The 119596-nt window shown below is 53.1% G+C and overlaps 1 protein-coding gene and 1 long non-coding RNA gene across 3 annotated transcripts; one reads left to right on the top strand and one right to left on the bottom strand.

The window, feature by feature from the left end:
• The first annotated feature begins 53056 nt into the window (after positions 1–53056).
• Positions 53057–112195, top strand: PADI2 (peptidyl arginine deiminase 2). 2 transcript variants are annotated; one of them, XM_070382026.1, is made up of 16 exons: positions 53057–53217; positions 72268–72451; positions 73517–73589; positions 83587–83648; positions 89058–89175; positions 89946–90071; positions 95371–95549; positions 97658–97761; positions 98362–98473; positions 98988–99095; positions 102561–102712; positions 103906–104050; positions 104806–104899; positions 106560–106645; positions 108442–108570; positions 109188–112195. In XM_070382026.1, the coding sequence occupies exons 1-16, from the start codon at positions 53126–53128 to the stop codon at positions 109419–109421; spliced, it is 1998 nt and encodes a 665-aa protein (XP_070238127.1). In that variant the 5' UTR covers positions 53057–53125; the 3' UTR covers positions 109422–112195. The 2 variants fall into 2 exon arrangements, with proteins under 2 accessions (XP_070238127.1, XP_070238124.1); XM_070382023.1 differs by having other exon boundaries at positions 97607–97761.
• Positions 105793–109233, bottom strand: LOC138990488 (uncharacterized). Its single transcript, XR_011466635.1, has 3 exons — positions 109095–109233; positions 108719–108812; positions 105793–106014 (listed from the first exon to the last, which is right to left on the bottom strand). It is a non-coding gene; the product is annotated as an uncharacterized lncRNA (long non-coding RNA).
• Positions 112196–119596: the final 7401 nt, after the last annotated feature.

The raw sequence follows: 119596 nt of genomic DNA, 5'->3' as shown, positions 1-119596 counted from the left end.
CGCCTCAGAAATAGTTTCACTAAGTATCTAGTTCTGATCAACAGCTATTTTTCTCAGCACTTTGAAGGTACCATTCTACTGCCTCTGCTTGGTGAAAAGTCAGTTATCAGCCTAACTGGTACTCCTTTGTAGCTAATCTGACTTTTCTAATCATTTTAAGGTCTTCTCTTTACAGTTGATATTCTGAAATCTCAACATAACTGTCAAGGTGTATTTGCATTTTGTTTCCTGTTGAGTTTCTGAATTTGAGGATTCATCTCTCATTAATTCTGGAAAATTCTCAGTCATGATCCTTTTAAAAAATGCTTCTCTTTTTTCTCCCTATTGTCGTCATCTAGAATTCTCAGTTTGTTTTAGATCTTTTCATGTCATTCTCTTAACCTCCCTTCATAATTTCTTTTGTCCTTCTGTGCTGCGGTCTGGAGATTTATTCAGCAATCTTTCAGTTCACTAATTTTCTTTTCAACTATGTCTGATCTACTCTCAACCACTGTATTTTCTATTTTGACTTAATATATTTCATCTCTACACAGTTCACTGCAGGGGACATGGGTTCGATCCCTGGTCCAGGAAGATTCCACATGCCATGGAGCAACCAAGCCCGTGAGCTGCGAGCACAGAAGCCAACACGCTTAGAGAACCCAAGCTTCACAGCAGGAGAAGCCACCACAGTGAGATGCACGTGCCCCGCAAAAACAGCAGCCCCCGCTCACCGCAGCTAGAGAAGGCCCACACAGCAGCCAAGACCCAGCACAGCCAGAGACGAATAAATAAACCTTAAAAAACGCACAGCAAAGACCCAGCATAGCCACAGATAAATAAATAAACCCTAAAAAAACACAAAACCGTGTTCAGTTCAGTTCAGTCGCTCAGCCGTGTCCGACTCTTTTCGACCCCATGAATCGCAGCACGCTAGGCCTCCCTGTCCATCACCAACTCCCGGAGTTCACTCAGACTCACGTCCATCGAGTCAGTGATGCCCTCCAGCCATCTCATCCTCTGTCGTCCCCTTCTCCTCCTGCCCCCAATCCCTCTCAGCATCAGCGTCTTTTCCAATGAGTCAACTCTTCGCATGAGGTGGCCAAAGTACTGGAGTTTCAGCTTTAGCATCATTCCTTCCAAAGAACACCCAGGGCTGATCTCCTTTAGGATGGACTGGTTGGATCTCCTTGCAGTCCAGGGGACTCTCAAGAGTTGCCTCCATACACACTGCTGATACACACAACACAGAGGAATCTCAGATACGTCATGCTGAGCAGAAAGAGCCACGAAAGGTGACCTGGGATGTGATTCCATGTATATGACATCCTGAAAAAGCCTAGAGGGACAGAAAACAGGTCCGTGCTCTCCAGGGGCTGAAGATGAGAAAAGAGGTTAAAGGAAGACACTGGGAAATTTGAGGGGAGAGGAAATTCCTCTAAATCTTGACTCTGGTGGTGAGTACACAACTCTATGCTTTGTCAAAACTCAAGGAGCTTCATATTTACAAAGGTGGACGTTACTGTATGCAAATCTGGCCTGGACTTGACGACCAGCAAAGCTCCAGTTCACAGGAACCTTTCAGGGGAGCTGCCAGTTCAGGGCTCACAAACCTCTCCTGACTTGCGCACACATTCTCTTCTATTATTTTTTAATTTTTAAAACGTGCTTGTCTAGTGTTTGCTTTGGAGTGCGACTGAGTCCTCGCTAGCTCAGCCATGCATTTTAAACGTTCTTTTAGGGGGTTTCCCTGGTGGTCCGGTGGCTAACACGCCCCACTCCCAACACAGGTGCCGGGTTTGAATGCTGGTCAGGGGACTGGATTCCACACGTCACGACCAAGAGCTCACGTGACGCCACAAAGGATTCTAAAGATCGAAGATCCCGAGTCCCGAAACGAAGACCCAGTGGCAGCCAAATAAATGAATAAATCTTAAACATAATATAGTCCACATTCTTTCAGATCTTCTGTCCAGAGGACCAGCCCAGTGAGGGAGATGCCGTCTTCATCCTCAAAGGGCTGCTAGTCCGATGGAGGAGGAGAGAGCCAGCCAACAAGGAAGAGCCTCCTCCCAAGCTCTGTCCTCAGATAGCAGCTCCTCCAGGCGATTCGGGGCTTCCTGGACCTGTGAGATCACATAACCTTTTCGTGATGACAGTAATGGCTATAATTAACTGGCAAAAAAAAAAAAAATGTGATGCATAGCAGGCAGCTGGCTGGGTTCACAGGCAGGGAGGTGGCGCTGCATGACTCATGGCACTGCGTTGAGTGCCAGCAGGGCAGGCTGGAGGGGCAGGTGGCCCAACCAGGCTCCACAGAGAGGTCTGGAGAGGGGCAGGCGGGCATCGAGGTAGAGAACGCCGGGGAGGGGCCTGACTCAGCTGGAGTCAGTGGCCAGTGCTCCTTCCACCAGGAGAAGAAATGCCCGCAGCATCGATCTCACTGGCCACTCTTAGTGCCAAGTGCTCACCAGGGCCAGACACGGAGCTTATCCATTCGCCAGCATGAGTGCCTGGAATACTCTGCTGCTGTTCCAGTAGCACCTGTCTTACATGGTGGCTTGAAGGATCCAGTTACCTGCACTTGTAAAGCACTTGGCACTGGGGCTGTGACTCAGGGAATGCTGGCCTTGTGGTCAGCACCCCCATTAAACAGGTGAGGTAGCTGAGGCCCAGCACCGTTAAGAGACTTGCCCACGGCCACACAGCTACTAGGCTGCAGAGCTGGGTGTGCCTGGCGCTAAGGCCTCACAGGACAGCCCCCCCTGAGCAAGTCACAGCTACACAGAATTCCTTCGGCATCCAAGGGGGACTACCACTAAAATATTCCAAAGGGGGCAGAGGTTCCCCTGGACCTTCTCCACCCAGCTCTTTGCATCTCTACGCTGTTCTCAGTGCCAACCACTCATCCCCGTCCTGCATTTTGCTTCCTAGCTCTAAACACCTCCTCCAGGGAGCCTTCCTCGACTGCCCCACCTTCCTGGTCTCAAAGCACAGGATGGACTCCATGCCGCTTGCTGCTGTTGGTCAGTCAGTCATGTCCGACTCTTTGCGATCCCAGGCCTCCCTGTCCATCACCAACTCTCGGAGTTTCCTCAAACTCATGTCCATCGAGTCGGTGATGCCATCCAACCATCTCACCCTCTGTCATCCCCTTCTCTTCCCGCCTTCTATCTTTCCCAGCATCAGGGTCTTTTCTAATGAATCAGCTCTTTGCATCAGGTGGCCAAAGTATTGGAGCTTCAGCATCAGTCCTTCCAATGAATACTCAGGACTGATTTTCTTTAGGATGGACTGGTTGGGTTTCCTTGCGGTCCAAGGGGCTCTCAAGAGTCTTCTCCAACACCACAGCTCACAAGCATCAATTCTTTGGGTTCAGCCTTCTTTTAATGAGGGCCTATTTGATACCAGGCACTGCCTGAGGTTCTGGGGATGTGGCAATGAAAGAAGTAGCCAAGTCCCTGCCCGCGTGGGTCTGATGTTCTAATGGAGAGAAGGAAAAATAAACAAGTTTTAGGACAGTTAAGGTAATTGCAGTCTGTGATTAGGTCTATGAAGGATTCAAATAGGAAATGTTTCTTTATTTATTTTAATTGGAGGATAATTACTTTACAATATTGTGGTGGTTTTCCCATACATTCACATGAATCAGCCATGGGTGTACATGTGTCCCCCATCCTGAGCCCCCTCCCACCTCCCTCCCCATCCCATCCTCGGGGTCATCCCAGTGCACCGGCCCTGAGCACCCTGTCTCATGCATCGAACCTGGACTGGCGATCTGTTTCACATATGGTAATATACATGTTTCAATGCTATTTTCTCAGGTCATTCCACCTTCGCCTTCTCCCACAGAGTCCAAAAGTCTGTTCTTGACATCTGTGTCTCTTTCGCTGTCCCGCATATAGGGTCATCGTTACCATCTTTCTAAATTTCATATATATGCGTCAGTATACTGTATTGGTGTTTTTCTTTATGACTTACTTCACTATGTATAGGAAATGTTTCTTAGACAAGGAAACATTTAAGCTGAAGCCTCAGGGATAAGAAGGCCCAGATATTGTCAGGAATAGAGTACTCCAGGCAGCAGAAAGAGCTTATGCAAGGGCCCTGGGGTAGAAAACAGCCCAGAGGATTTAGGTGACCACAAGGACAGGTCTGTGGCTGGAAGACGAGGGAGGGGAGGGGTGAGTAGAAGATGGATGTGACAGGTAGGGGCCGGGTCACGCCAGGACCCCTGTGGCTTTGACTCTGAACGTGGTGGAAATCACTGTGGGGTTCTGAGCGGAGGATGCCAGGCAGGGGGTGGGTTCCAAAGAGGCAGGATAGGAAAAGGGAGGACGCAGGGGTCCAGTGGGGCTGATGGGGCCTGGACCAGGGCAGGGGCAGGGAGGCGGTGGGAGGACCCAGGGCTCCCTCCTTTCTCTCTCTGCTGACCCCTCGTGACACCCATCCCTCCTCTGGGTTTATTTCGCAACCGCAAGCTTCCTGCTTCCAGGAAGCCCTCCCTAATTCTCACTCCCCCACTTGTATCTGAAAGGGCCCTTCCCCGTCCACATCACTGGCTGGATCACCGTCTTGGAGCTGCACACACCCTCCTTGCCCAGGGCCACCCCCTACATCTGTGGGGTCAACAGCTTTAGCCCAGGGTGGAGCCCAAGACTGGAGACAATTCCTGAGACTCAAGCTTAGAACCAACCGTCTCCAGAGGACATCTGTTTTCCCGTCCCTCTTAATACCCTCCACCTGCAGCTCTGGATATGAAGGGCTTAGGAATGGACTTGCAGAGGACGGAGCCTCCCACGCTGACGCCCACCGAGCCCCCTCCCCATCCACCCCCACCCCTAGAGCCGATCCTGACAGCCCTCCCTCCAAACCCTCACTCTCATCTTTCCCTGCCTCCTTCATTCTCCCAGGAGACACTTACCGGGCACCTACTGTGTGCCTGGTTCTGACTGGCCCCCGGATCAAAGGGAACCGGGGCACAGCCAGGCCGCACGGTCTGGGAGAGGCAGATGGGCGAGCTGCTGACGACAGCGATGCTGGTGATGGGTGACAGTGGGGGGATCAGTCCAGCTTGTCGGGGCCTCACTGCGTGCCCAGCACGGCGCTGAGCACTCAGAGTGCGTTAACTCATCTAATTCTCATAATAGCCTGATGAGGTCACAGTAATTATCTTAATAAGGAGTAACACTTACTACTTATTAAGCACCAGACACTGTTCTAGATGCTTTGCGGGTGTTAGCCCATTCAAGGTGGTACTATTATTACCATATTTCACAAGTGAGGAAACTGAGGCACAGAGATGTTTAATAACTTGCCAAGGTCACACGGCCAGTTTTTGGCATAGCCAAATGCATTTGCAATGGTGGCTGAAGGTAGAGTGTGCTGCGGGACACAGAGGAGAAAGGAGTCCATTCCTCCTGGGCAGATCAAGGAAGACTTCAAAGAGGAGGTGACTTTTAAGTCTTATGGGATTAGCAGGGTTTTGCCAGGTGGGTGGGAGGGAAAGGGCATTCCAGGCAGGTCAGTGGAGCAAAGGCCGGAAGGATGTTTAGGGCCAAGCCGTAGGTCAGCTTGGCTAGAGGGTCAGGCGGGGATGCTTGGATTCGAGAGACGGGGAGAAGCCAGGTGGCAAAGGGCCCTGGGAGTCAGGCTGAGAGGCTTGGACTGATCCTGGGGGCAACAGGAAGCTACCATTCCCTCCTCTCTCTCCCGACCTGCTAACACTAACTTCCGACCCTTCTGGATGCGGAAGAGATAAACCTTCCTTAAATGCGGCCCACTCAGCACCCTCACCCGCCCCCACCCCGGTCTTACTACACTCCGAAAGCGCCCGCGGTGGCCTCAGACCACCACACTGCCACCTCTAACACTGTGTGGGTTTCACCCTTCCAGCCCCCTTCCCTGCACCTCGTCCCCCGCCCAAATGCTCTCTTTCTGGCATCCATCTCTCCGCAACCTGTTCCTCCCCTGGGTTTGGCTGAGGAAAGCCCTCCTGGATCACTCTAAGCCACGCGAGTTTCCATCTTAATTCTTCTTGCTTGCACATCACTGGGCTTCCTCATCGCGGCCGGAACTATGGACTCTCAGCTTGCTTCTTACCAGTCCTGTCTCTTCAGCTAGAATGTGAGATCCTGAGGGGTCAAGATCATGCCCTATAGTTCAGTGTGAAAGGTGGGCACTGCCTTCTGAACGCTGTGCCAGGCGGCATGACTGTGAGGCTGTGCTCCGTGCTCACCTGTGCCTTCGGCCATCCTGCAGTTTGAGGAAACCAAGGCTCAGGGGGATGAAGGTGCTCCTCTGCACTCACCATAAGTCTGACTCCAAACTCCGTGCAAGGAGCGTTTTCTCACACCCCACCTGCAACCCACCCTCCTGGGTGGAGGCCCAGCTGATGCTCAGGAGGGAATCAGAGAAGGACCCAAGCCTGGTCCCTTTCTGTGCTGGGGCCTGCTTCAGCCCTGTTCTCGCTTCCTCCCCGCTTCAGAGGAGATGGGATCTCGCAGGACTGCTGGCCGCCTCCGAGTTACTGCCACAGGCACTGGCTGACAACCCTGAGGTCTGGGTGGCCCCCAAGCCTCCAGGAGCTGGTGGCTGAGTCTCAGAGGTTCTGAGTTCCTTTATCAGATGCTGGCCTGGGCTCATTCTGACAGGCGGTGGGCAGGAGCCTGAAATGAGCCCCAAAGGACCCAGCAGGGTGACAGGCGAGAGCCCACATCACTTGCAGCCAGGCGATCCTAACTGAGTCACAGCGGCTCAGCGGGAAAGAACCCACTGCCAGTTCAGGAGACCCGGGGTGATCCCTGGGTCTGGAGGATCCCCTGGAGGAGGAAATGGCTACCCACTCCAGTATTCTTGCCTGGACAACCCCACGGACAGAGGAGCCCATGTGGCTACAGCCCATGGGGACGAAATTAGTTGGACACAACTGAGCAATTGAGCCACAGTGATAATCACCATTGGCATGCATCAGGCACCTCCTGTGTGCCAGGCACCGGCTGTGTGAAGCCCCTCACAGGAATTCCTCATTCCTGCTCCCAACAGCCTCGAGAAGTTAGTAACATGACCAAGTTATGCGCAGGTGAGGGCGCTTTGCGCATTTATTCCACCATCCGGTCACCCACTGAGCACCACTACACGCCAGGCATGGAACCCAGAACTGGGGTAAAAAAAATGTGCAAGATGCACATGTGGCCTGAAGGGGGGCCTGGCATAAGGCCGCGGGCATAGACCCTCCTGGGGGGCAGGAGGGGCAAAGGCCTCACTAATTGCTAAGGGTGAGGAAGGGGAAATAACTCCTAAGGTCCTGAATGTAGCACTGGGCATCACCGTGAGCACGAGCTCGTGCATCCCAGAGGAGATGCCCCGGGAGCAGGTGGACACGCACCCCGGGAGCTGCTGTCACTGAGGGGCGGCTGGGCCTTGCTGAGCGTCCCATCCCGGCAGCCTGCGAGGGCGAGGAGAGGAGGTGCCAGTCGAAGCAGCAGGAAGGAGACCAGGAAACTGCCACGCTCCCCAGCCCGGGGATGGCGCAGCGCACGGACTCAAAGCCGCTGTGCAGTCAAGGGCTTCCTCAGAAGGGGCTCTTCTGGGGGCACCAAGGGCTGACAGTGGGAATGGAGCTGGCCAGGAGAGGAGCCAGAGTGGAGGGGGCTTGGGGACCACGTTTCCCAAACAGGGCTTCCCTGGTGGCTCAGCTGGTAAAGAATCTGCCTGCAATGCGGGAGACCCCAGTTTGATCACTGGGTTGGGAAGATCCCCTGGAGGAGGGGATCAGTCCAGTTGCTCAGTCATGTCTGACTCTCTGCGACCCCATGTACTGCAGCACGCCAGGCCTCCCTGTCCATGACCAACTCCCGGAACTTGCTCAAGCCCATGTCCATAGAGTCGGTGATGCCATTCAACCATCTCCTCCTCTGTCAACTCCTTCTCCTCCCTCCTTCAATGCTGTCGCCCCCTCCAGTATTCTGGCCCGGAGAATCCCATGGGAATCTGGTCGCAAAGAGTCAGACAGGACTGAGCGACTTTCACTCGCTACATGCTTGCTTCCCAAACTGAAGCTCCTGTGGGTCTGGGGACTGAGGGGACTGAGTCACGGAGGGACAGAGACTGCCCAGGGCTCTGGCCTCACTGGCGGATGGGGACACTGAGGCCCAGAGGGCAAGGAGTGCTCCAGGGCCACGTGGGGCGGCCGTGCGCCACTGTGGGCCGCTCCTGAGTCACGGCCCCCGCGCGTGCTGCGGCTTCCTCCTGGGGCCCGTCATGTCCTCGTGACGGGTCTCCCGGCCGCCGGGCAGGTATCCACGGGCTTGTTGCCGAGGCCCCAGCAGGCAGGCGGGGGTGAGGCTGCGGAGACCCGCCGTGGCCTTGGCCTCTGGCCAGCCCCCTGCTCCGCTTCTCCCTCCTGGGGGCCTTCTCCCTGCTCCCTTCCCGGGGCCCCTGCGGGCGTCTGAACGCCCCTCCAGAGGAGCAAGGGCACTGCTAAGCCCCCTCGCTGGGCTGGGGTCTGCTCCAAGGCCAGACCTGCATCTCTGCAGCCTCACAAGGAACGCCCCAGGACTCCCCCCTCAGACTACGGATTCTGCCTGAACAGAAGCTTCTCCAGGACAGACCCGGGTGTCTCCCACAGCCTAGGAACTCCTGGACCCCCTGCTCTGGGAGACCAGTCAGCTCTGCTAAATGAACCCCTCCCTGTTTGGGGTTGGTAAGAATTCAAGTGCTTCCCTGGTGACTCAGATGGTAAAGAATCCGCCTGCAATGCAGGAGACCGGGGTTTGATCCCTGGGTCAGGAAGATCCCGTGGAGAAGGGACAGGCTGCCCACTCCAGTATCCTTGCCTGGAGTGGGCAGCCTGTCCCTTGGACAGAGGAGCCTGGCAGGCTGCAGTCCGTGGGACAGCACAGAGTAGGACGCGAATGAGCTTGAATGCAAGCGGTGACCTGGAGCCGCGTGCAGGGCCTCATCCCACCGCCGGCCCCGGGGTGAGAATCAGCCAGCCGCCAGGTCGGCCTGAGCGGGGTGTGCCTGCGGCACGCCACTCCTCACCCTGGACCTGAGGCAACTTCCCTAACATCTCCAGCCTCCCGCCTCACAGTTGGTAACAGCCGCCTGGCTTGTGGGGTCGGTGAGAATCAGTGACACAATGCTTGTCGAGTGTTTATGTGGGCAGCACACTGGAAACAGTGCTATTACCATCATCATGAAGAGAGTCGTGAGAGCCGACCGCGCCTCGGTGGTGCCGGCGCTCCGCGGATTACGCAGCACTTCCAGCTGTGGCCGCGTGGGAACCTCGAGGAGCCAGTGTGGCGTCTCGGATGGAGGCTCCAAAGGCCCACACTCCTTTCCTGGAGTCACGGAGCCCAACTGCCTGGCTCTGGCCTCGTAATCCTGACCCGCCAGCGGCTCGGTGTCTGTACAGCATCTGAATATTTACAGGCTGGATGCCTGGAGCATGTTACTTCACCTCTCTGAGCCTCAGTTTCCTCTTCTGTAAAACGGGGTCAAGAGGACTACTACTCTCACAGGCTTATTGTGAAGAGTAGATGACACGTGTCTTCAAAGGGCCCGGAACAGGGTCTGGCAGAGTGAGGGCTATGTACTTTTTTCGGGGAGGGGGGCATGCCATGCAGCTTGTGAGCTCTTAGCTCCCCAGTTCAGTTCAGTTCAGTTCCTCAGTCGTGTCTGACTCTTTGCGACCCCATGAATCGCAGCACGCAGGCCTCCCTGTCCATCACCAACTCCCGGAGTTCACTCAGACTCACATCCATTGAGTCGGTGATGCCATCCAGCCATCTCATCCTCTGTCGTCCCCTTCTCCTCCTGCCCCCAATCCCTCCCAGCATCAGCGTCTTTTCCAATGAGTCAACTCTTCGCATGAGGTGGCCAAAATACTGGAGTTTCAGCTTTAGCATCATTCCAGGGATCAAACCGGGGCCCCCTACAGAGGATGCAGAGTCCTACCCACTGGAGCACCGGGGGGTCCCCCCGTGAATGCAATTTTTGGGTTGTGCCCTTAAAAAAAAAAACCAAAAGAAATGAAAGGAAGGAAGGAACCTGGCCCCTCCTTCCCCTTCCTTCTCAGGAGATGGAATACAGATGGAACAGAGGGACACTGGGCAGCCAGGTTAGACCACGAGGGAGAAGAGCTGGGGAAGCAGAGCGACAAGACAGAAGGACCCTGGGGCTCAGCCTGACGCCAGCCCCGTCCCTCCTGAACTGTGCTCTGCCCCTTCCTCTGCTCTATTGTGGAAGCCTTTTGTCATGGGGTCGCCAAGAGTTGGACACGACTGAGCAACTGAACCAATGTTACAAGCCTTTGCTGACCTTTGTTACTACTACAAAACCCAAATGTCAACTGATACAGGCCAGGGCAGTCGCGCCAAAAGGGAACTTTGTGAACACTGGTGTCTCTGCTTCCGTTTTTTCCCCTCTTACATCAGTGTATGTGGGTGTATGTACTTGAATATGCGGTGGGTGCAGATTCCCCAGGCTATAAATGCAGGTGTGCAACAAATGCAGCTTTATTTGCTGCAACTGAACGTAGTTTATGTCTCACGCTCCTTGTTTCCCGCTGGTGGAAATCTAAACCAGCCAATGCATCACGTCAGTCACCTCAGATCAATTCCAGCTAGGATGTGTCTGCCGTGAGCAAAGCAGAGTGAGTTCCACCAGTCCAGGGTTCCTCCTGCCCCTCCCACACACCTCCCTCTTTTCTTGGTAGCCTTTCGGTTCTGCTTAGTAACTGAAACAGAGCATCACAGCCTCACTGACTGAAGCCAGGCCGCCTGGAATTCGGGTAGGATCAGAGCTGGACGTCACGCCGTGTGACTCATGACAGTTCTGAGATCCGCATTCCTGCCTGGTTTCCAGCTGTGGAGTCTCAGCTGCCTGGGCCCAACGTCACCTCGTTGCGACCCCACAGCGCCACTGCACACCTTCCTGGGGAGGCTTCTGGGCTCCAGACCCCAGCTGACGTTGGAGCATGCAGACTGCTTCCAGGCAGCCCTCCCATCATCACGGCTTCCTAGCTTCCAGGCTCATGTCCTCTCTGATCTCAGATTCCCAAACTCCTGGGCCCCTTCCCTTGCCTGCTGAGCTCCTCTCCAGGGAACGAGGGCTGGAAGCGGTGCAGTCTCCTGACTCTCCCTGCTGCGTACAGCGAGGCTGTTTCTGTGGGTTTTGCTGTGGTTCCCTGCCGGGAGCCGGCATATTGCATATTGAGTGCATATTGCATATTGCGTGCATATTGCATATTGTATATTGCATATTGAGTGCAGCACTTTCCACAGCATCACCTTTCAGGATCTGGAATAGCTCAACTGGAATTCTATCACTGCCGGGAGCCAGCGTGAGGAACTCCACCCATGACAAAGGTCATGAGGAAGGAGGCTCGGCATACGCAAAGGCGGGATCGAGCCTCAGGGGTCCCCCTGGAAATTCTCGAGCATCTACCCCCAAAACCAGAGTCTGCCTACTTTCTGCTTTGTGCTTTCACCTACACCTCTGACTTTACGGGGGGCTGTCCCCCACTACCTCTCTCTGAAAAAAGAGTTAGCTTACAGCTCCAGTTAATAATTCCTGGGTGTGACAGTGTTTCAACCTACAAACTCCTTTCGAAGTCCTCTAGCCTGCCTGAATAGGTTTTTCCGGCCACATGTGATTGCTCACAGCCTCCCAACTGTGAGAGGCATGAGATGTTCTAAACTGTCTAAGTACAGATTCCTTTGAGCAGTTAAAAGATTGATGAGAAATTGTATTGGTGAAGGGATTTTCACTTGTTGGGCCAGTGTTTGCTGCTAAGTCTCCATATCCCTTACCTGCTGTGTCCCTGGCAGTGTATTGATTACTATAATTGGTGTAAATAGTAGCTTTAATGTTTGTAACCTGGGACCCTTGAGTTAATTCTTTTTCTTGTTATAGCCCATCACACCTTTGCCCTGTAGGAATGTAACTTTATCTAACGCTTTTGGAGGGTGGCGCTTGACTTATTACCTTTAGAGAAAAATAAGTTTTCTGAAGAAAGGGTCTTAAAATGTTAACAGGCCTCCGGGGTAGAGGATGATGCAAATCACCTAAGCTTTTGCATATGATAAGTCTGCAGGAAGAAAGCCTGGCTTACTGCAGGACTCTACCCCTTCCCCCATTATCCTCTATGCATAACTTAAGGTATAAAAACTACTTTGGAAAATAAAGTGCGGGCCTTGTTCACCGAAACTTGGTCTCCCCATGTCGTTCTTTCTCTCACCTTCTGGCTGAATTATTCAGCCTCTTTTCTCCACTGAATTTCCTCACTGAGCTATCCTTATTTCAGCCTCTTTTATTCACTGAATTTTCCTACTGAGCTATCCTTATTCTATTACTCTTTATATCCTTAATTAACGTTTAATTAAGCAGTTGTTTCCTGATCCTCGCGGACGCCGTCCCGCTTCGAATTCCCTGGATCCACGGGGCTGGACCCCGGCAGCTCCCAGTACTGGCTCCCCTGCCCTGGGTCAGGGAGGCCTCATGTCTGGGCTCGAATGCTGGAGGGTCGGGGGTTGGAAGGAAGTACAGGGCAGGACAAGCTCCCTTTTAAGAGATGCTGCTCACCCCTCCCTCTTGATTCCTGCCCACACGGAGGACACCATAGTGGGACAACGTGGTCCCCAGCAAGTCTAGGTTGAAAAATGATTCTGGAAAGTCAGACTCTGAATGTGAAGATGTTTGAGAAATATCTTGACTAATGCATTTCACTTATACTTTCCTTTAATGTATGTATAAGACTGATAATAAAGAACACTGCCTGAAAGAGCTCTTTTGGTAAGAATAAAATAAAACCTAAAAGATACTGAAGCCTTGTGTCCTAGTTTAGCTGGTGGCCTTCTTTCTTTCCGGTATGCAAAATGTCAGTGTTGGACAATTGATGGAGACTTAGATTTGATGAGCTTGGGTTGCTTCTAATATTATCCCCACTTTGCAGATGAGTAAACTGAGGCCCAGAGAGGTGAAGTCAAGGTCATGTAGCCAGCAGACAGGGGGGATGGGACGTGAACAGAGGCATTCGCACTTTAGCCACAAGGCCATTCTGCTTCTGTGGGGCATCCTTCCCTTTCCCTGTCCAGTTTTATCCTCATAGTCTCCTTTGTTGTTCACGAATATCTCATAGGGAAGACAAGAATCAAGAGGGCGGATTTCCCTGGTGGTACAGTGGATAAGAATCCGCCTGCCAATGCAGGGGACACGGGTTTCACCCCTGGTCCAGGAAGACCCCGAATGCGTGGAGCAACTCAGCCCATGGGCCACAAGCACTCACTGAGCCCCACCGAGCAACAAGAGCTGCCCACGCACCGCAAGGAGGAGGAGCCCCCGCCTGCTGCTACTGCCCAGCAGCAAAGACCAAGCGCACCCCAAACTCGATCAGTTAATAAGTCAAGGCGGGGATGACCTCGGTTTCACAGCTAGGGAAACTGAGGTCCACTGGAGAAACGTGAATTGGCCTCAGGGATCCAGCTAAGGAGGAGTGAAACCAGCTCTAGACCTAGGTCTCCCCTGTCCAGGGATACGCCCCACGCTTGTGGACTGTCCTCGGCCACACACACACACCCCACACCCCCAAATGCACATATGTACCCACAGATACACGCAGAGCAGGGCTGGCTTCGTTTCAGGACGCAAAAACCATTACCCGGCCCCACACTCTGCAGTGCTCTCTGAGCAGCAGAGCCGGGCTGCTGGCGGGGAAAGTGGAACTACAAAGCTGTGGTTAATCCTCCACCCCAATTACCAGCAATACTTTGGGAAGGGCCTGTTGGCTCCTGGAACCAGGAGGAGCAACATCAAATGAGGCTCCTGAGTGCGCCAGGAGGAAGTCTGTTTCATTAGCCAGGAGGCAGCTACTGCGTGGGGAGGGAAGAGGCCGCGGGTCTCAGCAGAGAGAAGTGGAGGCTTGGGGGTCAAGTCCCAGCCCCACAGACGTGTGATTGAGGACATCACTCCCCACCCACGACTGGCTGGGGAGGCCCCTCTGGCATCCGTACCTTTTAACAATCATAACGACAACTTGTGTACGTGGGAACCTCTGGGCCTCTGGGTCAGGGACCACCTCTGTCCTGCGCATCGTTAGAGCTCCAGCACGAGGCCTGGCCCAGGGTCGGTGATTAATGAATGATGGTTCAAAGACTGCATGGCCATCTCTTCCTATTCACACAGCTTTTAGAAACCGCCTCTCGTTTGATTTCATGATACTGGAGTTAGTATGCCCATTTTAGAGATGAGAAAACTAAGGCTCAGAGCAGCTGAGACAAAGCACAAGCTGTGACATTAACCTGTGTGGGGCTTCTCCCAGCTTTATACTATTTGACCTTCATTTCCTCTTCCCCCAACTTCTTTTTCATCTGAACACCCCTACACACACACACACACACACACACACACACATCATACTGTCTGGACGTACAAACATGCCTGTTGCTCAGATTGTCACACACCACAAAGCCGCATGTCTTTACGAGGAGGACATGAAGAGGAGGAGGAGGGTGATGCCATCCACTCCTCAACATCCAATCGCCCTTCCTAATGGGACCCCGAATTTGCCAACTTGCTGCTTTGGGAGGAATTATTATAACTCCACCCTCAGCTTCAGAGGCAAGTGCTAATTAACCAAAGCCATTTAGCATGTCTTATTCTCCTGGCCACTGTTATTGATTGGGAGGTGGACAGATGACCCGAGGCAGGTCGATCAAGGCCAACAAGATCTCCTTCCAGTACTTTTTTGAGCCACTAGGCAACTTTCCTTTTTGCTACTGCGTTTGAATCCAGAAACAAAGAGTCCCAGAAACTTCTTAAGCTGTCTTAGGAACACAAGGGCAGAGTCTGACTGAGCATGGAGCTGACGTTGAGGCTGCATTGAGCAATTGTGAGCTGCTGGGTCAAGCCGCACCTGAAGGGTGAGCCTACCTCTGGCTTTTCAGTACCACGAGCCAACGAATTCCCTTTATCAGTGGAGTTGGGTTTTCTACAACTTGTAACTGCAGAAAAGTATCCTAACAACTGTAAACAGCTTCAGTAGTATCTCCACAATAAACGCGATGACTGCTTTTATAGGTCCTCATAATCCCGCTTGTTATCAAGGTGGACTGCAGGCGAGCAGGAAGCGGTATGAGGACTCTTCCTCCAGCTCCTTCCACACTTCTCTCCACAGTTTTGTTAGATAATGACCTCAAGGCTTTACCTCCAATGCAAATCTAGGGTGAAGCCCCAGAAGCTGTTCCGTGAGTGTGGAGCTCAAGAGACCGCAGCAGAGGGCCGCAGGCTAGTCTGCCCAGCCCCACCTGGAAGGAGCCACAGGGCCCACGAGCAGGTCCTGTCTCTCCCGCAGCCTTGGTGGAAAGCTTGGGGGAAGATCCCCAGCTTTCCATGGGCAATGGTGGTATTCACAGTCTCATCCTTCCAGCTCATCTTCCACTCTGTCCTCCACTAATCTTATCCACTGAGTAACTACCTTCTGAGATGTCACAGTTTCTCAAACGACTTATCAATTTAGAAGTTCCCTGGGGCTTCCCTGGGGCTTCCCTGGTGATCCAGTGGTTAAGCCTTTGCCTTCCAATGTCAGGGGTGCAAGTTTGATCCATGGTCGGGAGCTAAGATCTCACGTGCGTCTTCAATAAAGACTTTAAAAGTGGTCCACATCCCCCAAAAAAAAAAAAAAAAAAAAAAATTAAAAAAAATTAAATTAAATTAAAGAAAAAAGAAGTTCCCTGAAACCTTCCAACAAACTTCACTGAGTCAAGAGGAGTTAGAACCAAGGCAGCAGCAGAGCACAGTGAGAGAGGCCACTGGGACGGGGCTTGCAGTTTGGGGTTTGGGTTCAAGTCCTGGCACTGCTGCTTCTGGGGTGCGTGGCTTTGGGAAGATCACATCACCCTCTTTGTGGGAGGCAAAATAACAGTCCCTCAAACATACCTGCATCCTAATCCCCCGAACCTATGAGGATGGCGAAAACTAGAGATGATGAGATTACCCTGGATTATCTAAGCGGGCTTTCCTGGTGGCTCAGATGGTAAAAAATCTGCCTACAACATGGAAGACCTAGGTTCAGTCCCTGGGTAGGGAAGATCCCCTGGAGAAGGAAATGGATACTGATGCCAGTATTCTTGCCTGGAAAACCCCATGGACAGAGGAGTCTGGTGGGCTATAGTCCATGGGGTCGCAAAGAGTCAGACACGACTGAACCACCAACACACACACACACCCCTAACCAAATCAGCAATTAAAAGTGGAGAACTCTTCCAGGCTATGATCAGAGGGAGACGTGACTACAGAAGAAGGATCAGAAAGACAAAGCATTGCTGGGACTTCCTGGTGGTCCCATGGCTCAGACTCCACGCTCCCAATGCAGGGAGCCCGGGTTCGATCCCTGGTCAGGGAACTAAACCCAACAGGCCACAACTAAACGACACATCACTGCCGACTTTGAGCTGAAGGAAGGAGGCTATGAGTCAACACAAGTGAGTGGCCTTGAGAAGCTGGACAAGGCAAGGAAACAGACGCTCCCCCAGAGCCTCCTGAGAAGAATGCAGCCCTGCCGACAGTTTAAATTCAGCCCAGCGAGACTCATGTCAGGACTCAGACCTCCAGAAGTCCACGAGGATCCGTGGGTGTTGCTCAGCTGCTGAGGTTGTGGCAATTCGCTACAGCAGCCACAGGACCCTAATGCAGACCCTGAGCCTCAGTTTGCTCATTTGGGACACAGGTAACAGCCCCGAACTCCACGGAAGCCTGGGAGAGCTAGAGGTTGAGAGCTCAGCCTCGAGATACCCAAGTCCTAGGTTCAAACCCAGACTGACGCAGGGGTCCAAACTCTCACCCCAAGTCGGACGGCCCTGGGAAAGCTGTTCCCCACCTCATGAGGCACCACCCCGACACTTGTGGACCTTGGATCTTGAGCTGTCTCACCGGGCCAGGCCGGGGGGGCGGGTAAGGATTAAGGGAGAGTCTTGGGTGGGGCAGGAAGTCCTGGGCAGGGCCGGGGTGCTGGCCCAGGTGTCAGGGGCCGCCTGGGAGTCGGCGGAGGGCAGCAACGCCCCGAGTCTCATCCCTCATGCCTTCCATCAGCCCTCACAGAACCTCTCTCCAGGGAGTAAGCAAAGGGGAGTCTGTCCCCCACCTCAACCGAGACCCAGGTCAGCCTCCCGTCTCCCCGGTTCTTTCACTAACCACTGCCCCCAGAGGCTTCATAAAGAGGGAACGGGGTCACATGTGGGGCAGAAAGATAAAACCAAACGCCAGGTTGGCCCCCTACTGGCTATGAGAACTCGAACCGAGGACTTTGTCTCTCTGAGCCTCCTCATTGTTCCTCATCAGAAAAACGGGGACAAGGACATCCCTGGTGGTCACGGTGAAGGATTAGCCTGCCCCGGCTGCCTGGTTGGAGACGGGCGAGTCAAGCTCGTTACATTCAGGGCAGCGTGCTACTGACTTGTTCACTTTAATAAAGACAGATTTTGGTAATGTCAAAGAAAAAAAAAGAATCTGCCTTCCAACGTAAGGGACCCGGGTTCGATCCCTGGTCGGATAACTAAGGTCCCACAGGCCACGGAGCAATGAAGCTCATGCCCCACAAGTACTGAGACCGAGCGCCATGACGAAGAGAGGCCACGCACTGCGGCTACTGAGCCCCAAGCTCCAGAGCCGGGCACCGCAACTGGAGGAAGACCACACACGGCAATGAAGACCCCGTGCAGCCAAAATTCAAAAAAAAAGGAAAGAAAAATGGAGATCAGAAGAGTACCTGGACAGCGTGTTAAATAGTGGAGACGTCACTTTGCTGATAAAGGTCCATCTGGTCAGAGCTACGATTTTTATCCTGACAGCCATGTACAGATGTGAGGGTTGACCATAAAGAAGGCGGAGCACCGAACAATTGATGCTTTTGAACTGTGGTGCTGGAGGAGATTCTTGACAGTCCCTTTGACTGCAAGGAGATCAAACCAGTCAGTTCTAAAGGAAATCAGGTCTGAATGTTCATTGGGAGGACTGTTGTTGAAGCTGAAGCTCCAATGCTTTGGCCACCTGAGGATAAGAGCCAACTCACTGGAAAAGACTCTGATGCTGGGAAAGATTGAAGGCGGCAGGAGAAGGGGACGACGGAGGATGAGATGGTTGGAGGGCATCGCGACTCAATGGACATGAACTGGAGCAAACTTCAGGAGACAGAGGAGGACTGAGGAGCCTGGCATGCTGCAGTCCACAGGGTCACAGTCAGACACAAGTTAGCGACTGAGCAACAGCAGCAACCTTACCACTCAAGTTGTCAATTTAGCACTACGTGAATAGTCATGTAAAGTATTTAACAAGGATTAGAAACGTAGTAAGTGTTAAATAATGGTTCCCATTAAGTACCCACCCCACACACACACAAAGGAGAAAGACATAATTTCTAGGTCAGCACAGTCAGACCTGACAAGTGCTTATTAATGACCTATTCTGTTGTTGCTCAGTAGCCCAGTGGTGTCTGACTCCTTGTGACCCCATGCGCTGCAGCGCACCAGGCTTCCCTGCCCTTCACTATCTCCTAGAGTTTGCTCAGACTCACGTCCATTGAGTGCCACCCAACCATCTCGTCCTCCCTTCTCCTCCTGCCCTCAATCTTTCCCAGCATCAGAGTCTTTCCCGATGACTAGCCTCGTCTTATCAAGTGGCCAAAGTACTGGAGCTTCAGCTTCAGCATCAGTCCTTCCAATGAGTATTCAGGATTGATTTCCTTTAGGATTAACTGCTTTGATCTCCTTGCTGTCAAGGGACACTCAAGAGTCTTCTCCAGCCCCACAGTTCCAAAGCATCAACATGACTGCAGGAAAAACCATAGCTTTGACTACACAGACCTTTTTGGCAAAGTGATGTCTCTGCTTTTTAATATGCTGTCTAGGCTTGTCATAGCTTTTCTTCCAAGGAGCAAGAGTCTTTTAATTCCATGGCTGCAGTCACCATCCGCAGTGACTACGGGTAAGGCCCAATCAAACCCTGACAGAAACTGGAAGACACACATCCTTTCCCTTCCGGGGGACTCGGCCTCAGGGAAAAAGGGAGACCAGAATTCACAGCCCAGCGGGCCAGGGTTCAGGGCGGAGCTGCTTTCTGGGAAAAGACAGCAGATGGCAGCCAGCGGTCGCAGAGGGCAGCAAAGGTGGGACACGAGAGCCCCTCGTGCTTGGCAGCTGTTTATGGAGTTGATACTCCGTCCCAAACATGGTTCAGTTCTTAAACCTTTAGGTGGTATAATCCTCACAACAGCTCTTAGAAAGCACACTATTATTATACCCATTTCATAGACAAGGAAACTGTGCCCAGAGTAACCTTCCCAATCTTGGATGCTGGTAGGAGGCAGACAGGGTCTACGGGCGGGTCCTGGCACTCCAGTGCTTCTCAGACTTCAGCACACATTGGAGTCTTCTGGGGATCTTGTTAAAATGCGGTCTGGCTCAGCAGGGCTGGCCGGAGGTCCAGCCACCCTATTTCTAACAAGCTCCACAGATCATACTTGGAGCTTCTGGCTCTATACTGCCCCTTACTAAGTGTCACTGGAGACTTAAGAGATGTGGGCTCGATCCCTGGATCAGGAAGATCCCCTGAAGTAGGAAATGGCATGTCTGACTCTTAGTGACCCCATTAACTGTAGCCCACTAGGCTCCTCTGTGCATGGAATTCTCCAGGCAAGAATACTAGAGTGGGTTGCCATTTCCTTCTCCAGGGGAATCTTTCCGACCCAGGGATCGAACCAGGGTCTCCTGCGTTGCAGGTGGATTATTTCCCGTCTGAGCCACTGAGGAAGTCCCAGGAAATGGCAACCCGCTACAACAGTCTTGCCTGGAAATTTCCATGGACAGAGGAGCCTGGCAGGCTGCAGTCCATGCAGCTGAGTGAGAGTGGAACATGGCAGCACAGCACACACGCACACATTATTGTTAACAAGGGGTTTTGCTGTGGTTCCTGTAAGGTGAGTAGGGGCTTGGAGAGCTTCATTTGCCAAGGCCATGGAGCCAGCAAACAGATTTAGGACTTGAAGCCATGGCTCACGATCACATCAGTACACCAGGCTGACGTAAAACAGAAGGACGCCCGGGAGGAAGGGTGCCTGAACCCACCGACAAGAAGGGACTCCTCGGGGGCCTGAGACCTCGGTTTGGCAACGCCAGATCTTGGTCCCGGGGTTGGGACCAACCTTGGTCCCTTGGTCCCGGGGGCTTTGTGGGGCTCCAGCAGGTCCGGAGAGGTGGGGGTGCCTAGTTTTCCAGACAGAGACGCAGCTGCCTTCGGCCAATCAGTTCTGGCTTTTCATCCTCATCCCGTGTGGTTGGAGGAGGGCACTCGCCACCCCCCCCCCAATCACCCAAGGGCGCCTCCGCCACCCACCGCCAGTCCTTAGGGGCTGGGACACCTGGGGCGGTGGCTCCTGCCAGGAATCTGAGCTTAGTCACTAAGGCCCTTGCCGCCTGCACTAATCCTGGCTAATCTGTGCTAAACTCTGCTGCGGGCTCACTCCTGGCGTCGTGGATCTGGGCTTCATGGGGCGCGCCTCTCTTGCCCTGCTCACACCACGTGCTTCGCGCTTCCCCGACCCCAGCCCCCCAGCAGCACCAGCCGACCCCCGCAGGGAGCACCAGAGAGGGCTCCAGCAGCTCTTCTTGCGCAGGCTGACAAACCCACGTCACAGATGGGAAAACTGAGGCCCAGGAGGAAGGAGCTTGCCTGGGGCCAGCAGAGCTGCACTCTGTGGAATTCTGTTGACTGCATCTCCTATTCCCGTCTAAACGCACGCTCTCACGCTTAGGCCAGGCCCTGGCGGGTAGGTGTTGAATGAACCTGGGCCTTTGGGATCATCCCAAACTGCACACTGAACGGGCGAAAAAGACAAGACTGTGGCTGAAAAGTTAGTGAGAGAAATGAAGGGGCGGAATATTCTGGAAAGCTCAGGGAAAAACAGTAAAATGTGCCTTTTTATATGAAATGCACGCGTGCTAAGTCACTTCTGTCATGTCCGACTCTGTGTGACCCTATGGACTGTAGCCCGCCAAGCTCCTCTGTCCGTGGTATTTTCTAGGTAAGAACACTGGAGTGGGTTGCCATGCCCTCCTCCAGAGGATCTTCCCGACCCAGGGATCCAACGTGCTTCTCTTACGCCCCCTGCATTGGCAGGCGGGTTCTCTACCACTAGTGCCACTTGGGAAGTCCGTTTTATATGAAAACCTGCTAGAAATACTGGTTGTTGGAACCAGAATGTGCCCGCTTTTCTTTGCTTTTGCTTTCACTTTTAAAAATGTAAACTCGCGGGGCTTCCCTGCTGGCCCAGTGGTTAAGGATCCACCTTGCAATGCAGGGGACATCAGTTCCATCCCCAGTTGGGGAAGATCCCACGTGCCACGGGGCAGCTAAGCCCGTGGCTACACGCACTGAGCCTGTGCCCCAGAGCCCTCGCTCCGTAACAAGAGGAGCCCCCCTCGGTGAGAAGCTGAGCTCCACAGCTGGAGACGAGCCCCCACTCTCCCCAGCCAGAGAAAGCCCGCCCAGCAAGGAAGATCTAGCACAGTCATAAATAAATTTTAAATAAATAAAATGTAAATTCGTATTTTCCATGTCAAGCTGCTGGCAGTTTGCTTGCATATTTCATCTAATCCTTTTAGCTGGAGATTATATTACCCTTGTCTTACAGATGCAGAAACTAATTGGAATCAGGTATCAGGTCACTTGCAGAGATCACACAGCTAGACACAGACGTAAGATTGAAACCCAGGTCTGTGCTTCCCCCCGCTCCACAACTGAATTGAACTAACAGTGTGTTGAGAGCTTTCAGACCTGAAGTTCTGTGGCTCTGTTGGAACAGTTTATATTTTTGGATTGGTCTTCTTGCAAAATCCGCTCTTCTGCAGCCTGGTGCCTGAGCCTGTCCCTAGCCTCTTCCCAGGTCAGCCCATGGCTCCCAGGAGGAGGCACCACTCTGTTCCCCAGCCTCCTCTGGAGGCTGTTCCTTTGTGGGAAATCTCCCAGGAAACATGCGAGAGTCTGTGCACCAAGCAGCCACTTGTCCAGGTAGAGTAGAGAGAGCATGAAACTTGGGACTCGGGAGAACTGGGCTATTAATCTCATATAAGTTAATCCCCTGGCGTTACAGGACAGATACTCTTCTGAGACCGGAGATAGAAAAACCAGTGAGACACTTCTGCTCTCTGCTCCTCAGTCCGCCCACCTGTAAAATGAGAGCCTTTGACTAGGTCAGAGGTGGCAGGAGGCACAGCACACCGGCCACTTCTCTCCATTCCAGCTCTCGTGGCAGACATTGCTAATCGATCCCGGAGTGCTTTCCTGCTGAAACACATCAGCCTCCGCTATATAAATGCCAACAGTCACCAAACACCAAGGAAAGAGGTGCCAGAGGAGATGAAATATTTAGCCTTCCCAGGACCAAGGCAGCTCAGCTTCTGCCCAGCTTCTGCCCAGCTCTGCCATTCAATCACTACCTTCCACTCCCCCCAGGGCCCTCAGCTGTGAGGTTTGTCTGCTCTAGGAAAGTGTTCTCCACCGTGATGAGTGAGACTGCTGGGCCAAACCAACAGCCACAGGGCAGGCTCCTCTGTCTCTTTCCTTGTGCTGAGAGGAAGGACACTTAGTAAGCCCCCTGAAGACCTGCCCCCTGCAGCACTTCCTGGCAGGCCTGCTTCCAGGCTTGCCGCAGGGAGGCTTAGCCCTCCTGCAGTCAGATGTCATTCAGCTGCCCCCGAAGACCACACTGGCTCAGACCGAAGTTCAGAAAGGAAAGAAGTAGGAAGTTGGGGTGAGCCAGGGAGGAATCCCACAAAGCTGTAGCTTTCCCGTATCCATCAACTGCTGCATACCCCCAAGCTTTTGCACACACAGTTCCCTCTATGCTGACCGCTCGGCCCCTTTGTCGGTCCGATGAGCTCCTGTTCATTCCTTGAAACCCTATTCAGATATCCTCTCCTTTGGAAAGCTTTCCTTGCCTCCCCTTCAGGCAGTCACCTACTTATTCTTGGGTATGATGTCTCTGTGTCGTGTGCAAACTTATCCTTTCTTGGGGTCACTGTGTACACACTTCTCCTCTCTCGAGGTCACTGTGTACACACTTCTCCTCTCTCGAGGTCACTCTGTACACACTTCTCCTCTCTCGAGGTCACTCTGTACACACTTCTCCTCTCTCGAGGTCACTGTGTACACACTTCTTGCTCGAGGTCACTGTGTACACACCTCTCCTCTCTCGAGGTCACTGTGTACACACTTCTCCTCTCTCAAGGTCACTGTGTACACACTTCTCTCTCAAGGTCACTGTGTACACACGTCTCCTCTCTCGTGGTCACTGTGTACACACGTCTCCTCTCTCGTGGTCACTGTGTACACACGTCTCCTCTCTCGAGGTCACTGTGTACACACGTCTCCTCTCTCGAGGTCACTGTGTACACACGTCTCCTCTCTCGAGGTCACTGTGTACACACGTCTCCTCTCTCGAGGTCACTCTGTACACACGTCTCCTCTCTCGAGGTCACTCTGTACACACTTCTCCTCTCTCGTGGTCACTGTGTACACACTTCTCCTCTCTCGTGGTCACTGTGTACACACGTCTCCTCTCTCGAGGTCACTGTGTACACACTTCTCCTCTCTTGTGGTCACTGTGTACACACTTCTCCTCTCTCGAGGTCACTGTGTACACACTTCTCGCTCGAGGTCACTGTGTACACACTTCTCCTCTCTCGAGGTCACTGTGTACACACTTCTCCTCTCTCAAGATCACTGTGTACACACTTCTCCTCTCTTGTGGTCACTCTGTACACACTTCTCCTCTCTCGAGGTCACTGTGTACACACTTCTCCTCTCTCGAGGTCACTGTGTACACACTTCTCCTCTCTCGAGGTCACTGTGTACACACTTCTCCTCTCTCAAGGTCACTGTGTACACACTTCTCCTCTCTTATGGTCACTCTGTACACACTTCTCCTCTCTCGAGGTCACTCTGTACACACTTCTCCTGAGGTCACTGTGTACACACTTGTCCTCTCTTGTGGTCACTGTGTACACACTTCTCCTCTCTCGAGGTCACTGTGTACACACTTCTCGCTCGAGGTCACTGTGTACACACTTCTCCTCTCTCGAGGTCACTCTGTACACACTTCTCCTCTCTCGAGGTCACTGTGTACACACTTCTCACTCGAGGTCACTGTGTACACAATTCTCCTCTCTTGTGGTCACTGTGCACACACTTATCCTTTCTCAAGGTCACTCTGTACACACTTCTCTCTCGAGGTCACTGTAGTGCAGTTGCTTACTTGCCTATTACTCTCTTTAGACTGTAAACTCCTTGAAGGCAGAACTACGACTCATCAGTCAAGGGCTTGGTACCGAGCCAAACTCACTAAATATTGATCCAACCCCAAGCCCTACCCCCTGAGAAGTTTAAACTGTCTCAAGTTAATGAGCCAGGAACAAGTATCATTATCCCCAATTTGCAAGTGACTCACTCAGGTCAAGAGGCATACCAAAACGTCACCTGTTCATGCCACTAACTAAGTCAGGGCGAGGATCTGGATGCCCGAGCTCACCAACATTCCAAGGAGGGGAAGCTGTCTCTCCTTTTGGTGCTGTGTAAGAGTGGACCAACCCTGAGCATCCGTTCGTGTTTTTCCATCATTTACAGGCTGAGGCTACAGCCGTCACTCCAAGAGGTAGGAGCTACATGTGCATGCTATCATCGTCGAAAGTTTGCAGCATTTGTTTCGGCAAATGCCTTTTAAGAAATCAAAAACAAAGTGCTAACATCCTTGATAAACAAAGAGCTCTTACAAGTAAATAAAAGTAAAAGCTCAGTAGAAAACAGATAAAAGTCACAAACAGGCAAGCCGCAGAGTTTTAAACAACTCAGTGAGCTTCACTGAGCAACTGTATGCATCAGGCACTATCCAGACACTGCAGGTCCACAGTGAGCAGGACGAGGCCCCTGCTCTCGCGGAGCAGCCTGGCGAGAAGGGGGCGACATAAGTAAAGAGCAAACATGTATCTCATACAGAAGGCAGGGTAAGTGCTGAGAGAGTCGATTCCTAGGCGTCCGGAGGTCCCCGAGGAGAGAGTGGTCTGGAGTTCTCAAGGAGGAGGAAAGGACAAACATCTGTTTTCTCTACATTCCTTAGTCTTAGTCACTTAAAACACTTTTTTCTTTAGGCCCGGAACTGATGATTACACCACAAACAACTCAGTTTAAACTCTGTTCTAAGGATTATAGAACAACAGTGTGTCTTGCTTGAGGACAGTTTCTCCTTGAAAACCTTCGGGCTAATCCTGTTATCTTAAAATGTAAACTATGGGAGTGGGTCTAGTGAGATCATTACAACCTTGAGACATTCTTTTGATTTATTGTAATAACTAATTTAAAAAGTATTTAACTCCCTTGCTAACACTAGCGAGGGGAACACTCTCCATCCCCCTTCTGAGTCTATGTCAGAAACTTTCTCTGTGACTTTTCTTACTTTAATCAAACTCTGCTACACAAAAGCTCTTGAGTGATCAAGGCTCGTCCCTGGTCCCAAAGCTAAGTCTTCTTCAGAGATCACAAATCAGACACATTCACCATCAGCTCTCGGTTCTGCGTAGCAAAGTGAAAGAGGTGATGTGATGGAAGTGACAGAGCTAGAGTAGGTAGGTGGTCAGGAAAGATGTCTCACGAAGGCGAGGAACGACTTATAATGGTTAAGACATGGAAGTGACCACAGTGCCCATCAACAGAACAGACGGATGAATAAAGAAGATGCGGTGTACATGTTGGACTGGCCCAAAAGTTCATTCAGCTTTATGCCGTCTTAATGGAAAACCCAAATGAACTTTTTGGCCAACCCAATACACACTGGAATACTACTTAGCCATACAAAAGGGTGAAATAATGCCATTTGCAGCAACATGGATGGCCATAGAGATTATCAAGGTATTAAGTGGTGGTATTAAGTGCAGTAACACATATGATATAACTTGCATGTGGAATCTAAGAAATGATGCAAATGAACTTATTTACAAAACGGGAACAGACTGCGAATCCCCTGGTCCCTCAGTTGTTGGCCCTCCGTGCTTCCACCGCAGCGGGCAGAGGCTCAGTCTCTGGTCAGGGAACCACATCCCTCAAGTCATGCAGCACAGCGAAAACGAAAAACAACAGACTAACAGACACAGAAAGCAAACCACATACGGTTACCCGAGCGCATGGGGAGGAGTACCCTAGGGCTCTGGGATTAACATCTACACACTGCTGTCTATGAAGTGAACAGCAGGGACCTACGCGGGGAACCATGGTCAATATCTTGTAACAACCCGCAATGGAAAACAATCTGAAAAGGAATATATGTATGCACACAGATACATATGCGTGCTCAGTCGCTCCAGTCGTGCCCAGCTCTTTGTGAACCTATGGACTATAGCCCGCCAGGCTCCTCTGTCCATGGAATTCTCCAGACAAGAATACTGGCATGGGTTGCCATGCCCTTCTCCAGGGGATCTTCCTGACCCAGGGACTGAAGCCCAGTCTTCTGTGGCTCCTACAACGCAGGCAGATTTTTTACTACAGAACCAGCGGGGAAGCCCACGTATACACACATATACATATATAAAATCTTATAAATGAATCGCTTTGCTATATAACATGACATTGTAGATCAACTATAATTTTTTAATGGTTAAGAAAAAAGGAACTGCTGATATGTGAATGACAAAACCACTCCTGAGGAGAGGCCAGTGAGGCAGGACAAGCTCTCTAAGGAGGAAGGAGCTCAGACTTTCAAGAAGCCAAAGGAAGGTGAGTGTGGCCAGAGAGGAGAGGGTGAGGAGGGGCGAGTGGACAGAGAGGAGGGATGGGGAGGGGCGTGTGGACAGAGAGGAGGGGTGAGGAGGGGCGAGTGGACAGAGAGGAGGGGTGAGGAGGGGCGAGTGGACAGGGGGCAGAGGGAAGGGGTGAGGAGGGGGCATGTGGACAGAGAGGAGGGGTGAGGAAGGGCGAGTGGACAGAGAGGAGGGGTGAGAAGGGGTGTGTGGACAGAGAGGAGAGGTGAGGAAGGGCGTGTGGACAGAGAGGAGGGGTGAGGAAGGGCGAGTGGACAGACAGGAGGGGTGAGAAGGGGTGTGTGGACAGAGAGGAGAGGTGAGGAAGGGCGAGTGGACAGAGAGGAGGGGTGAGGAAGGGCGAGTGGACAGAGAAGAGGGCTGGGGAGGGGCGAGTGGACAGAGAGGAGGGGTGAGGAGGGCGAGTGGACAGAGAGGAGGGGTGAGGAGGGTGAGTAGACACAAGGGCCCAGCGCACAGGGATGGGTGAGCTGGGGAGAGAGTTGAGACATGAGAGAGGCGGGAATCACCAGAAGCAGGAGAAGGACATGATCTGGTTGCGTTTTTTCATCACTTTGGCTGCTGAATGGGAAACCACAGAAGAGGGGCCAGAGGGAAGCAGGGAGTGCAGTCAGGAGGCACCTCATCCGTCCAGGGCAGACAGGACGAGGACTTGGACTGAGGGCGTGCCTGGGGTGGGAGTGTCAAGGTCTAGGGGAGTAAGTCACAGGATTTGCTGATGATGGACTGGATTTGGGGGGGAGGGGGAAAGGGGAGTCGAGGATACTGTATATATCTTGCCTGGGGCAGACGGTGGTACTTTTTCTTGGATGGGAAAAATGGGAGAAAGCAGGAGGGAAGGAGCTGGTTCAGACAGAAATTTGGATTTTAGTTTCCCAATCAGGGATGGAACCCACGCCCATTGCAGTAGAAGCATGGAGTCTTAACCACTGGACAGCCAGGGAAGTCCCTTTAAAACAATAACATTAGCTGACATCAGCTGAGCTGTTCCCCTGTGCCTGGCACACTTTCCATCACGGCTTTGAGGCCAGATAATTCTTTGTCACGGGGCGGTCCTGGACACTGTAGGATGTTTAGCAACATCCCTGGCCTCTGCCCACTAGATGCCAGGAGCACCTGTGTACACACACACACACACACACACACACTCAGTTGGACAATCAAAAATGTCTCCAGACAGTGCCTACTGACTCCCTGGGGTAAAACCACTCCTGATTGCAAATGCTGCTCTTCATAGATGCTCTCTCATCTAATCCTTGCAAGCACCCTATGAATTCAGCCATCGTCAATTTACAGATGAGGCCCAGACTAGCTAAGCTCTTCTTTGGCCAGGTGACCGTCCATGGCGAGATACCTTGGAGTCGGGTGTGTGGCTGTGCCTGTGGCTCGCAGGGGCAGTTAGGGTGCCGAGCACGTTGCATTCAGTCGTCACTGGTGTCCCAGTGGGCTGACCCCATGGACTGGGGGAGGCCGTCCCACTGCTGCCCGCCTTGCAGGGTCAGTTCTCCAACCAGGGCCTGAGCCTGGGCTACAGCAGTGAAAGTCCCGAATCCTAACTACGGGGCTGCCAGGGAACCCCCGCTTTTCTTCTGAAGAACGTCATTCCTCCTGGTATCACTCCTGTTTCCTGAGTCAGTTTCTTTCTCTTCTGAATGTTCCCCGTGAGCAAACACAGGCAACGCCACCCTCCCTGTATCGCACTCCCCTCCAGCTCCCACCCCGTTTCTCCGCTCCTCTTCACAGCAGCCTTCCTGAAATAGCTGGCACAGGCTGTCTCTCGCAAACCTCACTTCCCATGCTCCCTGCCACCTTCTGTAATTCCTGGCCTCCATGCCGACTAAGCCCACCAGTCACTCCCCTGTCCCCGTTTCACTGGCCCTCTCAGCAGCCTTGGACACACCTGGCCTCCCTCCCTCTTGAAGCACCTTCTTTCCTGGCCATCTTTTGTTGTTGTGGTTTTATAAAGTTGCTAAGTTGTGTCCGACTCTTTGCAACCCCATGGACTGCAGCACACCAGGCTTCCCTGTCCATCACCAGCTCCCAGAGCTTGCTCAAACTCATGTCCATTGACTCAGTGATGCCATCCAATCATCTCATTCTCTGTTGCCCCCTTCTTTTGCCTTCAATCTTTCCCAGCATCAGAGTCTTCCAATGAGTCAGTTCTTTGCATCAGGTGGCCAAAGTATTGAAGCTTCAGCTTCAGCATCAGTTCTTCCAATGAATATTCAGGACTGATTTCCTTTAGGATGCACTGGTCGGATCTCCTTGCAGTCCAAGGGACTCTCAAGAGTCTTCTCCAACACTACAGTTCAAAAGCATCAATTCTTCAGCGCTCAGCCATCTTTAGGGTCTAACTCTAACATCCATACGTGATTAGTGGAAAGACCACAGCTTCGACTACATGGACCTCTGTTGGCATCTTGACTTTCCTCAGCTCCTCTGTCCCTCCTCTAAATGTTAAAAGGGTCCAAGAGGGACTATCCTGGTGGTGCAGTGGCTAAGACTCTGCACTCCCAATGCAGGGGGCTCGGGTTCCATCCCTGGTCAGGGATCTAAATCCCACACACCTCAACCAAGACTTCAAATGGTGCAACTGCAGATTCCACAAGCGCAGCCGACACCTGGGACAGCCACGTGAATAAACAAGTAATTCTTAACAAGTAAAGTACAAGCGTCCAGGGCCTGGGTCTGGGTCCCCTTCGCTTCCTACTTACACAAAAGAAGAAAACATACATGGCCAGTACACAAAGAAAAATGTGCTCAGCCCCAATGTAACAAAAAGAAATGTCCAATAAAACAGATGAGATATACTTTCAATTTATCACAATGTCAAAGACTCACAAGATGAATAATACTCAGTGTCAGTGTGGATGTGGGGAAAGAGGCATGTCCACTCACCGCCGGTGAGAAAGATAAATGGGACCTTTTGTGGACGGCAGTTTTGCAGTAGCTATCTGTAGACTCGTAAAACAGAACAGAATGGTCAGTCCTCTGCTTTGTCCTAAAATTGTTTTATTGACATAATTTAAGATTTACAGAAAAGTTGCGAGAATAAAACAAAGAGGGAATTCCCTGGTGGTCCAGTGGTTAGGACGCCACGCTTTCAGTGCTAAGGGCCCAGGTTCAATCCCTGGCCTGGGAAATGAGGTCCTGCAAGCCACACATACACAGCATGGCCAAAAAAGTGTAAAAAGTAATAAAGATAAATAAAAAAAGAACAAAGAGTTTGCAGATGCCAGGCTCTAGACCACCTAGAGTCCACAAATGATAATGTCTTACTACGTCGGTGCTCTCTCTCTCCCCCCCACTGTATGCATTTACTTATAGTTCACATGGACTTATATCCTGGGTATTTACAGTCCATGTATCACATGTCTGTTTGTTTCCCAAACCACTTTGTGGTGAGCTGCAGGCATGATGTTCTTTTTCTGTAAATATTTAAGTATGCATCTCCTAAAAGTACGGAATTCCCTTCCATAACCACAATACAATTATCAAGATCAGGAAATTAACACAGTGATACAACACTCTGCTCTAACCCATGGATCTCATTGCGATTTCACCAATTGTCAAAATAACATCCAATTCAGCAAAAGAAAATCCAAGATCATGTGTCACACCCAGCCATTGTATCTCTTTAGGGTCCTTTAATCTGGAGCAGCTCCTCAGACCTTCTTGGTATTTCACGAAATTGACCTTTTTGAAGAGTCCAGGCAATTTTTTTTCATAGAACGTCCCTTGGTTTAGGTTTGTCTAATGCCCCGGGGCTTGGCGAACTGCAGTTCACAGGCCAAATCTGGGGCCCACCTATCATTTTTCTACAACCCGTGAGCTAAGAATGGTTGTCGTGTTTTTAACTGGTGGGGATGCGAGCAAAAGACTAGTCCACGACACTTGAAAACTGAATGAAACTCGGGTTGCACGTCCACAGATAAAGGTTCCCTGGAACACGACCAGGCCTGTCCATCACGCTCTGCGTGGCGCTTCAGCCTGTGATTGAGTCCTTATGACACAGGCTTGTCCTCTCGCCCCTTTGCCTGGCTGCTCAGAGCTCGACGGGTCACTGGCCCAGCTACACCGTGACAGCGTGCGTATCACCGTCACGTGGCTTTTTACTGTTACCGGTGCCCGTCCATCATGTCAAAACAAGAAGAGGCCACTGACTGGTCTACCTTTTTTTATTGTGGTAAAATACACAACATATAAAATTTGCCACTGTAGCCACCGTTCAGCGACCAGTTCAGGGGCTTTCAGCACAGCCCCGGGCTGCGTGGCCACCGCCCCCACCACCTCCAGAACGCTTCATCTTGCAGAAGTGAAACGCTGCCCCCATTAAGCAGTAACTCCGTGTTCCCCAGCTGCCAGTCCCCGGCAACCACCATTCTACTTTCTGTATCTATGAGTCTGACTACTCTAAGGACGACTTTTTCACAAAATATTTCTTTATGTATGTATTTGGCAGTGCCATGTCTTAGTTGCGCCACGTGGGATCTAGTTCCCTGACCAGGGATCAAAGCCAGTGCCCCCGCACCGGGAGCCCAGAGTCTCAGCCCCTGGGCCGCCAGGGAAGTCTCCTGTAAGCACCTTCCCGACTGGCTTCTTTCCTTCACCTTCTCGAGATCCGTCCACGCTGCGCCATGTGTCGGAACCCCCTTCCCGTTTGAGCACTTATTTACTTTTGGCTGCTCTGGGTCTTTGCTGCTGTGCATGGGGGCCTTTCTCAGCTGCGGAGAGCGGGGGCTGTCTCTAGGTGGGCGTGCGGGCTTCTCATCACAGTCTTGTCCCCTCTCTTGTTACGGAACATGGGCTCTAGGGCACATGGGCTTCCGTAGTTGCTGCAAGTGGGCTCAGGAGACGCGCCTCGTGGTCTCCAGAGCACAGACTTAGTAGCTAGAGCGCACGGGCTCAGTTGTCCCGCGGCATGTGGGATCTTCCCCAATCAGGGGTTGAACTGGCGTCCCCTGCACTGCAAGAGGGATTCGTAACCCCTGGACCAGGGCCGCCCTCCTTCCTTTTAAGGAAGAACACTCTGTTGTATGAATGAATCACATTTAGTTTATCCACGCATCCACTGGTGGGCAAGTGGTGTGCTTCTGAGGTCCGGTGGGCCGTGCAGTTTTTAGTCTAATGAGATGGCAAAGCGCCGTCCTTACTGTGCAATGACACTGCATCTGAGCTAAAAGAATCCACTGCGCCTAAAGCGTTCACTGTCAGTCATCCATGCGCACGCTGGCTGACCCTCGTTGTTCACCCTGGCTTCACAGCAGCCCTGGGGCTTTCCTGCAGGTAGGACTCCACTGCGCACCCGTGCTGGCATGGTTTCCACTTCAAATACAGGCTCAGGTGCTCAGCCTTTTTGTCCTCAACTCTGTACGGGTTTCCCACAGATGCTCTTGACTCTTTCCTCTCAACGGTGCCCACACAAGCCCTGTACCTGGCCCCAAACCATCCCAGCCCCCGACTCCACCCCCAGCCAGCCCTGTTCTTTTTTACGCAGACGTCAATCATCTCTGCATTTCCTGATTCCTCTGCTGTACCCAGCCCTGGGGAAGTTAACACTCGAGGAAGGGAGGGGTGGGGTGGGGGAGGGTTGCCGCTTATGGATCAGAACTCTTCTTGCCTTCCCCACCCACACACCCAGCATTTTCCTGAAATTAATCACAGAATCTGCAAATTACAGGATCTGAGACACAGGGCTCCTCAGTATGTGTGAATTACAGAACTTCTGAGTTTTCTAGCTCTTGGGTTAATAGAAGTTGAGAATGCAAGAAATACAAGACCTTAGACCAGTAAAATGTTGGGGTTAAGGAATCTTAATGTGCTAAATTAAAAAAAAAAAAAAAAAAAAACACATTGGGCTTCCATGGTAGCTCAGTGGTAAAGAATCCACCTACCAATGCAGGAGACACAGGTTCGATCCCTGGTCCTGGAAGTTCTCACAAGCTGCAGAGCTACTAAACCCGTGCGCCCCAAGTACTGAGCCTGTGCTCTGGACCCAGGAGCCGCTGTGACTGAAGCCCGGGGGCCCAGAGCCTGTGGTCAGCAACCAGAGAAGCCACCACAATAAGGAGCCTGCCCGCCGCAACTGGAGAGGAGCCCCGACTCGGTGCAACCAGGAAAAGGCCAGGCTGCAGTGAAGACCCAGCACAGCCAACAGACACATTATTTTTAAAAGTAAAATAAAAACCCTGAAACGTCCAAGCCCTGACCACATGGCCTCCCCTGCCCAGCTTGCCCATCCCCTTTCTCCTCACCTCCCTACCTCTCCCCGCTGACAGACTAACGCCACCCCCACCAGCGTGTACCCCGTCATTCCCCTGTGCAGAGGCCACAGCCCCTCTATACTCAGCTTCACTTCCAGACTACAAGGCACTTTAATTCTCAGAGCTTCAGTTTCCCATCTGGAAAATGGGGAAAAAAACGTGCCGCCTCTCAAAGGGCTGCTGTGGAGTGAAATCAGAGCACACAGGCAACGCTGAGCCCAGCGCAGGCCGCGAGAGCCGAGGCACTCCGGGCGGCGGGGGAGGGTGCTCCGGCTCCAGGGCCCTTGCTGAAGGCTCCGGGCACATGGCCACCGGGGGCACGTGCAAAACCATTTGATCGTGGTGTTGAACCGGAGCCCAGGAAGAAGGAGGGTGTGCGCCTGGCAGGGAGGTGCGGCCAGCGGGTGGATTACCCTTAACTGGCCCCATTTAGATGATGGCGGAGGATGAGGGGCAAGGGTGGGGTGAGGTCAGCGTGTGATGTCAACCTGCGCCGAGGTGGCCGACTGGTCAGAGGGAGGGGCGAAAGGGGACATCTGTCATGAGCCTGCTGGGGAGGGGTTAAGGTTTCAGCTCTGAAAGGACTCACCCTAGCAGGCAAGAAAAAGGAACAGTACACTTACTGAGCATTTGGTGTGGGCCTGGCTTCCCAGGCGGCGCTACTGGTAAAGAACCCGCCTGCCAAGGCAGGAGACCTAAGAGACTTGAAATTGATCCCCGGCTGGGGAAGATCCCTGGAGGAGGGCATGGCAACCCACTCTCGTATTCTTGCCTGGAGAGTCTCACGGACAGAGGAACCTGGCGGGCTACAGTCCATGGGGCCACAAAGAGTCAGACACGACTGAGCGACTTAGCAGGCACTGTGTGCCTGGTGCTGTGCTGAACATTTGATAGGGCCGGGTTGGTCCTCACCAAGTCCCAGCGTGAGACTGAAAGTGTAGCAGGAGAGCCAGGGGGGTCTGGGTTCAAATCTCATCTCTGCTGCTTCACGGCTATGTGACATTGGGCAGGTCACAGCCTTTCTGAACCTGTTTCCTCATCTGTAACACAGGGATAATGATATGAGGTTAAACTAAATAAATTGGTCAACATTTCACTGTTTTGACCTACAAAAATGGTCATTTCGTATGGTTCAAACTAAAATCTATCCTGGCAGATTGCTGGGAAGATTAAATAAATTAATGCATCTAATATCATTGGCCCAGTGTCTGGCACCCAGTAAGTGCTTGCTTTTCTAATTGTCCCCAGAGAGCATACTAAAAAGCAAATATATCACTTTGCCAACAAAGGTCTGTATAGTTAAAGCTATGGTTTTTCCAGTGGTCACATACAGATGTGAGAGTTGGATCATAAAGAAGGCTGAGAGCTAAAGAATTGATGCTTTGAACTGTGACTGAAAGTTTAGCAGGAGAGCCAGTGGGGGTCTGGGTTCAAATCCCACCTCTGCTGCTTCACAGCTGTGTGACATTGGACAGGCGCTGGAGAACTCTTGAAAGTCCCCTGGACAGCAAGGAGATCAAACCAGTCAACCCTAAAAGAAATCAATCCTGAATATCCATTGGAAGGACTGGTGCTGAAGCTGAAACTCCAATCCTTTGGCCACCTGATGCGAAGAACTGACTCGATGGAAAAGACCCTGACGCTGGGAAAGATCAAGGTAGGAGGAGAAGGCGACAACAGAGGATGAGATGGCTGGATGGCATCACCGACTCGATGGACATGGGTTTGGGTGGACTCCGGGAGTTGGTGATGGACAGGGAGGCCTGGCGTGCTGCGGTTCATGGGGTCGCAAAGAGTCGGACATGACCGAGAGACTGAGCAACAATAACAAGCAATAGGGGAAAACACGGAGGCTCGGAGACATTAAGTGACTAACCCAAGTTCACCTGGCTGGCAGGCAGCAGAAGGAAAGTGCTAACCCAGAGGAGAGCCCCCTCCTCTCTGGAGCCAGCAGGGTAGACTCGACGGCGCTGTTCTGGCTCGGCCTTCCTTCCAAGCTCAGGGGCAGGATCCTGCGAGCTGGAGCCCACGTTCCATTGACTGCCTCCTCCCGCCCCCTCCGCCTGGGGCCTGAACCACAACCTCGGGAGAGACTGGCGGCCACTGCCGCCGTCCTGGGAGGGCAGGGGGGTCCGGAGACCCCCGCAAATGGCGGAGGGAGGAGGGGGCAGCGACAGTCAGAGGTACCTCAAGCTTTTCCTCGGACTCTGCTTCCTTTCCGGCACAAAACAGTGTGACTCGCAGCGCCTGGAGCGCTGGGCGTGCGTGAGCGTGTGCACGGGGTGGGCGGGGTGAGCGTGTGCACGAGGGTGGGCGGGGTGAGCGCGTGCACGAGGTGGGCGGGGCGAGCACGTGCGGGGGGGCGGGGCGCGCTCACGCCTTGGGACGAGCCTCGAAGCCAAGGGTGTTGCTGGCGAGGGCGCGTGAGCCCTTGTTCCAGGACGCGGGTTCCTCACGAATGTTTCGTGTGTGTGTGTGTGTGTGTGTGTGTGTGTGTGTGTATGTGTGTATCTCCTGGAGTCGTGTAGGCGGTAGGGCCCCCAACAGATGGCTTAGCAGAGCTTCCGGAGCAGAAGGCCTGGGTCTGAACCCCAGCTCTGCCACTTGCTGTCTGATTAAGTTTTGTCCAGTTCAGTTCAGTTCAGTCGCTCAGTCATGTGCGACTCTTTGCGACCCCATGAACCGCAGCACGCCAGGCCTCCCTGTCCATCACCAACTCCCGGAGTCCACCCAAACCCATGTCCATTGAGTCGGTGATGCCATCCAACCATCTCATCCTCTGTCGTCCCCTTCTCCTCCTGCCTTCAATCTTTCCCAGCATCAGGGTCTTTTCAAATCAGTCAGCTCTTCGCATCAGGTGGCCAAAGTATTGGAGTTTCAGCTTCAACATCAGTCCTACCAATGAACACCCAGGACTGATCTCCTTTAGAATGGACTGGTTGGATCTCCTTGCAGTCCAAGGGACTCTCAAGAGTCTTCTCCAACACCACAGTTCAAAAGCATCAATTCTTCGGCGCTCAGCTTTCTTCACAGTCCAACTCTCACATCCATACATGACCACTGGAAAAACCATAGCCTTGACTAGACAGACCTTCGTTGCCAAAGTAATGTCTCTGTTTTTTAATATGCTGTCTAGGTTGGTTATAACTTTCCTTCCAAGGAGTAAGTGTCTTTTAATTTCATGGCTGCAATCACCGTCTGCAGTGATTTTGGAGCCCAGAAAAATAAAGTCTAACACTGTTTCCACTGTTTCCCCATCTATTTCCCATGAAGTGATGGGACCAGATGCCATGATCTTAGTTTTCTGAATGTTGAGCTTTAAGCCAACTTTTTCACTCTCCTCTTTCACTTTCATCAAGAGGCTCTTTAGTTCCTCTTCACTTTCTGCCATAAGAGTGGTGTCATCTGCATATCTGAGGTTATTGATATTTCTCCCGGAAACCTTGATTCCAGCTCGTGCTTCTTCCAGCCCAGCGTTTCTCATGATGTACTCTGCATGTAAATTAAATAAGCAGGGTGACAATATACAGCCTTGACGTACTCCTTTTCCTATTTGGAACCAGTCTGTTGTTCCATGTCCAGTTCTAACTGTTGCTTCCTGACCTGCATACAGATTTTTCAAGAGGCAGATCAGGTGGTCTAGTATTCCCATCTCTTTCAGAATTTTCCACACTTTGTTGTGATCCTCACAGTCAAAGGCTTTGGCATAGTCAATAAAGCAGAAATAGATATTTTTCTGGAACTCTCTTCCCTTTTCCACGATACAGTGGATGTTGGGAATTTGATCTCTGGTTCCTCTGCCTTTTCTATAACCAGCTTGAACATTTGGAAGTTCACAGTTCACATATTGCTGAAGCCTGGCTTGGAGAATTTTGAGCATTACTTTACTAGTGTGTGAGATGAGTGCAATTGTGCGGTAGTTTGATCATTGTCTGGCATTACCTTTCTTTGGGATTGGAATGAAAACTGACCTTTTCCAGTTCTGTGGCCACTGCTGAGTTTTCCAAATTTGCTGGCATATTGAGTGCAGCACTTTCACAGCATCATCTTCCAAGATTTGAAATAGCTCAACTGGAATTCCATCACCTCCACTAGCTTTGTTTATATTGATGCTTCCTAAGGCCCACTTGATTTCACATTCCAGGATTTCTGGTTCAGGTGAGTGATCACACCATCATGACTCTCTGGGTCATGAAGATCTTTTTTGTACAGTTCTTCTGTGTATTCTTGCCACCTCTTCTTAATATCTTCTGCTTCTGTTAGGTCCCTACCATTTCTGTCCTTTATTGAGCCCATCTTTGCATGAAATGTTCCCTTTGTCCAGTAAAACCCAACAAATCCAGACTAAGAGCCTTCAAAGAAGAGGACTGTCTCAGGGCAGATGCCACTGCAGTGCGCATGGTGGGGCCTCTGGCGCCCGGGAAAATGTGCTGACTGTAAATGCTGCAAGCTGCTCGAGAACTGGGCAAAATCAGGTTTTCTTTTATAGCGAGGCGCAAACAAGGCTGCAAGGATCAGGGGTGGGAAAGTGAATAAAAAGGCTGGGGGGCAGGAAGGAGGGTCTGAGACTGTTCTATCCTGAGGCCGGCCTGTCCTCAGGAGGGGTGGGGGCCACAGCACGGGCCTAGGCGGAGGAAAGAAGCTCAAGTTTGGGTAACAAGCGTTTTGTTCTGATTGATCAGCAGAGGCAAGCTATTCAGCTCCTCATTTATCCAGTAAAGAATGGGAGTTCAGAGGGTCTCCTTGGCACGGAGAAACCGGGGGGCATTCGTGAGTCTGTCATATGGGTGAGAGGAGGGCTTCCCGAGTGGCGCTAGTGGTGAAGAGCCCGCCTTCCAGTGCCAGTGACATAAGAGACGCAGATGCCATCCCTGGGTGGGGAAGATCCCCTGGAGGAGGGCCTGGCAACCCGCTCCAGTCTTCTTGCCTGGAGAACCCCATGGACAGGGGAGCCTGGAGGGCTACAGCCCATGGGGTCACAAAGAATCGGGTACGACTGAAGTGACTGAGCACAGCACGCACGCGTGCGGTGGGTGCACACACACACACACACACAAACACACACGCACAAACACACACACACAAAGACACACACACACACACATATACAAACACACACACACATATACAAACACACACACACACACACGGGTAAGCGGGGCTCTGCACAGCAAACCATTTTATGAAAGAAGAGGGGAGGGGATTTCTTTCTCTCTTTTTGGGTACAAAGATCCTGCATGCTGCATGGCACCACCAAAAAAAGAGAGAAGTTAACTTCTTCCACTTGGTAGGGGTTTCAGTATCTACAAAACAGCTCAAAGGACATGGCTCAGAATATTATATATATAGGCCATAAGGTGGAACTGAAGATCCTGAGTTTGTTTTATCTCTAAACTATTATTTTTCCTTGTTTGACTACTTTTCTTTGATTCTACTTTTTTTTTTTTTTCATTTCTCTGATTAAATTTGCTCTTTGGAACTCCGAGAAGGCCTAGGAGGCCAAGGCTTTTCTACAAACAGGAGGCAGGGGACACAGCAGGGTCCTGCTCAGTCACCACACCTCTCTCGACTCCTGCACTCATTACGTCGCTCATTCATTCGTTGAGCACCCACCATGAGTTGCGTCCTGTCCTGGGGCCAGGAGCACAGCAGTGAGCGAGACAGAGACTGAGCCCTCCAGGGTCACAGTGTAGTTGGGGGAAGGGTGCAGGCAGACAGTTATCAGCACAAATCAGCAGGGCTGCCAGATAAACTGGAGCAGGCGATGGCACCCCACTCTACTCTTGCCTGGAAATCCCATGGATGGAGGAGACTGGAAGGCTGCAGTCCATGGGGTCGCTGAGGATAGGACACGGCTGAGCAACTTCACTTTCACTTTTCACTTTCATGCATTGGAGAAGGAAATGGCAACCCACTCCAGTGTTCTTGCCTGGAGAATCCCAGGGACGGGGGAGCCTGGGGGGCTGCCGTCTATGGGGTCACACAGAGTCGGACACGACTGAAGCGACTTAGCAGCAATAGCTAGATAAACTACAGGACACCCAGTTGAACTTCAGATAAACAGTGAATAATTTTCCATGTTCCAAGCAATACTCTGGGGTAATTATCCATTGTTGATCTGAAATTCAAATTTAACTGCATGTCTTGGCTTTTTACATGCCTAGGTATTTTCCATTAGTAACAATCTGAGGAAACTGAGCTAGTGTAACTTTTGTGTTACAGAGTGCCGGGGGCTGGGGTCTGCCTTAGCCAGGTTGTCAGGGAGCTGAGACCTGAATTGGGGGGAGGCCCTCACCCCAAACTCTACCTCTAACCCATTCACCTCCGATTTCTTCGTTTCTTCAGCTGCATCCTGGCTTCTTAAGGTTAGACTCATCATCACTATTAAAAGAGAAATCTTACGGGCTTCCCTGGTGGTCCAGTGGATAGAATTCACCTGCCAATGCAGGAGACAGGGGTTCGATCCCTGGTCCGGGATCGAGAGCCCGTGAATCGCAACGAGAGAGGCCACTGCAGCGAGAACCCTGAGCTCTGCAACTGGAGAAAGCCTGCACGCAGAGACGAAGACCCAGCGCAGCCAAAAATTAATTAAAATTTAAAAAAAAAACAAACCCTTAGAATTCTTCCCAGGAGCCAGGCAAAAGCAGAGAGATTCAGTAACATCTTTTGGGTGGCCCCAAAAGAAAATCTTGGAACAAATTTCAGAACAGAATCAAGCAGTAAATTCATCAGCTGAACCCAAACCCAGACACTGCAACTCAAATCTGACTTGAGAAATGGGGACTACATAAACTGAACTCACAGGAGCCAGGCTATATAATCACTCATGTTTTAGATGATGGGAAATCTTGTTCAAGAGATTATAAGTGGACTCATGTCCCAGCAAGGTCACGGGAAAAAGCCTATATCTAAGCCTGAGGTTTCTGTGGACATGAGAGAATCTTAGAGGAGAGGATTACCCCAGAATGGCTTGGGAAGTCAACCCCAAAATTTGCTTGGGGTGGCAAAATCTTTGACATATGAGCCCACATCCCTTAAGCATGATAAGAATTGAGTTAAAAAAAAAATACAGAATCAAAAATATAGTAGTTACATATTTGCGTTAAGAAATTACAGGTGCTGGCACTTCCCTGGTGGCCCAGTGGCTAAGACTGTGTGCTCCCAGTGAAGGAGGCCCAGGTTCAGTTCCTGGTCAGGGAACTAGATCCCACATGCCCCAACTTGAAAGATCCCTCGTGCCGCAGCTAAGACCCAGTTCAGCCAAGTAAGTAATTAAAAATAAAGAAATATTTTTTTCAAAGAAATAATGGGTGCCAAAGTATATTAGGCATGGCAAGGGCATCCGAACTCTCTTAGAGACTTCATTTAACCTCATGTTAAATTGCTCAAGTTCCTAAGAAAACAAAAATCATGGCCAGATGTGAATATAATTATAATGCTACATTGCTTTCCAATCTTAGAGACAAAAAATTTTAAAAGACTCATAATGAGATCAAATAAAACAAAGAGAGATAATGTCCAAGATTTAAAAAAAAAAGGTGCATGCTTGAAATTTTAAATATTTGTAATATTTAAAAGAATATGCTCTATGGGAATAGCAGATTAGTCTTTAAGTTTCTAATTTAACATGCATATATGAATCATTGATTGATTTAGACTTCTGATTTTCAAGTCAAAATCTTACTAAATTTGTCAACAGTACTAGAATAGCTATGAGAATTTAAATTCACCCCATTTATAAATGCAATTATTGGATTTCTAAGATCTATTTAAGTGCTTGAGTGAGTTTTCTTTGTCATTAAAGCAAGTGAAGTGTTTTGAAAAGAAACATTATGTTAAATTTACATGTAGTTTAAGATGTTTAAGCATATTTAATTAACCATTAATTATTTTTATAATTAATTATAAACACTCATCTAATGTCCCCTTAAAATTATTTTCAAAGTTGCTATATTCATGAAAGAAGCTTTTTAACCTAACTCAAAGGCCAAACATGAGAGTGTTGGATTAATAAATTGAACATCATAAACTAATAATTTTTTTAAAGGAAAGGGAGTCCGAAGACTTTTTTCTATTCAGAAGAGCTACCCTCAAGGGCACCAAAAGCTCACACTGACATACATATAACAATAACTACAGAAATTAAAACCAGGCCACCCACTCCCACTGTCCCAGTGACTGTCGGAGGTCCCCAGGCTGTCTGGAGGGACTGGGCCCCTCAGCAAGGCCCAGGGCTCCGGATGCTCAGCTGCCTCCTACGGTTGAAGGTCCTCCGGGCCTCAGCCCTCCTGGGCAGTGCCCCGTCCAGTCCCGCCCACCAGGGGCAGCTGCAGTGACTCTGGGCCGGGGGCTCTAGGTGACTAATCTCCTCTCATCCTTTTAACAAACATGTGAAGAAGATACTTTCAATTGTCTGCATTTTCAGGTGGCAACGTGGAAAGGTCAGGACACAGGCAAAGCAGCACTAGGGTCCAACCAGGCGGCCCGACTCCAGGGTTCTCCCGGCTGCGACACGGCAAGCTCCCCCCTGGAGACAGCAACCCCTCCGATAACGGACTCAGAACGAGCCCCTTCCCTCTCTGAGCGCTAAGAGGTCACGGCAAGCTCCCCCCTGAAGAAAGCAACCCCTCCAATAACTGCACAGAAGCGCTAAGAGGCTGAGGGTTTTGTGTGCTTGGCACCCCTGCCGGAAGCTGGACATATGGCACAGCCGTTCACAGCCGCTCAGAAAAGCGCTCGCCTGAGATTTCTACCCAGGAGAGGGACAGAAAGATCCCCAAGCCCTACGGCTTCTAGAACTCACCCGGGAAAGTCTTTCGACCTCCAACCTGCCCCCAAGGTCAGCTCCACTGTCCCACCTAGACGCTCGTCCCTTGCCACTTGGAGCACAGCCTCCCACCTGCTCTCGGGAGTCCCTCCCACCTACCACCACCTGCAGCAGAGAGTTCTACTTTCCATGGCTCACCACTGCCCAGAGAATCCAGCCAGAATTCTCTCTGGCCTGGCACTCGAGGCCTCCATAGCTTAGCCCTGGACAGTCTTCCTGGCCTAGTCCCCGAAACATCCCCCCATAGTTGACCCAGAGCTTCCACCTTCCCTTTCCTTGGCTGTGCTTGGCCTCCTGACAGAAAGGCCCCTCCCCCACCTCTGCTTGTCAAACTCCTACCCAACCTTCACAGGTGAGCGCAAAGGCCACCTCTTCCAGGAAGCCTTCCCTTCTTTCCTTAGCTTGAATTAACTTTTCCTTTCTCTGTTGAAGCAGAGGCTGTACATACCAGTCAGACTCCTAACAGCACTTGTATCTCTGCCTGGAGGTTTTCTTTATGAGCAGACAACAGACCAGGAGTGCTGGGAACTACCCCAGCCCCCACCCAGACACAGCCCTCTACCTGTGATTCAGTTGGAGGGTGGAGGATGAACACCCCAGCTCCCTCACCCCTCGCTGGAACAACTTTGAGTTGTTTTTCAGTCGCTCAGTCATGTCCGACTCTCTGCGACCCCATGGACTCAGCACGCCAGGCTTCCCTGTCCTTCACCATGTCCCAGAGTTTGCTCAAGCTCATGTCCACTCAGTGTTACTGCTCCACAAGCTACAGTAGCCTGCCAAGGTAAATCAGCTTACCTTAAATTGCTATTGTCCTTATTAATTCCTTAACGTTTATGCATTCACTTCTCATTCTCCTACTGGTGTTTTCTGGGACTCTCAAACAAACAACTTGTGCTGAATTCCTGCCCCGGGATGTGCTTCCCAGGGACCCCTCGCTAGGCCGTCTGGGCATCCCCATTCTGGTGCTTAGCTGATGCCTTTGCTGCAGCCCTGCTCGGCAGGGGCCTTGTGTGACGACCGTTAAAGCCACAGGCGAGTGACTGGCTTCCCTGGTGGTCCGGTGGTTAAGCCTCTGCGCTCGCAGTGCAGAGGGCCGGGGTTCCATCCCTGGTCAGGCAGCTGGATCCCACGTGCCAACTAAGCAAGACCCAACACAGTCAAGTTAAACAAATAAATACATTAAAAAGTTTTAATCACAGGCAAGATGAATCCAGCACTTTCTACTTTTCCTTAGCCCTACATATGTGTTATTTCATTTAAACCTCATGACAACCTGGGAAGTAGTGATCGTGGTTATCCCATTTCACAGATGAGAAAATCAAGACTCAAGTAAAGTGACTTTTCCAAGGTCTCAAAAGCCAGCAAGTGTCAGAGCTGAGGCTTAAATCCAAGAGGACTGCCTCTAGAGATGGGCATTTAACCATCTCACGAGGTGGAGCGGGAATAATTACAGCACCCGTGTCCAGGTAGCTAGAAACGCCTATTCTTATAAGAGGGTGTGTGTGCATGCACCTTCTCCTGCCCAGCCCAATGCGTGGCACTTACTCAGTGACTACTTATCTCAGTGATTATTTATTAAGTGCTTGTCGGAGTGAATCAACAACTCAACAACCAAGGCCCCAGGACCAAGGCCTTATGACAAGAAGACCTGTGAAAAGGACGAAGCTCACGGGACCTGCTGTGCTCTCAGTAGGCTTGTGCAGGGCACTGCCGCTCTTTCGGCCTCACTCCCCCTTCTCTGGGTTCCCAGGTGGCTCAGTGGGTAAAGATTTGCCTGCAGTGCAGGAGACGCGGGCAGATGTGGGTTCCATCCTCACTTGCCCCTCTGTGGAAGAGAGGGCCCCCTCTAAGGATTCACACCGAATCCCTGAACCCTGACCCCAGCCCCCTGTGGGAGATAGGGTCCCAAAAGCTAGAGAAAGGAGCTGAGTGAGGCTGGGCCGAGGCAGGAGGCATCCTTGCGGGATCAGCTTCTTGCAGGCTAGGTGAGGAAGAAAAAACAAAAACACCTCCCTCCTTCCTGCTTCTAAAGTGGGGATCTGGCGCCACCTCGTGGGCACCACCTCTTCCAACCTCCACCTTTTCTGGTTTGCATCTTCTTACCATAGACTCCACTGATGCCCTCGGGAACTCCAGAGCAATTCCACTCTCCTCACCAAATATGTACCTACTGTGCCCAGGCACCGGGGCTCAGCCCAGGAGCGATGATCACAGACAAGGTACCAACAGTTCCTGCCTAACAGTTTAGAAGCGTCTGGACCAGCACTTCCCAGTAGAAATCTAATGCAACTCACAAGTTCATGCCTCGTGTACTTTTAAATTTTCTAGTAGCCACATTTCAAAATTGATGGGTGAAATTAATTTGAATAATATTTTATGTAATCCAATACATCCAAATTATAATCATTTCAACATGTAGTCAATATGTTTTTAATTACCTTTTCTTTTTCTTACAAACTGTTTGAAACCTGTGTATGTTACATTCACAGAGCACCTCAATTTGGACTAGCCAAATTTCAAGTGCTCAGTGGCCCTGGATGTCAGCAGCTACCTACCATGCTGGACAGCACAGGTCTGCACAGACCAGTCAGCCTCCTCTGGCCCTTGGCAGCTCTTCAGAGATTCGACCCATCTGCGTCTTCTTCAGGCCTACATTTGTAGCTTTGCTTTAGAGGCGTGGAAGGAGTAAGAGGCCAGGTTCCTTCCTCCCACTGAGCTGGGTTTGAATCTCAGCGCTTAGGGACAGGACCACATGCAGGTCATTTCACCCTTTGAAATGTGGAGGAGGCTGCCTCTGGGGTTGTAGCAAGAATGCCTGGCCAGAAGGACATGACCCATAAATGGGATGCTGACCTCGGCACCAGAGCCTTAGCCACTTCTTGGCATGGTTGCAGGCATGCGTGCTCAGTCACTTCAGTCGTGTCCGACTCTTTGCAACCTCAGGGACTGTAGCCCACCAGGCTCCTCCGTCCATGGGATTCTCCAGGCAAGAATCCTGCCGTGGGTTGCCCTTTCCTTCTCCAGGGGATCTCCCCGACCCAGGGGTTGAACCCATGTCTCTTATGTCTCCTGCATTGGCAGGCAGGTTCTTTACCACTAGCGCCATCTGGGAAGCCCTCTGGCATGGTTAATGATGGTTAATTTTACATGTCAATGTGGCTTGGCTTTGGCTCCCCAGTTGTCTAGTCAGACACAGACTAGGTGTTGCCGTACAGGTCAGGAAGCAACAGTTAGAACTGGACATGGAACAACAGACTGGTTCCAAATAGGAAAAGGAGTACGTCAAGGCTGTATATTGTCACCCTGTTTATTTAACTTATATACAGAGTACATCATGAGAAATGCTGGGCTGGAAGAAGCACAAGCTGGAATCAAGATTGCTGGGAGAAATATCAATAACCTCAGATATGCAGATGACACTACCCTTATGGCAGAAAGCGAAGAGGAACTAAAAAGCCTCTTGATGAAGGTGAAAGTGGAGAGTGAAAAAGTTGGCTTAAAGCTCAAGATTCAGAAAACGAAGATCATGGCATCTGGTCCCATCACTTCATGGCAAATAGATGAGGAAACAGTGGAAACAGTGTCAGACTTTATTTTTCTGGGCTCCAAAATCACCACAGATGGTGATTGCAGCCATGAAATTAAAAGACGCTTACTCCTTGGATGGAAAGTTATGACCAACCTACATAGCATATTCAAAAGCAGAGACATTACTTTGCCAACAAAGGTTCGTCTAGTCAAGGCTATGGTTTTTCCAGTGGTCATGTATGGATGTGAGAGTTGGACTGTGAAGAAAGCTGAGCACCGAAGAATTGATGCTTTTGAACTGTGGTGTTGGAGAAGACTCTTGAGAGTCCCTTGGACTGCAAGGAGATCCAACCAGTCCATTCTAAAGGAGATCAGCCCTGGGATTTCTTTGGAAGGAATGATGCTAAAGCTGAAACTCCAGTACTTTGGCCACCTCATGCGAAGAGTTGACTCATTGGAAAAGACTCTGATGCTGGGAGGATTGGGGGCAGGAGGAGAAGGGGACGACAGAGGATGAGATGGCTGGATGGCATCACTGATTCGATGGACGTGAGTCTCAGGGAACTCCGGGAGTAGGTGATGGACAGGGAGGCCTGGCGTGCTGCGATTCATGGGGTCGCAAAGTCGGACATGACTGAGCGACTGATCTGATCTGAACATTTAAATCCGTAGATTCTGTGTAAAGCAGGTTGCCCTCCCCACCACCACCACCTCATACTGTGGATGGGCTTCATCCAATCAGTTGAAGGCCTTATGAGCAAAGACTGAGGTTTCCGGAAAAAGAAGAAATTGTGCCTCAAGAATACATCACACAGGGACTTCCCTGGTGGTGCAGTGGCTAAGACTCCGTACTCCCAATGCAGGGGCCCGGGTACGACCCCTGGTCTGGGAACTGGATCCCACATACGACAACTGAAGATCCCGCGTACTGCAACCAAGACCCAGTGAAGCCAAACAAATATCTTTAAAGGCGGGGAGGAGGGGACTTCCTGGAGGTTCCATGATTCAGAGTCCGCCTCCCAATGCCGGGCACACGGTCTGAGCCCTGGTAGGGCTCACATGCCACGGGGCTTCTAAGCCCTCACTCCACAGTACTGAGCCCAGGCCACAGCTAGAGAGAAGCCTGTGCTCGTGGATGAAAGCACCTGCACACCACAGCAACTCAGACCCAACGCAGCCAAGTAAATAAATTAATTAAAAAAGAAGAAAACATCATAGAAACCCTGCCTGAATTTCCAGCCTGCAGATTTCAGACTCAAGACTGCAGCATCAACTCTCCCCAAATTGCCAGCCAGCCTGCCTACTCGACAAACTTCAGAATGGCCAGCCCCGACCATGGCATGAAGCAATCCCTTAAAATAGACGTCTGTAGGTGACAGCAGCTCCGGAAGGCTTTGAAGGATGAGTATAGAGCAGAGCACACATCACTCGTTCTGAATACCTATGGTATTAGCGGCTGAAGAACAGCCTTGCTCCAGCCGCTGGCATTAATAGTGCAACACCCCAGCCCTGTAACTGTGTTAGTTGCTCAGTCCTGTCTGACTCTTTGTGACCCCACGGACTGTAGCCCGCCAGGCTCCTCTGTCCATGGAACTTTCCAGGCAAGAATAGTGGAGTGGGTAGCCATTCCCTTCTCCAGGGGAGCTTCCTAACTCAGGGATCGAACCTGGATTTCCTGCATTGCAGGCAGATTCTTGACCATCTGATCCACCAGGGAAGCCCCAGCCCTGCTCTTCCCCTAAATGAAATATCCAGCAAGAGCAAGGGCTGGGACAGAAGGAGAATGACTCCCTCATCCCAGTGCCCGTCCTTCACTGGCTGGCCAGAGACCCCTCACAGGTGGGATGAGAGGGTGGGCTTGGCTGGGGAAAGGGCTATGAGGGCCCAGAGAGAGACCCAGGATGTGGGGAGCTGCTCTTGAGGGCAGAGCTGAGGGTGGAGGAGGTCCCTGGGCCCAGAGAAGCTGCCCTGGGGACAACGACCCAGGCCCCATCACCTCACCACTCTGGCCTCCTGTCAGAACTCCTGTTGAATTCAGCCCTGCGTGGCAGGCAGAGTGGCCTTTCTAAAGCATCCACCACGTCATCGCCGTGTTTCAGGGTCCTTCCTCGGCTCTCCTGTGACGGCCCAGGCCCATCACCTCACTGCTCTGGCTGGCCTCCCATCAGAACCTGTGGACTTCGGCTCACACGGCAGCCACAGTGATTTTCCTAAAGCACGTATCAGGTCATTGCCACGTTTCAAGGTCCTTCCCCAGCTTTCCTGTGACCTTGAGATAAAGTCAAAAGTCCTTTACGTGACATAAGATCAGGCCTGGTGTGACATGGCCATGGCAGGCCAGCCTCTCCCCACCCTCAGCCTGGCCAGATGGAACTCACCGCGCCCTTCCGTGTGTGCGTTTCCCTCTGTCACCAACACCTTTCCCGTGTTCCCGTCCCCATAGTCAGCCCACCCCTCCGGGGCCACCCAGCTCCACGCCCTTGGTCTGCATGGTCCTGCGTCCCCTCCTCTGGACCCCCGGGGCCCTGCTCAGTGGCCCCTCCAGAGCTTCCGTATTTAAGGACTTTAGACACAGGCATCTGCTTGGGTGGCTTCAGGGGGGCCTGAAGATGATCACAGGGCCCCCACCCTGCCCTCCCCTCCCTTGAGGCCACAGCTGTACGGCGGCTGCTGTACCAGCTCTCGGACCACCTGGTACCCGGGACAGCCTGGCATACAGGGCTTCACTGAATCATGCCTGCTGCTCCCTACCCTGGGTCGCTCCATCTGCAGTCTGGCTGGGACACCCTGCACCCATCCTTATCTTCTCTAAGTCTCCTTAGCTTATTAGAACCCTGCTTTGGTTTGCAAACTATGAAGTCCTAGACATTGTGAACGGGGATTGATGCCAAAATCTTGGTTCCCTGTTCACCGACGCCGAAAAGAAATAAGGAGACAGATTGGAGGGAAAATGAAAAAGGAAGAGTGGCCTCATTCTGTGCCAGGCAAAGGGAACACCGGCTTGCTAGCGCCTCAAGAAGCGTGCCCTCCTCCCTGGGGAATAGGGCAGCCTTCACATCCTCATGAAGGTACTGCTTTTTTTTTCCTTTTGCAGAACTTCAAACCAGCCACAGCTGGCATCAGGTAACTCCGTAACTGGGGTTGGCCTTCTTTCTAAAATGAAGAACTCGTCTCCGGCCATATCAGCCTGAAGGCACCCGATCTCGTCTGATCTCGGAAGCTAAAATGAAGAGCTCCGTGAGAGGCTCCGGGGTGGAGAACGCCAGGCGCAGAGTGTAGTTCAGCGGGTCGGGGCGTCGGCGGCTCGTGAAGGCGAGTCCCGCTACAGTCGTTTGTTAGCTGTTGTCGCCGTCGTTTCAGTTGCTGTTGTTTAGCCACTAAGTCGTGTCCAACTCTCTGTGACCCCATGGACTGTAGCCCGCCAGGCTTCTCTGTTCATGAGATTCCCCAGGCAGAAATACCGGAGTGAGGTGCCATTTCCTTCAGGGGATCTTCCCAAGCAGGCATCGAACCCGGTGAGCCACCAGAGAAGCCCAAAGAAGAACCAAGACTGCTTAACTCTCTCAGGCCTGCTTACGTTGTTTGCCTGGCCTGTTCATTATGTCCTTGTTTTCCTTGTTTATTAGAAAAGAAGGGCTTCCCAGGGGGCTCAGTGGTAAGAAATCCGCCTGCAATGCAGGACATGCGGGCTTGATGCAATGCATTAGATCCCTGGGTCTGGAAAATTCTGTGATGAAGGAAACGGCAACCTACTCCAATATTCTTGCCTGGGAAATCCCATCGACCGAGGGAGCTGGGCAGACAACAGTCCATGGAACTTAAAAAGAGTCAGACAACTTAACGACTAAACAAAATCCGAAAAGTCTCATTTTTGTTTGAGAAAAGTCACACTTCTGTGTTTGCTGCAGCAGAATGAATGCCTGCTTGGGACGCACTGCAGAGGTTCTTAAAGTGTGTCATTAAATAACACGTACAGTTCGAAGACAGTTTTTATAAAAACTTAACTGCATACAAGCGTAGAAAAGAATTACCATCTACTAGAACTTGAGTCTGTGGTCCTGAAGCATTTTGCTCGGTGTCTGCTGGTTATTCCTTACAACCCTGTGGGCTGGGTGCTGCTAGTATCTCCTGTACAGAGGAAGAAACCGAGGCCCAGGGAGGTCCCCTAGCTCCTGAGGCGCTGAACTGGACTTGACCCCAGGTTTGCCAAGTCCAAAAGCCAGGCATGCTCTCACCTCCAGGCCGATTGCTGCCTCTGTGCAAACTAGGGATATTATTAGCTCCCAGCTCATAGGGCTGTTCGAGGATTAAATGAGCTAAGAGGTGTCAAGCCCTAGAGAAGTTCCTGGCACAGCCCAAGGGCTCAGTAAGCATGATCGCTACAGCAGCATCTCACTGCCTCTGCGTGGGCCCGGTGAGATCACCCCCCACAATGTTCACAGTGGTCATCCCTCTCCTGGGGTCGTGGGGGACCTTTTATAAAACTTTTTCCAAAATGATCAGGTAGGGGAATTCCCTGGCAGTCCAGCGGTTAGGACTGCGAGCTTCCTGTGCAGGGGGCACCAGTTCGACCCCTTGTTGGGAAAGTAAGATCCTCAAAGTGGCAAGGCACAGTCAAGATAATATTTGACCGTAGCATATAATAAGAAATACATATTACTTGTGTGTTTCTTTTTAAATTCTTGCCCGTGTGATGCCCTAAATGAACTTGAGAACAAGGCGGGCTTGTGAGATATCTGGGTCATCTCCCAGCTCCCCTCAAGGCCTGGCACAGATCGCCCCCCAGTATAGGGTCCCAGCAGGGAGCAGCTCAGATGGGCTTCTCCCAGCCCAGATTCTCCGGCCACTTGTGTGGCAGGAGCCAGAGTGAGTCGGGGGTGTGGGGTGCAGGTCGGAGCCAGAACTGGCCCCAGCTAAGCCTGTCCTTTGCTGGCCTTCCCCAAAAGGCACAATGAGGTGCCCCGTGGCTCTTCCTGGCCCCAGGGGAGCAGCCGTGATGGGTGAGACCTCCGGCCCTGAATCCACCAACAGCTGTGACCACTTCAGCTATTTTAAACCCTTGGGCACCCGGAGGCTCCTGTCCCACCAACCACGCGCTCTGACCCAGCATCACAGGCCCCAAGCCAGGGATGGGAGCCCTGTAGGTGGGTGTGCCAGGCCTGGGTGGGATTTTTTTTTTTTTTCCAGAAGAGGGAATTTGATTTCTTGAGTGCTCGTCTTGTACCAGAGACTGTGCTAATGTTTTCCATACATTGTCACATATCAAGTCATCTTTGTATCTAGGCTGAGAGATCACTTTGTTCACAGATCAGGTAAATGAGGAAAATGAGGTCCCAGGTCCCACAGAGGCACGACTGGGATTAGAGCTTGGGCTTCCTCGTCCGCCAGGCAGGGGCCAGCATCCCTCCCTGCTCTCACCCGCTTTGCCCCACCCCCACCTCACCCACACACACACCCGCACAGTTCCTTTCCTGGCTCTGTGCTCTTAGGCGCTACGAGACCGACCAAGGGCAAATTCTCGACCGCTTCTGTGGCTCAGTTTCTTCACCTGTAAAGTGGCAGGGTGATTGGGAGGGTATAATGATCTCATTCTAGTGCATGAAAACGCCGCTGGAGCAGCGCCCAGCACACGGAGGGCGCGCGCTCGGGGCCCGCTGCCCCTCCTTGTCTCCTGGCAGTCGCCACCTTCGCCTGGTTTTCTCTCTCCCCTGCACCTGTGATGACCCGCCCAGCCTCGGTGGGGGTGCGGTACTGTCCCCCCATTCTGGGCCCCAGCGGGTGACGTGAGGGTGCTGGATTCTATGACCCCCAGGAAGGTGGGTACCCTGGCATATGTCCCGTATCTGCCACATAGTAGGGGCTCGAAACTAATTTTGGTAAAGGACGCCCAGACAAGAGTCCACCCTGGGGGCCTCGGGGTTAGTTCTGAGCTGCACGAATACTGTACCATTTTGGCAGGGGGCCACCCTGCCTTCTGACCGGACGGTGCACTCAGCAACTGCGGGAGCCTGTCAGAAGTTACCAGGTTTTCCCAGGTGTGTGCACCTTGGGGGCAGATGCATGCCCCCAGCCCGACTCAGGCCTTCCCCCTTCCCCAGCTGTGTGCCTCCTAGATCTCAGCTACCCGGGAGCAGCTGGGCTCTTGGCCGTCTCCTAACGTGGGCCTCTCAAGGAGGCCGCTGGGGTCAGGCATCTGGGTGTGTCTCCGCTCTGAGCAGTTGTGAGCCTGAACCCTCTTACTCAGACGCACCCTGTCCCATGGCTCCTCTCCCCCAGCAGACTTACCCACTTCCCGTGTAAGCATCCTCTCCAGCCTGCACATCCTTCTTACAACCTCTGCCCTCTCAGAAACACCCCACTTCCGGCCCCTTCTACCAAGGGCCACTCAGTCCTTTGTGAATTATTTGGCTTGGCTTCAGAGCTGGAAGGGTCTGGGATGGGGATCCCGCCCAATGCCATCGTGCACCTCCAGTGGGCCCACAAGTCACAGGCTGACCTCTGCAGGGGCAGCCTCTCTTGCCCAGGGCCCCAGTGATCGATCCCTCACTGTCCCTGCACGGGAACATCAATATTTCAGTCCACAAACACTGGTCAGATAATCCCCTCTCTCCAGAGCTCTCAACAGCCCAGCAGGGGTCTTTGTCGACCCTGCCCAGGACACCTCCTGGCACTCCATCCAGGACAGCCAGAAGGGCCTCCTTCAATTCTGCCCCCAGCCACTCCTCACTGAGGACCCGTGCCAGGGCTCTCATTGCCCACCCATCAATCAATGCCTTGGCTTGACATTCCAGCCTCACTGCCACCCCCCTCCCCACTTCCCGTCTGTAATATTGACCTGATTGTTGGGGGGTTAATGGGGGCAGTCAGGCTGTATCTGGCTTCCCCATTTGGTCAGGAAGCTCCCTCTCTGCCCTTCCCTTCAGTCTGCAAACCCCTTTTTTTTTTAAAAAAAAGTTATTTATTTTAATTGGAGGATAATTACTTTAAATCCTGTGATGGCTTTTGCCACACTTGAGTATGAATCGGCCATAGGTGCGCGTGTGTCCCCTCCACCCTGAGTCCTCCTCCCGCGTCCCTCCCCACCCACTCCTCCAGGTCGTCACGGAGCACTGGCTCTGGGGCCCTGCTCCGCACAGCAAACTTGCCCTGGTTCGGGCAGAAGACCTAAACAGACGTTTCTCCAAAGAAGACACACAGATGGCTAAGAAACACAAGAAAAGATGCTCAACATCGCTCGTTATTCGAGAAATGCAAACCCTTCCTCCAAGAAGGCTCACTCCCCAGCCCTGGCTGGGTCAGCGCATCCACTCGCTCTGTCCCCGCCCCTGTGGCGTTTGCATTATCTGCCCGCGGGGCTGGAGTCGCCCAGAGGGGCAGCTGGCTCTGCGTCCTGGCGCCTGCAGCTGGGGGCCAGTGGAAAGTCTGTTGAATGAAAGAATGAGCAACTCAACTGCTGACGTCACCCTGACCAAGCTGGGGGGGCGTGGCCACGCTTGACGGACGGGCCCGCGGCCCATTGCGCGAGGAGGCCACGGGCTGCCCCGCCCACCGGCGGCCCGATAAAGGCGGGGCGCGGGCCGCGGGCGGACTGTTGCGAGGGGCTCACCTGCGGCAGGTGCTACGCCGAGCGGCCGGGCGAGGACGCGCGCGGGGCCGGGCGCTGCGCGACGATGCTGCGCGAGCGGACGGTGCGGCTGCAGTACGGCAGCCGCGTCGAGGCGGTGTACGTGCTGGGCACGCAGCTCTGGACCGACGTCTACAGGTGAGCCGGGCCGCCGCGCCCCTCCGCCTGCTGGCTGGGCCCGAAATCTGGGCCCAGAAAACCCGAGATCCTCGCCGGACTCGGGGACACGAACAGGCTGCCTCCAGCCCGAGTCGCCCCTCGTCCGAGGCCCCCGCGCCCAGAAATCCTGAGAACCAGCACCCAAAACTTGTGTCAGACTCCCCCATATACAGAGACCCCCAGATATGCAGACACAGCATGGGAACCCCCACTACCCCTTACCAAGAACACCCGCCGCTTCTCCCCAGACTTCCCGCCCCCGACCCTCTCCAGCCCTTCTCCAGGGACGACCTGGGCACCCCTCGGCTTCCCCAGCCTCTTCTCTTTCGCCTCCCCGCTCTGCCCTCAGCAGCGCCCTGAAGCCCCCAGACTCTCTGGCTCACCTCCCACCGCAGCCCAGACCCTCCCCCGACTCCCGAACCAGCTGAACTTCCTCCTGGATCCGCCTGGGGCATGGCCAGGGGGAACCTGGCCAAGGGGTGGCCTAGGCTCCAATTTCGCCCTGTGGGGGCTCCGGGCGATTGTCTGTCCCCAAGCACTGGCCAGGAGCACCCTGTCCCCAAATGCCTTCCCCTGACTTCACCCTGGGGTCAGGGAGGGGCCTTGTTCCACCAGAGGGAGGGTGTGGACGTGCGGGTTTTTGTCAGAAGAGCTCTCCTCATTCAGGACCCTGTTCCCACTGGCCCTGTTCTCCCGTCCTCAAAGTCTGGTGGGGTGCAGGATTCCTGGGACCGCAGGCCGTGGGATGGGGGAATGGAATTAAGCACCCCACTGCTCCCGCCCCCGCCAGGAAGCGGCCAAGTCCCAGACTGGTGCGAAGGAAGCGGTGGAGAGTCCCAGGTGGGACCCTGCAGTCCTCTGCTCCAGGTCCTTGAAGTGTTCCGCATTGCTGGCATGGGAGGGGTCGGTGCTGAGAGGAGGGAGCAGGGAGGACTTGGGGTGGGGACCCCATGCTGATGCCTGTGGGCAAGTCCCCCGATCCACTCTGTGCTTTGAGTGGCTTACTGCTCCCAAGTCATTCTGTCATCGGGCACCCTGCCTCTCCCAGCCTCTCTGACACCCCATCCCTGTGTCTTCCCCCACACCCTCCCAGCGCATTCCCTCTGTCACCTCCAGTGGCCCTGCCAGCCCTGCCAGGCCAGGCCAGTCCCCTGCCCCCTTCCTCCTCAGCAGGCACTGGCCGACCCCGAGGGCAAAGAGCCGGTCACCCTGCAGACCTGGGGGCCCTGTCCAGCCGTGGCCCCTGCCTCCAGTCTCCGTGTGTGAACCTCAGGGTCACAACTCAGAAGTGCAGTGTGGTCCAGGCCTCAGTGGCCCTGGGGGCGCTCCCCTCCCTTCCCCACCCCTGTCCTAACTGGGCACTGCCAGCGAGTGGGCCAGGAGCCAGGACACTCAGGCCTCTAAGCCTCAGCTGTCACCATACCCGCCTGTTTGTCCACCGGGGCACTTTTAGTGCAGCCTGAGAGGCTGGCACGATGCCTCCGTTGGGGGATGGGGAGTCAAGAAGGGGTCAGGCTCAGGCCCACCCTCTGTCAGAGGGGGGCAGAGAGCGGGGAAGGAGGTGCTCATCCCCCTCTAGCAGGGCGCAGAGGTGTGACCATCCCCTCTGTGCTTTCTCAAGAAGCCAGTCACAGCCCCTGCGACCCTCACCTCCTACCTGCATTCGGCCCAAGACCCTCTCACACCCCCCGCAGAGAAGCAGTACACTCTAGACCCCTGTTGTCCAGTGGAAATAGAATGCAAGCCACAAAGAGAGCCTTAAGGTTAAAATAAGCAGGTAAAGTTAATTATAATAATATATGCATGTGTGTTAAGTCGCTTCAATCGTGTCTGACTCTTTGCAACCATATGAACTTGTAGCCCACCAGGCTTCTCGGTCCATGGGATTCTCCAGCCAAGAATACTTGAGCGGGTTGCCATGCCCTCCTCCAGGGGATCTTCCCGACCCAGGGCTGAAACCCATGTGTCTCACATCTCCTGCACTGGCAGGCGGGTTCTGCACCACTAGCGCAGCTGGGAAGCCCTAGTCGCTAAGTCGTGTCCGACCCTTGCGACCCCATGGACGATAGCCTGCCAGGCTCCTCTGTCCATGGGATTCTCCAGGCATTAATACTGGAGTGCGTTGCCATTTCCTTCTCCGTGGGATCTTCCCAAACCAGGAATGGAACCTGGGTCTCCTGCATTACAGGCAGATTCTTTACTAACTGAGCTACGAATAGCTTATACTTTAACCTCAGTTCAATTCAGTTCAGTTCAGTTCAGTCTCTCAGTCGTGTCCGACTCTTTGCGACCCCATGAATTACAGCACTCCAGGCCTCCCTGTCCATCACCAACTCCCGGAGTTCACTCAAACTCATGTCCATCGAGTCAGTGATGCCATCCAGCCATCTCATCCTCTGTCGTCCCCTTCTCCTCCTGCCCCCAATCCCGCCCAGCATCAGGGTCTTTTCCAATGAGTCAACTCTTCCCATGAGGTGGCCAAAGTACTGGAGTTTCAGCTTTAGCATCAGTCCTTCCAAAGAAATCTGGTCTCCTTTAGGATGGACTGGTTGGATCTCCTTGCAGTCCAAGGGACTCTCAAGAGTCTTCTCCAACACCACAGTTCAAAAGCATCAATTCTTCGGTGCTCAGCTTTCTTCACAGTCCAACTCTCACATCCATACATGACTACTGGAAAAACCATAGCCTTGACTAGACGAACCTTTGTTGGCAAAGTAATGTCTCTGCTTTTGAATATGCTATCTAGGTTGGTCATAACTTTCCTTCCAAGGAGTAAGCGTCTTTTAATTTCATGGATGCAGTCACCATCTGCAGTGATTTTGGAGCCCAAAAAGATAAAGTCTGACACTGTTTCCACTGTTTCCCCATCTATTTGCCATGAAGTGATGGGACCAGATGCCATGATCTTCGTTTTCTGAATCTTGAGCTTTAAGCCAACTTTTTCACTCTCCTCTTTCATTTTCATCAAGAGGATTTTGAGTTCCTCTTCACTTTCTACCATAAGGGTGGTGTCATCTGCATATCTGAGGTTATTGATATTTCTCCCAGCAATCTTGATTCCAGCTTGTGCTTCTTCCAGCCCAGCGTTTCTCATGATGTACTCTGCATATAAGTTCAATAAGCAGGGTGACAATATACAGCCTTGACGTACTCCTTTTCCTATTTGGAACCAGTCTGTTGTTCCATGTCCAGTTCTAACTGTTGCCTCCTGACCTGCATATAGGTTTCTCAAGAGGCAGGTCAGGTGGTCTGGTATCCCATCTCTTTCAGAATTTTCCACAGTTTATTGTGATCCTCACAGTCAAAGGCTTTGGCATAGTCAATAAAGCAGAAATAGATGTTTTTCTGGAACTCTCTTACTTTTTCGATGATCCAGTGGATGTTGGCAATTTGATTTTTGGTTCCTCTGTCTTTTCTAAAACCAGCTTGAACATCTGGAAATTCACGGTTCATGTACTGCTGATATTTTAACCTAATATATCCCAAATATTAGCATTTCAATATATAATCAGTATAAAAATTGTTCAGAGCTAGTTCGACATCCTCTTTTTCATACTAAGTATTGGAAACTCAGCGTGTGTTTCGTACTGTGCAGCACGCCTCGGTGCGGACTAACCGCATTTGAGGCACTCGATGGGCGCCGCTGGCCGTGACCACTGTGTGTCCTGCGCAGCACAGGTCTGGGCGACGTGCCTCAGCCTTGGCACCGCTGCGTTTGGGCCAGGATGGCTCGTTGCCACCAGGGGTGTCCTGGGCACTGTGCCATGTTTAGCAGCCTCCCTGGCTTCTCACCCCCCAGATGCCAGTGTGTGCTTAGTTGCGTGCTTAGTCACTCAGTCGTGTCCGACCCTCTGTGACCCCATGGACTGTAGCCCGCCAGGCTCCTCTGTCCATTGGATTCTCCAGGCCAGAATACTGGAGTGAGTTGCTGTGCCTTCCTGCAGGGGATCTTCTCAACCAGGGATCAAACTTGCGTCTCCTATGCCTCCTACAGTGGCAGGCAGTGCTTCTCCTACAGTGGGAAGCCCATGGATGCCAGTAGCAACCCCCAGCTGTGACACCTAGAAACGACTCCAGATAACCCAGCCACCCATGGTAGGCCAAGTCGCCTCCAGCTAAGAACCGCTGGTCAGCGGAAGGAAGCCCCTCCCAATACCAAGGAGACTGAGCTGTTGTCACTCCTGATAGCTGTAATGATAGGAACATCTGTCAACATGGCAGAGGATAAGAGGTTAGACAGCATCACCAACTCAAGGGACATGAATTTGAGCAAACTGTGGGAGATAGTGGAGGACAGAGGAGTCTGGTGTGCTGCAGTCCCTGGGGTCGCAAAGAGTCATGACTTAGTGACTGAACAACAACATACCACGTGCATTATCTCCTCTTTTCCTCCCCGCAGACCTTGGAGATTGTGCTTGGATCATCTCATTTCGTAGATGAGGAAAGTGAGGCTCAGGGAGGTGAAGCCATTTGCCTGATGTCACACAGGACTCAGGTCTAGTCCTGTCTGGCTCAGAACTCATGCCCTTAATCTCCTCTCTAACCTCTGTGTCCTCAGCCACTTAAATTGTGTACGACTCTTTGTGACCCCATGGACTGTAGCCCGCCGGGCTTCTCTGTCCATGGAATTCTCCAGGCAAGAATACTGGAGTGGGTAGCCATTCCCTTCTCCAGGGGATTTTCTGAACCCAAGGATCAAACTCGCATCTCTTGGGTCTCCTGCACTGCAGGCAGATTCTTTATCACTGAGTCACTGGGGAAGCCCCTCTAACCTCCAGTTCAGATTGAATTAGATGACCCTCTTAACCTGTGTCCCTCCCAGCCCCAACCAGGGCCATGAGACACTGCTCCCGGAGACTTCACCCACCCCCAACTGACCTTCCGCTTCCCTCCCCACCCAGACACAAGTCCTGACTCAACCCCCGCGTGATGCCCCAGGGTCTCCAGTCTCCAAGGAGACACTGAGGGACAAGGTGGTGGGCCTTGGGCCCTGTCAGTGAGGGAGTGGTGTCTTGACCCCTCGGTCCTAAATCACAAAGATGAGTGAACAGACTGCAACACCCACCTGCTTTCCCAAGGGCTCTGGGTCCCCTCTCCTGAGACGCACACAGACCTCCTTCACCTCCAGACGCAATGCAGGGCCTCGCCCGCCCCTTCCTCGGCTGGCCCTGAGGGCCACCTACCCTCTCCCAGCAAAACCGGTCCTTTGGGGATGATGACCTGACCCAGCGACATTCTGAGGGCTGGCCTGCAGCACGCTAAAAACAGATGCACAGAAAGAAGGAAGTAGGAAATGTTTTTGTAGAGATTTACTTCGGGATCCTTGTTAAAGACACTTGCTGTTTCCTCTCCCCTCCCTGCCCCCCACGCAGCGTGCTTATCTGAGGTCTGGCGCGGGCCTCGTCTGCGCACCGGCCTCGTCTGCGCACCGGCCTCGTCTGCGCGGTCTCCCCCAGCGGTCCCTTCAGCCCACAGCTGCTGCTTTGGTGGGCCGACCTGAGTCCACATCTGATTCTGACTTGTTGGAGAGAAAGCGCTGCGTGAGTGGCACCCCCATGTCAATTTCATCCTGCTGCTCACCTCCGCCAGGTCCCCTGGGAGCCTGGAGAACGCACAGCCTTGGAATAAGGTGACAAGGCGGCTGCACTCTGCCTGACTCGTCCCCTGACCCACAAGCCCTGGGTTCATGCATCTGACCAGGAGGGGAACAGTGCTTGACTGGGTGGTGAGCTCTCTCCATACCCGTTTCCTGAGGTCTGCAGGAGCTTCCGGGCAGAGGTGATGTCATCGGTCGCCTCTTGCTTCTGTAGGGCTTTCTCTTGGCTGCATTTGACCTCATGATGAGCCCAGGAGGTTGGAAGTAGAGTGAGCCTGGGTTCCTTCCTCTGAGATTCCCCAAGGCAGAGGCTGGCCAGCCATTTCTCCCAGCAGGGCCTGGCCCGCCACCTTCCGACCGAAGACAGGAGAGGGGGTAGCAGGGAAGGAGTCCCAGACGTCAGTGCAGTAAAATGCTGGGCAAACAGGGCTCAGGGCAGTTGCACATCCTGCCTTGGGGGCACCTGTGTGCTCAGTCACTAAGGCGGGTCCAACTCTCTGTGACCCCATGGACTGCAGCCCGCCAGGCCCCTCTGTCCGTGGGATTCTCAGGCAGGAATACTGGAGTGGGTTGCCATGCCCTCCTCCAGGGGGTCTTCCCAGAGACAGAACCTGTGTCTCCTGCAGGCTGAGCCACCTGGGAAGCCCCCAGCCTTGGAGGAGAACCTGCCAAAGCTAAATGCAACCCCACGTCACTCCCTCAACTCAACTCAGATCGCCCTCTCTCTGACTCTTTGTTGGTGTGAGTGTTTTACAAAGTGTCCTTAGGACCCGATCGAAGGGCTAGGGCCTGCGGTGCCTGAGCCCCACCGGGTGTCAGGCACCCCCTCCTGCTGACCCACCTGCCTCCACTCCAGCCTCGCCGGTTCTGTAGACGCTGCTCTTGGCCCCTGACTGCAGCTCCTCCTCCCTGCTTCCGGGCCTCTGCAGGTGTTGTTCCCTTTGCCTGGCACGTGGCCCCCAGACCTCTGCAAGCCTGGCAAGACTCAACTCCTGTCACCTCCTCCCAGCTTTCTGAACTCCTCCCCACCCAGCCCGCATTTCGCGGTGCCGACCCCAAGCCCCAGGCGCTCCCCACCTCAGGACTGCTGCTTTTCTTTGTAGATCTTATTATTTACTTAATATTGCTAGCTAACTTATTCTGTACCAGGCAGCCTTATGGGCACTTTGTACATTCATGACATATGCATTTCATAATTTGAGTTCAGTTGCTCAGTCGTGTCTGCCTCTTTGCAGTCTCATGGACAGTAGCCTGGCAGGCTCCTCTGCCCAGGAAAAAATACCAGAGTGGGGTGCCATTTCTTACTCCAGGGATTTGACAATTTATTTGTGTTTAAACCTCACAGCGAGCTTCCCAGGTAGCTCAATGGTAAAGAATCCACCTGCCAATGTAGGAGACACAGGTTGGATCCCTGGGTCGGGAAGATTCCCCTGGAGAAGGAAATGGCAACCCACTCCAATATTCTTGCCCAGGGAGTCCCATGGACAGAGGAGCCTGGCGGGCGACAGTCCCTGGGGTCGCAGAGAGTCGGAATGACTTAGTGACTGAACAGCAGCAACAAAACCCGCAGCAGCGTCGTGAGCAGGTGCTGTTACGGGGAAACGCACTGGGGGAGCTTGTCCACGGTGGCGAAGCTGCATGATGGCGGCGTCGCGGAGCCCACGCCTGTGGCCGCCCTGGCAGGCCATCTTCTGGGACGGGTGTTGTAGGTGCGTCTTCCCCCTGCTCGATGCCTCCCTCGTTCCTGTGAGCCTCCTGCCCTCAGGTCATTGATGGCTCCTTGGTTGGCTGGCTGGATGGATGGATGTGGCCAGGGGCGCACATAGACTGGATTGTCACCAGGCTCCACCACCAGCCTCAGGGATGGGCACCGCTGGACGGAACGGCGGAAGGCCAAGGGCATGTGGCCGAGCTTGGCCAGGGCAGCGTTGCCCCTGAGAGAATGACAGAGGTGGAATTCAGGCCAGGCCAGGTGGCCCCATAAATTAGAACAACACCCAGGGCCCTCAACTCTTACAAACAAGGAAAGGCTCTGGTTCCAGGCTAGTCCCCAGGGAGTGGCAGCTCCCTGTGGTCAAGCCCATCGCTCCCTGCACGGCTGGGGTCCCCCAGATCTTCTGTCCCTAGCCACAGGGCCTGAGTCGGGTGGGAGCACAGTGGCAAGGGCTCACCCCAGTGCCCATCCCCAGCTGGACAGGCACGTGGTTCAGCTTCGGGGGAGGCCAGTTTTTGGTGGCAGCTTTGTCCTGCCCAGCAGTGCCCGGCCCCATGCCCAGGACACTGACAGCTTGCCTTGGTCACTTATCCTAAGACCCAGGGTAGGATGCCAGCTTTTGGTGTCCACTCTCTGGACTGATGCCCACCTGCAAAATAAGTGGGGGCTTCTCGTTTGATCCTTTCCTGACCCAGGCCTGGCACTCCCCCTCCTTCACCAGGTGCCCCTACCCAGATGATTTTTAGGGAGGACTGGAACCCCTGGATCTCTCCCAGGACAGGAGCAGCCAGGCCTGGAGCTCAGAAAGCTTCAGTTTCCCCCACATCCTGCCTGTCTCTGTCCCTGAGACTCAGAGCAAATGCTTGCCCTCTGTGGGCCTCAGTGTGCTCATCTATAAAACGGGATGACATTAACACGGGTCTCGTGGGGTTGTCAAAAGGATAGACTGAGATTACGTGGGCTTAGGACTTAAAACAGTGTCCAGCACGCAGTCAGTCGTAGTTTTCGTGAATTAGTATTGGGTTTTGTGCATGTTGAATCGACTCTCTATGACCCCATGGACTGTAGCCCACCAGGCTCCTCTGTCCACGGGATTCTCCTCCAGTCAAGAACACCGGAGTGCTTGCTGTATCCTCCCCCGGGAGATCTCCCATCCAGGGATTGAACCTGTATCTCCTGCGTCTCCTGCGTTGGCAGGCAGGTTCTTTACTGCCACTGCCACCCGGGAAGCCCGTTGGGTTTATTATATTATTAAGACAGATAACAATGAACTGTGGCCTCAAAACGCTTAGAATGTTCACGGGAGAGAAACGTTGAAGACGTGTTAAGTATTGTTTGAAGCACCAGCACAGGGAGGGAGAGGTGGGTCCTGGCTGATAGGATCGGGAGGACTTCCTGGAGGGGGTGGCAACCCAGCTGGAGGATGGACGGGGGTTCACAGTGTGACCCGGACAGGCCATGCAGGAGCAAGGTGCCTGGCAGGAAAGTAGGGACATGGAGGGGCAGAAAGGGTGTAGTTTCTGTAGCCTGGAGTGTAAGACTAGAGAGTGGATTCGTTTAAACCTGGGCTTTGAACGCTGGGATCAGGCATTAACCTTGGATCTGCAGGGAGTGGTTGCAGGTGTCTGGGGAGGGAGTGACCATGGATTAGATTGTTTCTTCCCTAAGGACAGGGCCCCTGGGCAACTAGTGAGAGATGCTGCTGAGCCCACCAGGCACAGAAGAGGGCTGGCTAAAAACAAGAGTCATGGTCTGCCTTCACGGATCCCAGTCCAGACCAGCTGCCCACTCCAGGGCTCCAGCTGCCTCCCCCTCAGAAGGCTCCGGGAGGGTGCTCGCCGTGGGGCTGCATGCCAGGCTGGCACCCACAAACCCCCTCAGATTCCTGCAAAGACCTGGGGACAGGATGTCACACCCAGGCTGCCAGGAGCTGGGTTCACAGTGGAGTAAGCCCTGCTGGTGTTAACGAGGCCCAGGGCAGGTGGACAAGCTAGGAGAGCCAGATGCCAGCAAGCTGCAGGCACGTTCTGCCCTCAAGTCTGGGGCAGAGGGAGCGTCCCAGCCCTGCGAGGCCAAGCTGGCCCTCCCCACTGACTACGGGAGGACCACAGAGGCTGATGGCTCCCTCGAGGTCACACGGCATCTGTGGGGCTGAGCAGATGTTAGGCTGCAGCCCCCAGAATCCCCTTGGGCCAGGCACAGTAAACACGCCTCTTCTTCATCTGACACTGCTTTCCAGTCTTGCTCACAGTTCCTTTGTTTGATGCCCGCTGACTGGCCGTGTCCCTCCATCTCCCCGGCCAACACCCCGCCCCACGCCACCGCCAGCGCTCCCTTGGACAGCTGCGGCCACCTTCCCACTGGTCCCCGGCCCCAACGCTCTCCTGACTCTGCCTCCCACCCTGCACCCTGGAGGAGCTGTCTGTCCCTGCGCAGCGGCCTCGGGGCCTGCAGGGGAGCGGCCGGCTCCTCACCGTCGCCTGGGTCCTCTCCCCGCTGCTCTCCCTCTGTCGTGCTCACAGACTCCAGCCACGTTAACCTTCTTCCATTTTCTCGAACATGCTGGGCTGAGTCCACCTCAGGCCAGCACCCACGCTGTCCTTGCTGCCTGGAAATCTCTGCTCCTCTTCCTCTCATCGCTTTGGGCAAATTCAGCGGTTCCCACACTGGTCCCTGGACCAACAGCTTCGCCTGGGAGTTTGTTAGCAATGCGGTTGTCTCTCACGGTGTATGTGTGTCACATCTTCCGTTTATACTCTTTCAGTTCCGTTCAGTTCAGTCGCTCAGTCGTGTCCGACTCTTTGCGACCCCATGAATCGCAGCACGCCAGGCCTCCCTGTCCATCACCAATTCCCGGAGTTCACTCAGACTCACGTCCATCGAGTCAGTGATGCCATCCAGCCATCTCATCCTCTGTCGTCCCCTTCTCCTCCTGCCCCCAGTCCCTCCCAGCATCAGTCTTTTCCAATGAGTCAACTCTTCGCATGAGGTGGCCAAAGTACTGGAGTTTCAGCTTCAACATCAGTCCTTCCAAAGAAATCCCAGGGCTGATCTCCTTCAGAATGGACTGGTTGGATCTCCTTGCGGTCCAAGGGACTCTCAAGAGTCTTCTCCAACAACACAGTTCAAAAGCATCAATTCTTCGGTGCTCAGCTTTCTTCACAGTCCAACTCTCACATCCATACATGACCACAGGTAAAACCATAGCCTTGACTAGACGGACCTTTGTTGGCAAAGTAATGTCTCTGCTTTTCAATATGCTATCTAGGTTGGTCATAACTTTCCTTCCAAGGAGTAAGCGTCTTTTAATTTCATGGCTGCAGTCACCATCTGCAGTGATTTTGGAGCCCCCCAAAATAAAGTCTGACACTGTTTCCACTGTTTTCCCATCTATTTCCCATGAAGTGATGGGACCAGATGCCATGATCTTCGTTTTCTGAATCTTGAGCTTTAAGCCAACTTTTTCACTCTCCACTTTCACTTTCATCAAGAGGCTTTTGAGTTCCTCTTCACTTGCTGCCATAAGGGTGGTATCATCTGCATATCTGAGGTTTTTGATATTTCTCCTGGCAATCTTGATTCCAGCTCTTGCTTCTTCCAGCCCAGCGTTTCTCATGATGTACTCTGCATAAAAGTTAAATAAGTGGGGTGACAATATACAGCCTTGACATACTCCTTTTCCTATTTGGAACCAGTCTGTTGTTCCATGTCCAGTTCTAACTGTTGCTTTCTGATCTGCATCCAGGTTTCTCAAGAGGCAGGTCATGTGGTCTGGTATTCCCATCTCTTTCAGAATTTTCCACAGTTTATTGTGATCCTCACAGTCAAAGGCTTTGGCATAGTCAATACAGCAGAAATAGATGTTTTTCTGGAACTCTCTTGCTTTTTCGATGATCCATGCAATTCTATTTGTCAGTTCTCCAATAAAGTTGCGGGGAAGAAATGCATGTTCCTCAATCTGCTGAGTCAGAAACCCTGGGGTAGCCTGACAATCTGCATTTTAACAGGCTTTGCAGGTGTGGCCAGTGCAATTCAAATTTAAGAACCACTGATCTAACAAACTCCAAGCTATAATTTAGAGTGTAAAATTAAAACTTCAACTCAAATGCCACGTCTTCCAGGAAACCTTTCTCGACCTCCAGACCAGGACCTCGTGGAACCCCATACTTTTCCTTTAGAGCAGTTTTCACAGCTGTCATCAAAACTGTGCAATCCATCAAGAGCCTTTTTCTCTTCCACTCGAGTATTTGCTCTATGGCCCCAGGAGCATATTTCCTATTTTGCTCTATCCCAGGACCTGCTGCTGCTGCTAAGTCGCTTCAGTCGTGTCCAACTCTTCGCGACCCCATGGACTGCAGCCCACCAGGCTCCTCCATCCATGGGATTTTCCAGGCAAGAGCACTGGAGTGGGGTGCCTAGCACACGCCTGACACATAAAAAGTCCTCAATAAATTCTGTCACATGAATGGCCACATATGCAAGTCCCCTCTTCCAGCCCTTCCTGGGGCGAACATTGACTGACTGCATGCCTGTGCTAAGCTAGGTGCTGAAAGTGAAAGAAAATACACTCTCTGCCTCCAAGAAGATGAGCTGCCACCAGGGAGAATAAACATGGATGGAGCCAAATCAGTTGAGTTGAGTCATCCGGGAAGGATGAGTTGCCAGGCAGAGAAGCCAGGGGAAAGGGTTACAGGTGGAAGGGCCAGCACATGCAACGCGCATGGCGAGATGAGACAGCGCCGGGAGTCGGGACGGTGGGGCGTTGCAGGCGGTGAGGCGGGCAGTCAGTTTGGGATGCGGTGGCTGAGTACCACTGTGTGAGTATCAGGCCCCAGAGTCTGAATTTTACTGTTTGGTGGTCACTGAAGAGCCACTGAGTATTTTCCAGCAGGCAAGTAACCTGATTTCTTTCCCTTTTTTTCAATCACTCTGATAATACAGTTTGGAAAACCAAGAAGGGTGGGTCCATTCATTCATTTATTCCTGAAATATATACATTGAGTGTGGCCGTGTCCTGGGTGCTGGGATATGATGGGCGGTGCAGATGTGGCCCCCGCCTGTCCTTCTGTCCACATATCTTTAGCCTCTTTCCCGTAAGCCGGAGGTCATGGCCACCGTGATCCCAGCTCTGTCCCCTCCATAACTGTCCCCCTGAGCCCCTCCCTGCAGCCTCCAGGGAGAAGCGAGATGCCCACAGCCCCTGGCTCTTGGGTTTCTGCAGGGGATTCTAAGAGGTTCTTCCTGGGGAGGGAGGCAGCCAGCAGGCTCCACAGGGAACAATGGGCACCTTTGTTGCTTCTGCCAGGGCCACTCCATGAATAGCTGTTTGCTCAGTTCAGAGCAGAGCTGGGACGGGAGGCTGTGGGGCTCTAGAGCTCCAGTGTAGGTGAGGTGTTAACCCCCAAGCCTCTGGGGCCTCCTCTAGTTTCTCACTGGCTCCGAGGGATGAAGGAGGTGGGGAGCATCACTCAGAGCGACCATTGTCAGAGTCGGGCCCTAAAAGATCATCCTGCCCTGTGAGTTTACAAAGCAATTTTTTAATAGAGTTGTATGCAGAAACAAAATGAAATAATAGTGCTCTGGTTAAAGGGGGTGGGCATCTAGCAGAGGGATCCCCGCCTGGTCAGCACCTCTTCGCCACCCCTTTGTCCAGACCCGCCCCTCTGTGCTCCCCAGACTCCAGCCAGCCTTGTCCTGGTCCCATCCTTTCCCTTTACTCTTGAAACAGAGAGGACAAGTGCTTCGGCCAAGGCCACCCAGCAGCTTTATGGTCAAACCCAGGGCTTGCACTAGAGTGATATCTCCTAGACCTGAGCGCACAGCTACCCAGACTCCCATGATTTTTACCAAAAGCATATTCTAACTCTAGTATCATTGACTTAAAATTTTCTTTAAACCATCTCTTATTTTTCTTATAACTTTAAGTGGAGATCTTATATCATTACCATAAATGCCAAGCCTTTATCAATTTCCATAAAAGATAACACGTTTAATGAATACCTATCTTCTTTTAAATTATGCCACCTAAAAGTATCTCATGGGTACCCACATCTCCTTTTGGGATTTCCAGCCTGGCATGTCTAAAAGGTTCACTTCTGTCCTGCTCAGAACATGTGAAAATGTTAGTCACTCAGTCATGTCCAACTCTTTGTGACCCCATATACTGTAGCCCACCAGGTTCCTCTCTCCATGGAATTTTCCAGGCAAGGATACTGGAGTGGGTTGCCATTTCCTTCGCCAGGGGATCTTCCCAACCCAGGGATCAAACCCAGGTCTCCTGCATTGCAGTTGGATTCTTTACCATCTGAGTGACCAGGGAAGTCTGTCCTGCTCAGCTCCACCCCCTCTGCTGAGTGGGTGTGATGTGCTCAGCCCTGTGCTAGGCTCTGGAGGAGAACAGACCTTGCCCTCAGGGCCTTACAATCCAGAGGAGACAGATTGGCATCCCGTGGCAACAGGAGACGTACCCCGCCCCAGGGAGGAAAAGACAAGGCCTGTAGGATGGGAGGGATGGGTGGTCATTCTTCATCTTATGGGTTGACAAGTGGACACTCAGAAGGTGCAAGAGACACATTCAAGTCCCCCTCAGCACGTCAGTGGCAAAAGGGGTTGAACCCAGATTTTTGGCACATATCCCCCCAAGCCAGGGTTTCTGCCTTCTGCCCAGACTCTGTGCCGCAGCACACCACAGCCAAGTGTCCCCATGATGGGCTGAGTGGTTTGGAAGAAGACAGACAAGAAACAGAGTGATTCTGAAACCTTTTTTCACAATCTCCTTTTCCAGCCCTGGGCATGGGGCTGCCCAGCCCTTGCTGCTGTCTCCTGATAGTGCCCGGGAACGCAGTAGTCTTCACCAGTAACTCTCACCGTCTGTGGCCTGGATCAACGAGGCCCCGCCTGGTGGTCTGTTTGCCTGGTGGTCTCGGCAGACTCCCACTCACGGCCTTGGCCACCTGTCCCAGGACTCTAAGCGCCAGAGTGCAGTGCTGCACGTCTAGACCAGTGGCTCTCGAGCTGTGGTCTGTGGAGCAGCAGGACCAACAGTTCCCAGAAACATGATAGAAATGCAGCTTCTCAGGCCCCACTTCAGGCCTCGTGTTCAGTTGCTAAGTTGTGTAACTGAGTCCTTGCGATCTCCTGGACTAAAGCATGGCGGGCTTCTCTGTTCTTTGCTACCTCCCAGAATTTGCTCAAATTCCACTGAGTCAGTCCCACTATCTACCCATCTCATCCTCTTTCGTCCCCTTCTCCTCCTGCCCTCAATCTTTCCCAGCATCAGGGTCTTTTCCAATTAGCTCTTCATATCAGGTGGCCAAAGTACTAGAATTTCAGCTTCAGCATCAGTCCCTCCAATGAATATTCAGGGTTGATTTCCTTTAGGATTGACTGGTTTGATCTCCTTGCTGCCCAAGGGACTCTCAAGAGTCTTCTCCAATGCCACAGTTCAAAAGCATCAATCCTTCAGCACTCAGCTTTCTTTATGGTCCAGCTCTCACATCCATACATGGCCACTGGAAAAACCATAGCTTTGACTAGACAGACCTTTGTCAGCAAAGTCATATCTCTGGTTTTTAATACGCTGTCTAGGTTCGTCATAGCTTTTGTTCCCAGAAGCAAGCATCTTTGAATTTCATAGCTGCAGTCACCATCTGCAGTGATTTTGGAGCCCAGAAAATAAAGTCAGCTACTGTTTCCACTGTTTCCCTTTCTATTTGCCATGAAGTGATGGAACCGGATACCATGATCTTCATTTTTTGAATGTTGAGTTTTAAGCCAGACTTTTCACTCTCCTCTTTCACCCTCATCAAGAGGCTCTTTAGTTCCTCTTCGCTTTTTGCAGTTAGAGTGGTATCATCTGCATATCTGAGGTTGTTGATATTTCTCCCTGTAATCTTGATTCCAGCTTGTGCTTCATCCAATCCGGCATTTTGCATGATGTACTCTGCATATAAGTTAAATATGCAGAGTGACAGTATACAGGCTTCTTTCCCAATTTTGAACCAATCTGTTGTTCCATGTCCAGTTCTAACTGTTGCATCTTGACCTGCATACAGGTTTCTCAGAAGAAAGATAGGTTGGGCTGGTATTCCCATCTTTTAAAGAATTTTCCACAGTTTATCGTGATCCTTGAAGTTAAAGGCTTTCATGTAGTCAATGAGGCAGATGTAGATGTTTTTCTGGAAATTCCTTGCTTTCTCCATGATCCAGTGAATGTTGGCAATTTGATCTCTGGTTCCTCTGCCTCTTTGAAAACCAGAATCGGAAATGCTAAGAAGGGGCCAGATAATCCATGCTTTGACAAGCCCTCCAGGTAATGGTTCTGCTGCTGCAGCTGCTGCTCCTGAACTCTGAGGACCGCTGTTCTGAAGCTCTCATTCATCCCTGGCCACTGCCCCAGGCGCACTTCCGTCATGCCAGCCCGACTCTCTGAAAATGGCACCCACAAATCTGTAGCCGCTAAAAACAAGAAAGTGAAGGTTTAAACAGTACCCGCTAATGATTCTGATGCCCGATCATAGTGGAGAACTCTTTGGAAGCCCGAGAGCATCAGGCCTTCGAGACAGCAGCTGTGCCTCTGAGGCAGACACTTGCACCTATATCTTCGTCCTAAACCCCACGAGAATCTGCTTAAATCCCTCTGAGCCCTCTTGAGCTTTTGGGAACCTTCAGACCGTGGGCTGGAGATTTAGCAAAACCGTCAACCCTGGGCGCCTTCCTCCTCTGTCTCCTAGTCCTTCCTGTTATCGCCCTGTAAGTCGGAGTGTTAATCTGCTTGAGCTGCCGAAACAAAATACCACGGGCTCAGTGGCTTAAAAACAAACATTTATCTCTCCCAGGTCCGTCGGCTGGAGTCTGAGATCAGAGCACCAGCCTGGCTGTCCCCCTGGTCTGCACCCAGGGCCTTCCGGCTGTGGGCTCACATGGCCCCCCCCTCGGTGCCCATGGAGGAAGACCGCACTCTCTCTGCCTCTTCTTACGAGGAGACAAGCCCTATTGCTTAGACCTTACTCTCCTGACTTCATCTAATGTTCAACGATGATCACACTGGGGGTTAGAGCTTCAATGTGTGAATTTGGGAAGACTCAAACATTTAGTCCACAGCAACCAGCTCAAACCAGTTATTTTCCAGCCCCAAAATCTTGATGACTTCTCAAGAATTCTATTTCCCATTCAGTAGAAAACTCCTCCAGAACCCCGAGGAATGACTCTCAAATAGGAGAATTCCAAGCCGTGAAAGCTGCAGCGAAAAGGAGGTGTCTTTGTGCAGAGCCCACCCACCCCTGCCCGTTAAGCTCCTAGTTCATGGCTCCGTCTGTGTGCAAACCCAGCACCTGGAAGCCTGCCTCCTCGCCGGCAGCCGAGCTCCCCTGGTCTTCAGCTCAGACACTGAACAGGGCTTGGGAGACAAGAGTTCTAGGCCCAGCCAATTGTCTTTGCTGCAAATTCGGTCTTCTGTCTGAGCCTCAGACCTCTACCCTTAGAGTAGCAGGTGGCTTCCAAGCTGGTTGCCCATCAGAAATACAAGGAATCTTGTTAAGGACTCAGGTCCCCAGGAGGGATGACTAGGTGGAGCACAGGGGGTTTCTAAGGCAGAGAAATTATTTTGTACAATACTATGAACGTGTATACTTGACACTGTGCATTTGACAAAGCTCATAAGACTACAATGCAGAGTAAACTCTGGACTCTAGTTAATAATAGTACATCAATATTGCTTCATTAGTTATAACAAATGTATCACACGAATGCAAGATATTCATAATATGGGAAACTGCATAGAGGAGAAGGGGTATATGGGAACTCTCTGTACTATCCGATCAACTGTTCTGTAAACCTAATACTGCTTTAAAAACAAAGCCTACTAATTTAAAAAATAAAAGCAGATTCCCCAGGCCCCAACCTGGAACATTCTGAATCAGTGGGTACAAGATTAGCCCAGGGAATCCGTATGTTTCTTCTAACTTATTTATTTTTGGCAGTGATGGGTCTTCATCGCTGCTTGGGCTCTTCTCTAGCTGCGGCGAGTGGGGGCCACTCTTCGCCGAGGCGGATGGGCTTCTCACCGCAGCGCTTCTCCTGCTGTGGAGCACAGGCTCTGGGCGTGAGGGCTCAGTAGTTTGGCTCCCACTCCTGGAGCCCAGGCTCAGCAGTCGCAGTGCACGGCCTTAGTTGCTCCTTGGCGTATGGGATCTTCCCAGATCAGGGGTCGAGTCCATGTCCCCTGCATTGGAAGGTGGGCTCTTCACCACTAGCACCACCTGGAAGCCATACACATACAGACTCTTTTTCAGATTCTTTTCCTTCAGTCCAGTCGCTCAGTTGTGTCTGACTCTTTGCGACCCCACGAACCACAGCAGGCCAGGCCTCCCTCTCCATCGTCAACTCCTGGAGTCCACCCAAACCCATGTCCATTGAGTCGGTGATGCCATCCAGCCATCTCATCCTCTGTTGTCCCCTTCTCCTCCTGCCCTCAATCTTTCCCAGCATCAGGGTCTTTTCAAATCAGTCAGTTCTTCGCATCAGGTGGCCAAAGTATTGGAGTTTCAGCTTCAGCATCAGTCCCTCCAATGAATATTCAGGACTGATTTCCTTTAGGATGGACTGATTGGATCTCCTTGCAGTCCAAGGGACTCTCAAGAGTCTTCTCCAACACCACAGTTCAAAAGCATCAATTCTTCGGCTCTCAGCCTTCTTCACAGTCCAACTCTCACATCCATACATGACCACTGGAAAAACCATAGCCTTGACTAGACGGACCTTTGTTGGCAAAGTAATGTCTCTGCTTTTCAATATGCTGTCTAGGTTCATAACTTTCCTTCCAAGGAGTAAGCATCTTTTAATTTCATGGCTGCAATCACCATCTGCAGTGATCTTGGAGCCCAGAAAAATAAAGTCTGACACTGTTTCCACTGTTTCCCCATCTATTTGCCATGAAGTGATGGGACCAGATGCCATGATCTTCATTTTCTGAATCTTGAGCTTTAAGCCAACTTTTTCACTCTCCTCTTTCATTTTCATCAAGAGGATTTTTAGTTCCTCTTCACTTTCTGCCATAAGGGTGGTGTCATCTGCATATCTGAGGTTATTGATATTTCTCCCGGCAATCTTGATTCCAGCTTGTGCTTCTTCCAGCCCAGCGTTTCTCATGATGTACTCTGCATATAAGTTCAATAAGCAGGGTGACAATACACAGCCTTGACATACTCCTTTTCCCATTTGGAACCAGTCTGTTGTTCCATGTCCAGTTCTAACTGTTGCTTCCTGACCTGCATACAGGTTTCTCAAGAGGCAGGTCAGGTGAATTTCCCACAGTTTCTTGTGATCCACACAGTCAAAGGCGTTGGCATAGTCAATACAGCAGAAAGAGATGTTTTTCTGGAGCTCTCTTGCGTTTTCGATGGTCCAGTGGGTGCTGGATTTCCATTACAGGCTCCTGCTGTTCCCTGTGCTCCTCAGTAGGTCCTTGTTTATCCGTTTGATGTATAGCAGTCTGTATCAGTTCATCTCAACCTCCTAATTTATCCCTCCCACACTGAAGGAACCTGTATTTTTAGCCAGTGCCCTCTTCACTACCGGGTGATTACCTTACAGCTGAGTCCTCTGGGAGACCCGGCCGCCTGGGGAGCCCTGCAGCCTTGCCCCCCAGGGGTCTCTTCCTGAAGGCCCTGGCCCCTCCCACCCAGCGGTCCCTGTGACGCGGCCTCCTCTCTCCCTCCAGCGCGGCCCCTGCGGGGGCCCAGACCTTCGGCCTGAAGCACTCGGAGCGCGTGCGGGTGGAGGTGGTGCGCGACGGGCAGGCCGAGGAGGTGGCCACCAACGGCAAGCAGCGCTGGCCCCTGTCGCCCAGCACCACGCTGCGGCTCACCATGAGCCAGGCAAGCCCCGAGGCCAGCAGCGACAAGGTACCGTGGGCGGGGCGGTGCTCCTGCGCGGGCCTGGGGGCCGGGGGCCAGGCCGGTATCTGGACGGGCCGGATCCGCGCGGGCAGGAAAAGCCGAGCATGGGCCACACATGTCGGTTTCAGTTTTCTCACAACCACATTAAAAGAGCAAAAAGAGAGACCTCCCCGGTAGTCCGGTGGTTGGGACTCCACACGGTCTCTGCAGGGCTCATGGGCGCGATCCCTGGTCAGGGAACTGTTAATAAGGTTCCCCTATACTGGGCGGGATGGCTGATAAGTAAGTAAGTAAAAGAGCAAAAAGAAATAGATGGACTTAATTTTGATGATTTTTTTTACTTAACTCCATATATCCAGATACTGTCATTTCAACGTGATATCAATATAAAAAACAAGACCAAGGTTTTCTCCACGCCGAGTCTAAATCGTCTGTGCATTTCACACCTGTAGCCCATCTCAGTTCAAACCAACCACTTTTTAAGAGCTCAGTAAATCAGCTCATGGCTACAGCCACAGAAGGATGAATTCATGGCAGGTTAATGTCACGGGACTCTTAGCACAGACTCTTAGGCTACTGGAAGCGACGGCCACGAACGTCCTTGGTTTCATTGTGTATCAGATGGGATGCTGGGCGCCCATGCCCAAGAGATAGAGCCGAGACCAGACCCTTTGTTCCCTGGGTTCTCTAATTATTAACATGAACGTCACATGTGTCCCGTGTCAGAGATGGCACTGGGCGTCGTCCAGTGAGAACAGCCTAAGCTCCATTGTTGCTGAGTGGGAGCTAGATACACACCCCAGTAGAAGTGGGGGCCGGCAGCAGGACGCACAGGAGGGCAAGTAGCAGACAACACCCTGGATGCCCTCTGAGAGAGGGGAGCCCCGTCTACTTAGATATTCTGAGAGAAACAGCCCACCAAGCCAGGAGCACTTCCTGGAGGAGAGGGTCCAGCTGGTTAGAGCGGATTGGCTTGACAGACTGTGAGGTGGTCCCTGCGGGTCTGCCTGCCTGTGACCTGTGACCTCTGTTCTCTCCCTCCCCCGGTGCCCCTCCCCCACCCCCATCAAGGTCACCGTCAGCTACTATGAGGAGGAGGGGATCACGCCCGTCGACCAGGCTGGGCTCTTCCTCACGGCCATCGGTGAGTCTGCGTGGCTCCAGCCTGGGTGCCTTTGTTCCCCAGGGGCTGGCACTGCTGCCCTTTCCAGGCGCTTGGACTGTTCTCAGTGCTGCCCGCCTGGCACTCGGAGCTTCCTCTAATAATGCAGGCCTGGGGGGTGCTTCGGGGGGAGGTGTGCCTTGGTCCTCCAGCAACTCAGCTGGCTGTCACAGTCCCTGTCACAGGCTCTGTGGACCGTGGGGAGAAAGAGCCAAGGCTGCTCCTCCCCCGTCTCTGCCCTGCAGCCCGGAGAAGAGCTCGCTTGTCGAGAGGAGAATGGCCTGTCTACAAAGCCTGCACTGTCCTTCCCAGCCCCAGCTGCACCCCTGCCTTCCCCAGACCCAGCCCTCAGGGTGCAAAGATGCAACCTGGGTCCTTAACCCACCTTGTCCTAGCCCTTCATTTGATTCACAAGGACATTGAGGCCCAGAGAGGCTAGGGACCTGGTTCAAAGTCACGCAACAACACGGTGCCGGTTGGGTCCAGAGCTCAGGCTCACTCCTTTGAGGGTTCTTCTGTTTGCGCCGCGCTCCCCTCCCCTGGATGCCAGGGCACGTGGAATGCGAGGTTCCAGGGCTTCACCCCATGGGCTCTTCTGCAGTGAAGGTATTACTTGTCCTTTCCATTTAGCTCCTATAATGTTCAAGCCAGGGGGACATTTCAGTGAGTCCTTAGTTTAACATTGACAGAGTGGCGACAGGTCAGGGGAAGGTAAGCTACCTGTTCCTGAGCATCAGCTATGTCCTGAGGGCGTTGAAGATAACAGTGATGTCTATTTGCTGAACAGCTGCTCTGTGTCCAGGACTTTGGTGTGGAGGTGGCGATTACTATGAGCACTGACAGTGTTTCAGGCTGCAGCGTGAGGTGGTTTAGCTATCATGAGCTCAGTCTATTCTCACATCTATTCTAAGAAGACATGCTATTATAGTCCCCATTTTACAGATGAGAAAACCAAGGTTTGCCTGGGGCCACACAGCAGAACGTGGTCTATGGGACACCCAGCCGTCTCAATTATGTCATATTCTCCCGGGGCGTGGGGGGGGGGGGCGTAGGGGGGATATAGGGGGGTGTAGGGGAGGTGAGGGGGTGGGCTCGGAAATCCCCCCACAAAACAACTAGCTCCCAAGCCAGCCTTTCCTTCTCCAACCCTGTGCTTTTAGCCCCAAACAGGCTCAGTAGTATTGCTCTCCCACTTCTGAGCTGATTCCCAAACCGGCTTGACTGCCGGTCACTTGCCCCTCTTTCCGCACTGAGGGAGTGAGTGCCCGGTCTCTGGGGGCCAGTCCTCAGGACTACGTGGCGGGAAGGGACCTTGGGAGAGTAAACCAAAGCTTCCAGCGCTGCAGCTGAGGGCTGGCACGTGTGAGCCTCACGGGTACACGGTGCCCCAGGCTGTCTCAGGTGACCGTCCCTAGGAAACCCAACCCCACAGAGGCAAGGACACTTGAGGACGTTAGCGGGACGGGCAGCAGCCCAAAGCCTGGCAGAGGAGGGAGCTCCCAGGGGGCTAACAATGCCACTGACGATACTCCCGCAAAACGCAGCGGCCCCGGACGGGCGGCGCAGTGACACTGAGGAGGCCGGTGCGGGCTCAGGACGGACGGCGCAGTGACACTGTGAGGAGGCCGGAGTGGAGCCGGGACGGATGGTGTAGTAACACCATGAGGAGGCCGGTGCGGGCCTAGAACGGATGGCGCAGTGACACTGTGAGGAGGCAGGCGCGGGCCCAGGACGGATGGTGTAGTAACACCGTGAGGAGGCCGGTGCGGACCCAGGACTGACGACATAGTAACACTGTGAGGAGGCAGGCGTGGACGCAGGACGGACGGCGCAGTGATACTGTAGGGAGGGAGGCGCCGGCCCAGGACGGATGGTGTAGTAACACTGTGAGGAGGCCGACACGGGCCCCAGAAGAATGGTGTAGTAACACTGTGAGGAGGCAGGCACGGGCCCAGGACGGACAGCGCAGTGACACTGTGAGGAAGCAAGCGCGGGACCAGGACGGATGGTGTAGTAACACCGTGAGGAGGCCGGTGCGGGCCTAGAACGGATGGCGCAGTGACACTGTGAGGAGGCCGGCGCGGACCCAGGACTGACGACATAGTAACACCGTGAGGAGGCCGGTGCGGACCCAGGACTGACGACATAGTAACACTGTGAGGAGGCCGGCGTGGGCCCAGGACTGATGGTTGTTTAACACACTGTGAGGAGGCAGGCGCGGGCCCAGGACGGACGGTGTAGTAACACTGTAGGGAGGGAGGCACGGGTCCAGGACGGATGGTGTAGTAACACTGTGAGGAGGCAGGCGTGGACGCAGGACGGACGGCGCAGTGATACTGTAGGGAGGGAGGCGCCGGCCCAGGACGGATGGTGTAGTAACACTGTGAGGAGGCCGACACGGGCCCCAGAAGAATGGTGTAGTAACACTGTGAGGAGGCAGGCACGGGCCCAGGACGGACGGCGCAGTGACACTGTGAGGAGGCCGGCGTGGAGCCAGGACGGACGGCGCAGTGACACTGTGAGGAGGCCGGCGTGGAGCCAGGACGGACGGCGCAGTGACACTGTGAGGAGGCCGGCGTGGAGCCAGGACGGACAGCGCAGTGACACTGTGAGGAAGCAAGCGCGGGCCCAGGACGGATGGTGTAGTAACACCGTGAGGAGGCCGGTGCGGGCCTAGAACGGATGGCGCAGTGACACTGTGAGGAGGCAGGCGCGGGCCCAGGACGGATGGTGTAGTAACACCGTGAGGAGGCCGGTGCGGACCCAGGACTGACGACATAGTAACACTGTGAGGAGGCCGGCGTGGGCCCAGGACTGATGGTTGTTTAACACACTGTGAGGAGGCAGGCGCGGGCCCAGGACGGACGGTGTAGTAACACTGTAGGGAGGGAGGCACGGGTCCAGGACGGATGGTGTAGTAACACTGTGAGGAGGCAGGCGTGGACGCAGGACGGACGGCGCAGTGATACTGTAGGGATGGAGGCGCCGGCCCAGGACGGATGGTGTAGTAACACTGTGAGGAGGCCGACACGGGCCCCAGAAGAATGGTGTAGTAACACTGTGAGGAGGCAGGCACGGGCCCAGGACGGACAGCGCAGTGACACTGTGAGGAAGCAGGCGCGGGCCCAGGACAGATGGTGTAGTAACACCGTGAGGAGGCAGGCACGGGCCCAGGACAGATGGTGTAGTAATACTGTGAGGAGGCCGGTACGGGCCTAGAACGGATGGTGCAGTGACACTGTGAGGAGGCCGGCGCGGACCCAGGACTGACGACATAGTAACACTGTGAGGAGGCCAGCGTGGACCCAGGACAGACCGCACAGTGGCACTGTGAGGAGGCTGGCTTGGGCCCAGGACACATGGTGTAGTAACACTGTGAGGAGGCCGGCGCAGGCCCAGGACGGACGGTGCAGTGACACTGTAGGGAGGGAGGCGCGGGCCCAGGATGGATGGTATAGTAACACTGTGAGGAGGCAGGAGTGGCTTCCCTGGTCTTTAAGGGGCAGAGAGTCCGCCTCCCAATGCAGGCGACATGGGTTCGGTCCCTGGGTTGTTGGGAAGATCTCCTGGAGGAGGAAATGGCAACCCACTCCAGTATGCTTGCCTGGGAAACCCATGGACAGGGAAGGCTGGGGGGGGAGCTACAGTCCATTGGATCACAGCATCAGACTGACTTAGCGACTACACAACAACAGCCAGGAGGCAAGCGAGGGTGCCATAGGGCTGAGACTGGGCAGAAGATACCGAATACATGATGAAGGACCAGGCTTGTCCTGGGGTGCTGACACTTTCACTGAAGAGTTATTTCTGTAACTGCCACAAGTTCCAGATATTTAGGCTCCATGGGTCAGTAAAATGTCCCCTCCCCTCCCCACCAAATTAGTAGACCTAACGATTTTGAAGGTTGGCCGAAAAGAAACAAAGACATTAATAAAGTAATTTACCATCAATTATTACCATCTTGTTAACATGTTAGCACCTAAAAAGTAGGCAGGGCATGATCTCAAACTACCCCACAATTGCACTCATCTCACACACTAGTAAAGTAATGCTCAAAATTCTCCAAGCCAGGCTTCAGCAATACGTGAACTGTGAACTTCCAGATGTTCAAGCTGGTTTTAGAAAAGGCAGAGGAACCAAAAATCAAATTGCCAACATCCGCTGGATCATCGAAAAAGCAAGAGAGTTCCAGAAAAACATCAGTTTCTGCTGTATTGACTATGCCAAAGCCTTTGACTGTGTGGACCACAATAAACTGGAAAATTCTGAAAGAGATGGGAATACCAGACCACCTGACCTGCCTCTTGAGAAACCTGGATGCAGGTCAGGAAGTAAGAGTTAGAACTGGACATGGAACAACAGACTGGCTCCAAATAGGAAAAGGAGTTTGTCAAGGCTGTATATTGTCACCCTGTTTATTTAACTTATATGCAGAGTACATCGTGAGAAACACTGGGCTGGAAGAAGCACAAGCTGGAATCAAGATTGCCGGGAGAAATATCAGTAACCTCAGATATGCAGATGACACCACCCTTATGGCAGAAAGTGAAGAGGAACTAAAAAGCCTCTTGATGAAAGTGAAAGTGGAGAGTGAAAAAGTTGGCTTAAAGCTAAACATTCAGAAAACGAAGATCATGGCATCTGGTCCCATCACTTCATGGCAAATAGATGGGGAAACAGTAGAAACAGTGTCAGACTTTATCTTTTTGGGCTCCAAAATCATTGCAGATGGTGATTGCAGCCATGAAATTAAAAGACTCTTACTCCTTGAAAGGAAAGTTATGACCGATCTAGATAGCATATTAAAAACCAGAGACATTACTTTGCCAACAAAGGTCCATCTAGTCAAGGCTATGGTTTTTCCAGTGGTCGTGTATGGATGTGAGAGTTGGACTTTGAAGAAAGCTGAGTGCTGAAGAATTGATGCTTTTGAACTGTGGTGCTGGAGAAGACTCTTGAGAGTCCCTTGGACTGCAAGGAGATCCAACCAGTCAATTCTAAAGATCAGTCCTGGGTGTTTATTGGAAGGACTGTTGCTAAAGCTGAAACTCCAGTACTTTGGCCACCTCATGCAAAGAGTTGACTCACTGGAAAAGACTATGATGCTGGGAGGGATTGGGGGCAGGAGGAAAAGGGGACGACAGGGGATGAGATGGCTGGATGGCATCACGGACTCGATGGACATGAACTTTGAGTGAACTCCGGGAGTTGGTAATGGACAGGGAGGCCTGGCATGCTGTGATTCATGGGGTCGCAAAGAGTCGGACACGACTGAGCGACTGAACTGAACTGAACTGAATCTCAAAACAGAAGACAGTCGTTCACATTGCAGAAATAATGCTTTATGAAAAACTCACCCCCACTGAATTTATGTTTCACCAGGAAGCCTGGTGAAAACTAGGTTTCCCTTGGGACCCATCCACTGGTCTGTCTGACCCATCTGGGTCTTGTCTTCCCTCAGGGATCTACCCCAGGAGCCCCACAGCCTAAGTGATCATTTGAGGGTGGCGGCTCAGAGGCAAGAATGCCTTGAATGACCCATGATGGTGGGACTGTCCCCCAGGGATGTATTAGTGTCCATCTCACCCTACTTCTGTCCTGAGTCCACACTGGGTAGAAAGAACACTGGCCTCAGAGTGCACGGAAATACAGTAGGTCTAAGTTCTGGCTCTCCCCTCTCCAGCCACATTAAGACCACCATTCCGCTGAGCCTCAGTTTCCTCATCTGTAAAATGGGTTTCCAGTGTGCTCTTGCACAGTGCTTATAGGGGTTCAGTGGGATGGGGCATCCCCAGGCCTGGCAGGGGCTAGGTGCTGAGGTAATGCTCTTTGCTTTTGTCGCTTCCTCTTGGGGCACTGGGCAGCCCATTTTCTCTCTGCCTATGTGACGCTGAAGAACCTTATTGTGCTTCAGTCCTCCTCCTGGTATCAAGAACAAAATCATGATGCCCTTGGTCAAATCAGGCTGTGGTTCTCGGTCCTAGTCTTGCCAAAAACCTGTGATATGCCCTCTCCCTGTAGACCTCACTTTTTTTTTTTTTTTTTTTTTTGAGGGGGGGGACTGTGCCATTTGGCTTGTGGGGCTTTAGTTCCCCAACCAGGGATCAAACCCAGGCCCTTGGCCATGAAAGCACAAAGTCCTAACCACTGGCCCACCAGGGAGTTCCCTGGACCTCACTTTTTCGAGGCTATAAAGTGAGTTTCGAGCTCATTGATCCCGGAGAGCCTCCGAGCCCCTGGGTAGGGCTGATTCGCAACTTCCTCGCTGTTAAGGGGGTTTGAGGGGAAGATGGTGGAGAGAGGCGTAGCCTCACCCTCTTTGCCGAGGTCCTGCAAAGGGAGGAGCACGTGGATGGGACCCTGGAGGATTTTTTGCATCAACCTAAGGCCCTCGTTCCTTGTACCCTGTCCCAGACCCAGGATAACCACCCTCAGTGACTGTCGGGGAGAGTCCCCTGCCCACCACACCCCAAGCTGCCCCGTCAGGCAAGAAGGCCTGGTGCCCCGCCACCATCCAGGGGCTGGCAGCCACCAAAGCGCTCGTGCGGAAGCTGAGGCCAGTGTCTTGATTCCCCAGGGCAGGCTGCCTTGAGCCCAGTCCTGGTGACATTTCCAGTTAATCTATCTCACACCCTGGGTGCCACCTGACACCTTGGGGCTATTCTGGGGAGCTGAGGCAGGATTTGGAGCCTCCGGGAAATGTCTGGAGCCCAGAGGCCCTGAAACAGATGTCGCCTCCCCCTCCCCAGGGAGGACAGAGCGGCTCCGGGAGGCAGAGCCCTGGGCAGGCCACAAGCCTGCTCCCATCCCCTCAGGAGCATCCCATAGGAATCCAGTTAGACTGGACCTTGAGGGAAGCTTTGAAGGGGAGAAGTCCTCGAGGAATACCTTGTAACTTGGGGGAGTCTCCGAGGGAGGGCGGCAGGGTGAGGAGGCCGTTCCAACTGACCATAAAGTTTTGTCAAGAGTCACAAGAGAGAAGGTGTCAAGCACCGTGGGATGTCAGGAGGTGGATGATAAGGGAGCCCGATTATGTGATTTCATGGGAAGTCAGTGAAATTTGTCCCAATTGAATAAACCGAAGAAAAAATAATAGGCATATTATTCGGTATTATAGAGCTTCCCTCAGGCGGTGAGGGGACAGGCTAAACAAAGAACCCCTGGGTTTATTTAGAAGCTGTTTGGTACTCTCTTTGGGTTTTTTTTGTTTGTTTGTTTGGTTTTTTGTTTTGTTTTTTTTTGCACTTGTGCAAATATTACATTGATAACAAAAATTTAATGTAAGAAATTCATAATGGGGAGTTCCTTGGCATTCTGGTTAGGACTTGGTGCACACCACAGGTTCAGTCCCTGGTCAGGGAACTAAGAGCTCGCAAGCCACATGGTGCAGCCCAGAGTAACGAAAAGTTCATAATGAAGTACAGGGAAATGCTCCTGATTTCTCTCCTGTGACCACTGCTTTCACGGACCACAGGAGCTGTGATGCAGTGGCGCCTTGCAGCTTAGAGACCAAAGCCACAGGGTCACCAGGGTGGGGAGTTGGCCCCTCCTCTGGGAACGACCTCTAGAGGAGTGAGTCCTGGGTCTTGGAAGGTGGGCTTTGGTTTTGGAAACAACCCAGGGCGGAGGTCAGCCTGAGACTGTGGAGAAAACAGCCAAGGGCAGGGGTCTGGAGTCCAAGACCTGAGGGCGACCCCTGGCCCTGCACTTTTTGGGGTCTTCATGGTCATTGCCCTGCTGGGAGCCTTGCTTCCTCCTATTTATGGCAGGATGGCCAGGGTGGTGACTGAGGGAAAACACCCATGGGAAGTGCGCTCCTGTCCACAAAGAACTGTACACCCAGGAGAGATTGTTATCTTGAAAAGCAAAGAGTCATTCCTGGAGAGGGCTGGGTCTGCAGCAGGTCCCCTGGGAGAAGCTTCAGGAAGGCAACCTCCCCAAACAGCAGCATTCCCTGGGGAGTGTCCCGCTGGAAAGTCCGTGGCAGTCTGGGAGCCAGCATCAATATTGGTGCTTCTAAGCCTTCCGTCTCTAACAGTAGCTGGTGGGGCTGCCTTCTCCACTCTGTCCCTAGGAGTCTTATCCCGCACCAGCCCCCAGATCATCAGCCCAGTGTGCTGACAAGTGACATCTCCAAGTCTGAGTTTGCTCGCCTATAAAGTGGGAACAATAATATTTATCTCATAGGACTTTCCCTGGTTGCTCAGACAGTAAAGAATCCACCTGTCGATGCGGGAGATCCGGGTTTGATCCCTGGGTCAGGAAGATCCCCTGGTGAAGGGATAGGCTGCCCACTCCAGTATTCTTGTCTGGAGAATCCCATGGACAGAGGAGGCTGTGGTGTACAGTCCATGGGGTCGCAGAGTTGGACACGAATAAACGGCCAACCACACACAGAGAAGACTGGGGGCTCCTTGAGAGCAGGCACTGTGGGCCAATTGCCCACCCCGCTCCCCATGTGTGGGGCCTAGAGGCAGTCGATGCTCAGTAGTGATTTGCTGTGTGAATGGGATCAATGGGAGGAGTTTATATAATTATTTCCTACAGCACCTAATGTGGGGCGCAGAAGTGGGGATACTGCCTCCCTCTCCCAAGGACTCGGTGCCCTTAGAACCACCCTCCTACCTCCTTCCAGACCTGGAAGAGCCGCATTCAGAGTGAGGAGGGAACTGGGCTGTGGGCAAAGGGAGGCCCTCCGTATAATCCCTGACTTAAGAGAGAGGAGGCACGCCACCCCTCCAGGGAGACAGCTCAGCTGCCAGCAGGACCGACCAGGAACCCGGTCGTTCTCACCCAGCTCCGACCTCCGTCCAAGTCATGCTCAGCCCAAGGCCGAGCCCACAGGCTGTCCGCGACCTGGACCCAGCTCGCCCCACTCCGCGTGTCGCTCCCACCACCTTCCCAACATTTCCCCTGCCTCACCCTCTTGGTCTCTAACTCAGGGGGCCATGTTGCCCCCAGGGGACCTTTGGCAATATCTGGAGACCTTTTGGTTGTCTCAGCTGGGGGGATGTTATGGGCACCCAGGGGGTAGAAGCCAGGGATGTGGCTAAACACCCTGCAATGCACAGGGTAGACCCACAACAGTAGCAGCAGCAACAATCTGGTTCAAAACGTCAGCAGCGCCTACCGTTGCAATTAGGACAACTCATCTAATGGGAAAGCGCCTCATTTTTCAGGTAGAGTGACTGGGGCTCAGAGAAGCTGTCTAAGCCACCCAGCACCACACAGCTTACAAGCTGCAACCACGGTTCAAGCTCAGTCCTGTCTGATGCTGAACTTTGGGCTCATTTCATTGCCCCACGAAGTCCCCACAGCAGGCCTACGAACAAAGAAGGTCCCTCCCCCAGAGGAGGGACAGCGAGGACCCCATCCTGGATCCTCTATCTGGCGGCTTGGCCTCTTGGGCACAGTCAGATCAAGAGGAGCTGACAATGCAGTTTCCCACCCAAAGTAAAACCCTCAGTCCTTAGGTGTGGGGTCTAGACACCCTGGAGTTCTGGAAGAGAAACACACAGACGCATATGTGTACACAGCCCCAGGACAGGCCAGGAAGGCAGGTAGGGAGTCCCGTGAAAGTTTCCAACATCTGAGCTTTGATTCACACGAAATGCGGTGTATGCTTCAGATCTTGTGTGACCCTGTGACCTTGTGCCCTGGGCACGCGCCTTGACCTCTCTGAACTCCCAGATCTGCCCAGTGCGGCTCACCCCGCCCACCACCCAGAGCTGTAGAGGAGCAGCAAGGGGTCGGGAGACCCCAGACCCACCCGGCAGCACCTTCATGAGTTTCGCAATCTGCACGGCGTCCGCTCGTGTCTCCATCCAGCAGTGTGGTGTTGAGGCAGGGGGTTGGCTAAGGTGACCTCAGCACAGCTCTTCCCTCGGGTGAGCTGCACCGTAACCCCGTAGGTCCCCCTCCTGCCCCCTCCCCACCCTCTCTGGCCAGCCCAGCAGCTCACCCACCTGTCTGTCCCCAGAGATCTCCCTGGATGTGGATGCAGACCGCGACGGCGTGGTGGAGAAGAACAACCCAAGAAAGGTACCTCACTCCCAGGGCAGGCGGCCCTGAATGGGGGGCTTCCAGGGCCAGAGCCCCAGCCTGCGGCCTGCAGGCAGCCACGGTCCTCCCAGCAAACTCCAACAACTCTCACTTTACAGATGAGAAGACAAGTTCCCAGACACACACACCATTGACAGAGCCCACCGAGGAGCAAGCTCCTTAGAGGAACAGCCACAGAGCTGGTCCCCAAGTCTCAGTGGCCCATCCGGAGGGTGGGGACACCCAGGTCATGCAGTTGGTGTAAAGGATGAACGTCCTGCCACAGAGGAAGTGCCGCCAAAGCATTTGCTCTTACAGTTTTGCCTTTTTGGGGTTTTTTTTGGCCATCAGGAGCAGAAGATTGCAGTAATCATTCCCAATTCAATGCGTGTCATCTCTAATGATGCACACACACCCTCTTCCTGGTTTTGTGTATTCATTTATTTGTTCATCCGGTCTTCCCTGGGGGCTCAGACGGTAAAGAATCCGCCTGCAATGTGGGAGACCTGGGTTTGATCTCTGGGTTGGGAAGATCCCCTGGAGGAGAGCATGGCAACCCACTCCAGTATTCTTGCCTGGAGAATCCCATGGACAGAGGAGCCTGGTGGGCTACAGTCATGGGGTCACAAAGAGTCGGACGCGACTGAGCACATTTGTTCATTCATCATTCACTCATTTGTTCATTCATTCATTCTCCCCGGTCCTACATTCCTTCACTCCCACTCTGCTCCCCTGCAAAGGACCACGTGGATGATTTTAATGGGTCACTTTCCGTTCTTGTGATTCTTGCGAAACATGCAGTGTGGTTAGGGTGTGTGTATTTTTAACTTGTGTAGGCGGCATTGTGTTCTCCAAGTCGTCTTCCTCACCCCCGTTTTATCTATTTTTAATTGAAGGATAGTGGCTTTACAGTAATGTGTTGGCCTCTGCCATACATCAACATGAGTCAGCCACAGGTATAGATATATCCCCTCCCTCTAGAACCTCCCTCCCACCTCCCACCCCATCCCACCTCTCTAGCCCTGGTTAAAGTTCCCGGAGTCGTACAGCGAACCCCCACTGGCTGTCTAGTTTATATATGGTAGTGTGAATCTCAACCCCATTTTTAAGTTCCGCTGGTTTTTGCTCTGCACATCCTGGCTTCTATTTTCCATTTTCTGCTCTTCTAGAGCACTTAGATGTTTGCCATGGGCATACACTACTTTTATAACAACAACCTGTATGCTGGTTTAAATTATATGGAGACGGGCACTTTAAAAAGTAATTAAATACAGCCCAGTGAGAAGCCTGGGGCCTGGCAGCCAGCCCCAAACTCTTGACGTGCCTCTGGGGGTTCCTCGGGGCTGTAGGGGAGCTGGCTCCCCGAGGTTCCCAGGGAGGGGCGTCCGCCCACCCCTGCCTTCCTGAGGCCGAGTCAGCCCACAGATCTGTGCTCAGTGTCTGCGGCCACATGAAGGCAGGCCCCAGGGCGGCCCCTGAGGCGTCCTGCTTCCCCCGAGGAGCTGGGGGCTCACCCAGCCCCTGTGGGCCTGGACTTGCCCTGACTTCCTTCATCTGGGCCAGTGCAGTTTAACGTGATCTTCATTCATCTCATAAATATTTTTAACTTCATTGAAGTACGGCTGATTTACAGCGTTGTGTTAATTTCTGCTATGCAGCAAAGTAACTCAGCTCTACCTGTGCATTCTTTTTCATTTCTCTTCCATTACGGCTTATCACAGGACATGAACACAGCTCCCTGTGCTAACCAGTAGGGCCTTGCTGTTCAGCCATCCTGTATGTACTAGTACGTCCGCAAATCCCAGGCCCCTGGTCCTCCCCCCGCCACCGCCTGGGCAACCACAAGTCTGCTCTCTATATCTGGGAGTCTATTTTTGTTTTGTAGATGTGTTCATTTGTGGCGTATTTTAGATTCCACGTGTAAATGCTGTCACTGGTATTTGTCTGTTTCTGACTTATTTCCCTTCGTATGACACCTCCGAAGTCATCCATGTTACTGCAGACGGCGTGTACCATTCATTTTGGTGGCTGAGTCCTATTCCATCATACCCATATGCCGTCGTGCGCACGTTCCACGCCCATGTGCCGGCGTGCGCACGTTCTATTCCACGCCCATGTGCCGTCGTGCGCACGCTCCACGCCCATAGGCCGGCGTGCGCACGTCCCACTCCACGCCCATGTGCCGTCGTGCGCGCGCTCCACAGCCTCTCCGTTCGTCGTCGATGGACACGGAGGTTGTTTCTGTGTCTTGGCGACGGTGCCTAGTGCCGCTGTGAACGTGGTGGAGCGTGTATCTTTTCATATTATGCTTTGTCTGGGAATATCTCCAAGTATGCGATTGCTGGATCATGCGGCAACTCTGTTTTCAGTTATTTGAGGAACCTCTGTACTTTTCTCCACAGCGGCTGCATCAGTTCACATTCCCACCAACAGTTCCCTTTCATCCACACCCTCTCCTGCATCTATTATTTGCAGACTTTTCAATGATGGCCGTTCTAACCAGTGTGAGGTACCAGTGTGTGTTGTTGTTTTGATTTATCCCATAAATATTTTTTCAGCGTCTCTTATGTTTCACGACTGGGTCAGGCCTGGGGGATGGCGAGAGCAGGAGAGACAGCAGGCCCTGCCACCGGGGCCCGCAGTCCAGGGGGCATGGGGGCCACGGTGAATGAAGACTGGCGGCGGTTTCGGCACAGTTGTCCTGAGTCCGCCCCAGAAGGAGCGCGTGAACCCAGGGAAAGCTGCTTTGGTCCAGAATATCAGAGAGGCTTCCAGGAGGAAGGGGGGTTATGCTCTGGGACCGGAAGGAGGGGTGGACTTGGCGAGGTGAAGCGGGGCAGGGCCGCTTTCCAGGTAGAGGGGGCAGCGCGTGAAGGCCCGAGCTTGGAGTCTTCTGGGAGCCGGGAGGCGGCCAGCGAGGGGGAGGCAGACGGAAAGGGGCCGAGGTGGGCAGGTCTCGCGGGGCCCCACGGCCCGAGTCAACAGGGGGCCCCTGACAAGGCGTGAAGCAGGGAAGCAACGCGATCCGGTTGGAGTTTGTCCTAATATCGCTCTGGCTTCAGTCTTGAAAAGGAATCACCTTACAGGTCCCACTTGGAGCACTCAGAGCAAGTTTGAAAATGGCCGGGTGTCCGTTCACCCGAGAGCCCTCAGCCCCTCTGGGTGCCTCTTCTTCCCTCCAGTGTTACGGAGATATAATTGACGTATATCAGCGTGTATGTTTAAGGTACCGCAGAATGGCTTTGTTTATTGATTTGGGCTGCGGCGGGTCTTGGCTGCAGCACTCGGGGTCTCTGTTACACCGTGCGGGATCTTTCGTTACAGCGCGTGGACTCTCTAGCTGTGGTGCGTGGGCGCAGTAGTTGCCGCAGCGAATCCAGAGCACACGGGGCTCAGTGGTGGTGGCCTGTGGCTTCAGTTGCTCTGTGGCACACAGCCTGGTGATTGGACTCACATCATGAAATGGTCACCGCACTCAGTTCAGTGTAAATCCATCATCTCATATAGGTACAGAGTTGTTGCTCAGTCACTCAGCCGTGTCCGACTCCTTGCGACCCCGTGGACTGCAGCGTGCCAGGCCTCCCTGTCCTCCACCAACTCCTGGGGTTTCTTCAAACTCATGTCGTTGTGTGGGTGATGCCATCCAACCAGCTCATCCTCTGGCGCCACCTTCTCCTCCTGCCCTCAATCTTTAGAAATAGAAAAAAAGAAAGTTTTCCTTCCGATGAAAACACTTAACATTTACTGTCTTCACAGCTTTCATTTATAGTACATAGCAGTACTTGTCTCTCTCTGACTTACTTCACTTAGGTTCATCCATGTTGTTGCAAATGGCAAGATTTCTTTTTTTTTAATAGCTGAATACTATTCCATTGTGTATGTGTACTGCATCTTCATTATCCAGTCATTTATTTTTTTTTCTCACTATGTGCCAGGCACTTTTTTTTTTTAACTTTACAATATTGTATTGGTTTTGCCATACGTCAACATGAATCCACCACGGGTGTACACGTGCTCCCATATCTATTCATTACTGATGGGCACTTAAATTCCTTCCATATCTTGGCTATTGTAAATAATAATGCAATAACATGGGAATACATATGTCTTTTCTAATTTGTGTTTTTATTTTCTTCAGATAAAGACCCAAGAGTGGAATTTCTGGATCATACAGAAGTTCTATTTTTAATTCTTTGGAGGAATCTCCATACTTTTTTCCATAGTAGCTGCACCAACTTATATTCCTACCAGCAGTGCTCAAGGGCTCCCTGTACTCCCCATCCTCGCCAGTGCTTATTATTCGTTGTCTTTTTTGTGGTAGCCGTTCTGACAGGCGTGAGGCATTTCATTGTGGTTTTCATTTGTATTTCCCTGTTGATTAGAGATGTTGAGCGTCTTTTCACATATCTGCCCCCCTTTGTATGTCTTCTTTGGAAAGAATGTCTGTTCAGCTTTGCTGTCCATTTTTAAAATCAGGTTGTTTTCTGACCTTGAGTTGTATGAGTCCTTTGTATATTTGGGGTATTAACCCTGATCAGATATATCTGTTACAAACGTCTTTTCCCATTCAGTAAGCAGCTCTTTTATTTTGTTGATAGTCTCCTTTGTCGAGCACAAGCTCTCTAGTTTCATGTGATCCTATTTGTTTTCGCTTGTGTTGCACTTGCCTGAGGAGATAGATCCCAAAAAACTGTTTCTAAGACTGATGTCAAAGAGCACACTGCTTGTGTTTTCTTCTAGAAGTTTTATGGTTTCAGAGCTCACATTTACGTCTTTATTCTACGTTCATGCTTGTGTGTGGCATTTGTAAGAAAGAAGCCCAGTTTGGTTCTTTGGGCGTGGCTGTCGGGGTTTGCCCAACACTGTCTGTTGAAGAAGCTGTCTTGCCCGGGGTAGGCTTGCCCCTTGTCGTGGGCTGACGGCCCCGTAAGTGTGCTTCCTCTCCGGCTCTGTCCGCACCGGTCATCTGTGTGTCTGTCTCTGTGCCCTCACCTTGCTGCTTTGACTGCTGCAGCTTTGTGGTTTGGTCTGCAGTCAGGCCCCATGTTGCCTTCCCTCTGCCTTGGAGCCCATCATAAAATGTCTGCCTGTCCATTTCTCTGGGCCCTGCCTCCCCACCCCACTCCAGGCAGTGGGGCACCAGATGTGAGGCTCGTGATGCCCGAGCCAGCCTTCTGTATCTGTCTCTCTGCCTGTCTGTCCCCACCCTGAGCCTGCCTTGGCGCTAACCCTGGCTCTCTCCAGGCATCAGGCGAAGGACTCGTGCTCGCCAGGTCACAGCTGCCCCCGTGGCTGCTCTTGAGTCTCACCCTGGGCCGTCTCCCCAGTGTCCTGTGGGGTCTGCTCTGAGGCTGGGAACATCTGCAGAAGTAGAGACAACAGCGTTGCCCTCTCTCCTCGCCGACGCAGGCATCCTGGACCTGGGGCCCTGAGGGCCAGGGCGCCATCCTGCTGGTGAACTGTGACCGAGACACACCCTGGTTGCCCCAGGAGGACTGCAGTGATGAGAAGGTCTATAGCAAGGAAGGTGCGCGGGCTCAGCACTCGGGGCTGCGAGGAGGGCAGGGAGGGGCAGTGGGGACATTCGGGCCAAGTCTTGGGCAAAGCGGGAGGCGGGTGTGACCTTGGCTCTCCTGAGAACTGGACTCAGGTATCCACTCTTGCTAAGAACAGATGGCGAAACTATCAGTACTGCTCGGTTGGATTGGAACCACGCTCTTCACGAAGCTGCACCTATGTTAAAAAAGGAGCAGAAGGATGTTCCAAAAGTGTTATGGGAGGTCATCTGTGGTGTTGGAGATAGCAACTAGTTCTTACACTTTTCATAATATATACGTTTCCATAATATATACGTTTGGGGTTTGCTTTGTCCTGCTTGTAAAAGTAACAGGCCAACATTCCAGCCACAGTTCTCCTTTGTTTTTCTTTTTTAATTGAGATATGATTGACATACAGCAGTATGTGAGTTTAAGGCACACAGCACAGTGATTTGATTCCCATACATCATAAAGTGAGTATCTCAAGAAGTTTAGTAAACATCCTTCATCTCATATAGGTACACAATTAAAGAAATAGAAAAAAAAATCCTTGAGAGGAGACCTCTTAGGATTGACTTTCTTAACGACTTTCACGTGAGACGTGCAGCAGTGTCTGAGATCAGTTGTGTTGTTCCTCGCATCCCGAGGATAACTGGAAGTTGGTACCTCCCAAGTACCTTCATCCAGTCCCCTGCACCTCCGACCCCTGCAGCCCAGAGCGGTTCTCTCAGTTCCAGCCTCCTCTTGCCTCTGCCCGCAGACCTGAAGGACATGTCCCAGATGATCCTGCGGACCAAAGGCCCTGAGCACCTCCCTGCCGGCTACGAGATCGTCCTCTACATCTCCATGTCGGACTCGGACAAAGTGGGCGTGTTCTGCGTGGAGAGTGAGTATCCCCTGCCCACCCTCCAGCGGCTTCTGCCCTCGGGGAGCGTGCTTCACCCTCTAAGGCTCCCCAGGGCCCCCTTAGTCATCACAGGGGCAGGTGGCTGGAGAGGTCCAGGACTGGCCTCTTGGTAATGGACCAGCCATCATCCAGGGCCACCTCGGCCCTGTGAAGTCAGGGCCCCAAGGGCGCGGCCTCTCCGCCCTCAAGGAGTCAGCGGTGACAGTCACGGGCTTTGTGAGTCATCCTCCCCAGACTCATGTCGCCTTCATGACGCCTGAGGCAGGGACCCACCCTCTCCCCGGCCGGTGTTTCTCCTCTTGGACTTTCTGAAAATGAAAAACTGCCCCGACTTTTTTTTTTTGGCATGCCAGGTCTTCATTGCAGCATGGGGGATGGTTAGTTATGGCACGTGGGCTCATGTGGGCTCACGTGGCCTCTGGTTCCCTGACCAGGGATCGATCCCGGGCCCCCTGCAGTGGGAGCGTGGAGTCTCAGCCACTGGACCACCCAGGGAAGTCCCCCGCCCCGACTTTGAAAGAGCCCCTGATGATGCTGTGTGCACCCTCGAGGAGTAGACCCCTAGTTCATCTTGCCAAGGACAGGGCATCCGGGGCCCCCTGTGTGGGAAACATGCTTTGCAAGGGGCTAATGCCCACAGCTGCCTGCTCTGTCTCATGCCTTCTGCGGTTGGCTGTTGAGCGCCCCCGTGCCGGGTGCTGGGTCTCAGCACCAGGATCCCTGGGTCAGCACCCTGCCCTCAGGGAGGGGACAGCCTGTGAGGGAGACGTCACGGGGAGCTTGACAAGGCAAGGACACAAAGCAAGTCGTAGGGGACAGCAGGTGGAGGCGGGAGCCACTGGCATAGAGGGTCGGGGGGCCTCTCCAAGGGGGGCGACATCTGAGTCGAGACCCAAACCAGCCATGAGAAGTGCTGAGTGCTCAGTCGCTCAGTCGTGTCCGGCTCCCTGCAACCCCACAGACTGCAGCCTGCCAGGCTCCTCGGTCCATGGGGTTTTCCCAGGCAAGAATACTGGAGTGGTTTACCATGCCCTCCTCCAGGGCATCTTCCCAACCCAGGGATCGAGCCCAGGTCTCCCGACAGTGAGAAAGAACCAGCCATTCCCGAGCTGAGGGAAGAGCGTTGCAAGCGGAGGGAACCGGTTTGGAGCGCTAGGGGAGCAGGCAGCAGACCGCAGCAAGGGATGTGTTGGAGTCAAGGTCGGCGGACTGGGCAGGGGCCAGGGCAGAGAGAGGGCTTGGATTGACTCTAAGCGCAGCCAAAAGCCATTAGAGGCTTTTAAGCAAGCGACTGTCAAGCTCTGATTTATGTGTTAAAAAGCTCTCTCAGCAAAATAGTTCGCTTTGCGATTTGCCGTGGTGCGGGGTGGAGCTGCCCTGCGTGCCTGTCCCTCCAGGAGCCTGGGGTCTCCTAGCTCTGGAACCCACCTCACAGAACAGGCCCACTCAGAACCGGGGCAGGTCCCGGTGACCCCAGGCCCTCGCCTCCAGGAGGGGTTCCGCCAGGACCGCAGTGGACAGCTGTCACCTGAAGCCCGTCCTCCTGCTGATCCACCCCGGGATCGGGCAGTGGCTGCCGAGGGCTGAAAGGTCCCCAGTCAGGCCGGCTCCACTGCCCCAGGGGGCCCTAGCTGTTGCTGTTTACCCCATCCAGGCCGGGGTTACCACGGCGGGTGGGGCTGCTGGCCGGGCTGGAGGGGTACGGGCAGCCTCCGAGGTCACATTGTGACGCTCGGCCTGCTGCTCCCGGCGGCCCCCAGCCGTGACCTGGAGGCCTTTCCGAGGGTGGCGGTAGCCTGAGGTGTGGCTCGGGATTACGTCCGTCCCCCGCCCAGCCTTCCACGCTGGGCCCCGAGCAGACGGGAGCCGAGCAGACGGGAGCCGCCGCTGGAAGCGCTTTGCTGCGCCATCCCCAGGCTGTGTTATCGGGTTGCCATCCCGTGGAGGGGCACAGCCTCACTGACGCAGCGATGAGCCCGGGAGAGTCCGTGTCCCCCAGAACCGAAGCCTCGGGTGAACACTTGGCACCAAAGAGCAGGCTGAGAGGAATTTTGTCAATGGCGTGGTTTCCTTTTCTTCCTTTTTGCGACATTTTGAGGTCTCTGCCAAACTCCAGGTGTACCGTGGGGGAGGCTGTGTGGTGTTACACGAATGTCACGTGCCACTCGTACCCAGCGGCCAGGGGCTGGGCTGGGGGCTCAGGGGCCCTGAGACGCCGTTCTGGAGCCCAGGGGCTTCACATCCCGGGCGTGGGCAAGTCTCAGCAGGCCAGCCCTTGGGTACCTAGTGTGGGATGTCACTCGTGGCTAAGGAGAGGCCTGACTATCCCCCTGGCGACAGAGATCAAATAAGAAACATGTCAGCACTCAGCAGCTGGTCCGTGGAACGCTCCCTGTGGATGACACTGCTTCTCAGGGGGCTGTTATTGTGATCGTTGATTATAGTCAGTGACGTGGACAGGCATCCCCAGTGCTGTTAGGAAGGCCCAGGCGTGTGTACCCCGGCCTCGGATTCTGCCCTCGGGTCTCAGAGGTCGGCTCCTGACCTTTCTCTGCAGGGGTCGGCTCCTGACCTTTCTTTGCAGGGGTCGGCTCTTGACCTTTCTCTGCAGGGGTCGGCTCCTGACCTTTCTCTGCGGGGCTGCGGTGACTGGCTTGCACCAGTTTTCCCAGGACTGTCCTGGTTTTTGCACTAAAAATCCCTCATTCTGAAAAGCCCCTCAATCTCGGACAAACCAGGACAGTTGCTCACACTCTCAGAGTCTCCTTGGGAGGTGGAATGACTCCACCCTGACTGGAAGGGTGATGCCACGTGCCAGCCTGTGGGCCAACGCCTAGGGCTAAGGAGAGGTCAGGGTGGCTGGTGGGGCCAGCCCGAGTCGCGTGGGCCATGCCATAGAGGGGCATTGTTGGTTCCTGCAGGGGGAGCTGGCCACGCGGAGGCAGGCCCGCGTCCAGCTGGGGATGGGAGACAGGGGAAGGAGGCTCCGGGGACAGTGGCTGATTGTTCCACCGAGTGATCGATCTGCCCGGAGCTGGCCCGAGATACTGTGGGCCACAGACAGAAAAGACTACACACAGATGGGCCAAAACGTGTCCTCGTACCCCACCCAGCTCCCCTGCCAGAGCCCCACCCTCCCAGGCCCAGGGGGAGCCCACACGCACACACATCCCACCTAGCTGCCCTGAGCCGTGGGAAAGTTCTGGAGCTTTCTGGAAAGACAAGTCAGCTTTGTGGCCTGAGATCACTTTCCCAGCATCAGTTCAAGTGCAGCCTGAGACACGTGGTCATGGGAGGCCCTGGGTCCCTGGGGGAGAATTTTCCTTAATGATGCGGAGCCATCTGGACCTCCTTGGTGGTTGGGACACAGGACACGTGTCTTTTCTGCATGAGAAGGATGTCACCTTTTGCTCTGACCTGTGACAAACCCCTTGGGACACGCAGTGTTTCGGTCTGTCTTCCTCATTTCTTGGGCCCACCCACAGAAAGGGAGGTGAGGTATTTTTTCCTTTGCCTTCTATTCCTAAACCATTCAACGAGAAAGTCATGTTTTTCAGTAAAGGGTCTGCCGATACATTCACAGGTTCTCATAACAGTAATACCAGCGGGTCCCAGCTGTGTTACCGATCATCACCCTTGGTTACCAAGCTTACCTCGGTTCCTGATTTTATCTTGCAAGCACCTTGTGGCATGAGTGTTACTGTCTCCCATTTAACAGATGAATAAACGAGGCTCGGGAAGGTTAAGTGAATTCCTGGGGTTTTGCAGCTTGAAAGCCAAAGAGGCATCTCTCTGACTCTGGAAGTCATAGCCACTCAGGTAACCCACCCTCAGGGAGCTGTATTTATAACCAAGATCTAATTGAGCACCTTCTCCTATGTGAGGTGCCATCCCGAGCCCAGGCCTCGCTGGTTCCTCTGTTCATTTTGCACACGTTGTAGCCCTCGGGCGCCTGCTCATTAATCGTTCCCTTTGTTGTTGACGACAGCACTAAGCTGAGCCTTACTCTGCCCTTCCAGCTCTGCAGGGCATAAAGAAACTTCTCCTGGAACTGCCTAGGGTCCTACCTCCATGCGTTTGGCAATGCAAGTATTGCATCTTCTCGCTGTGCCCACCTCTGCCACCCCCAAGGGCATCTCAAAGGCTGCCTTTCTTCGCTCAAACTCCTCCCATCCCGCTCCCTTCCTCTGCCTCCCAGTAACCCCTCCAGCTCACTCACCGCAGAGCTCTACTGTGACGCTTCCCTCACCTGTGCGATCTTACCACCAGCTGAGCCTTGCGAGGGGCCACTTCTTGACCCTCTCTGTCTTGCGCAGAGGTCCTTGCCCATGTGGTCAGAGAGCAGTAACTCAGTATATGCACTCTCAATTGGCCTGAAAGTGCTCCCATACGGTGACATGGGCGCACTGGTGCATTCGGCAGATGTTTATCAAACCCAACCTGCGCTGGGCCCGGCCGGGCCTGTCTCAGCCATCATGCAGGTGACAGGCTCTGGGGGCCAACAGCTGAACACTGAGATCATGTCCGTTTGGGCTGGGACAGGGAAGGCCAGGGGTGCAGACGCTGCAGACAGAGCCCCTGGCTTGGTCTCTGGGGGATCTGGGCGCAGTTCAGAAGCCTGAAGGTGGGAGACAAGCCTTCTAAGCAGAGGGAACAGCACTGCGAGGAGCCAGGAGATTTCAGTGGCCTAGGAGTGCGGGAGAAACCGGCCTTTCCTCCCAGCTGCAAACGTGTGCAACCAGGAAAAAAAAATGCACAGCGAGAGACCCACATGCTGATACGGCTTCCACTGTACAGAGGGGAATTGAGGGCATAAGTGGGTGTTTTCTTTATATAAAGGGGAGGAGAGATTGGGGTTCAGAATTAGGGATTTGATTCCCAGCTCAGCTACGTACTGGCTATATGACACCAGACAAGCCATTTTCCCTTCTGGGACTCAGTTTCCTCCTCTATAAAATGCGAACGATAATTCCCTTCTTCGCCACCACTGGCTGCCCAGTCCTCAGCTTCTCTCATCTCTGTCTCCTTCCTGGGGAGAGCTCACTCACTCTATAGCCGAGGAAGCTGGAAGCTGGGAGGGCGTCTGGTCCGGGGCCACAGGGCTAGGGCCCAGCAGGGCTGGGACGGTGACCGGGCCGCGGCCCTTCCGGTGGCGTTGGCCGCTCGTGCTTTCCCTGTGTGTAGAGGACAAGGGGCTTTGCTGTCGCGCCCCCATCGGCGAGCCTGCCCCACGGTCGGCTGGGGGAGTGGGGCCTGAGCTGGGTCCTTCTTCCTCCAGACCCCTTTTTCGGCCAGCGTTACGTCCACATCCTGGGCCGGCGGAAGCTCTACCACGTGGTCAAGTACACGGGCGGCTCCGCGGAGCTGCTGTTCTTCGTGGAAGGCCTGCGTTTTCCCGACGAGGGCTTCGCGGGCCTGGTCTCCATCCACGTCAGCCTGCTGGAGTACATGGCCGAGGTGAGGGCCTTCGCCGGGAGGGGCTCCCGGGGGCGGAGCGGGCTCCCCTTGGAGGAAGCCCAGGTTTGGAGATCTAAGTGCTCCCATCACCTGCACACATCCGCCAGGGCCTCCGAGCCCCGCCCTGGGGGTCCTCCTCACTGTACCTCCTCCCCAGGATGCTCTTCGGGTGTGTCTCTGACCTCACGCCTGTCCCCAGGTCTGCCTGCTCCCTGGAGAGAGTGTGTGTGTGTGTGTGTGTGTGTGCGCTCAATCACTCAGTTGCATCTGGCTCTTTGCAACCCCGTGGACTGTAACGAGGTGCCCAGAGCAGAAACAGGAAGGCTGAGCCTGGCCTGATTATCATGTGAGCTGACTTCAGGAAGAAAACTTCGATGCAGCGAGATCAGACATTACTTGAGGAGCCAGGCTCCTCTGTCTGTGCAATCTCCCAGGCAAGAATATCTGAAGTGGGTTACCATTTCCTTCTCCAGTGGTTCTTCCTGACCCAGGGATCCAGCTTGCGTCTCCTGCGTTGGCAGGCAGGTTCTTTACCGCTGCGCCAGCTGGGAAGCCCCCATCCATGTGCAGGGTGGGTGTAGTTCTGGGCACAGGGAACCATTGGTTGGCACGAGGAGCAAACTAAGCCACGCGCGTGTGCCCTGCTCTTCCCTCCCTAACGGGCCCTGCACCCTCGCCATGGGAGCTGCCGAATCACAATCCTGAGCCACGTCCCCCCGCTGCGGCCAGACATCTCGCGCACGTGCGCTCCTGGTTTGCAGAAAGTGAGCGAGGAGGCGAGTACTCGCCCCCTAGGGGAGCGGTGCCCCCAGCTGAGGCTGCTTCCCACCCGTAAGGACCTCTTACCAAAACTGCAGCCCCGGAGCCCTGGCTCTCAGGCCCCCTTCGCTCAGATAGAGGGAGGGCCCGGCTGCCCCCTCAGACACGGGCTTGCTCCTCTGCTTCGCCTCTAGACCACTTCAAGGCGAGATGCCATGGGCTCGGCCGCAGGTGAAGCTGGGCCTCAGGGCTATGAGAAGGAGCTCGAGTCAGACTGCCCGGGTCTGAGCCCACGAGACACTGGGCAAGTGAACTGGCCCCGTGCGCCTTGGTTTCCCCATGTGGAAAATAGAAATGACACATGCTTCTGCTTCCTGGGGTGATTGTGAGCATCCAAGCTTGGAGCAGCTCATTCACAACGTGCTCTCGAGTCCCTGGGAGGAGGGAAAGGCAGAAAAAACGGAGATAATGAGATGGGGCGTGGAGGGGCTGCTCCTGCACCCGCAGTGCATCAGGGTCTCAGAGCGGCCCCTCCAGCGGACACCAGCGGAAGGCAGACCCATGCGGGAAAGGCCACCCCCATGCTCCCCACCAAGGGCGGGACGCGGCTTCCTGTAGCTTTCCAAAGCCAGCCATGCAACGAAATCTTACCTCATCTTCCCTCAGGTTCCGGGCAAGCTTCCCGAACCTTTCCTTAAAAAAAAATCTGGACAGAGCAAAATTTCGCCCGATAACATTAAAATGTTCACATGTAGAAAAGAGCAAGGTACCCAGAGCAAAAACTGAGGAAGGCTGGGTCTGACTCAGTCATCGTGTGAGCCGATTTCAGGAAAAGAACTTGGATGCAATGAGATCAGATAGCAGTTGAGATTGAGCTCAACAGTCTGGGTTTAAATACAGGCTCACCCACTTACTGATCACTTGACCTTGGACAGCTTTGTACAGTTTGTGAATCAGAGGTCTGTGACTCAGTTTTCCCATCTACAAAACAAGGATTAAAATAGTATGTACCCCTGAGTATGGCAGAAGTGAAATCTCACCTGTCACAATAGGACCTGGCATACAGTAAGTGCTCAATAATGTACTACCATTGGGAAAGACTGAGGCAGGAGGAGAAGGGGACGACAGAGGGTGAGATGGCTGGATGGCATCGCCGACTCGATGGACGGGAGTCTGAGTGAACTCCGGGAGTTGGTGATGGACAGGGAGGCCTGGTGTGCTGCAGTCCATGGAGTCGCAAAGAGTCGGACACGACTGCGCGACTGAACAGCAGTTACTGGTCTCACCTACTTTGTTAGACAGGAGTGAAAAGCACCCTGACAAGACCTCCTGATCTCTCCCACGCCCAGGAGATCCCTCTGACGCCCGTCTTCACGGACACCGTGACGTTCCGCATCGCTCCGTGGATCATGACCCCCAACATCCTGCCTCCCGTGTCGGTATTTGTGTGCTGGTAAGTGGTAGGCACAGTGCAGACAGGCCAGGTGGCTGGAGCTGGGGCTTCAGGAGGTGAGAGACCTGGGTCAGGTCACGCTCGTTGCTTCTCTGCTGCGTGACCTTGAGCACTAACGTGACCTCTCTGTGCCTCTGTTTCTCTGAGATGGTGACATCACAGAGTCTCTGCGAGGATTAAGTGGGGTGAAGCAGGCAAAGCATTTGTCAAGGTCCTGGAGCAGTTTTTGTGCTCTAAAAGTGATAGCTGCGTTTTCTTTCCCACATCTTTTGGGCCTGTGCTGTCCATGTCCTGAGCCCATCCCCTGCCTCCGGGTTAGGTTAGCTGTTTCTTGGAAATCTGGGAGTCAGAGGTGGAAGGCTTTCAGGAGGCGGGGTGAGAATTCCCCTCCTCGCTTTGTTCATGACCGTGGCAGACACTGCAGGAAGGGCTGAGTTTGCACGGCCTTTGACTCCAGCAGCCTGTGCACAGGTGAGCACAGAGGGGCTTCACCTGCCCAGCAGGGCCCAGCCCAGGGGCTCGCTGCTGCGCCTCCCCCATGGCGGGCCTGTGCCTCCTCACGCTCCCTCCTGGTCTCTCCCTCTTGCCCACGCTTCTCAGCATGAAGGACAACTACCTGTTCCTGAAAGAGGTGAAGAACCTGGTGGAGAAAACCAACTGCGAACTGAAGGTCTGCTTCCAGTACATGAACCGGGGAGACCGCTGGATCCAGGTGAGGCCCCCCAGGCTGGGAAGGACGCGACTCAGGACTCAGGCAAGAGGGGCAGCTTAGTGTCAGCACCCTGGCAGCCAGCTGCTCCGCACGTGTGAATTCTATGTCAGATCACGCGTGTGCGTGTGCACAGGGACATAAACGCACCAGGCGGCTCACTGCAGCTTCTTAGAGGGGCGGAGACTGAAGCAACAGAGACATCCGTCCGTGGGGAGGGGCGACTGCGTGACCGGTCGCCTCTCTGTGGAGCACCCTACAACAGCCAAAGAGGAGCCCATCTGTGAATACAGCATGGCTCTCGAGTTAAGGTGTTCCTTGCAGGAAGATGCACACAGGATGTTACCAGCTTTTTACAGCGGGGTCAGCGAGTGCAAGCACACCAGGGGCCTGCAGAGCCTCTGAGGAAGGCTGCATAAGAAACTCCTGCCGTCGTATGCGAGGGACCAGGGAGGCAGCTGGAGTTCCCTGGAGGCCCCCTGGGCTCACTGGATGGCTCTTCCCACTGTCCCCACAGGATGAAATCGAGTTTGGCTACATCGAGGCCCCGCACAAAGGCTTCCCCGTGGTGCTGGACTCCCCCAGAGACGGAAACCTGAAGGATTTCCCGGTGAAGCAGCTCCTGGTGAGAGGCTGAGGGCCGCCTTGCCGGATGGGGTCGGGGTGCAGCCCGGGGCTGCAGGGCAGAGCAGTGGGGAGGCCTCGGGCACCCCTCTGTCCCCGGGAGTCTCAGGCAAGAACCCCGGAACGGGTTGCCGTTCCTTCTCCAGGGAATCTTACGGACCCAGGGATTGAACCCGGGTCTCCTGTGTTGCAGGCGGACTCTTTACCGTCTGAGACACCGGGAAGCCCCTTGGCAAATTAGTCTGTTGCTTCCATCTTCTCATCTGCAGAATGGGTCATTGGGATAGTAACCTCCAACATCCCTTCCTGCTCTCATAACTGATTCTATGGGAGACAGAGATCTGCCCCTGCCCCCACCTCCAACTTGCAACAAAATACATTTCAAGGAGGAAACTTATAAGCAGTTGTTGGAAAGCCTGGTTCCAACTTCAAAGCTCAGTAAGGCTGTGATTTTTTAGTTCATGAGTTTTTAAAAAAGCAATCTAACCCCCACCCTTGATCCTAGAGGTCATTACCACTCTCTTTTTATGCCCTCAACAACCAATTGGATGAGGACAGAACCCAACTCAGTCTTCCTTGTCCTGACCTTCTGCCCTGAATAGGCAAGGAGAGCTTGGCTGGAGCATAAAATGTAGGTTAGGGGTCTTTCCCAAAGTAACATGCAGGACAGCCTCCCTGAGACACCAGAGCTGCTCAGAGGCAGCCCTTAGCCAAGTCCGCACCTGCTGCTTGAGAACACTCACTAACCTTGTCCCTCATCACAGGAGATGGCAGGGCCATGAGCACACGGCTCTGGAACGCCAGATGGAGCTGGCCTCGAGTCCCAGTTCCGCCCCTTAGCAGCAGCGTGGCCTTGGGCAAGCAACTTAACCTCCTCAGGCCTCAGTGTGCTCGTCTGTGGAACGGGGATTGGAATGGCATCCGTCTCACAGACTTGCTGCAAAGACCGAAGGCGTGATCTAAGACTCCCATGCTGCTCCGACACAAGGACTATATTATTAGCTGCTGTTCTGGTTCTCATTCCCCAGCCCTGGACACCGTCCTCAGTACGGACTGTCCACTTCCTCCAGCACGAGGGGCAGTCACACCGTTCAGCAGTTGCCACAGGCCTGAGAACTGAGGCCTCGGATCCTGTTCTCACTTTCTTCCTGGGTCGCCACTGCCTGCAGTGTTCCCGGCTGGCCTGGTACCAGTGCCCTGGGCTACGTTGTTCCTGGAGGCCCGGGCCAAGCCCGGCTCTGTGCTGCGTGCCTGCCCCCCGCCCCCTGTGTGAGGCTATAAAAGCCCAGCTGCCCCAGCCTCTGGCAGATCACACCTTGCCGTCTGGGGCTCCCAGGAGAGAAAGCGCTAAGCTGCAGCCATTCACCCCTCTGGGCACAGCTGTCCCTTGAGCCTCTGAGCTGGGCCAGGATAAGCCACGTCTTCTCACTCTATGATTTTTATTAGCAAGGATGTCTGTCGGACAAGCTTTGTCCCAGCCCCAGTGCAAGCTCTCAAGCAAGATCCCTACCTTTTTACCAAAAAAAAAAAAAAATCATGAAAGGAAACTTAAAATTCAGGGAGTCACAGGGGCTTTACCATACTCATTACGGGGGTTGTATCATGTAACTCCAGTCTGTTAGAGCTCTGTGCTAAGAAGGAGTCTGAGGCTGCATCTGGGCTCAGTGAACACACATGGTTGGTTGGGGCTAGATTGAAATCGTATGTTACTTATCTGACGTTCTTGCATGTTTGGCCAGCTTTCACTTGGTAAGATCATAGTAACAAACAGCCCCCATCCGTCAATAGCTGCCGGGGACCAGCCCCGGCTGATCCAGGGTATTCGAAGGAGAGACGGCATAGGCGAGGATCAGGATACAATAGCTTCAATTAGATATTAATTAAAGATATAAAGAGTAATAGAATAAGGATAGCTCAGTAGGAAAATTCAGTGGAGAAAAGAGGCTGAGTGGCTTGGTTTACGCAGGAGACCAATAAAACTTCAAGACAAGAAGTTTGCACCACTTACGTAGGCCGCAGGCGTCCTTCCGTTCTCCCGAAGGAGAGGAGACACTGAGGCCTCCCCGGTCGGATCTTAGAAGCCCAGGCATAATTAGTAAGCATGGCGGGTTCCGCGCTCCAGATGGAGACTCAACCAGAGTGAGAGAGAGAGCGACATGGGGAGACCAGTATTTCGAGAAACTGATCCCAATTCTTTATTTTCCATGGTCTGTTTTTATACACTGAGATGTTATACAAAAGTCACGCGGGGACAGCAGTCCTGACTTTTATTAAAGTCAGGTGCTTCACACAAATGTATACAGAGGTCTTAGGGGTGTTACATCATCTTCTGGCCAGGGGGCCTGCTGACAATTCTGACCCTCTCCTTGTGACAGCGGTCAGTCAGTCAGGACACTTATTTCTCCAGGGCTGATTATTCTCAAAACAGACGCCACCCAAATAAAGTTACATTCCTATAGGGTGAGGGTGTAGTGGGTTTTAGTTAAGGAAAGAATTTACTTAGCCTAAGGTCTAACGTGATTAATATCAAAGGTTAATACTTATTTCTTCTATATATTCATTAATGTGTAAGGGCAGGGGATGTGGAGACTTAGCAACAAACATTGGCTCAACAAATGAAAAACCCTTCACCAATACAATTTCTAATCAGCCCATTATACTTATACTAATAGTTTTCTAACTTTTCTAAGGAACCTGTTTTTAGAAGGTTTAAAGCATCTCGTGCCTCTCACGGTTGGGAGGCTGTGAGCAATCACATGTGGCCGGACGAGCCTGTCAGGCAGGCTAGAGAACCTTCAGAGGAGTTTGTAGGTTAAAACACTCTTGTCACACCCAAGAGTTTTTATTGACTGGAGCTCTAGGTTAACTCCTTCTCCGAAAGAGGTGGTGGGGGACAGCCCCCCGTAAAGTCAGAGGTGTAGGTAAGAGCACAAAGTAGTAAAGTAGGCAGGCTCTGGTTATGGGGGTAGACGCTCGAGGATTTCCAGGGGGACTCCTGAGGCTCGATCCCACCTTTGCGTATGTCGAGCCTCCTTCCTCATGACCTTTGCCATGGGCGGAGTACCTCACTCTGGCCCCCAACAAATAGCTAACATCAGCAAAGGTCTGTTGCTTGCTCACATCAGCAGAGGAACAGGGATGTCAATGGCACAAAACAAGGACCAATCATGAAATCGCCAGTATTTCTCTGTGTTTAAGAAATAGAGACGGATGCAGAGACACAGATGTGCACGCATGCACACACACACACACACACACACACGCTCATACCGACGTGCTCACAGCCTCCCCATGCCGGGTTCCTGCTCTTCAGCGGGAGTAACAAGCAAATGGGCAACCCCCAGAAGCTAAGTGCTCTCAGGGCCATACCAAAGGTGGTGAAAAGTGGTCCTCAGAGGGTGGCTGGGCTGGGACTGAGGGCTCCTGGCCACGGGGGACTAACCACAGGTGTGTGCCCCCTGCCCAGGGCCCAGACTTTGGCTATGTAACCCGGGAGCCACTCTTTGAGACTGTTACCAGCCTGGATTCCTTCGGGAACCTGGAGGTCAGTCCGCCAGTGACCGTGGATGGCAAGACATACCCGCTGGGCCGGATCCTCATCGGGAGCAGCTTCCCTCTGTAAGAGAAGCCAGGGAGGGGCTGGCGGGGTGGGGGGGGGTGGGGGGTAGCGGTTGTTTCTGTCGGAGCAGACTGGGTTGCTCCAACATGGAGTGATTGGCTGGGAGAATTAACCTGCCCATGACTGACAAGATATAGACATTCTTGGAAAGAAAATCAAGTTAGCCTTTACATCTTAGTGTGAATTAGGATCTAACATGAAGTGAAGTGAAGTCGCTCAGTCTTGTCTGACTCTTTGCGACCCCATGGACTGTAGCCTACCAGGCTCCTCTGTCCATGGGATTTTCCAGGCACGAATACTGGAGTGGGTTGCCATTTCCTCCTTCAAGAGATTTTCCCGACCCAGGAATCGAACCCAGGTCTCCCGCATGGTAGGCAGACGCCTTACCGTCTGAGCCACCAGGAAAGAAACTAAGTAAATGACCCTCTTCCCCAAATGGGAGGGTATATGATGAGATTATAAATAAGGTGGGGAAGGGGTGCAGGAGTTGGAGGAGGAACAGCACTGAGAGAAGATGAGTGGGGGTCTCGGCAATATAGAAAACAAACGTGGGAGCAAGCAGCCAAGTGAGATACTTCTGGGTGCTAACAGATGCAGTGAGGAAGATAAAGCAGGTACAGACAGAACAAGGAAGAGTAAGGTGAAGTAGGAGACATAGACGGGCCCAGATCAAAAACGAATCTTCCAGCCACTGTGAAGATCTTGGGTTATAGTGTAAGGGTAATGGGCAGATTGAAGACCTCAGGGAGTGTAGAAGTCAAGAAGGGCTTCCTGGAAGAGGCGTCACTTGATGGAAGACTGAAAGTGAGATGTTACTCGCAAAGAGGGACATAGGCAGGGGCGGATTGTGGAACGCTGCCTGAGCCTGAGCCCCTCCAGCAGTCCAAGAAGGACCCCTGGGCACAGAAGCTGGCCTCCCTGTACCCACTGACACCCTCAGGGCCTAAAGGCCAGGCTCCATGCCCTTCACACACACCGTGGCTGCAGCTGACACTTCCTTATTCCCCCCTGGACTCAACTGCCTTTCTGGCTGGGCAGTGTCTCTGCAACTCAGGTTCCTTCTCATGACTTTTCTGCTGATGCCACGCTGGGTCCAGGCTGGGTTCCAGGGGCGGAACTCCTGCAAGCCCTCTGGCAAGACAGGCACCACGGGCAACCTTCTGAAGAACTGCCCCCTCCCAACCCCACCCAGGTCCGGTGGTCGGAGGATGACCAGGGTGGTGCGGGACTTCCTGCAGGCCCAGCAGGTCCAGGTGCCCGTGGAGCTCTACTCAGACTGGCTGACCGTGGGCCACGTGGATGAGTTCGTGACCTTCGTCCCCATCCCAGGCACCAAGGTGAGCTGACCTCTGAGACTGGAGCGGGGAGGCTGGTGCGGAACCCCTGTACTACCAGCTCTTGTCAGCAGCGGGGTATCTAGTGGAAGTGGACTGTACAGAGGAAGAAGGAAGGAGGCTGAAGCTGGTTTGTATGTTGTTGCTGTGGCCAGTAAATGTTTAACCCAATAAATCTGAAATTTTAGCATTTCAACATGTAATCATTATAAAAATTAATAATGAGAGGTTTTACGTTCTTTTTTCATACCAAGCATTCAGAATCTGGTGTATGCTTTATTCCTCACACATCTCCACTAAGACCAGCCGCAGTTGAAGTGTCCAATAACCCCACAGGGCTGGTGGCCACGGTACTGGCCGTAATGCCCTGGAGAGCAATGGCGTATGGGCCTGGGGCCCTAGAGAGAGTCTTTCATTTTCTGAAACGCAAAGAAATGTCTGCAATTTAATAACCCTGGAAATCTGGAGCAAATGGCCGGGCCTTTTGGCCCCTTGGAGATGCTCTCCCTCTCTGTCCAAGGTCACCTTTTACTCTGAGCTTCGACTCGACTGCGTTGCTGAGGCAGGAAAATTTCTGTGGCAGGAAGGGTGAGAAATACTCCTCTGAAATAGAGAAATCCTGCCAGGCAGCCTTCGCCACTCGGTGTGGGTGGCTGAGACAATGTGCAGGCAGGGCCCCGGGTCCTCAGGGCGGGAGCCCCCCACACAGCTCGGCCACCTGCCCTCTGCTGACCGGCCGGCCGGACGGTCTCTTGCAGAAATTCCGGATGCTCATGGCCAGCACCTCAGCCTGCTACAAGCTCTTCAGAGAGAAGCAGAAGGAGGGCCACGGGGAGGCCATCATGTTCAAAGGTGAGTGCCCACGGGGCCCTGGCAGCGAGCCGGGCCCCCAGGGGGCCTTTGGGAGGACGGGGCTGGTAAGCACTTTGTCCCGGACAGCCAGCTCCACTTCCGGTCGTCCAGCCCGCTCTGAGGCTGTGGGGTCATCCTGGTGGGAGGCGGCCCTGGCCTCTGTGGGCCTCGCGGTCGTCACCCCCACCTCAAGCTGCCCACCGCCCCTTATGACCCTCGACAGTGGCCTGTGGTTCTTCGGGACATGGTGTGGGACACTTCAAATGGCACCAGCCCCGAGGAGAGTTAAATGGTTCAAAACCAAAGTGCCATCTGCACTCGGGGACCTTGCGCTTTGGAAACGAAGCTAGAGAAGAGCGTACATCCTGCAGTTTAGGGGCAGGAAGAAGAGCAGAGCTGACGACGCAATGCAAGACGGCTTCACCACGAGTCCCGGAGCGAGAAACCGTCTGCTTAATTCAGACACATAATTGAGACAGACAGACTGGGAGGAGCTTTGCTCTTAAATTAACCATGGAAACAAAGGGAGCTGATCAGGTGGATTCAGTGAGGCGCCATGACGGTTTCTTAAGTGTTTTTCGTAAATTAGTTGTTGTCACTTTTCAGGTTGGCATCTCTAATCCACCTGATCCCAAGAGTCTGTATCCCTCAGACTGGTTGATACTTACGTACATGACCACCCTCCACGTCCAAAGGCAGCGTTCCTGATGGTGACTAGTGTCTGGGACGGACAAGATAAGACCACTGTCCTTTTTTAATTCCCACCGATAGGAACTTTTTACGTTGGCAGGCATGAGTCTCGACTTTCTGAAAGCTTCTTTCTATATTAACCCCTCAAAGCCCCCCATAGGGTACAGGAGCTATTATCTCTGTACAGATGCGTCCAAGGGGTTGGAGACCGCTCAGCAGCAGCCCCCATCTGTTTGCCATCTGTTTGCTGCACAACTAGGAAACGCAGTGGACCAGCATCAGACACGGAGAAAGGAGTCAATAGCTGGGCTCTGCAGTCTGGCTTCCTGGTCTGCTTACGGGCTCAGCCACCAGCTGTAAGGCCTCGGATGAGTCAGGGAGCGTCTCTGTGCCTCCGCTTCTTCATCTTTAATGCTGGAAGCTACCTGATAGAGATGGGGAGACTATTGAGCTACTGCGGTGAATTTCCAGACGGCTCCCTGCTACATAGCGGGTGCTCCCTAAGCGTTGGGGGTCACCAATCAGAAACCACACGGGCCCCCACGAGCGGACAGGAGATAGATGCAGGCCCAGCACAGCACGGGGGCGGGCGTGAGGCGGGCCTGAAACAGGAGGGCGTCGCCGCCTGGCCCCCTGCTTCTGCCACCCTCCCCCTGGCCCGCTGCTCGTCCTTGGAAGGAGGTCGCTTCTGCCACCCTCCCCCTGGCCTGCTGCTCGTCCTTGGAAGCAGGCCTCTTGTGCCACCCCACCCTCGGGCCAGAGAGAGAGCAAGGCAGCGGCCCCCCTCTTCCCTGGCCCTGGTGACATGGCCAGCCCTGGGAAAAGAAGCGTCCGCAGGGGCTGCCCTCCCACGCTCCTGCCTGTTCCTGCTCCATCGGCCTCGTCCTGAGAGAGCCCAGAAGCTGAGAGTCTTGGCAAAGAAGAGCACGAGGCAGGACATAGACCATCCCCTGTCCTCTGACCCCCACAGGCCTGGGCGGGATGAGCAGCAAGCGCATCACCATCAACAAGATTCTGTCCAATGAGAGCCTCGTGCAGGAGAACCAGTACTTCCAGGTGAGCTCGGGCTGGGTCTTGTGGGAGGGAAGAGGCTGCGCCTGTCACAGCCTTGGGGCCGCCCTAGGGGATGGCGGCCCGCCTGCCTGACTTACTCCCTACTGGAAGCTGAGTGGTGTGACAGTAGTGGGAGGTGCAGGCCAGCAGAGGCCAGAAGCAGACAGGAGACCTGGGAAGGAAGATGTACCAAGCGGTGCTCAAGAGCCGAAGTTTCTGTAAGGCTAGAGCCCGCAGCATTTGGGGGAGACCCACAGACACCAAAATACGAAAACTACAGACCTACTTCCAGGAAAACTCTTACATGAAGATATGCCCTGAAGTTTTATTTTTTAGGGGTCACAGATTCCTGAAGTTTTCTCTCTATGGATGAATCCTACTTTCTGAATTCCTAAATCTCAAAATTATATCCAGAAGTAGAAACCAGTCAACAGGGTCCTATTTAGTTGAATTAGATCTCTGTTTGCATGGGCATATTTAAAGCACCAAGTTTAAAAAAAAACTCGGACATATTGAGACAAAAGGGCACGATTGGCTCATACAAGTGGCAAGTTCGACAGTGGCGTGGATTTCAGGCGTAGGCTCATCAGGGCTCTGGCTCCATCCCTGCACTTCTTGGGCTCTGCAGGCACCCTCCTGGCAGAAGCTTAGTTGCAGCAGTTCAAGGTCGTCCATCCACCCGCCATACCTCCACAAAGAGAGAGGTCTTACATGCCGCCAACAATTAAACAAAAGCTTTGCATTTCACTGCGCCAACCTGAACCGATTCTTATAGCCAGAGGAATTTCATATGCTGACTGCCTCAATCCTAGTTTATTGCCCTTGAACTGACCCCTGGAACAAAGAGGCAGGGGCACCAGCCGTCTCAAGGAGGCGACAGCTCAACCCAGCGACTGGCTGCTGCATTTCAAGGGGAGGGGTGGAGGGATACTGGAGAAGCAACCCCAAGTTTCCCAAAGGTCCCCAAACGTCTCACGGCCGGTTGAAAGTTGACTTTATCACAACCCCTCTCTGTTTCACTTTTTGGCATCAGGTAGATCTGAGGTCAGACCATGACCCCTCGCTTTCCGCACTGGGACTCTGGGCCGCTCACTAAGGACTCTGTCTTAGCTTCCCTCGTCTCTAAAAGTTGAGATGTGTGTGCTCAGTCGCTCAGTCGTGTTTGGCTCTTTGTGACCCATGGACTGTAGTGCAACAGCTTCTCTGTCCATGCGATTTCCCAGGCAAGAGTGCTGGAGTAGGTTGCCGTTTCCTTCTCCAGGGATCTTCCCGACCTGGAGACTGAACCTGAGTCTTGTTAGGCAGATTCTTCACCACCGAGCCACCTGGTCTCCAATAAGGGGATACTAACAGTGTCCACCTCACGAGACTGAGGTTGAGACAAGGAACGTACGTACAGCACTCAGAACCGTACACTTAGGGTGCTCGTACATGTTAGTTTCTATTATTATTAATCAAGACCATCGTCACTGTTACTCTTTCCACCTGGGGTGGCCTGAGGATTCAGTGGGACGCTGCATGGCAAGCGCTCAGGGTCTGACTCGTAGTTGGTGATCAGTAAATGAGTGCTGAGTGTCATTGCTGTGAGCTCCTGGTACGAATTCTGTAACTTTCTCTGCTTCTCCATTACTCCCAGTGCGGGTGGGAGGGGCATGGGAGAGGTGCCCCGTGCTGGAGGAGCCCTGCACGCTCCCTGGAGTGCTGGGGCCCCGGGTCTGATGCCTCAGGCAGGGCTGAGGTGGACAGAGGTGTCGGGGTGCCCCTCACTCGCCCGCCCTCCCTTCTTCCCCGTCACCCAGCGCTGCCTGGACTGGAACCGCGACATCCTCAAGAAGGAGCTGGGACTGACGGAGCAGGACATCATCGACCTGCCCGCCCTGTTCAAGATGGACAAGAACCGCCAGGCCAGGGCCTTCTTCCCAAACATGGTGAGGTGTTCTGGGCTCCGGACCTCACCCAAACTGTCAGTAGGGGCGGGCCAGACTTGGAGGGACCCCTTGCTGAGGCTGGCCGAACGGGAGGCCCAGACCCCAGGCCCGGCTGAGCTGCCGTGTGGCCTCCCACCCCAGCACTCACCCTGCCGGGAGGACTGCTCCTCCTGGTTGCCCCTTGGGATCCTGGGGGAGGCTTCAGCTTAACACAGTGGAAAGTGCTTTGTAAATTCAAAGGCCTTTATAGACGAGAGAGATTCTTGTTATCATAGAGGAGAGTCTTCTAGAGCTAGAAAGAGGTTAAAACACACACACAAGAAACACAGCTGCGTGTATACGCACATGAAAACACGCGTTCACGCGTGCGGTGCGCACACCGATGCACATGCAGCCGCATGCACACGTGTGTCCACACACACACACGGGGCGGTTGCTAGGCTTTCCATGTAGCTCTGCCGTGTATGGAGTGCTGAGCCCCCTCTGAGCCTCCGCTTCCTCATCTGTAAAGTGGGGATACTCACAGTCCCGGATCGCAGGGCTGTTGGAGGGCTTGGAGCAGGGCGGGCAGAGCAGGCGCTCAGTGACGGTGACTGCCGCCCCCCTGCCCGTCCCAGGTGAACATGATCGTGCTCGACAAGGACCTGGGCATCCCCAAGCCGTTCGGGCCGCAGGTGGAGGAGGTGTGCTGCCTGGAGACGCACGTGCGCTGCCTGCTGGAGCCCCTGGGTCTCTGCTGCACCTTCGTGGACGACATCTCCGCCTACCACAAGTTCCTGGGCGAGGTGCACTGCGGCACCAACGTGCGCCGGAAGCCCTTCGCCTTCAAGTGGTGGCACATGGAGCCCTGACCTGCCCGGGGCTGCCGTGAGCGGGCCGCAGCCCCACGGCTGCCGTGCTGGCGCCGGACCAGCCTCTGTGGTTCTTAGTGTGACTGCAGGATGCCCTTCAGCGATAGCCATCAGGGAACTTGGGGAAAACGTTTCTACTTTCAATTTCACTTTACTTACAGGACCCGGAAGTTGCCTGGCACACTGGGCCACACAGCGAGGTCGTGGGGAGAGAGAGCCCAGGAAACTGGGCCTCTGCTTGCATGCGAGTTGAGGGTGGGGGTCTGGTTTTTCGAGGGCTTTCTCTTTCTTGGTGAATTTTAAATGGGAGAGTGGAAATTTAAAGCGAGGGAAGAGGGGGGAAAAAGGTAGCCCCAATTGTCAGTTATCAGAATCAACTAAGATCTCTAGAAGAAAGGGCCTCAGTGAGGGGAGGCGGCCTGGCTCCTTACCTGGTCATGTAGCTGGCAGTGTGTTCACTCAAGGTCACCATGTTTGAAGTGAGTACTCAGCAACCAAAGCCGAGTCAGGCGCTTGTATAACAAAAAGGAGGAAACCCAGCTGTTGGGGCTAACACCACAGGGGCCCGGGTGCCCCCCGCCCTCCCTGACTTCTCCAGACTCTTCGTACCCCCAGAGCACCCCCTGCCTGGACTGGACTGCGGGCCGCCCCTGAGGGGCCTTCCAGCACTGGGGAGGGGTGTGGGGTATCCGTGCCTTGCCTCCCTCAGAAGGGCCTCAGCACCCACAATGTCATCTCCCCCCGTGACCCTCCACGTGGACCGTCCTGAAAGTAGCTGAACGTTTGGCCAGAGTCTATGTAGCCCTGATGTGAAAAGCAAGCCAAAAACCCCAGGACCCAGAACCTCCCCCAGTCTTTAGTCTGTTGTCCAAAGCGGAATGAGAGGAGACGGGAAGAGGCTCTGGGACGGCCAGTTTGCCCAGCAGCCGTGCCCCAAGGGCCAAGGCAGCCGGCATGAGGGGATTCTGGGATCCAGGTGTACCTAGAACTGCCGTCATCCTTTGAAATCCACTGCTGTTTGTCCAGGGGGCCACCCCATTTATTCATTCCTTTCCAGGCTGCCGCAGATCCCCTTGCTTGCCCTCTGCAGTGTAGACACCACTGGCAGCTCCCCACTCCCCAAGGGTCCAGTCATCGAGCTTAGACCCTTCGCTGGCAGCAGATTTTATCAGCACAGCCTTCTCCATTTCTGAGATGCTCCTTCTGCCTCATCTTTCTCATGGACCCAGGCTCTCCCAGATGTTTGGGAGTTCCCCCCCCCGCCCCGACCCCAGCATCCTCATGGCCCCAGAGTTCCGTGTGCAAAGATGCCCCAGGGTGAGCTGTGTTACCCATCTTCTCTGCTGGGTTCTCGATTCTCTGGCCGCCCCTGACCCATCTCCTCTCACGGCCTCCACTTCCTGCTCTGATGCTGTCTCTCCAGGCAGCTAGACAAGGACTTCTTCCCCACCAGCCACGCTCAGACCTCCCCGCCACAGGACACAATTAAAGACCCACCTCTCCTCTCCAGATGTCAGGCGCAAGATATAAAGACCCTGCCCTAACCTCCAGCCCCAACAGCCAGTTCTGGGCCGGCTACTGGCCTTAGAGATGGACCGATGATCCCCACTGAAGTTTATTAGTACATGCTGAAAATCCTCTCATTTGGACATAATCAGATTCATTCTCTGGCTCCCACTGAAAAGACTTAGTTTCAGCTTTAAAATTTCCTTTAAGGGCAGCTGACTTCAGAGAATAAGTGAATTATAATTCCACTTCGAGAGTTAAAAAGGAACTGATTTATAACCAATGAAAAGGTTGTAAATTTGGATTCCTGAAGAATGAGATCTTGGATTATTCACTCATTCAGCAAACCTGTATTGTGTGTCTGAGTGCCGGGCACAGTGGTGGGCTCTGAGGGTACAGGGCCCGGTAGCAAGCAGGTTCTGGCCCTTGCCCTTGCCTCCAGGAGGCAGCCACCCACATTTAAATGGCCAGCATCTGCCCTTTCAGTGATGCACTCTTTAGAAATACCAGTTCACTATATTCAGGGAATGCACAGGGTGCAGAGCTTCCACAAGTCGCTGTCGCAGTGAAATGAGAGGGGTGGGTCTTCTTTAAACAAGCCTCCTGCCCGTCCAGCTGGGCCAGTGCCCCCCAGCAGATGGGGCCCCAGCGCCTTCAGAAGCTGCTGTTCCCACTTTGGGGAACAAGCCCCAGGTTTCTCCAACCCCAGAGCTGAAGACACCAAGTGCCTATTTGTGAATGTTTATCTGGAGACTTAGAGTTTGCTGTGTGTTTTTGTGCTTGGTTAATGTGTGTTTGGGGCTTTCATTTTTTCTTTTTTAGTCTGCCTTAAGGGGAAGCGCGCACTTCCCGTGTGGAGACGGTGTGTATTTCTGGATTTTTCTAAGGCTCTCCCCATCAGTAAGTTAGTAGTTGCTGATGACTCTGAAGCCCCCAGGCCTCAGACGGCCTTCCCCGTCTTGCTTGCCCACCCGTGTGACTGCCCTTGCCGTGGATATCCCCCCAGCATCCCTGGGCTTGTCATTCTTTCCCACCCACCACCCTCTATAAACATAGGCCTAGAATATACTTCCGTGTTGCAAAACTCAGCCAAGGTCCTGTTTCGATCTTTACTTTGAAATCTTTTAAATAAGAGAGCAGAGGGTATTGTGAAGATGACGAGAGGCGGGGCATGGTTTCAACTTTCTGGACGAGAGGCGATGCTGGAGATGGCGACATGTTGGGAAAGAGCCTGATTAAGCAGCAACAAAATAAATGGTCGGAGGGAAGTCCTGTGGCTGCTGGTGTGATGTTCATGGTTGCTTCATGGCCATACAAGGGCCCTCTCCTGGCCCTGTGGTCACTGCCCTTCTGCACACACAACCAGGGCTCTCAGAAAGGGTACCCCGAGGGTTTGGAATCCCACACAGTCGATGGATGTGTAGTACTTGGCCACCACCCAAGGTCAAGACCAACACCCACAATAAAGTCTGACTGTTTTCTGGTGGGGTTCCCCAGAAGGAAAGCCAAAGGTGAGCTTTTGGGAACAAGTGACTTATGAAGGAAATGCCTCCCTGAGAAACCAGGAAGGGAGCGCAGGGAGCAGGACCAGAAAAGGGAAGAGGCCAAGAGTGTGATTTCAGATGTAGCCTCAGCCTGGTCACAGGAGGGCTCTGAGCAGAAGTGGCAGCTCAGTCATTCCATCTGGGGCCAAGTCTCATGACCTACACCAGTCGCGGGCCGTGGGGACTTGAACTCTGAACGGGCAAGGGGGTCCCTGGAGCCCACAGGCAATCATCTGAAGGGGGTCACAGCTGTAGTTTTGTGTTTTGCCATGCCTCTCGGCTTGTGGGATCTTAGTTCCCTGACCAGAGATTGAACCCGCACCCCCAGTGGCTGTAAAAGCATAGGGTCCCAACCCCTGGATGGCCAGGGAATTGCCCACAGCTTGTGCTTATTAGCACAGGAGTCCCAGGAGCTGGGGAATGGGTTCCCAGAACAAGAAAGGGATCTGGGCAAAGAGCCAGTGTGCCCACTGCTCTGAGTGATAACATATTCTCATAATGTGGAGTTGTCGCACAGGACGTACGATTTAACCCATGGCATAAAACCCATAGGCTTCCCTGGTGGCTCAGACAGTAAAGAATCTTCCTGCAAGGGGGGAGGCCTGGGTTCGATCCCTGGGTTGGGAAGATCCCCTGGAGGAGGGCATGGCCACTCACTCCAGTGTTCTTGCCTGAAGAATCCCATGAACAGAGAAGCCTGGCAGGCTACAGTCTGTGGGGTCGCAAAGAGTCAGACATGACTGAGCGACTAAGCACACACACGTAAATCACAGCCATGATCAGCAAGGTCTTTGTGAGTAAGTCCCTAAGGCCCTGAAATAGGATCACCTAGTTGGTTGCTGAAACTGGAAGCCACTTGCAAGCTCTGGGATGCACCTGGGGGCTTCTTACCTCTCAGCCCCATCTTGGGTTTCTGGACAGATGTTCTGGTGAAAATTAAAATCTCCAGTTCTCTTACTCCCGGACTTCACCCACAGGCCCAGCCCCCTGAGGTCATTCTTCTCCTTTGTACCCAAGTAGCATTGCTGGAGCCCATCCTCGACGGGGGTTTCCTGACTCACCTATGTCGGGAACTCCCCAAGGGACGCTAGTGTGCTGAATCCATCCTGCGGGTGTCTTCACACCTTGGCCACTCACTCACCTCAGAATTGCTGAAAGTCATCCGGAGACTTCCAATAGAAACAGTGCAAGCCACATATGTAATTTTAAATTTCCTGGTAGCCACATTTTTAAAAGTGAAAAACAGGTGCAGTTAATTTAATAATGTCTTCTTTATAGCAGTATATCCAAATTATTATCATTTCAATAGGTAATCAAATTTTTAAAATATTAGTGAAATATTTCACGTTCTCTTTTTTGGTAGTAAGTCCTTGAAAGCTAAAATATATTTTATGTTTAAATCACATCTCTCTTAAGACTAGCCACATTTTAAGCATTCAGTAGCCACAAGTGGCTACCATATTGGGCTTCCTTGGTAGCTGGGGGTAAAGAGTCTGCCTGCAATGCAAGAGATGCGGATTTGATCCCTAGATGGGGAAGATCCCCTGGAGGAGGGCATGGCAACCCACTCCATTATTCTTGCCAGGAAAATCCCATGGATAGAGGAGCGTGGTGGGCTACAGTCAGGTTTGCAAAGGGTCGTACATGACTGAAGTGACTGAGTGCAAGCTTGGGCACAGCTACCGTATAGGATGGCAGAGTTATAGAATCATCTCTACCAGGCTGAGTCCCAGTTGTAGAAATAGGTACATTCCTTAAACCCTCAGAATCCAGCTAGACTGACTGCAATGGCTAACAAAAGTTGATTGTATAATACCAAAAAGAGAAATAGAAGATAGATATCAGCCCTCCTTGGCCCTCATGTGCAGCATCTCACCCCTACAGAAGGTTCTCTTGCCTGGATCGTGGCTGCTGCGACGTTGCCAGGACTGGCCTCTCGACAAAGGGAGTGCCCTTGGCCAAGTCCCCTCTGCTCACGTCAGGAAGAGAATCCCCACCAGCACTGTGGAAAGGGAAAACCTAACTCCCTCACCTCCGGCCTCCTTCCTGTCACCATTCTCTGGGATACAACCTGATTCTGCATTTTAATATGTCTTCTGTTCCCAGGTAAGGGGCATTGGGGTTGTCATTATATCAGCCTCTTCATTCCAGATGGGATCTGATCCACACCCTGGCATAGCCAGAAGCCTGTGGAAGTGGAATCCCTCCTCCCCAAGCAAAAGAGCAGCCAGGGATAAACTCTGCCTGCCCAGGAGGACTTATCCAGGATCCTCGTCCAAGGGGCATCAGCTCCAAGGGGCTGATGGCAGTGTTACTGATAATACAGTGTGGTGATACCAAATGACAGCATGTGGTATCTCTCCTCCAGCTGGACAACCAGATAAAAGACATATTCATGCAGAAAGCCCAGCTCTGCAGCCTTGTCTCAAGCCTGGATGATGTGAGCAATGTGATTTTCACCTGTGGCTCACTCCCCAGCCAACTGGGTTCCTGTTCAGCCCTGACCTTGTGCGCACCAGGACCCAGAGACCCCACAGAGACTGAGACGGAACTGTGTGTGAGTGTCTCCCGAGGAGGTAGGGTCAGCAGTGGACGGAACTGTGTGTGAGTGTCTGCCGAGGAGGTATGGGTCAGCAGTGGACGGAACTGTGTGTGAGTGTCTCCTGAGGAGGTAGGGTCAGCAGTGGCCTGCCGCAGAGGCAGGGGCTCTGGGCGCAGCAGACCTGGGTGTGGCACAAGCCCTCTGGGAGGAGGTCGCCAGCAACCCCGCCATAGAGCTGCCAGGACTTACACAGGACTGGGGACACAGACTCTTGGAGGGCACACACAGAACTTTGTGTGCACCAGGACCCAGGAGAAAGGAGCAGGGACCCCACAAGAGACTGACCCAGACTTGCCCGTGAGCATCCAGGAGTCGCTGGTGGAGGCGTGGGTGGCGGTGGCTGCTGCAGGGTCGGGGGCCCTGAGTGTAGCAGTGTCTGCATGGGGCGTTTTGAAGGAGGTCGCCATTGTCTTCATTATCTCCACCATAGTTTGGCCCCAGGTAAATAACAGGGAGGGAACACAGAAAATTGGATTAGATTTACTGAGCATGGCCTCACCCATCAGAACAAGACCCAGTTTCCCCCTCAGTCAGTCTCTCCCATCAGGAAGCTTCCTTAAGCTTATCCTTCTCCATCAGAGGGTGTCCCTACATGGCATGGCTCATAGTTTCAGTGAGTTGGATGAGGCTGTGGTCCATGCGATGAGATTGCTTAGTTTTCAGTGATTGTGGTTTTCATTCTGTCTGCGCTCCCGGTTCTACCACCAAGGTTGTGTGGAGATGCCCCCGGGGTAGACCTGATGGCATCCCAGACTGACTTAGTTCCATAACACCAGGACCTTGGTTTGATTTGCCCTCTTCTTCTGATGCCTCCCGGGGTGGAGGAGAGTAGCTTTCCCAGAATGTTTCCCAAGCTAGGACTCCTAGGGGAAGCGTGTGAGTGGTAAAGGGACGAACAACAACCAGGATGCCCCTCCTGAGTGTCGCCACGCCGGTGTATGTGAGAGCAAAGAGGTGGTGGAGGGCTGGCCAGCGAAGGAAAAGTGATTTTTGTTCTCAAACTATTAGGGCCATTCCTTCCAGTTCATTTCGACAGATTCCACGAAAGGAATATCTAAGGAGTTGAGACAAAAGCCATCAGAGAGCCTCCTCTGGCCCGCTAAGAGCTAGCGCTACCAAAGGAGGAAGCCTGTTGCACTTCCAGCCTGACCAGACCCTGCAGTTCCCAACCTATGTCCTCAGAAGGCCTCACGGTCTCCAGCAGTGCTTCTCTCCACATAGACAGGAGGCACGGCTATGACAAAGCCTCCCTTTCAGGTCGCTGACCCCTGGGGCAGGCAGCCAGGAGGGTGAGAGACGTTCCTGGAGCCAGAGGTCCTCCTCGCTCCATACGCGGTCCTGCAACTTTGGGCTCCTAGCAAGGCCAGGCACTTCCATACACGGGGTCTAAGTAAAAGTGCATAATAACAGCCTGGATCACAATTCCTGTGAAAGTCTATGATCCGACAGATTAGGTTAGTAGCTCTAATTCCCCCACACAATTACAGAATGGTCAAAGAGATCAGGAAAAGCTGACCGAGAAAGGAAAGTTCAGTCCACGCGCTTTTCCCATCTCTGCTGCTCCCCTAGCAGGGACCTTGGGTGTCTCTTGGCCTTGGCGGGTTGGCATGAACCCCCAACAAGACTCCCCTTTTGGGGGCTGCCTTCAGTCATTATGAGGCACCACAAAACTGCATAGCAGGGCTCATCACCTGCTTCACACAGGGCATGTCACTCACTCACACAAAGAACCGAAGAGCTAAGAAGTGAAGCAGACCATGTGTGTACTGAGAAAGCAGGGAGGCTAGAGCTCTGCGTGTTCTTACCTTGTCCTGAAGATCCCGGACGAGCCCCCAAGAGGGTAGCTTACGGTGGACAGTGTCGAATCTGTGACCTCCAAAGAAGATTCAACTTCAGGACCAGGGACCAGGTTTGATCACTCAGGAGCTTTTGTGTAGCAGAGTTTTATTAAAGTAAGAAAATGGACAGAGGAAGCTTCTGACAGACATCAGAAGGGGATGGAGAGTGCCCCCCTAACCAGTGTCAGCAAGGGAGCTGTATGCTTTTAAATTAGGTATTAAAATAAATCAAAAGAATGTTTGAAGTTTGTGACAATTTTATGAGACCCACTCCCACAATTTACATTTTAGGATAACAGGATTAGAACTTAACAACAGAAAGATCCTACCAGACCCACTCCCATAATATACATTCTAAGATAACAGGATTAGTTCCAAGGCTTTCAGGAAGGAGAGACTGTCCTCAAGCATTGTTGCTATATAATCCCTAGTACAGAGTTTAAACTGAGTTGTGTAATCATCAGTTCCAGACTTAAAGAAAAAAAAAGGTTTTATGTGGCTAAGACTAAGGAATGTAGAGAAAAAAAAGTTTATCCTTTCCTCCTCCTTGAGAATTCCAGACCCCTATCTCCTCCTGGAGAACCACAGACCCCTTTTGCCTCCTTGGGGACCCCAGACTTCTTATCAACCTGCCTAGGAATTGACTCTCTCACTCTCACATCCATACCTGACCACAGGAAAACCCATGGCTTTGACTAGATGGACCTTTGTCAGCGAAGTAATGTCTCTGCTTTTTAACATGCTGTCTAGGTTTGTCATAGCTTCTCTTCCAAGGAGCAAGTGTCTCTTAATAGTCAGTTCTCAGAAAATGTTTTGAATGAAAGAATAAAATGCCTGTTCAGTTAGGCCACGGAAGCCGAAATATCAATCCAATCAGATTGATACCGATCAGGGCTCTTGACCTTCTCCAATCAATAGAAATTGAGTAGAGGTCAGATGAGAAATTCAGGCAAGGCTTTACCGAGATGCTTGTGCTGACTGCAGCAGGGAGTGAACAGAAGCAACTTGCTTGCTCCCCAAGGGGGCAAGGTCCTCCTTGCACAGCGGGGTGAGGATAGGGTGTGTCCAGGGGTGGGAAAAGGAGTACGTCAAGGCTGTATATTGTCACCCTGCTTATTTAATTTCTATGCAGAGTACATCATGAGAAACGCTGGGCTGGAAGAAGCACAAGCTGGAATCAAGATTGCCGGGAGAAATATCAATAACCTCAGATATGCAGATGACACCACCCTTATGGCAGAAAGTGAAGAGGAACTAAAAAGCCTCTTGATGAAGGTGAAAGAGGAGAGTGAAAAAGTTGGCTTAAAACTCAACATTCAGAAAACGAAGATCATGGCATCTGGTCCCATAAATTCATGGGAAATAGATGGGGAAACAGTGGAAACAGTGTCAGACTTTATTTTTCTGGGCTCCAAAATCACTGCAGATGGTGACTGCATCCATGAAATTAAAAGACGCTTACTCCTTGGAAGGAAAGTTATAACCAACCTAGATAGCATATTGAAAAGCAGAGACATTACTTTGCCAACAAAGGTCCATCTAGTCAAGGCTAAGGTTTTTCCTGTGGTCATGTATGGATGTGAGAGTTGGACTGTGAAGAAGGCTGAGCGCCAAAGAATTGATGCTTTTGAACTGTGGTGTTGGAGAAGACTCTTGAGAGTCCCTTGGACTGCAAGGAGATCCAACTAGTCCATTCTGAAGAAGATCAACCCTGGGGTTTCTTTGGAAGGAATGATGCTACAGCTGAAACTCCAGTACTTTGGCCACCTCATGCGAAGAGTTGACTCATTGGAAAAGACTCTGATGTTGGGAGGGATTGGGGGCAGGAGAAGGGGACGACAGAGGATGAGATGGCTGGAGGGCATCACTGACTCGATGGACGTGAGTCTGAGTGAACTCCGGGAGTTGGTGGTGGACAGGGAGGCCTGGCGTGCTGCAATTCATGGGGTCACAGAGTTGGACACGACTGAGCGACTGAACTGAACTGAGGGGTGGGCCGGGGGCGTGGCTTAGGTGGCTTGCCCACCCCTTCGTGGCGTTGGGTTGGGGGCATGCTCAGTACCCTGCTTTGGTTCCTAACACTCAGCTTCTGTTCCTTGCTCTTCAGAAATGGCAGCTGGGTTTTCTGGGGGGTTGTATCTTTTGGTACAGAATTTCCCCCGGCTGCACATGCACACAATTTTTAGTTCCATCCCGTTTCTTTGTATTTTATAACTGGAAGAGAGCTGTGCCCAGTGCAAGCTTTACAGCAAAGGGTCCCAGGTCCCAGGCTTGCAGTATTAGCCACCACGTCTCAAATGCTGATTGCCTGCCAGGCACCTGCCATGTTAAACTGTGTGACGTGCCATTTTAGAGCTGATGAGGGTCAAACAGAGATGGTTTCCTATGGTTCAGCCTAACAGTTCACACTCACTACCTCATCTAATTCTGACAACAAAGCTGTGAGGTTGATGCCAAAATCTTGGTTCCCTGTCCACCGCCGCCAAACAGAAACACAGAGACGGAGTTTGGAGGAAGGAACAATAGTAACTTTATTCTTTTCCAGGCAAAAGGGAAACACAGCCGGCTCGCGCCTCAGTGACTCTGCCCCCACTTCCTGGTTTCATATCCCCATGAAGGTCTTGCATTTTTTTTTCTTTTGCAAAATTTCAAAACAGCCATGGTTGGCATCAGGCAACTTGGTAA

The sequence above is a fragment of the Bos mutus genome, chromosome 2, assembly GCF_027580195.1.
Source record: "Bos mutus isolate GX-2022 chromosome 2, NWIPB_WYAK_1.1, whole genome shotgun sequence".
Lineage (NCBI taxonomy): Eukaryota > Metazoa > Chordata > Mammalia > Artiodactyla > Bovidae > Bos > Bos mutus.
The sequence above is the reverse complement of the archived record's forward strand: the minus strand, read 5'-3'. Positions and strand labels throughout refer to the sequence as shown.

Bases quoted from the DNA above. Each gene is read 5' to 3' on its own strand.
- PADI2 (XM_070382023.1), top strand. From the start codon at position 53,126: ATGCTGCGCGAGCGGACGGTGCGGCTGCAGTACGGCAGCCGCGTCGAG. The intron at 106,646-108,441 runs GTGAGCTCGGGC...CCCGTCACCCAG, and splicing joins AGGAGAACCAGTACTTCCAG to CGCTGCCTGGACTGGAACCG. The intron at 108,571-109,187 runs GTGAGGTGTTCT...TGCCCGTCCCAG, and splicing joins GGGCCTTCTTCCCAAACATG to GTGAACATGATCGTGCTCGA.